Genomic DNA, 130376 nt, shown 5'->3' with positions numbered 1-130376 from the left:
TATACACAGGGTTGAAAACAGAACAAAATCTGGAACAAAGCTTAAAGATAAATCCTGAATTCAATGAAACTTATTCATGCTATCGTTTTTAAATTACCTCCAACTAAATTGTACAATATTCAGCTATTGCTCATATCAATGTAAGTGTTGTCTGATATATAGTTTTTTTAAACTATTAAGAATCAAAAGTGGAAAATATTTTTGTAACACCTAGCATAATAACGGCGAAATGATGTGTGCGTGTAATTACAAATAATATGTTTGTGTGTGTGTGTGTGTGTGTGTGTGTTTGTGTGAGTGTGTACGTGTACACACGTCAAATTATCCACAAAAAAAAAGTACGTGTGTCCATGCATGTGTAACGCTGTGTGGGCTCCTGTTTGTATTGTGAACAGTTATGTGGTTTTTTTTTTCTGTGTGTTTAATTTTCGCCAACGTAATCAGAGGAAGAAAGAACATGGACCCATTGGAAAACCAGTTCTAAGAGTTCTACCACGAAGAATAGGCCCACTGCCTACCAGCCCGTTAATAGGCCTACTGGTATCTCCACCTCTACTTTAGATGGTGGTAAGGGCTATAAACTTATCGGCCTATATGTCATTAAATTATTGAAGTACTAAAATGAATATGTAATAATGGCGGGATGTTCTGCTAAACTCTCTCTGTGGAATTCCTAAAGGTAATTGGTCGTGGAAGCAAACACAAAATGCATTTCTTGTATGCTCCATTGAAATGTAATATTAGTAGAAGCATACTGCAGTGACTCCGACCAGACGTCGTGTACAGCGAAAGGGCTGTGTATAGTTAGCCGCAGAATGGCACATAATCACACTGACCAAAATAAGAACAATGTAATAAAGCAAATATTTTCCAATCAGCAGTCATTCTCAGGCTTAGTCCTTTTGCATGGCTGAACTTTACCTCTAAGGCACAGCTTATAAAAGACAAAAATAATGTATGTTTGTTGAGTTATAGCAAATATTAGATAAAGCGCCATGTGGCTGAAATTGATTTGTAACTCTGTGGTGCCTATATGAGCCACGGCAAGTGGCTGCAGCTCATCCTCTACTCTCTTTTGCTGTAGTTCGTCTTTCTCTTCCAATAGATCTCATGAGCTGCTTCAGTCAGTAAGATTACATAAGAGTCAAGTTTGTTCGTTTTTTGTTTTGCTTTTTATTTTTAGTGCAGTTATGAACGTATCTGGAAAGCTCACGGTAAACATCGCTCATACATGCATATAATGTATACATTATATGCATGTATGAGAGATGTTTACCGTGAGCTTTCCAGATACGTTCATAACTGCACTAAAAATAAAAAGCAAAACAAAAAACGAACAAACTTGACTCTCTTGACAGTGATTAATAACATGTGTAGGTCATACATCTCCCTTAGCGCTCATCTTCTATGTTTTGTCTCTGAACTTTGATGATGTTAATTGGTACATGTATGGATATCACACAAACACACATACACACACACATCTTGCATTGAATGACTGGAAGCATTGAAACTACCAATGAAATTCACGTATATAGGCCTACATGATATACAATGTACTTGTATATTTATTAATGGTTATGTGTATTGCGTATCTGTATACGAGTTCCTGTGTGAATGTACTGTTCATAGTTGTCACTAATGTATATTAACACTTGTGTATATGGAAATGGTTGAATTTTAATATAGTTGTTTCATTATCAAGATTGTCAGAAGATGGCGGATACTGCTAGGCTGTAGGGTTTACACCCGTTGCAAATTTTGCCCGTGCCTTCGCAGTCGCCCAATCCATCGCACCATCATACCTGTTTGATATATTGTGTATGTATCTGTCACCACGTATGAGTCTGTTTCATGCCCTGAGGGACTGCATCTATAAGGGATATCCAGTGTCGTTTTTCCTGATCACTGCTTGCTCTGTCATGGATTCATGTGCTCAGTCCCACCAACTGCATGCTATATTCGTATAATGCTGAACCATGCTTTAACGGAATCAGGTGCCTGTGTTTGTCTATTATTTCAAACTAATGATCCATCCATCACCATGATCCAGAGTCTTTTATCGCCGATCGTGAGTGCCTTTATGTTTTGTGGGGATTGCATCTGAGAAATATCAAGTGACAAATTTTGTTCCAATTCTTGTACTGTATTGGATCCATTTGCCTAGTCCCACTCGTAAGACTTACATTTCCTATTGCTGTATATTCACATACTGCGGAACACTGCCGACGGAATCCTGTGTATGGGAAAGTCTCATCCTTCTATCTAAAGAAGTGTGCTATTCATCATGGCCCAGATTCCCTTAATCCTGATTGTAAGTGCCCTTCTCACACTTGGCGTCAAATCGGGTCACTGTCGCTCAAAGTTCAACATTCCGAACTTAGATGCTGATGAATGGAAGCGATTAGACTCCGATTTAAAAGCGCGAATAGCCCCTATTCATCATGAGTTAGCCATTGACGCTATCAGTCCGAAAGAAGCTTATAAACACTTTGTTGACATTTTGACAGAGATTTTACTAAGCCATCCCGACTGTACTCTTGACGAGACGAGTGCGTGCAGCAAATTTTACTCCAGATTTTCATCAAAAACACTGCAAGATGTTACCAAGATAAAAAAAAAAAAAACTTAGAAAAAAGGCATACGGGAAAAAATGCGACTGAAGAAGATAGGAAACTCTTCAGACAAGCAGTCAAGGCCCATAGTCATCTGAAGAGAATTGAGAGGGATAAGAGAAACGAGTCTAAAGCCAGACGTCAGGAAAAATTGTATTTGAGAGATTTTTGGAATTTTGCCAAGAAATGTTCATCAGGATGCCTAGAGAAACCCTCCACTAAACCGTCATTCACAAGAGAAACTGCTGACCGTTATTTTGTAGACGCATACTCTACTGGCAATCCCATCGACAAAGCAAAATTATCATGGTTCCCATACATTGATGTGGACACTAGATCTTTTGACCTCAGTCCAATTAAACCCAAAGATATCAAGTGTATTCTGAAAAGGAAAAAAACCTACGTCTGCCCCAGGTAATGACGGGATAATGTATGGGATGCTGCGAAAGCTACCTAGCTCGCACCACTATCTGGCAACGCTGTTCACGAAACTTCTGCGGACCGCGGATCCTCCCCTTGACTGGTCGAGCTCCATTGTGTCCCTTATTCACAAGTCCGGTTCGACTGACGACCCCAAGAACTTTAGGATGATAGCTCTTACGTCGTGCGTCGGCAAGCTACACCATCAAATACTTGCGCTGAGGGTCGAAAACTTTGCTATCCAAAACGGTCTTATCAACCCTAATATGCAGAAGGCTTTCTTGAGGGGTGTCAGCGGTTGTATTGAGAATAACCAAGTCCTCCATGAACTTCTCAGTCATGCAAAGGCTAAGAACAAAACTCTTCATGTAACATTCTTCGATCTCCAGGATGCGTTCGGGTCAATAGAGCATGATCTCATTCATTATGTTCTTGAATACTACTCCTTCCCTATCGAACTCAGAACCTATGTCAAAAACCTGTACGAGGACCCCAGTGGTCGACCTCTAAGTTTGAGTTTCACAGAGGTGTGTTCCAAGGTGATCCCCTGTCCCCCATTATATTCCTGCTGGTATTTAATCCTATTCTAAATTATCTTCAGTCAGTAGAAGATAAGTTTGGTTACAACATGAACGGAACACGGTATATCAGTGTGCCATTCGCAGATGATTTCAATCTAATCACAGGTCATAAACGTACGCATCAACGTGTGATGAATGAAATTGCTTCTTTAACTGGTAGTATGAATTTAACTCTGAAGCAATCAAAATGCTGTTGTTTTTCGATCTGTTGTGGATCGCCAAGCGATGTTGAGTTTTTGATTAATGGCACTCCAATTCATAACGTGAAAGAAAAGTCTGAAAAGTTCTTGGGCTCATTGTTAACATTTTGGATGAAGACTAGCGACGCTTTCATGTTTATCAAAGAGAAACTGTCACATATCTTGAACAATGTTGATGAAAGTCATGTCCGAAATGAATACAAAGTAGCCGTGCTGACCAGATACTCTTTGCCTTCTTTGCGTTATGTCCTTACTGTACATGATATGACAAACACCCAGTTATCTATCCTTGACGGAATGGTAACTATAATAAGCAACTAAAACTATGGCTGAAGATACCAACACACGGCGCTACCCCGGCTATTCTCCACAGCCGAGATGGTCTCCAATTCAAAACCATATCTGAGTTGTACAAAGAGTGTCATGTATTAGCACATGCATCCTCCCGTTTGGGAGCTGACAATAAGGTTCAAAATGCTCTGGATAACAAAGTATCACGCGAGTCAGAATGGTCAAAGAAAATGTCATTATGTAATGCTGCAGTCTGTGAAAGTTATGTACATCAAACACAAGATGTAACCATTGGAAAGACAAAGACTAAGATCAAAGGGATACTCAAAGAGGAACAGAAAGATTATTGGAGATCTAAAGTCGCTCCTCTGGTCTTTCAGGGTGACTTTCTGAAGTTGGTGGAGTTAGAAAAGGGTGACCTTACATGGAGATCAGTAACCTCCCTAAGGGCGTGTTGAGCTTTATAACTCGTGCGGCTATCAATGCCCTTCCAACGGCAGACAACCTCAGCAGATGGGGCAAAAGGCTAAACACCCGCTGCACATTATGCGGAAACCACGAAACCCTGTTGCACATTCTCAATAATTGCAAAAGTGCACTGGAACAGGGTAGGTACAATTATCGACATGATAGCATCTTGCAATACGTGGTCTCTTTCATAGGCAAAGTGAAGCCCGACAAAGTTATCTGTCATGCCGACCTCCCGGGACATGACATCAATGGAGGTACGGTTCCGTCTGATCTCACACCCACCCCAGAAAGACCAGACATAGTCTTAGTCAATCAAAGTAGCTAATCAGTAGTAATTGGCGAGCTCACCGTCCCTTTTGAATCAAACATTGACTCCGCTCACAACAGAAAATCTGAAAAATACGCCTCATTGGTGCTTGACATTGAATACCAAGGATACTCATGTGAGTTAATCTGTTTCGAGGTAGGATCCAGGGGACTGGTTACCAAGGAAAACAAACGTCAAGTCACTAAGCTGTTCAAGTTTGTAAGTGACACCCGAAGAATTCGGGAATATATAAGAACCATATCGAAAATTGCTATTCTTACCTCGTTTGCCATTTATAATGCCGCCCGCAACGAACCCTCTTGGACAAAACCAGCATATCTCCAGCCTGCAATGGAATATTCTTGGTGTATCTAACTAGTTCTATGTACACACACATACATAAACACTCATATGAATACACACACCCATACCCACATATAAACACACACACACATCCACACACACATGCACATACACCACACACACTAATTTTTCACACTCACACATGATTATAAACACACAAAACGCATACACATACACACACGAGCGGGCCCATGTGCGGACCTATGCATGCCTTATATTCACATGTTTCTTTTTGGCGAGTACAGTATAGTATATTGATCATTATAGGTCAATGATATTGATTATCATCAATAATATGTACCCGTTATTTGTATTGGACATTCTGCGCTCCATATCAGTATATTATTCTGTTATAAATGTGTCTTATATCTGCAATGAACAACGAATGGATTTTGTATTGTATAGGTACTGTAAAAAGATTACATATCTTCAATTCTGATGAATTTTTTTTGGCATAAATTGTCAGAGATAATTAGTTAAGTGTTGTTTTGTTTTATGTATTGTATTTGGGGAAGTTTTCATACCTGGATTTTTTCTTTGATTTTTTGTATTTTGTATTAAATTTGCAGTACATTTTTTTTTCTCAGGCATCTTTACAGTATATGACCAAGCTTCTTCAGAAGGCTCATAGAATTACATGTTTGTTTTTTTCTGTAAAATTGAACATATTTATTTATAATGATACTCTTCTGTCAAATATGCCAAATAGAACTGTAGAAACAACAAAACAGAGACAAAAGTTTAAGAGGGTTGAAATGAGATGAATCTAAAGATTGCAAAGGTTAAGAATTGGTGGTTTCCTGGCATCTTAGACTCATCCTCTTCCTTATCGCCACTATCATAATAATCACCAACATCATCGTCACCATCATCATCATCAACATTGTCATCATCATCATCATCTTCATCAATATTGTCATCATCATCATAATCACCATCATCATTACCATCGTTATCATCATCGTCATCACTATGAATTATACCACAGAGGTGAGAGGAATATTATATGTATATCATATGTTTATATACAGTAATTATTTGTGGGCCGGTTATGTCCATTTTGATTTTCCCCATTTGTATTGTTAATCATGTATATTTATAGGATCTATATTTTTGCATTATGTATTTATCATTAAGTATATTTTCCCGTTTTTTCTATAATATTGGATGTGAAATAATTATGATTATGTTGGGTGGATTTAATGCAATTCATTGGTAGTGAATTTCGGTAGATTCGTATAATTGAACGAATGATTAGAGTTATTTTGTGTGTGTAGGTGTGTGTGTGTGTGTTTCTTAGGTTAATGTATGCTGATATAAGTTCATTTTAGCGGTTTTTTTTCTTTTCGTCCTGAAACAGCTGTTCATGTATCATGTTTGTGTGTAAATGTACTTGTATACATGTATATATTTGTGTAACTGTCAATTGTGGTGTGATGGACCGGGTCCACTGTATTTCTTTCCTTGTACTTACCTGCCTGTGGGCAGGTAGTATCCTAGGAATATTCATCACATGCTTTAATTTGCAATGGAAATAAAGCATGTTATATACATATATATATATATATATATATATATATATATATATATATATAACGAGATATTCAAACATTATTTTGCTCTTTTAGTGGTGACGTTCTTTTTCTAGTTTGGCATATCAGTTGGTCATTTTGGTGATATTATCATCTAGTAGTAAGTTATTTGAACTTCACTTACATCTTTGAATTTATCAAACTTACACGGTCTCAACCTGTGTGGATGCAAATACGCATTTATGTACTATGATTTCATTCACAGACGGTAAAGAGAAAGTTATTCATTGGGAGCCTGGCCACACCTTCAGTTATGCCAACCGGTTAAGCAGCGATGCCGTCGTGCACCGTACGTCGAAACCGCGTATGAAAATATTGGCGATATCGAGCCAAAACAGGATAGGCGGGTTATTTTCGAAGTTAAGGAAAGAATTCCAAAATGCAGACATCACTTTTGACCAACTGCCATACAGTGGTTTGGAAAGGTACGAGTTCAAAGACACTACGGATATCGCTATAGTGTGCCACTCGATCCAGAACAGGCGCCTATCTATTACTGATGTTCCGGACTCTCTCTACGACGAGTTCTTGCCAAAATGTCAACAGTGGGTCGGTGGTAAGTCGGTATGTTTTTGTTTGTTTGTTTTGGTTCTCCTCTCAGCAAAACTGTGCAGAAACAAAGAGATGCCTGCCAACACCTTACGATTAGAATGACAATAAGGACGCACAGAACGTGGACCTATGTGGTATTTTATTTTCCTTTTGTGAGGAATGTAACGTCAGCTCCGTTATAATTTTTGAACAATTACTCTCGCTGCTGTGTTCTGTAAGCTTCACTGACTAACAGCAGTGTTGATGTGAACACAATAAATAATATTGACTGAAAGAAAAAGTTTGAATTTGATAGACACCTTGAGCTCTTTCAACTATTACAAATAAAACAAACTTCCTCTGTGTGTGTCTCTCTCCTTTTTCCAAATTTATAACCTTCAGGACGACAAAAACCACGACGGGCATTATTACACTTTTCGAATCGAGGAAGTTAAACATCTTTGTTTATACATCACGACTTTGACATTATCAGCTTCACTTTTATGAAACTTCACGACGGGCTTTCTTCAAACTATACCCCCAGCGCCACCCACCCCCCCCCCCTCATTTTGGGTTCCTATGGATCCCAAAGCCCTCTAAGTTAGGAATCTTTAAAAGTCTTTTTTTTTAAAGAACCAGGAGCGATAGAGCTATAAGTTTGTATAAGAGTACATTGGTGACTTCAGTTTAAGGTGTATTGAAGAGCTGAGGGAGTCCCCCCCCCCCCCCTCCAAGCTGAAAAAAAAAAAAGAATTTTCTCTATTCAATGTGATAAGACTTTATCACTGAACGCTGCGTGCAAATCGCCCTATCTGCTCTCAAGCAGGCGTTGTCTGGCTTATGAGTGAAAATTTCCGTTCATTTGGGTTTTTTTTTAAAAAAAAAGGAAATACATGTGTAGAAGGAAAAATTGAAGGCCCTGTCCTCTAATGACTAGTGTGACTGTCTCTACAACTGTTACGTTCATTCTACAACCTTACTGTCTATGATAAAAAACAAAGGAGCATTATATTACATTGGAATGTTTTAATGAACTTTAATTCAATTCTCATCAAAATTAATTCCCCCGCAGGTGAAAACAAGCTAGTGGTCATTGCTCACGACTGCCCCAAGGAGTCCACCAATATTCGACAACTCAGACATAGTAGTTTAAAGAAACGGCAACCACTCACCTTCTCAACTGCTGGTCTTGTCTTGATTGCTGGTGATCTCGAGAAGACGTGCGACATCGAGAACCCAGATTGGGATCGTTTGGTGCAATATTTACAGGTTCATGTGTGTGCTCCCTCGGCACACACATTGGTCACCGGAGAATCAAGTAAGAGTATACATGATTACAATTTAGCACGCACACGCAATATCTCATAACAGGTCAAATTATTACGTTTAATGTTCTCCATACAGTTAACCTGTAGGCATAATGAAACTTCACTATGATATGAGGACTGAAAATTAAAAGAAATACGGCGTTTCAACGTTTCACATGCAGTGTTTTGTGATATCGATCACAATCGCATATCATGATTTCTGTAAATTATAGTAATAACTCCGTTACCTAACAGTTTGCCACTGTTTTCGTGTACACATTTTCATATCAGATCTATTTTTGTTTTGTCAAATGAATTTAGCCAATATCAATACATCACAGTGCCATATTATAATCCACTTTACCCGTCGAAAGCCATTTTGTCCTTCGTCCTTTGTTAACATTTACATTTCTTTCTTTCCTTTTTTTTCCCACGGTCGAAGCTTAATACAGAAGCAATGTTAAGTTCTTATACTTTCATTGCTAGTTTCAATATTGCTGTAATAATTGAAACGATCAATTAAACTCATTAGTTGGTCTTCTTCACTGCTGAAAGATATTGTCTTGCATTTTGAGCTAAGTGAAGTCCCTCAATGTAACGGACTCTTATTGGACACTATACTGGTTCGAATTTCCGTCAGTTCTTTCGTATCTTTTTATATTGATTTTGCTATCATTTTATATAATTGGAGCGTGTTTTGATGAAGCATTTACCATTTACCATTATAGTGACCTACCAATTTATTCTCGTATTGGAATTTGTTTCATCATTCTGTATTATAGTTTTCCTTGAATTGGGCGAGCACAAATCAACATCACCTGCGGTGTTTCGGGGTTTTTTTTTCGAACGTAGACTGTTTATTTTGACTAGATCTTAAACCTCTTAAACATGATTTTGATTAGAATGTGGGAGGAGATATTCGCAAGGATATGGCAGTCTAAACACCTGGATCGATTGCTGTTCTACTGCTCTCTTTTCAGTTGCCAGTCGGGAATGTACTTGACTTCAGACTATGATTATCATGTACATACACGTTCAATTTCCTGTCATGCCTCTTAACCTTTTCTTAGCCAAGTGAGTGGCCAATATTGCATTGTCAGAAATCATTCTTAGGTATAAAGCCCCCTCACACCCGAGCGAATGTAGGGGGACGAAGGGGGACGAATGAGAAAAACTTACGAAATGCGCGCGAATTCAGCGATTTCAAATAAAGTTGCCTTCAAATCATCCGATTATAAACTAAAGTCAAATATGATCAACGAACGGTAAGCGAAGGATAAATATGACATGCGAAGGATAACGATTTTTCGGTTCACTTCTTTGAGTAAATTGCGGCCGAAGGCGAGCGAAGCGTTGATATGACCCGATAAGACGAACGAACAATGAGCAATGGTTTGATGTGGCGTGCGATTGGAAACGAAGACGAAAGAATAGATCATACTTTCTCGTACGTGTGTGTGCGCTCCTCGGGGAGTATAAAACCGACCAGGTCCGTCCAGGTTTCAGTGTGGCCAGAGAAATCATCCACGCAACATTTACGTTTAAAGGACGACAAAGATAAACAGTAATATCAGCCGGAAGATTCCAGTATTTTTGGCACTGTAAGCATTAATGGTTTTTTTTTTTTTTTTTCTCAAAAATTGTGCGAGTACGTGGAAGGTGATAGTCATCACGATGACGAGTTGGGTAGATATGAAGAGAGTTATTTCTTATGAACATATGTGCAAAAATGTCAGGAAGCTCATCAATTGAAAATTTATACATAAAAATACCAACATTATAATGAAACAAATCAATCAATATCAGATTTTTGCTTCTACACAAAAGATCATTTGTGTGAAATAAATATCCAATATTATTAATTATTCTTAAAGCACGTTTTTGAAGAAGAAAAAGGTATCAAGCAAAAACTGAGATGAATTGCCCCAATTGCTATCATTTTAGCAAAAAAATAAATGTTGAAACAGTAACAATGGAGGTGAGATGATAGCAAATTTGACGTACCCCTAAATTGACTCGACCTACCCCTTTCCCCTATTGTATCGTACGTACCACCAACATCGCACCAGATAAATTTGTAGTCACTGTCCACTATAATAGCCAACAGGATTATGCTAAAAAAGCCCTTGTAGTTGCAGCATAGCGAGCCGGACAGAGGAGGCTTTATGATGACCACATGCTTGCCATAAATTATAGCTGCCACAGAGTGGGGAAAATTCCACCGCTTGTAGAATCCACCAGCAAGTTGTTTCCATCCATCAGGGGTTGTGAAGGGGCTGTCATGACTTCATCTGCATACTCGTCACATAATATGGCCTGACACACTTCCCTGGCCACTACAGATAGGGTGTTTTCAGGCACCCTCCACCCATACTGCATGTCGGAGTACTTGGTGCCAGACACAAGATGACAGAGAGTAGCTGCCAACTTGAGACCTTCTTCCAGCGGCTCCCTGTACCAGGTGTACTGCCTCCTGATTCTTCCTCTGACCCTCTCCTGGATTTCATCGTAGAGTTCAGGGGGCATGCAGAGAAATTTCTTGAAAGTCGAAGGGTCTTCTCTTCGGAACTCAACCAACAGCTGGTCGTAGATTCCAAAAGCACTTCTTCTGGCAAGGTTCACCACGTCCTTCTCCAGATACGACGTCGTCTGAAGCCTCGTCTCCATCTGAATCGGCCTCTGATGAACTGGTGTAGGTTCAGCTGCTGATGTATAATATCATTCTGAGCCATTGCCAGTAAATACTGGACTCTGAGGCGGGCTGCATCTTCCATTTTTCTGAAGAAACTTTGAAACTTTCGGGTGGAATGTTTATATATGAGTAGCGTGGCGAGTGGCTGGTCACAGAGAGCAGCTCAGCATTCGCCAATTTTTTCGTCAGGTCAGTCGCTCGTATTCGTATCACTTCGCAATCCATAGTTTGTCATAGTATCTCTTAGACTTGCCTTCGTGTATGCATCGCCTTTCAAATTTAGTAAAAGTCAATCTTAGTTTCCCTTCGCATAGAAGATGGCAAGCGAAAATACGTTTGTCGTAGTATCTTCGTTTCTATGCGTAAGTCATATTTAGTCATCGTGTTGCTTCGTTTAGGGTTCTTTCGAGATTGGTCCACCTTGGCAAAAGCGCGATGAGGGACTATGCGTGACGATAGCACACGAACGATAAACGAACGATTACCGCAGACTAAATAAAAGATGCAAATGACAGACGATTTTTCAATTCGTCGGGAAATTTTAAACATGTTCAAAAATCCCGTGCGAATTTGAATAATCGCAACTGTTATTTCAGAAGGTGTACGAACCCAAAAACAAAGGGTAAATATGACTTAATATCAATTACCATTGAAAACGATTTTTCCAAAAATGCCTTTCGCCAGCCATCGCAAGTCATATTTCAGGCAATTCGCTCAGGTGTGAGGGGGCCTTTAGTCCTTTTGTCATAGCCTCTCAATGATGCAATTTACACATGTGTTGCGGCTTAAACGAGACTAACGTTGGCTGAGCTACAGTGCAGGCGCATTAAAAAAAAAAAGCCATGTGGATGAGATCAGTGGCTGAAATGGAGTTCTGAAACTTTAGCTTTAGCACAGAATAATAATTACGTGTATAGTATGTACAAGATATCTATATGAGCGAGTTCTGTCTGTATGTAATGCATGCAGTTGCCACTAATGAATTTTCTTCTTCTTTTTCTTTTTCTTTTTCTTCTTCTTCTTCTTCTTCTTCTTCTTCTTTTTCTTTTACACTTTTCAAAGTTGAAGACACAGCACGACCGCTCGGAAGGAGAGGTCAGAGATCTATCAGCAAAGACGAGCCAGATGCCAACAAGTCTACAGGTTTGCATCTTCACCCTCCCCTGGAAAAGATCAACCCTGTATAATTATAGTATGTGCAGTGGCGGATCCAGACGGGGGCTTACCGGACTCGCCCCCCCTCCTGTTTATTTGTTTATTAAAACAAAATAAATAAAAAAGAAAATATGGGCCATCCCCCTTTGATTTGTAAAAGCGCCCCCCCCCCTTTTTTTTTTTTAAAGGAATTCCTGGATCCGCCCTGATGTGCATGTACTGCTGAAATTACTACATGATTACGATGAAATCTTCTGCTGCGGTCTCACAGTGTTTGGGGGTATCAGTGAGTTTGCGTGTGTGTGTGTGTGTGTGTGTGTGTGTGTGTGTCTGTATATTAGGCCACAACTCATGCTCGTAAAAGATCCCGCTTCATTCATTCATCGCATAGAGCAAGATGTTTAACCCGTTGAAATGGGTTGACTGTGACTTACATCTAACTAGAACCATGGAAGACCAGCTTAGTGTAGCTGAATATGAGCTATTCAGTCATCTTTTCAGATGGAAAATGTACAAAACAAACACAAAAATGCATTTCATTACCCTGTTATGACAGTCACACACACACACACACACACACATATATATTTGCGTGTGTGTGTGTATATAACATAACAGGATAATGAACGAACTTACATTGTGAAGGTAGTCTTAACAAATTTGTCAGGAAATGCGTTTTGTTTTGTTTTGTTTATTTTCCATCCGAGAAGATGGTTGGGTAGCTCATATTCAGCTACACTAAGCCTGTCTTCCTTGGGTCTATTTGGAAGTGAGGGGGACCACTTCACCTGCGCTTTGCGATGAATGAATGAAGCGGGATCCTTTACGTGCATGAGTTGTGACTCTCCAACACACACGGGACCTCCATTTTATGTCCTATCCGACGGACACATTGTTTTGCCTCTTGCTAGAGGGGACAGTATGATTACACACAACATTACTTAGTCCAGACTCGGGTATCGAACCCGGATCGCTTAGGTGGGAGGCAGCTAGACGAGCTACCACCTGAGCTAACTAACTCACCTCGGAATATAGGCCTATACCAATTACACGAGTCCCTGTCCATCTCTTTACCCAGTTTAGTCACCGCTCATCAAGAAACAACCCCAGGGTGCACGTCACGAGACCGACACCCACGAGTCATACAGCCAACGAGTCGTACAGCTCACAAGTTATACAGCCCATGAGTTATACAGCTCACGAGTCATACAGCCCATTAATTCGAAACTATTATAAGCTAACAAGGCCCACGAGACAGACACATATAGTGTCGAACTCATGGGCTTTATTTGCCTAGTGTCGAGCTCATGGACTGTATGACTCGTCAGCTGTATGACTCGTGGACCTGTTTTCAATGTCGAACTCGTGGGCTGTGTGACTCGTCAGTGTCGATCTAGCGGGATGACTCCGAATCTTCTGACTGAAAGTATGTAAGCTACCAACAACAACAAAAAAAAAGTACGAACGAAAGTACGTGTATTGTAAGTAAACAGGAATGAGCCAGCACATAGCATGTGTATTTGAGTGTTGTTGTGTTTCTTTTAATGTGAGCAACGCTTGATACTATTATAATGTCTTTTTAGTGTGTTTATTTATTTATTTATTTATTTATTTATTCATATATTCATTTATTCTATTATCATTTTTTGTGTGTGTGCTACAGTGCCAAAAGTGAAGGACAAGTCCGGTTCTCACCTGAGTAGGCCTACCGTATTTCAGAGATCAAAGAGCGAAGATTTGTCATCCAAGTCCGCTTATACAGGTATACCCTCCTACAAAGTGATTACAGTCATGCCTGATTGCTGAATGAATTATGACGGAATCTTTTGCTCAGCGTGCATGCGATTTGCGTGTGTATGTCTATGTATGAGGCTCATAACAGAGTAATGAGCCTACGTGGTGTACGTGCTAGAACTTTGAATAAGATTAATTTTTAAGCTTCTGAGACTGGCAAAGAATCCTTGGTCTTCCAAAAGAAAGATGAACATTATGCATGATGATATCAGCAGATTCTTACAACTCATGACATGTTTTCCGATAGCGGATACACACATCCGGCAATGGGGTATATTGACAAAATTAATGGTCGTTGTGAAACAATCAAAACAGGGACTGTATATTTTCTTTCTTTCTTTCTTTATTCATTTATCTATTTGTTTTTGGCACCACTGACATAATTTCAAAGCTGTTGCAAAACGACATACACCTGTATACTGTATACTTAACAATAAAAAAGGAAATAAACATTATGAGATAATAGCCAGAGTGATTGTAACTTGGGTTCGGGCATTACTCCTATAGCTTTTTGTTAAGTCCTTGGGCTGATATTTACATCTGAGGCGCGGTTTGCATAAGACAAACCTCATCTATTTTACTTTCATGTTCGAGTCCGTTCTTTTCTTCTCCACACTAAAATTTTGATTCTTTGCATGTTTAACAATCCGTCGACCCTACCCCCCCCCCCCCCCCATTTCTTTACATTCTACCAGTGCCCAGTGCAATCTGCAATCTGGCGATAACTACTCTCAAGTTGCCCGATTTTGGAATCAGAACAAATTGTTCTCGTTTGTCCAATACCGACTGCAAATGGAAGTAGAAATTCCTTACTCTATACTCTAGACTTCATATTTTCGAATTCCCCGTTTTTAGTGCGATTTTGTTTCGTACTGATTCCGCCAAGAAGACGTTCGACATGCGCATGTGTATTCGTACATTCTTTTGACTGCAAAATGTTTGACATGATCTATGTCTGTTTACATTCTTCCGCTTTAAGAAAAAGGTTTGGACTGATAGATACCCAGGTTATTTAAAAAAAGCCACTAACATTGGGAATAGTGATTTAAAAGATGTTCTCAAATATGAAGCATATAAATCAGCTGCATTACAAAACACCCTTTATACCGTACAAAACTTTTGAATAAAGTCGCAAATACGAGGAGAATTGGCTATTTTCTTTTTCAATAAATCGTCACGGTGACGGTACGCGTGACGGCTTACTTTAGAAACTTTGTTCGCGTGTCCTCTTCTCTGCACACTACATTATTAGTGCCGAAAGTATTGAAACGGACAGCGAACAGCTCCTCGCCTGGTGTGTTTTGATAGAGGAATGATCACGATGATGTACTCTTAATCGAAAGTGCTGTATATTTTCACAGCAGTTTGTCAACGCCTGCGAGAGAGAACACAGAACATTGGTACAAAGGAGAGATTCTTTACTTCTCTTTGCTCTCTAACGTCTCTTTGCTTTCTAACGTCTCTTTGCTTCTTTCAATCTGGTTCTGACTTGATCACAGATACATCCAGTGGCAGTCTGCAACACTCGAAGAGTAACAAGCAGGCGACTTCTGCACGGAGCGGACGCGGTATATATACTCCCTCCGGTCCAAAGATTATCCATGTCTGCACATCTTCAAAAGAGGAAGCCGTCTCAGGATTGATTGCAAGACTTTCATCGATCAAGTCGAATTATAAGAAAGTTGAGGCTCGCTTTTTGAATATTCCCAGAGTCCGACTGGACAAATTCAAGTTCGAGGAGAGTACGGTTCTACCTAGCCATGGAATGGTGCTCTGCCACTCCTATAACAATGGGGGCTTGACCGTTACTGATGTCTGCAATGCTCTCTACAACAAATACCTAGAGTACTCCTCCAGCTTTTTCGGTGAGAGACGTTATCTGCAGTAACTTGGCACGGCTTCTTACGTCCTTACATTGCATGTGTATTTGATAATCGAACTTTATTGTAGAGGAATCCGAGTCCAATTGACAGTCCCCTGACACTATGTGGGTTTTGTCAATGATTCTTTCTTCCTTGATTGTTTCAGTTGATTATCGTAGTACAGTGTATCTGTGTTCTGTTTCTGCCATGTTCATAATATGCATATAGAGATGTACTTGTACAGCTCGACCTCGATTATCCGGCCATGTCGGAACAGGCGCTCATCCGGGTAAACGAATTGGCCGGATATGGGAGACACAATGTTAATGTATATATAGCTGCCGTCCAAGCTGCCGTCCCAGTGCACTGGCAGTTAGGCAGGTAGCGTACCCCGCAACGGTGGTGTAATCTATGCTAGCCTGCGCAAAATTGTAGTCCCTTCTTCACAAAAACAAAAACAAAAACCAACAATTAAGTGTATCTTTATGTGAAAATCATACATGTTTTATCTCATTAGATATTGAGAAACCTATCATGCACATCTTATGAAAGTAGTGAAATAGATCCATGAAAAGATGTTAAAGTCACTGTTTTTTTCTCAATTTTGGATGAAAAAAAAAAAAGTCATCCAATGCGTGAACGCGTCCGGATAATAGAGATTTCCGGATAAAAGGAGGCTGGATAATCGAGGTAGAACTGTAGTATTTTTGGCAAATTAATGATTTTGCATGTGCGATGTTAAATTTACAATCGAGCTATCGAGAGATAGATGAAGAGATAAAGAAAGAGAGCAAGGAAGGAAAAACAAATATTGCTCTGCTAGAAAGAACGCAGTGTCCCACACTGTGAGAAACACAGTGTGAACAGTTTCAAAACATTGTGAACACAGTGTGAAATCTCTTCACACTGTTAAACTCAAGCGTTTTGACAGTGTGAACACAATGTGAATCATTAATTGACAGTGTGAAACAAAGCATTACTATGTGAACACTCTGTGAAAACCACACCACTGTGTGAAATTATCTTCACACTGTTAAATTCAAGGGTTTTCACATAGTCGACTTTGTGAAGACAATGTGAAGACACTGTGGGACACTGTGTTCTTTCCAGTAGGGTGCTGTCAACCTTACCGTGATTTGTTTTATTTATTTATATACAATGTATTTCATTTGTTTGTGTCCTCGTTTCTGCAGGAAAAGAAAGAATAGCAGTGATAGTGCATGATATGAAGTATCCCATCAAGGCAAGGGAACTGCTGATGACAAGATTTCAGAAAGAACAGCCGACTGCGTCTAAGCTTTCACAGCTCATTGTCTTCAGTGGGAGTCTAGCAGACGACAAAAGTCTTGAGATGAGTGATGAAGACTGGAAGAGAATGCAGCAATACCTAGAGAAGATATGATTATCTACAAGTCTGACACTTCATACCACGACATGGAATAGCGCATCTTCTGTGATTATCAGCGTTTTCTTAAATTATTGAAGCACAATCGTACAAAACATCACAGACATTTAAGCAGTGTTGTAAGAATGTACAATTATGACATCTTGATTGAATATGCACATCTCATCTTTTATGTTTATATTTAAATAGTAGACTGCCATTACACACGCTTGTATGGTATTTGCAGAAATCGTATGACTTTCATTTGCAATAGCATTTTGCGGTAATCAAAATTACCATGAGAAAATGATGGCACAGTATTTGGTTTGATTTCTCAATGTTTCTGTTTGGTACTCAGTACGAGCACGACAGTAAATAGTGTAACACTGCATGATTTGTGTTTGGTTGGATAAGCGCAACAAGATTTTCATTGTATAACTGAAATCATGCTCAGGCTTGCACTCTCACCCAGAATTTGTATAAGGAATCATTTAATTTAGCAAGACAGTTCACTATCTATAATATGCGGTATGCATACTTGTCTTATCACTAAATTAGATATTGTTCACTCAGAGCTGATTCAACTTCTTATTCAATCTTTGTTTTTATTTCGTTTTCCATATAAGGTTATTTTGTTTGTTTACATGCATTCTAAAAAATACAATGCATTACATAAACGACATTCAAAAGACATCCAGTAAAACATAAAAAACACGTTATTTTGCCAACATTGTTAAATTATTCCATTAGTGTTCCTCATGCATGTTGTTTCATTAGTGTATTAGTTTATAGCAGCCTTCGGCTTTGGGAAATTGACTGCTCTGAGATTTATGAAGTTGTTGTATTCCGCTTAAGTGCACAATGCTTCATTATTTAATGTTACTTGATGTTGATATAGACTATATCAGTTTAGGACAACTTTTTTTTTGTTGAAACAACATGTATTTAAGAAAGCAAAATGTTGAGTGCTCAAAGTGAGTCTAATACACCTTTTACTACCAAATAAAGATTAGAAGTTCACATTGACTCTTCATGCTTATCTGTGCTGGTATTTCCGGCGCAGCGTGGACGTAGTCATTCAGTTCGATTTGTTTCACATAAAAAACAATGAAAACAATGTAACTCAAAGCAGCTGCATCCTATAGGCTATACGGCAATTTTGCTCGCTTGGAAGGTGCACCCTTACTGTATACACAAATGGTATTCTGATAGATGATAGAGAACAGGATTCCATAATAGAAGAGTAATGATAAAATGCAACCTAGCGTGACAATATATCAAAGAATTGTGTACATATACCGGTAAGAAATTTAGAAGAGCTGGCATAAAAGAAGGAGAGAGTATAATAGACACAATGGTATATACGGTATAATAACAGGAACATCTGAGAAGGACTTAATGTTTGAGAGATTATTATCCTCTTTTGCCTTCTGTACTTTCTTGTTTATCCTTTACCATGTCTATGTCACAGCATATTGTCAACATCATGTTTAATGTGTCTCTCCACTTTTATTTTTTTTTATTTCATTAATGAGACAGACAAACTGAATATTGGTAATAATAATTTGCTTTTGCTTGTACTTAGTTTAGAAGCTCTGATCCACATGACAATGTCATGTCTGCGGCTTTCTGTGAAATCGAATTGCAAGGTTCAAATAATGTATACAATGGCTTGGCTTACTGAGAAACAGTGTGTCATAGCATAATCCTTTCTGTCATGTCAGCGATGTATTACTCAGGGCTGGCGCGAAGACTTTATAATATATAATTATTATATTGACGTCAGCTAATTTTGGAAGAGAAGTGGCAGGCAATTTATTAATTCATCTATATTTATTCAATCAATTACTTATTAATTATGTAGTTTATTTACTTATTTATTCATTATTATTGCTTCTCAGCCAATTTTATTAGGAAAGTGGTAGCAGACTAATTTCAGATTTTTTTTTTCTTTTCCTGTTTGTCAGCCGATTTTGGTAGAGAAGTGACAGCAAAATACCCCCCCCCCCCCCTCCCTTCCATCACGAAAACGGGTCGATATAAGTCCCCGTTCTCATAAAATAAAGTCTGCCCCTCACCTTGAAAAACGTTCCCGGTCCTGTTACTACATGTACTACTTTGACGACGTCTTGGGTTAATGTCATACGAATTTACACGATAAAGTGCAAAGTCTACCCAGGAATTCTCTCAGAGCTGACGGCATGGATCTGACGTAAAATCAAACTTCGGGATGTCAAATTTTAGTCTCAAACTTCACCTGAGGTAGGCCTACAATTATTATAATTGATCACTTTTAGCCAAGCAGTTTTCGAGTACGGTCAATATATGACATCGGTGTCTTAATGCAGGGGAAACGCTTTCGTCCGTATTGAGCTGTGATTTTGATTTGAGTGTGATCGTAAGTTACACCTGGTATACTACGACGTTATACATGACGATTGTTGTATTTCAACATAGTTTGAATGCACGTCGACTTTCACCCGGCACGTACGGCTCAGTGGTAACATTAATAAGTCGGCAAAGGTGTTGACAACTAAAACTATAGGAAGCAATATTGTGGATCAAAGGTCGAATATCAACAGAGAATAGAACTTAATCATATAACACTGCCTTGACTCGACTTGAAAGAAAGTTTGAATCTTTGCTCGTACATCGTACATGAATGTATAGTACACTGTATATGAATAGTGCTTTATACGTATACTGTATGTATTTAATTTTGACATTATCCTGTAATTTGAATGCAACAAGGAACAGTCCTTAATTTATACTAACTTGACTGTTAAAATGTGTATTTAATTATGTACATTCGTATGAGTCAAACATTCTAACGGCACATATTATGACGGGGCCCATTGATGATAAAAGGGATATTGGTATGACCACACCATCATTTTACGACCACGGAAAGCCTCGTGGATCTTTTATACTGCCTGTTCCTGCAGAGGGTCGTTGGTACTGTATTTTATGTGAACCAAGTTCTTCTATAGTCAACTTTTCGTGCATATTGATGGAGAGAGACAAGGATCTTGTCTAAGGTTGAACTGAAAGCACCGGACAAGACTCGAACCGAGGTCCTTCAGTATGAAAGTCCACTTAGCAGTAGAGCCTCATCCCCTATTCGTGTACTACAACATGCATTGCGCCAACGCCATTCAGTTTTCATACTTTTTTTTTAAATTAATATTTCACATAATAAATCATACAACAATATGAGAGGTGTACAAATAAACAGCTGTGACTAACATAAACTGTGATTATACACCAACTTTCTACTTTCCGACCAAAGTCTATAACAACAACACGAAATTGGTTGGTTAGTCCAGGGAGGTGGAAGACAGTTTTACTCTTCCACCTCCCTGGTTAGTCTACGGAATATAATGTAATGCATTATGTTGTATAGCAAAATGTCGCCTTTCTCGTGAGGAAGTCTAGCTGTATGGATCGTACAGTGGACTCCCGTTATAACGAAGTCCTCGGGACCGGCAGTTTTCTTTCGTTATAACGAAATTTCGTTATAACCGAATGAATAAACAATAAAAATACATAAAGTTGATAATGTTGCGGCTCTAAATTTTATTTCGTTGTAACCGGAATTTCGTTATAACCGTGTTCGTTGTAACGGAGTGCACTGTATAAGACCAGACAAAACCTGGAGTTTCGGTTAACCCCGTGGCGTAGAAACGCTGATCTGAAATCGAGTCTTCGGTATTTTTTTTTCCTGTAAATTATGAATACCCTTTCGGTCGAGCGGAGTCTACATCTGTAGATGTATTGTCTTTCAGATACCTATCATTACTGTATTATAAACACTGGAAATATTTTCACATATTAGAATGAGCTGGTACGTTTTGTCAGGTAAGCCTTTCAAAGGTGAAGCCTCGTACTAATTTTAAGTCACGCAGGTATTTATCAATACGTTTCGCTAGATGTCATAGTATACAAGTCTGTAGATTTTGTTTGTTATCGTGAAGACATTCAAAAGAATATCACGCATAGAGTTTAGTCCGAAATGTTAAGTTTGCAGCTTTTAAGAAAAAGCTACTCTAAAACTGAAATGATTCATCTTAGGTCCTACTGCTATTTCTATCTGTACACAACGCTCATACAGCTGTAGCTGTTTTATCATTGCTGTACATCAATAAATTTATGATGCGGTGCATATTTTGATATCATTGAGTAAATTGCTGTATGTTACGATGTCTTTGTTTGTTTGTTTGTTTGTTTGTTTGTTTGTTTGTTTTTAACATTCTTTGGTGCAGTACTTGGCATGTGTATACAGTATGAATCACACGATAACATAAAACTACGTACAGCCAGAACGGTTGCGTTATTCACAGTGACGCTGCTATAACATGGCTGAACCCTCGGCACATGAAGTACATTCAGACAAGAAATCAGAAATGATACATGTATCTTTAGCTATTGTTTCCCTAATGTGATAACAGAGCGAAACATTCCGATTCGAATTAATGATTTGAGATACAGTGTATTTGTGCATAGCCCTGCTATAATTGCAATGCAAAAGGGACTATCTGGCAAGCACTGTTCGAGCACACACAAAAGCATCTGAAACCCATTGCAGGCAGATTGAATTTAGAATGTTTTCACTTCTGTGGGCTATATTCCTTTTCCTAAAACGAGGTCAAAAGAAGAGAACTTAATACACATGTGCATTTCTATAGACCAGATTGAGAGGCATTGCATATCGAATGTAATTTCCATGACATCTTTGACCAAAAAAAAAATAGATAAATAAAATCTCCCATCAGTGATAAACATAAAAGCAGGTGATATACTTGCCGATATCTAGAGATATTATCACATGAAGTGATGTAATGACAATGTTTGCATTTTGAAATTTGTGATAATGGTGTATCATATTTTCATCCTACGTTTTTCTGCTATACACTGTACTTCCAAGTTGCCAAAAAAGAGAAACAATTATGATAACTTTCATTGGGCCTATCCATCACAACTTTAAAAAAAAGTACACACCCCACAATATCCATGATAATCAATGTTCAGATCAATCTTTAGTTCAAATTTAATTTCTGTTGGTTATTTGTTTGTTTGATTTCTCTATTTTTTCGAAAAATGGACATAAATAAGACAATGACAATTGCATACAAGCTGATAGATGAGAGACCCAATTACAAAGCGAACGTATGATTTGTAACTTCATCCCAAGAATATCAAGATACTTTGTACAATATCACACCAAAGTCAGTGCATGTTACTAAAGGAAAATAGAAAAATGCACAAGTCCGCAATTTAATTTCAATTTCAATTTCAATTTCAATTTATTTTCGTATTTCTCGATGGAAAATACATGGTATATAACAAAATATAATACAGAATGTCCGGCTTCGATATATACATGAAGAAATAGGAATACAAAAGTAATACATAATGGTCGATGTGTCATTTTCAATCAAAGTAAAGGATGCGAAGAGAAATACGATGGAACCTACTAAAAAGCAAAGCTTGTTGAGTGTAGGTCCCAACAAAAGCCTAGTAAGGGGAACAGGATGACGAGCACGGGTACAATTAAGACCAAAAGTAAGGATAAATAAAAGAGAATGACTATTACTCGAGGCTCAGAAGATTCTTCTCACATGTATTTATGTGTGTGATAAAATGAGAACAAGTAACCACATGCTGCACACTATATAGCAGTTGCTCTAAAAGCTATTTTGACATGGGAGTGATAATGACGTGAATACTTAAGTACTATATAATTTTAGGGTTTAAACATTCCGGCTTCCATAGACACGGGGAAAGATTTGAAAAATGGAGAACATGAGTCAATTGCAATTCCCTTATGTGATATACCAGCCAGCTGCAATGATGCATAAAAGAAAGGAAAGAAAGAAAGGAGGGGAAACTATGCGACACGACCAAGGTCTTACTAGAAGTGGAAGGAAAAACACCGATGGGAAGGAATTTGAGAGAGCATGCAACTAAAATGTATATGCATGAGTCTGTTCACATGGCAACAACCGAGTAGTATAACAGAGCAGCCATCAGCATAATAAAAAGGAATTTTAGTGCACTTGTGTGTTGTAGCTATTCAATACATGCTGTCTGAGTTTACGCTTAAAAGATGATAATGACAGACAGCTTTTAACCTCTGTTGGGAGATCATTCCAATATTTAGGACCTGTATACATAATTGTGTTTTTAGCGAAAACTGTTCGAGTTCGTGGAAGGTGATAAGCGTCACTCTGGCGAGTTGGATAGTGGTGGACAGAATTGTTTCTTATAAACATCTGTAAAAAGACACCAGGAAGATCTTTTGAGGAAAATTTATACATAAAAATACCTAAATTATAACCAAACAAATCTATCAGTTTTAAAATCTTATTTTTCTGAAATAAAGCGTTAGTGTGAGATAAATACCCAGCATGGTTAATAATTCTGATCGCTCGCTTTTGAAGAAGAAAAAGTGAATCCAGTAAGTATTTAGATGCGTTACCCCACGCAAGAATTCCATAATTAAGATATGGGGAAATCATGGTTGAATATACAATCTGCAAAATATGGTTGGGCAAAAAATGTTTCAGTTTGTTTAGGATTCCTGTATTTCGTGACAAAATTTTGCTTAAAAAATTAAAGTGAGTTTTCCAGGAAAGGTCACTATCGATGTAAAGTCCTAAAAACTTTGTACTATCTACTCGGGTTAGGTTAATATCATTGATCTTAACATCATCAGGAATAACTTGCAAGGAATTGCTAAATAACATATATTGTGTTTTATCAACATTTAATGATAACTTGTTAGCGTAAATCCAGGACTGAACAGACTTCAATTCATTATTCATTATACTTACAAGGGTATTGGGATTGCGGTGAGACAGAAATAGATTTGTATCATCAGCGAAACAAATAAAAGAAAGAATCTGTGACGAATTTTAGAGATCGTTGATGTACAGGATGAATAAAAGTGGACCAAGAAGGGAACCCTGGGGGACACCGCAAGAAGTTGACGTCATACCTGACTCATAGCCATTTATGTAAACAAATTGTTTTCTGTTTGTGAGATAGTCTTTAAACCACTCTAAAGCCCTCCCACGGATACCGCAATGGCTTAACTTATAATGCAAAATATGATGGTCAATGGTATCAAAAGCCTTTGAAAAATCGAGAAAAACACCGATGGTGTGGGAAGCATCATCTAAAGCATGAGCTACTTTATCAATGAAGGCTAATAATGCGTGAGTTGTGCTATGCTGTTTTCTGAATCCAAATTGGAAATTAGAAAGAATATTGCAATTAACAACAAATCTAAGAGTTCGTTTATAAACAAGCCTTTCAAGAATTTTTGAGACTGAGGTTAAGAGAGATATCGGGCGGTTATTACTCACAAATTCTTTTGGACCCTTTTTGTATATGGGAACAACTCGAGCGATTTTCATATTATCTAGGACTTTGCCACTAGATAAAGATTGATTGAAAATATAAGTGAGTGGAGAAATTATTTCATTTATTATATTCTTCAAAAGAAAAGCCGAAATACCATCATTACCTATACTTTTCTTAATATTTAGGTTATCAACAATTTCTTTGATTTCTTCTTCAACAATAGGAATGAAGAACATGGTTTGTACATTCCTGTCTTTTAAAAAAGAATGAAAAGTTGTCTGGGTATTTGGTATTTTGCTAGCAAGATCAGGTCCTAAGTTAACAAAGTAATCATTAAATACATCGGCCATTTCCTGTGGATCATCAACTTGATGACCGTCATTCAAAATATGAGTAGGGGAATTTGTAACAGTGCTAGATTTCAAAGCTGTGTTTATCACCCTCCACGTACTCTTAATGTCAAACTTGCATTTTTCAAACTGATTTGCAAAATACAGTTGCTTGGCTAAGCGCAACGAAGCAGTAAGTACATTACGGTAACGAATATAACGGGATTTAGTTACATCATTTGGAGATATTCGGTATCTGCAAAACAATTTATTCTTCCTATTGATAGACCTAAGTAGGGACTTTGAAATCCATGGTTGTTTTGGTACTCTTTTATAATTCGATCTGAATCGTCTAGATAAGGGTATATAAACATTACACATATTTATAAGGATGTTCATAAAAACATCAAAGGACGAATTTACATTTCTTTGGTTATAAACAGAGGACCAATCAACTGACCTCAATCCCTCTCTAAGTCTATCAAGATTACATTCGGACATATCACGAGAACCTAAATTAAGGGTTGGCATTTTCCTAATAGAAAACTGTGGTACAAGCGCATATATCGGGACATGATCGGTGATATCAGAAACTACAATACCAGAAGTAACATCAGTAAAAACATTATTAACGAATATATTATCAATGAGAGTAGAAGTAGCATCAGATATCCGAGTAGGTTTCCTGATAAGAGGAATGAAGGATTTTGACAACATGAAATTAAGAATGGTGACAACGAAACAAAAGGTACCAGACTATTGAAATTCTGCCCTGCCTGAAGTCAAAATATCAAAAAGAGAATATGACAGTCCGGATAGTGCCGGGGTAACGTTTTTGATGTGATTGTAACTGTGTGTATCTGTGTATGGAATAATTATGTATAGGCCTACGTGTATGTGTAGATGCGTGTAGGGCCTACAACTGAACTGGTTCTTTTACGTGGATTTCTGTTAGTAATTTCTTTCTTTTTTATCCAACGCAGATGTGTTTCTTGACAATTACTTTAAAAGGCTGGGGCAGAATTATGTGAAATATGTGGAAGAGTGAAATTTGATTTCACAATCCACGTTGACTTTCATGTCCAAGTAGGCCAACTTGTTTCACTATGTAAAAAAAAAGAAAAAATCCTCTACCTGAGGGAGAGGGGAGAGAGGGGGAGAGAGAGAGAGAGAAAGGGGGAAGGAGGGAGAGAGAGAGTGAGAATAACATTCAGATTTCAGCCATAAAACGACTCTATGCAAGCCTAAACTTGCTCATCTGATCGATACAATATGGTAAACGTTTTGATCGATCCCTTCACAGACCTTCCGTGTTTGCCATTTTGACAGCAGTGGCGAACCGCTACTACGAGTCACCGACATCAAGGTAAGTGTGGGTAGTTTACTACACAATCATGTACTCGACTTAAAAGACTTTGTCGATTTTAGTTTACTTCTAGGTTTTTCAATACATTCTTTATTTCATTATAATTTGGAAGCCTCCTTCAATTAAATCCTCCAATTCTCTCTCATACCTCCCTCTTTTCTATGCGTATGACATTTGTACATAATCAGATATTCAGCTATGCGTATTTGACCACTTCTTAAATAGATTTAGCACACTCCTAATTATAAGGAAGTCAAAATGTATGGGAATGGAACATTGCCGCTTACAGTTACATCACCAACAGCTGAAAGTAATGCCTAAAAGAATCTCGTGTAGGCCTATATGAAAATACTAGCGACTGACACCATCTAATATATTGCATAATCTCGTTAAAAAAAAAAATGTCAGACTACATATTGTATTAACATAATTTCACTCTGGCTCTTAATAACCACTAACTATACACAGCCCAGTCGCTGTACATGGTACGTCGCATAGCGTAACAGTGTCTGGTCGGGCTAAATAACCACCTGCTCATTTTGAAATGGAGTGAACATGTTCAGTCCAGTTAATTTAACAATGTATTTCCCGTATTTTACAACTTATTTCAATTTCGCATTGTCATGATTGTGCATTCTGTTCAGTAAAAAGACTACACTGATGAAGCATGCAAACTTTGACCTTCTTTGGTTTTCCCCTAAACACATATTAGGCCCAAGTGGGGTTTTCCCCGGCGGCAGTACGTTCTGTAGCTCGATAACAATAGAGGGCGCTATCTACTCACTTTCACTGACTTTCACCAGAGCCCATTTATATATGTGTGTATATATATATATATATATATATATATATATATATATATATATATACATATCACCACCATTTTGATTTCTTCATAGTGTTGCCATGGCAGAGACATGCCATGACGGGGAGGGGGGGGGGGGGGGGGGCGGGTAACAGCATAACGTCTGCCGGCTTCCTAATAAAATGCCATGATTAGGCCTACCTCATTATTATTATGTTTACACAATGTGACCTGTGATTGGCTCCACACAAAAAAAAAAAGAAGAAGGAAAAGAGAAATACAATAATTACGAAACTTTTCATGCTTTTGGCATTTTTCACTGGTTTTTGATAAGCTGGCATTTTTCTGTTTGCTGATGACTTCGCTCTTCGCAGTTTAGTCTTTCTCTCTCAGTTTAACAAAACTTGACTATGCCGTTGTCCTGAAACTAACACGCCTCTTCTTTTGATGGGATGTCATATCAAGCGGTGGTGTTGTAAGCCTTACGGGTTCCATGTTTACTAATAAATTGCAAAATATATCTGTCTGTCATTGTCACTACCGCCGCACACTGCATGAGTCACGACGAAACGACTGGCAGACTTCGGGTCTGAAATAAACAAACTTGTGTTCTGAGACTATTGGGATTTATTTCGGATCCAAAGTCTATCAGTTGTATAGTCGTGCGTCGTATAGTGTGCGGCGGGCTTTAGTTGTTGGACTTGAACAAAGTCCCTGATAAACACTAGCAAACTTAACACCACATCAAGCCAGACATTATTTTGTTCTGTAATGTTGATCGTTCTTTCTCTGCATTGTGCGTTCACGTGAGAGGTCGTAATGTCACGTAATCATGAACTTCCAATATCAAAGACAGAAACGTACAAGCACATCGTATAGTGATACTAGTAATCACACTTTCTGTGTCGTTCAGGTTTTTTTTTTTTTCGCCAGCCGTTCCGGGGAATGCTATGGCTGATTCGTCAGATGTATGTATTATCATGTGTGTGCATATTTTCTTTTCAAATCGTTTGCTGCTTTATCTTTTAAAAAGGCTTTCATACTAGGTGTTACAAAAAAAAAAAAAAAAACGTTTTTAACTTTTGATCCTTAATATTTCGGAAACTGTAAGATAGCACTGTCATTCATTATGAGTAGTAGCTGAATAGTGTACAATTTAGTTGGAGGGGATTTGAATATGAAGCATAAATAATTGTCATTATATCCGTGATTAATTTTAAAGTCAGGTTCCAGATTTTGGTCAAATTTTAACCCTCTGTACAAAACTTGAACTGTACAGGGGAACTAATGATGTGTATGTGAGTATGTACTTACAATGACCCTGAACAATGGACATGAACACCGCCTTGTTAGAGCTTTCCTATAACTAGCCTTCTTGCTCCAAGGCTCATGAATACTTTATCAATAATTCATGATGGATTGCCCTGCATGGGTATAGGCCTACTGCTTTTCTGAATTCATGGCAAATGGTGAAATACATGCACATGAAAAACGTAAGGACATGTCTCCATGTGCTTGCATACACTACATTTTAGGATGAATAAAGACTAGCTGTGATAAGTGGAATTCCTCATGAATAAATAATCAAGCATTAAAAAACCCTGGCCTTTGTCTGGTTGTTAACCACACACTCCTATACACACCGGCTACCTCTGTGCAAAGTTAAAGTTTTGTACAGAGGGTTGAAAATACAGCAAACCTGAACCCTAACTTAACAAAATAATCTTTAAAAAAATGAAACTGATTTATGATTCAATCGTTAAATTACCTCAAACAAAATTGTACGCTGTCAAACTGTGGCTCATATCAATGTCAGAGTTATCTGATATGTATAGTTTGTGTGTGTGTGTGTGTGTGTGTGTGTTTGTTTGTTTGTTTTTTAAGTAGTAAGGATAAAAAATGGGAGACGTTTTTTGTAACATCGAGTACAAGCTTGCATGTTCCGTGTTTTTTCATGGATTAGATTATACCCAACATACTGCTCTAATGTGCATAATGCAAAATGATCATTTCTTTGTTGTTTGCAGTGTATTAGAATAGTCTAGGCAGATGGTGTTTAAATGAGAATTGAATTAAATTCGAGGCGCAAGGCATTGACAACGACTGCACAATAATAAAAAATGACTGACATCCTGACATGGCCATTTCAACTTCACCCCATAATGTGGAAATCAGGGAATCACAAAAGGGTTAGTACATCACCGGCGCAAAATATTTGACGATAACCTGGAGGGATTTAAGACAATGATAAGTAAAGGACTGGTATTCCTGGCCAATCTCGTAAAAGTGTCATTTACTTTCATTTTATGTGCATTCGAATTTTCGTGTTTGAAGCGTGTAGTGACTTTGGTAAACAACAAAAAATCACGTCTAATGCTTTCAAATTCGTTCTAGGCACCCAAATTAGTGGTCACATTCAGTTCACATGCGGATGTGAGCATTCAATATCGCTTCTGGGCATGGATTTCCAAGTTTGTCATCTCAAATTAGTGCGATGGGCTCGATAAGCCCGTATAGAAGCACTTTCAATTTCGTCTTTAAGCAAGCAGTTTTCTCAATAGAGCATTCAGTTTCATATGCATGTATACTTATAATTAGGCAAAAGTGACTATGTCCACCTAGTCATTGAATGTGATTTTTACTTTTTATCTTAATACATCATCATGATAAGCATTTGTTTACTTGAACATCCAGATTGTTCTCTATTTTTCTATTTGCTTTATTATATTTTCCATAAAAACTCCCAATTTCGTAATGTCATCTCCTGGCTGTCTTTATCTCTAATTTACGTCTTCATTTTCATTAAAATAATCATATTGTGTTTACAATCTTCATTTCATAGCTGTCTTTATCTCTAATTCACGTCTTTATTTTAGTTAAAGATGATCATTATCATTGTGTTTGCAGTCTTCTTTTGACATCTTTATCTTAATTACGAACATCACACAGCTTTCTGATCTTCACTTTTATTTGCGTCATAACGTGTGATCCACATGTAGACATTTTCAACATTGTACTTTTTAATAGACACTATAGACACTAGACAGGTCTAATTTGAATGCTCCTTTTATGAGCTTGTTTGCTCATATCCGAACTTGGATACTCGGAAAGAGCTGGCGACAGGTGGAGACGAAGTTGAAATAACCATTGCCGAAAATGTATGCATATTCAATGAATTAGAATGCGCAAATGCGAAATCGAAATCAGTCTATCAGTCTATCAGTCTATTTGAAAAAAAAAAATGATGCCTGAGCAAATTTGGCGAAAATTAATGCTTCTAAAATGAAATTGAATAACAAAACAATAGAATTGGCCGGGAAAATCTATATGAAAGGAGTTGTCATGTATGCATCGCATATACATTTTCAGTATATTTGCAGCAACAAGCAACTACAAAATGGAAACTCAGCCATACACGTTAGTGAACAAAAGTAAGATTAATAAATGCATATTATGATATAGATATCATGCAAACTTATATGCAAATTGTAAACCATACAGGTTTCGAGATGATCTCTTTCAGTCAGGGTCCGTAATATTTTAATTTGTGTAAATCACATGGATCTTTTAAATCTTTCCACGGTCATACGAGTATGAAAAAAATATATATAATATGTCCTTACAGAATAGGCCAAAATAATGATAGACATTATTGTAGTCTGAGCTGCCATGGGTTGTTATTCAATTGTAATTTGTCACCCTTCGTGGCTAATACTTATAATAATTTCAGTAAGAAGGGATTTAGTTGTAATTTTTTTAGGAATCATGCAGTAAGCTGTCTGAACGAGTGTCAGTTTCAACGCATTCTCTTTCATGGTCTACGCGCATTTTTGTTTCATGTCTGTTTGTTAATGGGTTTGTGTGTTTGGTTGGTTGGTTGTTGTCCCCCACCCCCCCCCCTTTTTTTTCTTTTTTTTTTTAGGGGAGGACACTGAAATTACTGCTATATGTTAAGGGAGGAAGCAAGCGTGTGTTTCACAATGCTTCATGATGCTTCATCCGTGGTATCATCCGATATCATAAATCACTCTACGCTTGCGCCATGAATCGTGTTTCATCATAAAGCACTTCTTGGCGATTTCCATACCCTTGTATGTTTCCCATCAGTTTCTCTCAAAGACGCTTGCTAATACTTGTTCTTTTTCCAACTCAACCTACTTCCCTTATTGCTTTTTAAATTCACTATTGTTTTATGTCTATCCGTTGCTGTATAAAGACAAGTTCACATTCATATACATGTGAATTGAGAGAATGCAGCAATATTAATAGAACACATCAGCGAAAAGTTTGAGGAAATCGGACAATACGTTCAAAAGTTATAAACAAAATGATGCTGCAGTGCTGCCATCGCTGGATGATGTCAAACTGTAGAACGATATGAAGGAATCTTTTAAAAGAAAATTCAACATATTTTTACATTTCATGTGTAATAAAAGAGCACGTGATTTGCCTCTTTCAGACTGTCTAAATGCAGGGGATAAGTCAGTGACAAGAGAGTGAAAAGATGAGGGAACGTGAATATTTTCACCAAAAAAAATTACATTTTGTGAAATCCCTTTATATTTTTCTTATATCGTTCCACGCATGTGTCATTATACAACTGTAGTAGTCTTTTTATCATGTTTATTCAGCAGTGACTGCGCAGAAACTTACAAAAACCATTTGTCTGATTTTCCTCAAACTCTCACTCAATCCACATGAATAACGTGTCTTTTTAAGCCTTTTCAATGTTTTCGTTCGTAGTGTTCTGTTTTGCGCATACAATTTGGTGGTTTATCCCCAAAGATCCCCGCTTACCTTATACAGTCAGTCTGTGCCAGCCAACTCGTAAAAGTTACTTTTCAGTCTCTGCATTTCCCTCTTGGCTTTTATTATAACCTTCGCACTTAACTCTACAGGTGATGCAGGTGATATCTTTGATTTAACATCATACACTGCATTTTTTTTTAAATGAAAAGGTATACCGAAAATCCCACATATACGTCTCAGAATATTCATTTATGATAAAAATCATTGCTTATGGGTCCCTCAATGATTCTGAAGAGCGAGTGAATGTATTTAGTAAAATGATCACTAACTTGTTGCCAGCCAATTCATTTAATGGAGAACCAGTTGGGACAGAAATCAGTCTCAAATCTCTCTGGTCAGGGATTGAAAGTGTCTTGCAAACTTATGTCAATGATAGCTCCGTCCAGGGGCATTTTCTGGTGATAATTTCATCACCATGCCATTTGTATCATTTCTCTCACTTTGATTTAACTCTATTACTTGAGTCAATTCCAGTGTCGTTGCAGCTTAAAAGTAGGCAATTTCCTCCTTTTTTTTTCTTCTTCTTCTTCTTTTTTCCCCAGTTTATGCCGAATGTGTAAATTGGGCTGCCGTGGCCGTCGGGAACATTAGTGGTGTAAGATAATTCACTTTGTGAGACGTTTTATGCTGATCCACGTTTCTCAAATTGTCTAATAATTCAAAATGGATGTGGATGCATGGCCGGCGGAACTGGGGGGGGGGGGGGGGGGCTCCCCCCTTTTTTGTGCACCATACAGAGGAATATAAAGTATGCCCCCCCCCCACACACACACACACACTTTTTTTTTTAACCCGGAAGTACGTAAGTGGCACTAATTACAAATAGATAGAGATAGAGATTGAAGTGTAAGCTCGGTATAATATAAGGTTATGTTTTTCCGCTGCAGACCCCCCTTTTTTAAGCTCATGAAACCCGGAAGTGCCCTCCCCCCCCCCCCCCTTTTTTTTTTTTTTTTTTTTTTTGAAAACGCTCCGCCCGCCCTGGGATGTGTCTGCGCTGTCAGTAAAAGCAATATACTGTAGATCCTTTTGCTTTTGGGACCCAAAAGGTGGCAATCTACATCCTGCTAATATGTAGTGCAGCCTCTCTGAATAATGTCCTATAGATCACGAATCAGCAATATCAAAGGAAAGAAATATTCACAGCAGCCCTTCGACAACAATAACAACAAAGCATATTGTTTCATCTTACCTATAGAGTTACTACTACACGCCAGTTGTTGCTTTCTGCATCGAAACTGCAGCAGTTGGAATTGCTCTCTTCATCGCAGCAGGGGTCGTTTTTCTCGTGCGCTTCCGGCCGCATTTGGTAAGCTGTCGTTATTTCATTAAATTTCAAGCAGTCTCCATGACAATGAACAGATTTGGCGGTTCGAGTCCATTTGTTAGAGGCTTATTACCCGAAGACTAGATATACCGTGTTATCACAAGCTAGAAAGTCCTTCGGATTGGACTTGGTGCAATCTTTGGTCCCTTGATTGCCTGCTTCTACAATAATAGTATTCAAAAGATAGTCTCACATTTTATATTATGTTAAGTTCTTAAACGAATGCAATATTTTTTGTGAGTCTCAATTTGGATTTAGAAAAAGCACTCTACTGCTCACGCTGTGCTTACTTTTATAGATAAAGTAGCCTACGCTATTGACGACTCATCACATATAACTGTTGGTATATTCCTGGACCTGTCCAAGGCCTTTGACACTATCGATCATGGTATTTTGTTATATAAACTCTCGCATTATGGGATATGTGGAAAGACCTTGGACTGGTTCAGGAGCTACATAACTAACAGGAAACAGTTTGTAAATATCAGCGACTTTAGTTCAAGTATAAAAACACTATCTTGCGGGGTCCCTCAAGGATCCCTTTTAGGTCCAGTTTTGTTTATTCTTTATATAAATGACTTCCAAAAAAAAAAATCATCTAATGTTTTATCTTTTCTTCTTTTTGCCGATGATTCTAATATCTTCTTTCAACATCAAAACCCAACAACCCTTTTAGATGTAGTGAACAGAGAATTAAAATCGGTTCAAATGAGGATTCACGCAAACAAAGCTGTTTATATGTTATTTAGTAACTCTTTTACCCATTAGCCTGGATTGCTTGATTTAAGTTGAATCGTCTAGATTTTTAGGTCTTCATATTGACCATGAATTAACATGGAAATATCACATAGATTATTTATCTAAGATGCTTTCGAGAAATACTGGGATTTTACATAAACTAAAACATTTTTTCCCAAGTATAACTTTGAAAAATTTATATTCAACGCTTATTTTACCCTATCTCAGTTACGGTATACTTGCCTGGGGTAACTGTGCCAAATTACACATTTGATAAAATTTTCAAACTACAAAAACGAGCTACTCGTTCAGTTAATCTAGCATATTTTTATTGTCACACTAATTATTTCTTCTTTGAAAACAGACTGACTTGTCTTTATATAACCTAGGCTCATTTATATTTCAGTTATCAGCCAACGTCTTGCCTGACGTATTTACTCATAAGTTTCAGAAAAACTATGCCGTCCATGCTTATCCAACAAGACAAAGAGATTCATTTCACCTTCCACGTACTCGCACACTCCTTGGTCAAAAAACAATTGTTTTTACCGGTCCTTCTGGAATGATCTTCCCGCCGACTTAATCAATTGTTCTAATATGTTAACATTTAAACAAAAATTGAAATCAATGTTAATAAATGAATATAACCAGCCTGATTATAATTTATTTTAATATGTTATCTGCAGTATCCTCATTCAATGTATGACGAATCAACCTGCAGTGTATGATTGATTTACTTCTGGTTTATGCTTCCATTATATAATCACTGCATCCGTACCTGTAGTAACATAATGAACTCGTTTTGATATTGATTCTAGATATGTGCGCGTATATAGTTGTGTATCTATATGCTATATTAATTTTTTTACTTAGTTCTTACTCTTTGGGTTCTTTTTTTTTCTTTTTCTTTTTCTTCTCTTTATTTCTTTTTCCCTTTGTACCTTGATAATTTAGTTTTCATATAGTTTCGTCATTATTATTTTATGTCCTGTCTCCATTGATTGCATAGCAAATTTACACTGGTATTTTTTCTTGGAACCTGCGTTTACAAGCTCTGCTTTTGCGGTTCCATATTTCACAAGTTATAGAGAATTGTCTTATGTACAGTATATATGCTGACACACTTTCTGTTCATGACCCGATTTATATCATATTTTATATCTTGCTTGGTTTTTTTTTTTTTTTTTTTTCAATGTATCTCGACGTCAAGTGCAATATGAAAATAAACGTGCTGGAACTGTTCACTGTGTCTCGAGTGTAAGACCAGTGCAGTTTCAGTTATTCAATGCAATATACTGGAAAGCTTGATGTTCGGCTGAGAGAAGATTAGCCAGTTCACGGATGTTATTGCGAATTTGCAATACAAGGTCATTTGAGAATTTGTGTGAATTTTCCATCGCATTCAAAACGTTGAAAAATAGTCGAAGAATTATAATAATGATATTCAGGCAAGTTCTGATTTTTTTAAATGTTAAGTTATATGTCTCATACTTCTTGAATAAAGGTGACAGTGATTCATCAACAACGTTTAACAAAAGATGGCATATGAATGCTTCATTACAAGACCTTTCCATGTTATTTGAAAGTCTGCGGTGTTGTGGTCGTCAAGCCTGACGAGCAAGCGAGTGAGGCACATTGCTCGTGAAGTTGCCATTTTAGTCCATGTAATGCCGTATATCGAGATTTATTTTTTAATATTTTATTTCAACATGTAATTATAGTGATCATTCAGGTCATTTTTTGTTTTCGTTTTAGTCATGTTAGTTATATCACATTATAGTGGGACGGCGCATGGTGGTTGTCACGCTATACTGGTAATTCGAAGCAGCTAATGGACAGAATATATTTATACAATGTAGGGCACATATATATATATATATATATATATGTATATTATGTATATATGTATATATATATCCATCTATCTATCAAAATATGTATATATATACATATATATAATATTTTTCTCCTTATTCGATTATTTTATATAGCAATTCACATATTATTATAGTGAAATCTAGTCCATTGAATGCTGTTGCTGCAAATGAATAGCTTGTGATCAATATTGAAGAATTGAAAAGCCTGGAAAGCCTTAAAAATAAACACCCTTACCAGTCTTTGGTTATGCTACTAAGAATGAAACTTGAAATGCAATGATTTTAAGTTTGACAGTACATAATGTATCTATAACCGATGCCAGATTGCCACCATATCATTTTTATGTTAAATTGGCACCATTATAAAAAAAAAAAAAAAAAAAAAAAAAAGATATGCGGGTATGAATAATTTGCAAGAAATCTGGATACTAATATGTATTTATATGATTATATATACTCTATATCATAAGAAGATCGATATAAGATTTAATGTATGGTCAAATCAGTGAAAAAGTTAGATACGACAAAGATTATTGTATCGCCAACGTTGACTGTTCAGCATCACCACTATTTGGTGGCGCTGTTTAAGCTAAAGTGATCTATACATTTTATTATTCAGCCACTAATATCATTTCATATGCAGCAGATTTTTTCTTCTTTTTTTTTTTTTACAGAGTAAGAGCAAAAACTATATACATTGCCTTTGTCATGTCTCTACAGGATTTGCGCAAGATACATGACCCTTCCTATTTGTATGGGGTATTTTGTCAACATATTGGTGACTAATGTATCTGATACAGTGTACGGTCATATACATTACTTACAAAATAATCACACAGGTGATTTTCAGATACATCCATTACATCCCGACGAAAAAAAAATACGTTAAGATATTAGCGTTGAGGATTGAATAACTTATGTTTTACACATCATATCATTGTGTTATAAATACAATTGTATGTGCAATGTACCTTTATATATGGGTTAATTTATATACCATCGCCCTTCACTTGTTATTCGTGTAGGTGGAAAGGGTTAAAGACAAACGAAGTACTGCGTCTAAATGTACGGATTGGAAAGACGATCTGAAAGACGACGGGACCTGTGTAGACTGCCAGGAAGAATCTCTAGGGGAGAACAAATGCAGCACTGAGATGGCGAACGTGGCAGAATTAAAGAAAATCTTTCAGAAGTCCACAGATAGTCCTACATCGTCACAAAAAAATAATCCAATCGGGAAAAATAAACCTGAAACAAAGAGAAGTGTCCAGCCGAGGGCGAATAAACAGCATTTCAAAGGGAAGAGAAATGATGAAGAGAGCGGAAAACAGGAAGGAGAGGAAACCTATCGGGGACCAAATCTGAAGGCAGTTACAACTGGGAATATCGAGCAGACTGAGCCGACAAAACAGAATGTTCAGCCTCCGCAAAAACGAGATGCTCGTACATTTCATTCGTCTGGAGCAGAAAACCTCAACAAGAAATACAAAACTTCTGTCACACACTCGACGACGGGAGGAAACATTGAAGAAAATGCAGTGAAAGGAGAAAACAGTGTGAAGAATTACAAATATGTGAACGAAGAAAACACAGACAATGAGGCTAAAGGGGAAGGCAATAAAGATGGCACAGGAGAAAAGAGTGGAGATAATACTGATGAAAACATAGCCGAAACACAGGAGGCCGGGCAAGCGAAATCGGGGCAAGGGGAAGATTCAAGTAAAGACCATGGGAGTGAAGTCGCAAAAAATGAGGACTCTGAAATAATGTATCCTGAGTTGGAAGAAGAAGTCGCAGAAAAGGAGGAACAAGGGAGAAAGAATGGCAACAAGAGATTTGAAGAAAGTAGCAATAAAGATTTTTCTTCTGAAACGTCAACAGCAACAGTACCTATAAAACAACATGACGATGGAGATTTACATCTGGCAGCCGTGGAGGGTGCAGAGAGCGCAACAAGTACAAAAGACAGAGGAAAGAAGCACATAGAGGGAATGAAGGGGAGTGAAGCTGCGAAGGAAAAAAGTGTGAAGGAAGCAAACACAGACAGTAAGGCTAAAGTTCCAGATGACAAAACAAGCACGGCAGAACAGAGTGGACAGAATATTGATGAAAACCTAGCCCAAACACAGGAGACTGGAAAGGCAAACTCGACACAGGTGAAAAATTCAGATGAAGACCATGGGAGTGAAGTCGCAGAAGATGGAAACTCTAAAATGATGAGTCGTGGAGAGAATGAAGGAGGAGAGGGAGATAAGCGAGGGGAAAGGAATGACGAAAAGAGACTTAAAGGAACTGAGCCATCAGCATCAACATCAGTAGACGGAGATTACAGTGATGTAGTTGTAAATCCCGCAACAGTGAAAGATGCAGATAACGACCAAAGTGGAGAAGACAGAGAAACGAAAGATAAAATGAACACGGGACAACAAGTGGAGGCAGTGCTACTAGAGAGTAACGGAAAACTTGAAAAAGGGAAAGAAACACGTCCACTGGCAGTGGAAAGAGTCCGCGACACCGAATCGAGCGGGAATGTAGCAGATAAAAAACGGTCAGAACTGGGAGACTCAAGTGTAGACGAGTTTTCGGCAGAAAGTGTGGACAAAAATGCGGAAGGAGATTGGACAAAAATGGCGGAGGGTATCATCGACATGACTGAAAATGATCAAGTGAGAAATAAAACCGATGCTAAACCAAGCGATGAAAAACAGATAACCGACAAAAAGGGAACAGAGGAGCGTGAATTCCGCAGCATCAGAGTAACAATTATGACGTCATTGCAAGAGTCCACAGTTTCTGGTCTTGTGAGGGAATTACAGAAGTTGAAGGACGAGAAAATCAGCTCTGTGAGTGTCTCGGAGCTGCCCTATAGTGGACTGGAAAACTATCGCTTTGAAGAACCGGTCGAGTTCATGATTCTCTGCCACTCCATCCACAACAGGCGCTTTGGTCTCACAGATGTCCCAGACTCCCTCTACGACGACTTCTTGCCATACTGTAAGAAAGAAATTGGTAAGTGCATGATAAATAAATCACTGCCATATTATATGACCGTGCATCACAAAACCAACAAAAAGTCGCACCACTTGATTTTACATGACGGCTCAAAAAGGTGAAATGGGTCAACCAAGCCAATCTTGAGTTTTTCATATTTTCTGAAAGAGCTATCCTTCTACATTATTCTTTAGTTTCGGATCATAACATGGATGGAAAAGTGTGCTTTCAGAATTGTTTCTACAACAATTTTTTGAGGAGAGTAGAATGATCAGGTATGTCTTAAAGGACCCATTTCATTTCTCGAAATCCTTTGCACACTCTTCACTTTCAAGTCTGATAACTTTTGAAAGGATAATGCTTCTGCTTTGAAAGTTGGCTTTAATTATGGACAGAATGTGTTAATAGAACATACTCGATTTCAGTTTTATCTGATACATGTACTCCCTTCATTGTTGTTACTCCGGTGATTTACATCCTGTGTTTTGTCCCTTTCATCACACAGCTATACTTCAGAGCCTCTTTTCTCAGTTCACACTTTTCGAGAATGTGTGCTTTCTTTCCCGTATTTAGATAGGTTAGTCTGCTCTTTCGGAATCTGTCCTTAACTAAAAATCCATGTCTGGCGACTTTTTGTTGGTTTTGTGATGCAGGGTCACATCATGTTTATACCAAATCAAATCAACGCACTTTTAATGTTTCAATTCCCAATCCTTGTGTCACCAAATCTAGAAAAGCATCAGCAAAAATCATGATTCGTCTAACCAGTCACATTATTGTAATGTACTTTATTGTTTATTTGTTTATCAACTGTCAGTCCATGCGTTCTTCACCTATCTCTGTTGTATATAAATATGTATCATTAATAAAACATGCAAATTGTGTCTGAATTGCATACCCTTCCCATTTCAAACTCATGTGGTATAATCGAATGTGGCGGTGTGTTCAGCTTTGACATTTTCTTATTATACTATTATCAATAAGGGAATCCTCGATTATATATGTATACAGAGTGGCTGCAGATACATTAGTACAATACTGAAGTACACATCAATGAAGTTTAAGGGAAATCGGAGAGTCCGTTCAAAAGTTATGATTCTTTATGACCATAATCAGACCAATATCATTTTATGTCAGTATCATCTAGGGCAAATTATTTGGTAACAAGGTCCCATTTTTTCTCTTTTCTTTTTTTTTCTATTTAAAACAAACTCAACAACTTTATGCTAGGTTAAATACTTGAATTAAATCCTTGAGTAAATTCTCGATCGTCATCACACATTCGGAATTTCAAAGTTGAAAGCTTACGAAGTATTGGTGGTTTTATCTCTTGAGGGATAATGCAATTTGACGAATCGAATTCCATTCCCCGTCAGGTAAGGATAACATTGTTGTTATCGCCCACGATTTCGACGATAGCGACACAACGAGAGAGATCAGGATGAAGAAGTTCCGTTACGAGCAACCAACCACCTTCCGCACTGCGGGGCTAGTCCTTCTCTCTGGGAAGCTCGACGGGGCTTGTCAGGTGGCGGAAGAGGACTGGGATCGCCTCACCAACTTCATCCACGAGGCGACAAAACTTCCACAGGGTAATGAGTAAGAGTATTACGGAATGGTATACCAAGGAGGTAGGCTAGCACAGTATTAGCTTGTTGGTATCGAGCCCTTCAGACATAATCATCGGAAGACTAACAGTGTACTGTTACACGTAGCACACGAAACGTTTCAAACTCGATAGAGAAACGAAGTATTAGACATAATTATCTCGATGATTAGAAAAAAACAACAACAACACTACATTGATAATTAGATTATAGGAGAGACAGATATAAAGCCAGGCGCAGTTTTTGCACTGTGTATGTTTTTGCGGTAGCGCCAATACACGTTTAACAATATTCAAACTCAAATTTTGGGTTTCATCTTTAAAAAGAGATATATATATATATATATATATATATATATATATACCCGGTATATTGAAACAAAGAGAAACAAAGAGAGGGAAAACTGACCAGAAATGAGTAATAAGTAGTGAAAACTGAGCAAAGAGACCCCATTTTCTTTGCTCAATATTACGTATATATATATATATATATATAATAAACAGAAAAAATTAACTGGGCAAGGAAATTCCAACATCGCTCCTGACGCCTCGTCTCTACGACTCGCCTCACTCCAAAACGAAGGTATCGCCTCAATAGAAGTATCAACTAATTCAGGCACGTCGGACGACAACAAACCATTTGATGTGAAGACGACCACAACGACGTCACTTTGTTAAAAAGGACTGATTCTCGAGTTTTTTCTTTCCGTTCCTAGGATTTTTTGTCACTTGTTCATTAGATTCATTGATACTATTTGATTCCATCTGTTTTGTCTTCATTTCAGCTTGATTGGATATCACAGATAAAAAAAAAAAAAATCATCCACTTTTAATGTTGGTTTTCATTTTACCATTATCAACAGAAAAATCAACACAGCAACAGATTTCCACCTCATTGCCTAAAGTTTCACCGTCACAACCCACCTCAATCCAAGACAAGGGACCCGCCTCAAATCAAGAACCGACTGATAATTTGGCACTTCGCAAAGACGACGAACCGACTGACGATGAGACGACATCGGCTTCCCCTTCGGGTACAAGCTCGTTAGGACATTAGGACATTTTCTAGAGCTTTCATTTCTGCATCTCGGATTTGTTTGTTGTTGGTTTTTTTTTTTCGCTGTTGACTTCATGGTCAAGCTAATATGAAAAAGAAAAGAAAAGCGATGAACAAAGTGCAAATGGGGTGAAAATTTCATAGTAAGCAAGCGAACAAAGATATATGCTGAGAGTGAGTTCCAAAGGGAAAGTTCTTTGAAGCATTTATGGGAGTCATCGAATGCAGAAAGATGATTGAAACACTATGTAAAGTGAGGAAAAGCGGTCCCTCCTTTTGTCATGGTTTTAGCTTTTGTTGTAATTACGCTATCCTCTCTACATGAGAAATCAACTATACAATACCCAGGGTCTCGCTTGTAGGACCGGTGCAGTTTCAGTAATTCAATTCAGTTCAATTATGTGGATTCATGGAATGCACAAAGTCCTGCTGCTTACACTTATCAGCTTACTAGTCATGCTAGTAATCCATGTAAGCCGGTGACAGGTTCCGCGTGAAACGTGTCCTCAAGAAATCAGGGGTCTTTGTGAGAATCAATATTGGAATGGATGAATGTATATAAGTTAAATCATCAGCGGACAGAAAAACTTGAGAAAGGTCTTGGAGAGTTACAAAAATGATTGCTCCGTGATAGATAGTACTCAAAAGCACGATTTCGGGCAATAGCAAATATTTCCATGTTTTAAGGATTATAGAGTGTAACTATTTTTAAAGATTTGTTGTATTGATAATGATGATTTGTTTTTTTTTATGTAGTAGGCCTACATAATAATCCTCAATCAGTTCTCTAGACACTTTGATTACTTCGTAGTATATGACACAAGAAGATTTAAATAGGACCGACCCCCCCCCCCCGTACTCATCTGGACAGAGAGAGAGAGAAAGAGAAAGAAAGAAATGAAACTGTGCTGTGCATGACAGATTTCCTCATCATTCAAAATCCGAAACTTTTTTTGCTCAAATTCAAGTTCAGACAGAATGAGCCTATTCTTCAAATTTTCGAAATTCTTTTTTTTTTTTGCATTATCTGATTGCCTGCTCAAACTTTTATCTCGAGTCTGCAAATATTCGTTCCACATGACGTGTTAAAGTATCCATTGCTTCATGTGATGGTCATGACATGCAAGAGATGCTCGAAAGAGATCAAATAGAACTGTTATATACCACTTTAAAGAAAGAGGTTTGATATAAATACCCATCAGGTTAGCTTGGATAGCCAGCCTAAAGACTATAATTATTCTTTCCTCTGATGAGTACCTTTACTTGCTCTACGAGCATTTGCCCTTGAGACAAAAATAATAGACTTTTTGACAGACGAAAGGGCCAACATGTCGCCTGACTTCAAGTCTATAAGTCTAAATGTGACAGCACGCATGGGCTTGTGAAGTGACTCATTATCATGTATGTATTTTTCTTTAAAAAAAAATACTTATCAATAATTAATCCTTCTTGCGTAGTAAACCCATGTGTGCTGACATCAACTCCAACTATCAAAAGAATAAGAAACCGACATTTCAGTAGCTCGGCCACGTACTTTATTCACCCGAAATTATCATTTATTTTTTAGCAATAGCTAACACTTTCGTTGTTATTTCGCTGATGGGAAGTTCAGTTCTCCCAATTCTATGTTTGACTTTACCGCATCAGACGCACCCAGCGGCGATCTGCTGCACTCGAGGAGTAACGAGGAGGCGGCTTCGGCACGGCAAGGTACTGTCCCTGGTCCCAAGGTCATCCATGTCTGCACATCCTCTACGGAGGAGTCGGTCTCCGGATTGATTGCGAGACTTTCTTCGACCAAGTCGAATCATGAGGCAGTTCATGCTCGCTTTTTGAAGCTTCCCCACGTCCGACTGAACGACTTTGAGTTTGAGGAGAGTACTGTTCTACCCAGCCACGGAATGGTGCTCTGCCACTCCATCAACAACGGCGGCGTGACCGTTACTGATCTGAACGACGCTCTCTACAACAAATACCTACAGTACTGCTCCAGCTTTTTCGGTGAGAGACGTCATCCGTTATTTCTTTGCAGGGAATGGCTTCTTGTTTTATGAATGCACCATTTTAATCCAGAGAGCATGTTACTGTTTGTTTGTTTTTTTCTGGCATAAAATATGGTGAGGAATTCGATTTACATTCTTGTCTGGCATAAGTATGGTGAGGAATTTGATTTACTGTATATTCTTTACAGTGAATTATGAGCATAACGATGTCTTCGTGGGTTTTGAATTGCATTTTCACTTGATGTTCAGTTTAAAAGGGCATGATTCATGCAGTGAAAGTAAAGTGCAAGCTGTGGGGATCTGTGTTATTTTGCAATCTTAAGACTGAGTAAATCACCATGGATGCCATGAAGCAGATAACAAGGACCAGTTACGATCATCTCTGTTAGTGATTAATTTTTACTTGGGAGGACTTTCATTTCATTTCATTTAAATTCATTTTCATATTTCTCACATCAATATATCACAATAGAATATACAAATACGAAAATTATGCAAAACATAAATTAGATGAGACTTCATCGGAATGTACAAAAGTTTGTTTTGGTATAAACACAAGGTTTGTATACATGCGAATTGAACTGTGGTCATGATGCGAAAAAATATGGTGGGGCCTGCGTAGAAGCATTTAGCTTGTACAGCCACAGGTCCCGTGATAAATCAAACGAGGGGAAGTTTAAAATACAGATATTTTTTAAGACCATACTATAACTGGGGGAACCGATTAAAAAAAAATCCGATCAAATAAGTGTTATTAAATAGAATACAGAAAGGTCACATGTTGCAACAATATTATAACCTATACTACAAGTATACTAAGGACTTTGGGAGAATGTTTATTCTCCCAAAAGCTTATTTTGCTTTGGACCATGATGCATACCTGCAACAGGAAGAAGTGTGACCGCCTGTTGAAGGGAAATCGGGTGGGTCCTGCACTATATGGAGTCATTTCATCTTTCTTTCACTCGTGAGACAGAGGGCAGCATTCGAGGATAACCAAATTTTGAGGCATAGTAATAATCTGTAACGAGAAAGATGATAATGACTGATTGCCCTATTAAAAAAGCGTGACATAAATAAATACAGAAATAAGACATGAACAAAAAAAATCATGAATATAGTCAAAGACACAACAGTGCATAAGTAAACAAGCAAAGTGATTGATGTTGTGTCCCTTACCACATCTCATTCCTTATGATTTGTTTGTGTCCTCGTTTCTGCAGGAAAAGAAAGAGTAGCAGTGATAGTGAATGATATGACGTTTCCCATAAAAGCCGGAAGATACTGATGTCAAGATTCCGGAAAGACCAGCCGACCGCGTGTGAGCTTTCACAGCTCATTGTCTTCTGTGGGAGTCTAGCAGACGACAAAAGTCTTGAGATGAGTGATGAAGACTGGAAGAGAATGCAACAATACCTAGAGGAGATATGAGTATCTACCATTCTAACACGGTGTATTTGGAAAAGTCATCTTCCTCGACTATTGACGTTGTCTATAATAGTAAAGGCAGTGCTAAATGACTGCAGCAAATGTTTTGTCCTCAGTATGTATATAATAATTATTTCGTGATGGAAATGATTGCGCCTCATTTTTTTTTTCTCATCTACATTTTAGGAGTAGATTGCCACAACAAACGCATGTAACGCTCATTCCACGTGATATTCCAATGCATGTAGGCTAATATTCTACCATAAAGTTATTGTAAAAACGGGTAATTTGATATTTTCATTATTTGAGCTTGATAGCGTTTCATGTCGTGGATCTCTCCATGTGCTCCATGCACCAAGCAGCTTTAGCCCATAACACGTTTACAATGTTTTATTTTTAATGCTTTTCATTCGTCTGTATAGTTGATTTTGTGGGGGACGTAGCTTAAGAACTGGGTGAGGTATCCAGAAAAAACTAATTGACATATATAATTTGTAATCGTGTATAAGTGGACGTAAAGCTGTGTTCATATCCACTTTTTGGCGTACGTGTTCAAGGTCAAAGTTTAAGTCGCTAAAATTTCAACTAATTCCTTCTATCACCGCAGCAATGCCTGCATGCATTTTCATGAAACTTAGTGTACAGGTTTATTACCACATAGAATTCTCTCGGAAAAGTTTCGGGCTATTGGTTGGATGAAAATAGTAACACTCGCTTTTTTACTCCATATCTCGAAAATGGCTTGAGGTATTATATTTTCATGAATCTATAGGTTCTAAATCAATACACGCATTACTTGACGTTGATATCCTTTAGACGTTTTGTGTCATGAGGTCAAAGGTCAAGGGTCTAAGGTCACCATAGAATGCCAAAATTTTCTCCATACCCTTACTGAATGTATAAAAACATGACTGTGTTCTTGAACTTGGATAAATACGTCACTGCATGGGCATGATTATGATGATGTATATGAGGAAAGTTTTGGGCATGAGGTCAGAGGTGCTCATGAAGTTAAACTTGTGGCTCCAAGTATAAAGTATACAGCTTATTTCGGGAAAGATCGACCTGATGATGTCGTCCATATTCCGTTCGCTATGGTCTATAGTTGTCTTTTACGGCGTAGGCCTAACCTGGACGGTGCCATGCGTGAAACGCGCGATAAGAAATAATATCATAATATGGAACATTTACGAATGGAATAAGCTAATGACGTTATAGTCGGGCAGGCCAGTAAGTGACGGCGTGCAGACCCTTTGAAGCTCGTCAAGGGACAATGGTCATAGCTCACAATGACATTGTATATCTAAAAACTGATGTAAGAATTGTGTGTCGTTCTCGTCTGTGTTTCTGATCTATCATTATTATTGTTTTTGTAATCTTTAATAACATACAGCTTTTGCAGGTTTTATTCAGCTTACATGATATCTAAGAAACTTCTTTTCCCTTTTACAGTCTCGATCCACGGTCGAATCGCCATACAGACATTATAATTACTATAGTACATTGTATATCATGCCATTTCTGGGTTGTGTGCCGAAATCACAGCTAAAACATGTTTAGTAGTATTGAACTATACACTGCATATTATTATCTGTAATGACATGAATGATGTATCATTAGAATAATAACTGCAAATAAGTGTTTATGTACCTTTAACACTCTTTGCACTTTGCCTTTAAACTATGCCCTGTATGATTATAAAAATGTGACAGCACTTCACACTTTTATTATTGGCAGATAAGACGAAGTAAAGACATTTTATGTGTCCGCCAGTTTTCACTGTGGTGCACTATGTAACTCTATACTTTATGTTTGACTATTATAGACTATAGTGAATATAAGGTATCCAACTTCACAAATTTCTTACGTAGTGTTGCCATCGTAGTCAATAGCACGCAAGAAACTGAATGAAAATTTGCCAATACAGTCATGTAATGTATACACGTTGTACATCCTTAATTCTCTGATCTTCTTCCTTCCCCTTTCTATCTTGTGTGTGTATTGCCAAGTATTGCATACTGAGTGTTTGGAGTTCGATGTATGTAAAGACAACATCGACGGGTGGGAGTGAAACATTTGTAAAGAAGATACTCGCAATTCATAAGCCAATTGCACAAGGAGCATCCCCTCCAAGCGACAAGGTCCGCTGTTTTTCGTGTTTAAAAGACTATTTTGGCTTGTCAGAGGTATAGCACACTGCGTTAAGTTACAATAATGTTGTTATCACTGTGACGAAGTCTGTATGATAGAGTGATACAATGTACTAGTACGTTATATTGTAACGGGCAATATTACTTCATACATTGTCTAATCCTTTGAGTTAATGTGATCATTTTCTTTCTGTTGTGTTCATGTTTTGCAAGATTGTCATATTTTCTTCGTTTTGGGGTTCTCTATATCGTTGCGCCAATTGTTATATTGTTTATAAGTCGGGTAGAGAGAATACTGATGGATTAGCCTTCCAAGTAACAACTTAAAATGAAAAAAAAAAAGCAGAATTGTTAATAACTAAAAATTAAGTATTATATGACTCTGTGCCGATACAAAGAAAAGGAATTGCAGTCTCTGCAGATGTGAAGGAAAGAATTAATTTCCAGCCTGCAGACGATGTATTAATTTATACAGGAAATCATCCTCATCAATAACTGATGCTGATATAGCTCTCCATATTGTCTCCAAATGGGAAATTCTCGTTTTGTTAACACGTTGCGCAGACTTCTTTGTTTCAGTGATGCAACATTGTACAGGGGCGGATCCAGTAATACCGCCAAGGGGGGTGGGGGTGTGGAAGGGGCGCAAAGCAGTTTAAGCGCAATTTTCTGGGGCCACTATAGGCCTCCAATCGCCTGACAAAGATATTTTTCTTTAAAAGGGCACGTGCAACGAGTGCGCCCCATTTCATTTTTTTTTGAATTTCTTTTATTTAAAGAAACCCAAAATTAAAGGGGGCCCCCGGTGCGCCCCCTCATCCGCTACTGTTGTGATTTACCCCCATTTTACTTTCTCTCCACCCTCTCTCCACAAACAATACACACACTCAATGTTTCCCATTATTGTGAGTGCTGGAAAGGTCGTTATTGATACAATCTTGTGTAAATCTTACTGAGATTACATCAATCTGCGGTCAGAGTATGATAAAAGAGTAATCTTGAAAACATGTTTAAATCGGCTGAAACCTCTGAATGTTGATGTCAAGCTATAACGAGTTGAAATCAAACGCGTATGATCTCATGCTGTGAATTTGTTAAGGTATAGTAGGCCTACATGTAGTACTTTTGTATAATCAATGTTTATGTTATATGATAGTTATGTTTATAACAACAAAATAGGGTCGTGTATGACATAATGTGGTGAGATTGGCCTAGATAATATATGCGATTTCATTTCATTGCATGTTTCCAGATCAATGTGCCAATGCAGTGTATTATTATGTCATCCCCGTATCCTTTGGATATCGCGTGCACAGAAGTTAAAAGGAAATGAAAAAATGTCATTGTTATCGTAACATGATTTTGTAGGCCTACGTCTTTTATGTCGAAATACATGCTTATAGTTTATAACACAATTATCAAATTAGATGTTTGACCGCGTTTCTCTCTCAAACTTGTTGTTGCCCTTTGCTTCATGAATATGCCATCAACTATATCTATAATCTATCTTAACTGAGAAATTTTCGACCGACATGCTTTCATTATGACTTTGATAACAACATTGCATTATGTGTCTCATCGATAACCTCCATAGGTCCTACATTCAGAAAACAAGCAAACACACAAACAAAAACAGAAATGTCCCCTTATCACAGGCCCTATTCATTATGTACATGTAGTGTTTTAGGGGGTTAAAACTACGGAAATATAAGGAAGTTTTTTCTGAAATGTAGACGCTTGAAGAAAACTTGACCGTATACCCTCCTCTCGGTCAGAATTTTAAAGAAGGTAAGGGCACAAGCGACGATATTTGTCAGTGTCTGGGGAAAATACATTGTATAATGTTTATGTTACACTGTGCCGTCTGCATAATATGAATTACAACTGTATACAGGATTATACATAAAATGCGTTTACATTAAAAATTGACCCACTGTAGGCCCTAAAGACAATGAAGTTATATGTACGCATGGACACACACACACACACACACACACACACACACACACAGGGTTTAGGCTTATTTCAACAAACACTACACGCGCTGATCTGAATTTATATTTTATAGGAATTTGCCTCCCAAGGTCCTATTTGATTTAACCCCCCCCCCTCCCCCCCCAAAAAAAAACAAAACAAACATATGTTAGAATAGGAACTTCCCGTAACAACAGCCAATCATCAAGCAATATATTTTGCCATTAATGTGACAATTGCCAAATTGCAGCAAGAGTTGCTATGATATTATGGGCCCTGGATGAGTATTCACACCTCCATAAAACGACGTGTATGCCAAACTCCCCTTGTTGGCCTAAGCACTGCCAAAGATATGGGAGTGAACTCACGCGTTTGAAGAAACGTTAGTGCATGTAATCAATTGAAAATACATTTTGCAAAAAATAAAAAATAAAAAAATGGCGGAGGGGGGGGGGGGGGGAAGGGGACTCTCTGAAAACCATTATGAAGCAGTTTTCGTAAATGAACCCCCCCCCCCCCCCCCACTCAAGCCAAACTTGTGAAGTAAACTTTGCAGGCATCGATTTAAACTTTGGGTCATTCGTGCAATGTATGCATGAATTCAACTTCAGCAAAAAATGAAGAAGTCAAAATTAGTAAACCGGTAAAAAATTTAGAGTTTACTATGTATTAAGGCCATTCATTTTGACTCGCCAACAAGCTGGGTGGTATTCTTATACTGAGCTCAAAAAATGTAATATCCATCTATCACATTGTGTATACAGCACAAAATGTGTTCCTTACTAATCTTGTTTGTTTGTTTGGTTGGTTTTTTTTTTCTATGCTGTGGTCTTTATTCATACATTTTTAATGTATGCAAATGAAATTACATTGATTAACCAGATGGAATGCTTACAAGACTTGTCTGACTTTTACAATGAATCACAAAGTATTCATGTGCGAAACATTTATTTCTAGACTCAAGTAACATTAATGATAGTGATCATCAATGAACCGCACACACCGTTTGAAAGTAGAAAATGATAATACAAACATACGCTTAACTACAGACACGTTAATACGTCCAACGTGGAATTGTCATGAATACGATTACCGCCTTGAAAAGGATCACATCAGATTTCACGTTTTCATTCGCATTCAGTCGAAATTTCACAATATAACATGGAATGTTAATGCATTTGCTATGAGAATGTGTTGGAATTTGATCCCAAAAATGCTGTAGACTGTGCTCTCGGGACTTAGACCAATGGAGGTTAACTTTCCACATGATCACACTTGCAGTGTATCATTATCCAATGTAAACTTATTCATCGAAAGCATCACTATGGAGAGTATTAACAGGAGTCAGAATGCATTTTACAGCATACAAGACAAAATAAGGGGAGAGGATTGCTATACTTTAAAAAATGGAGGTAATTCAATTTTTCTTCTTTTTGAGTGGTTAAAAGACTTCCGAGTTCTCTTTCCAAAAAAAAAAACATTTAAAACAAAAATCCATAATGTTCAATCGAGTTTTCTGTGTGTTAGTTTGCTTAGAAGTGATACAGTGTTCAAAATCCTGCACTTTCACTGTGGTATTGCATGGACTTACAACAATGCACGTTTTGTCATCGTTATTCAAAGCATATGGTTACAATAACTAAGTGCATGGTTGAATAACAAAATCATGGCAAGGGGAAGTTTTTCCAAAATATAAATGTGGATTGAGCGAATACAGCAGTACAGTGTATTGTAGAAAACATCAGTGAAAAATTGAGGAAAATTTGATAATCCGTTCAAATTCTAAAATTATGTTACATTTTTAAAGATTCAGTGACACTGCCGCTGGATGAAAAGGTTACAACAGCGTGTGACACTGACTGCAGAACAATAGTAGCAAGAGAATTTCATAAAAATTGATTTTATGAACAGTGCATATTCCTTTGACACGTTGATGATACATATCAAGCGCAGTATATTATTACCCCTGCTTTCTAAAAGGTAGAAATTTTATATTATAATGACATTTTGTGGAAATCTCTTTACATCGTTTTCCATATCGTTATTCTGCAGTGACATCACAAACTGTTATAGTCCACTCATCCAGCCAAGGCGGCAGCGAAACTTAAGAAATTCATAACTTTTTTTTTTCTTGAAGCGAAATTCGTAACTTTGAACGGACTGTCCGATTTTCGTCAAATGTTCACTGTTGTTCTCTACTGATATTGTTGCATGCATTCACTCACTCCACGTACTATAATATAGTATGTATTATATATTTGTATTTCCCGTTTAAGTATTTACCCTTTAAGTGACTGAACATTAAATTTTCTAGACGTCATGGGGCTGCAGCAGATGTCTTAATATGCTGTCAATGGAGACAAGCGGTTTGTTGGAGTGGTGTGCCTAATACTACATGTAGTAAACAACATAAATTTAGGCTCTTCGTTGGTGTTCTTGATGATACAAAATTGTACATGTATTGGTGTTTGGTTAATACTAAAGGATCATCACACTTTGTGGCATGTAAAAACATGCATACAAGGATAGGGAGTTTACCAACGTTAAGAAGCCAATTACTGTCTTAATGGCAGAGCAGTTCAGTACAGGTCAGTTCAGCTGGAAAATGTACAAACTTGAAAGCTGACTTAATGTTGGCCCCAAAGTTATCCTTTACATCACTTTGATACTGAGTAGTACCATGAACTCATCAACTACGTGCATGCCAATCGGAAATATGCTCAGTACTGCTACGTAATGAGAGAGAGAGAGAGAAAAAAAATCATTTGTTCTGAAAGAGGTGCTTTCTCCTACTACATTGTAACAGACCACATTTGGATAATAGAATAAGTGTATATAACTGATAATGTCCCTGATGATTTGATACACGTAAAATTCACCAAACAGTCATACCAGTAGTTGTACTACATGAGCTCATTTCTATTCACAGTTAGATGAAGTAGCGGTGATGATGCCAGGCATTCACGCATCGCCGGTCATCAGTAATAATTTGCTCACTGATTTTTATTTTTTATTTTCACATAGAATCAAAAGAAAACGTCTTGTCCTTCGCATGAGATGTCACCGCATGAGATGTTAAATTGCATAAATGCAGAAATTGAACAATACTGATGACACTTGCTCGAGGAAGGAGTTGAAGTTGCAATAAAAATGTAGGCTACACCATAAAACAAAAAGTCCGAGATTTTGATTTCATTTCTTTGTCAGATTTTGCTCTATTCAAGCCAGTCAGCTAAATGTGGCGCGGAATGCAGTTTCTGTCTGCATGCTGGTTAGAGCTGTAGTTAGAAGTTTTTAGTTTGTTTGTTTGTTTGTTTTACTTTAATCCTCTTCCCACAATAGGCCTACTAATAACAATATCATTTGCAAAGTTAGAAACGAATCCTATGAGAATAGAATAGACTGTCTAGTTTTGAAATGCATTCACGATAAGAAACTGGAGTCTCAACGATTGAGTCATCTCAAATAATATTCACATATATTATTACTTACAATACAAATGTAAATTACATTGTATTTTCCTTTCGGTAGATTTGAATAGAACATGCATAAACCAATTCAACAGAATGCAATCATTAATCGACCTTCACAGAACTGTTGTTCTTTCTGGTTCCATTCGCAATCGCAGAACTTGAGGGTTCCTTGGATTTCACCGGTTTGCGGATGTATGCGTCGTAGAAAAACTGGGCGAAAAGGACAAAGTAACTGAAGTACATGATGAGGGACCAAGCAATATTTCTCATATTGGTGTCGCACTTTCTTCCTGCTTGAAGCTGGAGCAGAGCGTAGATGTTGACGACGCAGCCTATCACCATCTGGATGAGCTGCATCAGCGTGATCGTAACGTTTACTTGACGCGGGATTTTCACGATCCCCGATGCTCGTAAGGCGTAGTAGCTGTACATGACAGCGTGTACGGTAAAATTAGCGGTGATGAAATACCGTGCTGGTGCTATGTGATCTCGGTAGGAGTACCAGGCGTACAGGAGGACGGTGATGTGGTGGTACCAGTGTAGAAACATGAGTTTCTGTTTCCGTAAGACGATAAACACCGTGTCGCCGAGCTCGGGAACTTTGCTGAGGATGAAGAGCCACACCAGAACCCGATTTTTCCGTCGAAGATGGTGGCGTCGCACACAGAGCTGTGCCACCCGACCTCGGCCACGTAGCCCACAAAATCCTGAATGGTGACCACAGCGCCGAGGATGCTGAACAGCGCTAGCCCGGCGGACCAGGCAGCGAGAGTACGCCGGAGGTCGAATTTGGGCCGACTCTCCATCCATGCTCGACCACTGAACACACCGATGAAGTATACGCCAGAAAACACAAAGGCCAGCCACCAGTTATGATGGAACCACACCAGCTGCTTTTGGGAATCGAAGGATTCCTCGAGATCCCTGATCAACGAGCGCACCATGGTTGTCTATATTTTGCTCTTTGTCTGCTATGATGATAATAATTATCCGAGATAAAACAGAATGAGAGCTACGCTCGACTGCAATGAAACGAGGTGGAGGTCTGATCCGTAGGCACAGTCGTGACTTTGTTCCTACAGGCACAGCTTCCTGCTATCATCTAGGCGGCAACATATCGAAACAAGATCAAGCCTTTGACAGATAACTGATTTGAGCTGGCACGATCTCAGGGCAAAATACCACAGTTGTATGAACTATTATGTAACACACTCACAGTTGTCGAAAAAGCAAACAAAGGGCAGTGACCAGTCAGAACGAACATCTCCCTGCAATGATTGGTGTATGTGATTCCTGGCTTTATATTGATGGGAACGGCAAACAACGCATCATGCAGGCTGAATGCAGTGTTACTGTTGTAGCGGCATCTTCAGTCAAACGTCATAACAGTCCACACATCCCTATTTGCAGTATTTCCGTCATGTGAAATGACATATCGCTAGTACAATTTAATGTACAAATTGTATTATCCGGACCCTTTATGTGCGATCCGAGCAGCATCTACCGGTAGTAGACCCATGCAGAGTGAGGTCGAGACTCTGCATCACAGGGCCTAGAAATTTCTACAATTCAGAGATGGTCGAGATCGAATCGTGAGCTCACTGCTGCTGAGAGCATGATGAGAAAACAGACGGGGTACACGCTAAGCGTGCGCGGTCGTGTCTCTCTTCCGAGGCCCTCTCTGCATGAGCTCCTGTGAATATTAATGACCTGGATCCATTCAGTGCATTATGTACAGCTACGGGTATTTCTCTTCGAACTTCAGAATAATCTGGAACAAATCATGTTGTGTATTACGTTTAATTTGACAAAAGTAACTCCTTTTGTTATAATAAAGTAAGAGACGAGTTACAGAGGTGCAAACAAAAGTCGAAATTGTTGTTCTGTAACTGAAAATAAAATTACTACCCTAATCTTGTTGCGAATGAGATCGTCCAAGAGAGTTCGTTGACACTAGGGGGAAGCACCCTCGCATTGTTGCTGTTCCTTGCGTGATCGCGAGCTATTCTCTATGGTAAGCCTGTGAGAACATTATTTCATCATTCTGAGCATGTAGGCCTACTGTACGGATCGAACAGTTACCAAATAAAATCAATATAACTAAACTGGGAAGGGGGAAGGGAGGGGGCCGGAGGCTGGAACAACCCCCCCCCCCCCCCCAGCTCCCGTTGCCTTGGTCTGGTATGTCGGAGCTGTTAGGTTGCTTGTCAAATAAAACTAAGAACACAGATCCATAATGTTATCTACATTTCTATAAAATGTACATGTTCTCCGTCTCTGTACGAAAAAAAAAATGTATATATCAGGGCTGAAGGCAAAGAGTCCCTGACAATTCCTTTTTTTTTTCTTTTTTTTTTTTTTTGTCGTAAACAGGTCTGTGTACCAACCCCTCCCGCGGCTGCCTTGATTATCTTTATGCATGGGTTCGCTGGTCATGAACTATCCTGTTACAAAGTGTTATGTTGAATATGCTCAAATATTCAGTCTATAAAAATAAAAAAAATAAGAGGGTAATCATCAAAATACTTTGTCATTTGTTTATGCAATAGATCGTTAGGACCCTATCGGTAATGAATTCATTATTTATATACATGATATATTTTGTTCACAAAGACCTTTACAAGCAAGCTTTCCGGAGGCTAGCCCTACGCGTAGCAACAACTTATAAGTAAATTCCACTGTCTATGAGAAATTTGATGGGAGAGGTAACATGTTAAGAAATGCTTCGTTACTAGCCTGTAAGAGAGAAGAAACATTCACAGATTGTTAACAGCATTACAGAAACGTCTATCTGCAGAAATGCCAAGCGATAATTAAAAAACAAACAAACAAACAAACTCCAAGACCAATACAACATTCGCTTATCATGATTTTGCTCGAACGAGTCATTATAATCATCTTTTACTTCAATGTTTCAGGGGATTTCTTTTTCTTCCTAATAAATCATAATTGGTCAGTTTCAACTCATCATATAGGGTATCCTTGGATGCAGACATACCATCGGATGAAACAATGTGAAAGAAGTACACAATCCAAATAATCGTGTTTATTGTTGATCAACGAAGTGTGATCAGCACTGGCATGCGATGCAGACGTACTGCGTTCACTGCTCCTGGTATAAAGAATATGTAAAATATGGCATCATCGGCTTTCGATAGTCGACTCGCGCAGTACACGTGTCTCAACTTTGACCCCTGCGCGCCATACAACATGGCACGATCGACCACGCCCCCGTTGTAATGCATGCTGTAAACAGTACAATCATCGGTACTCTAATCTCAGCAAGGCAACATATCACCACATTCGTGTAAATTCTCCTCTTATTAGTATGATGACTTCGTGCTGTTATTGTATTCTACGCAATCGAAGGAACTGATACCTTCTCTAGAATGTAGAATCGAAATTTTGAATGAAATGGAATAATCAAGCACCTCGCTCTCCATAGTGCTATGGTGTCATTGTAATAATGGTGACGTGAGGTTGTGATTGGCTAATTTAGGGGGCGCGAGGGGGGCGCGGCACGGCAAGAGGGAGGTGTGGCCGCTATAAAAAAAAAAAAAAAAAAGAATTTAAAAAAAAGAATGGTCTACCGATCGATGTACGTGTGCATGCACGCGACCTGAAAGTGGGGGGGGGGGGGGGGGGGTGGCACGGAGGTCACAGCACGACCCAGGGTTGCGTCAACTACTACTACTACAAGAGAGGCAGAAGTACTCAGTAACACAAAATAAGAAAGTTATAAAATTGAAATTTCACCTTGGTTCCGTAGGACGGTGATATGGCTAACAATCGAAAATGAAAAATAAAATGATGCAATTGCATACATTGCCTGCATGGAATTACACCGTAGTCACCCGCATTGCCTTGTGGGTCTACATGTAGGGCTATTGCATGCCTATATTGTTCTGAAATCATTATTGGTTTTTGTCAATGATTTAGAGGGATGAAGAAACCGAGAAGAAGGGAAAAAAACGTTCCAACAACAATATGCAGTATTTTAATGCCAAGGAAACATTCTTTGCTCGTTAAATGCAGTTGGAACGGTATGAGATATAGTGGAGATTTTGTGTGCAAGCCAGACGGAGAACATTGTGAGTCGATGACAATACATTGTATATCCTTCGTGTGATTTACAATGTTTGTAAATGTGACCGTGGCATATGTTTGTGCACACAATTTTTATTTAACTCTAAAATTCTATTCATTTGCCATTTTTGTGACTATACTTATTATTTGTCCCTCTTTAACTAGCATGTTCTACACCGTGGTCGAATTGGCTTCAAAATCAGAAGAAAAGGAGAGTACAGTTGTATTATGCAATAAGATATGAATCCATTGGTCTTCCTGTCTCTTCGGCATATCCAGTTTGACACATCTCATTATAACACTTTTTGAGAGGCGGCATCAAACATGGGATCAAAAGGAATGAAACTGTTGCGACTCTATCTCTCCAACCTCCTTCGTCAAAGGAGCTCAAAAAATGAGTACACATGCCATTATCATTACAGCTAGCACGAGGGGCAAGTACACTGTATTGTGATATAATTCATATGTCGGAATAACAAAGGCGAAATATCAAGCATGATACAGGGCACTAATGTGACGACATGGAATCATTAATAAACCTAACCTTCGATATGGCATGATGTGGACAAATGGGTAACAACTCTGCCTTGCTATCGTATGTTATCAGAACAGGTGTGATAACAGTGAGGGGAGCTGCTAACAGCTCGGGGTGATACATCATTTCTGCAAATATGTTATACATTCAGTCATGGCCATAAAACTGATCAATTTTACGTGCCATCGTAGTTCATTTACCCCCCCCCCCCCCCTCTCTCTCTCTCTCTCTCTCTCTCTCTTTCTCTCTCTGTATGTCTATTTACTACTTTTCATCTTTCTTTATTCATCTCATGTTATTGTAAAAGTAAAATAGAAAAACTATAATACCAAAATAAAAATACATTAATATGCCAACACACATAATACATTATATTAAAGCACCATGCAGTAATTCATCTCAAACAGCATAATTTCAACGAAAGTAATGCTCAGCTATGAGTTTTTCATTTCGTATAGTGTGCATAGTGCTATACGTATTGCATTCTTTGTATAGAAAAAAAAAACAACATTATAATCTTGTGCACACCAGGAGTGTAATGTATAGGATTTAGTTTTCTTTTCCTTTCTTTTCTTTTTAATTCAGAACCGAGGCATTTAATCTGAGATTGCATAAAAGGTTTTTAAGGTTCTTACACGCGTGGTGTGTAACTGTTTTTGGAAGCCGACACTATTAAGGATACTCATTGTAACCAGAGATCCCGCAAATGTTTGATTTAAATGCTGCGTTACTGCAAAACAGTTAATCAAAGATGTCCAAGCAGGGAGGTAAAAGATCTTTTCTACCTTCCTGGTAATAAAGTGACTTATTTTCTGGTAGAATACGCGCATAATTAATGTATCATATTTGTTTGAAAAGGCAACACAGTTGACGGTATTATGATTAAAATGTTGGCATTGCACGGATATCCAACACTGTTTCTTCGGCAACAAGGTGTAGCGAAGTCATTATTGCTACCTCTATTATGTTAACTTCTTGGCTTGAACGAGAGCAAAGTCCAAAATGCGTGTTATTCAATATTCCGTCATAGCTACAGTGCAGGCTTCGATTCGTTCACTCCTTTGAATCAATACAATCGCTTTGGGAGACAAACACCGCCCACACAGCTTGAGAAATCAGTTCGGCAAATACCGAATTGACAACGCTGGCCACAGGAAGACTTAATCCCCCTTTACATCTTCATCGTGAAGGACACCTCTGCTTTCTGTACACTATACGATATGCTATCTCCTTGGGATCATACTCGCATGAGAATTATCACTATGTCATGCATGTGCAGCCGATACAATTTATACAGCTTATGATCTCCATTATTTGACGCATGAATCTACCATTGAGTTATCAATCGATTTGATAAATCCACCCTGGATATTATTCCTGACTGTGTCCTGGACGCGACATGTCCTTCCTATAATCAGTACTGGAGTCCCTCTGCTGTAAGAAAACAGCATTAGAACATTTATCAACCCATGGGGGCAACGTTGAAGAGCACATGTTAACTCTGAAAGGAATGATAATGATTGCATACTTGATAGGCCTAGATACGTTCTTAAGTCCTGTTTGTTGTGTAATGTTCGGGAGTCACATATCAAGTCAACGTGAGATATACGAGGCACCTTAAACCGACTGTCGTGTCAATGCAATTTCCTTTTATCATCTTTTAAGAAACAGTTGGCATGTTCGTCAAGTACTACATCCAGAAACAACTAATGTTCAAGATGGCTGGCCTATAAGTAAAAGTGCTTTAACGGGATAGAGCGCTTGCTTTATTGGTGAATGATTAATTTTTAAAACATGAACATTTTTAATTCAGAAACGCCAATACCGTGGAAACTCGCTATGTATAAAGAGATTTGATGTAACAAACTACACTGCCTGATTATAACAAACTAATATCCCCGGTCCCAATTTATTTATTCCCTTTGTTTTGTATTGTTTATTGATTACTGATACAACAAAATATCTGATGCAAAGAACGAATTGTCTTGGTCCCAAGGATGTCGTTGTCATGGTTGTACTGAATTTTCACGTTACAATGTATGGTAATTATAATTCTTATCATTAGAACTAATAAGATTCATGTACAATCAATATCAGTGTTATTTTATAGTGGTATGACATCATCAACATCCATATTATGAGAAGTAGAAGAGTCGGAGCAGCAGTAGAATTATATAACAATATCGTTATCATCATTATCATCATCATCATCTTCATCTTCATTTTCATCATCTGTATCACCACAGTCATTATAGCATTTCCATAATCCTTGCATAGTTCAGCAACCTCAGAAACGACAAGTGTATGATGATAATAGTGAAGTATAGGCTCCTATACACGACTATGAGTCCAGGATACATCTTGGCTAGCTTGTATGAACGTCCTGCCGACTTTAAGCTCACTACATGTGTGGTAAACACGCCAAGGACGTTCAATTCTTCTTCGTTGCATGCTAACTTCTTTATCTCATCTTTCATTTGCTTTAATGCTCACCAGCGCACAAATCGGTTTGCAAAGAACACGGGGGATGACTTTTCTGTGTTCAAGGATCAATAGTGAAGAGAATGTCACCCGAACAGAGGACACCGAAAAGTATGTAATCGTTATAAAAGTACGGATATCATTGCAATTGATTTAATTCTCGATGACAGCTGAATAGTACCAACTGAAATTGCAGGAATTTGTCTCGAAAGAGAGACGTAAAGATTTAGCGGTGTGGTGAAAACGTGATTGATCAGGCGAGTGCCTGCGCAGTCGAGACTGTTTAAAGGGCGGGTAGAATTACTAGCTATTTTAGAGTAGATGTTTAAGTGCAGTACCCTCTTACAAACTATCATGATAGCACTCCATTCGATTATCATGTTCAAACTATCGAAGCTTCCCCGGTGAGGGTCATGAAGAAAGGACATTAACATTCTTCCTTTCTTTTTTTTTTCTTTTTTTGTCTCTCGCATACATTACCTGAATGAGTGTCTTAATTAGACACTTTGAGCTTACAGTAACGGAGGGGTTGGTGGTACCTTATAACAATACATGAAGCAAGTTTTGAATGAAGAATGTTTTTGATTTAGTATTTAATGTTCAATTCATGACAGGATTACTCAAAGACGCAATATCTGCAAAGTTTATGTAAAAAAAAAAAAATATGGACTGCCGAAACGGAACTTAACAAGCGAGTTGCATATAGAGAACGATACATCAATTTCATGGAATTATACATGTACTACATGTGTATTACACTATTATCATCTGTACATGGAAATACATTAATAACTTCTTTTTTTTAATCCAAGCCGACAAATTTAATCAGCTTAATAAAAAAAAGATACATCTTTCGAAAAATTAATCTTAAGATTTTTTAAAAAGTTTGCAACTTTCATACCTTGTAACATTGTGGCGATATGTAGGCACCCACTTATAATCAAATGATAGTGAATGTTGCAACCCCCCCCCCCCCAAAAAAAAAAAAAAAAAAAAAAAGTACATAATGTATATTTGGTTCGACAAACAAACAAAGAAGTTGATAAAAACAAAAGCAACAAAAAATTATTCATATTTCATTTTCTAGACTGAAAGATATACTAAGGCATGGTATACTGAGTAAACTGACAGATCAGAAATACAGCTGATTTGTACAGTACCACATTCTGTGGATACTCTCTTCTTACAAAGGAATTGATCACTTTCAGGATGTATTCAATAGAAGTCATCCATAAATCAGTAACAAAGGATACCATGAAAACCCCACATCTTGCTCATCCTAGCAAATGACAGTTGTGTATACATTATATTCCATGGCAATGTCCAAGCTTGCTGACAGTTTTTTTCGACCTGTCTCACACACATACTCAAGACCGTTCTACCAACATAATCATATATTCAAATCTTATGCATACCTTAATCACAAAGGTTGTCCTGGACAACCAGCAAGCTTTCCTCAAGGCATACCCAGCATAGCAACAACTGATGTATGCAAACTAGATTCAACATTGCATTGAGGATGTACAGGTTAATGGAAACGGTTTCTAGATCTGCATAAGGAAGTGTATTTATTCATTACATGTATAAAGAAATGCACCTGTACAAGCGAGATTCTTCATTCAAGGTTTGTGACCATGTCAGTGGAAAAAAAAAAATTTGTCATCTGAATTCACTGAGAAACTGGCTCTTAAACGCACATGTATACACTCAGATATTCCCTGAGAAAACAACAAGTGTTCTGATTGCTGTACATCATTTGTAATGCAATCATCACCATTACCATGATAAAAGATATGACTCATTATTAAAAATATACTCTTTGGCTTGGTATATTTTTTGATAGTCTTTTACAGTTATACTGTAATCCCTAGAGTCTTATTCCACAAAGTTTTGCTAACATTTGACAATTTAATCTGTTACATGCCACTTACAAACACAGGCAGTGTTGTACATACATACTGTGCATACATACATACATACATACACACACATGCATTCATACATTGTACATACCAGTATAAACATACTTATACATACATACATACATACATTCATACATTGTCCATACACTTATTAACATTGGTTTGTGCATTGGCACGCATGTGCAGGCAATACAATACTATTTATGTGCTAAGACAGTGTAACATGAGCAAAATATGCACTTTAATTACCAAATGTCACTTCTGTCAAATCAGCTAAAAGTATTGTATGAAAGATATTGTCTGCTGTATTTCTCAAAACAGTCTTATACTTGCAAAATGTGGTGAGATTCTCCTATGTACAAATAAGGTACAAAAAATAACACAGCTTCTTTCACATTCACCCAACATTCAACTATGTATGTACATTGTCTCTACATACACTGTAAAACAATATTTTCGCGGCATGAAATTTTCGCGAGTTGCATCTAACATTCAATGCATATAGTGTAGATAGGAACTTCCGCATGCATTTTAATTACGCGAATCTTGGCTCTTGCAAAATTTGCAAAATTAAAATGCAAGTGAATATTCCTCATTTTACAGTAGTCAATTTGAGCAATTCAGTTGTAAATTATGACCACTTCTAGGGATTGTCACAAAATAAATGACTGCACTGCATTAACCCATTCCCTGCATGCTTCTGAAATAATGATAAAGCTTGAACTGGACATATCAGGATCCTGTACGAAAAGGGTTAAAACAGAAGGCCTACCTTCATAACTACGAAGACTCAAAGGCAGTGAAGTATTCTCGTAATAACTTGACACCCAGACTTCAATGGGAAGAGGGAGAGAGGGGGAGGGAGATGTGGTCTAAAACTGGCTCCTTGAAATTACCAAAAGTGTCATCATTTTTCCATCTTATCCAAGCCTACTCACTTAGTCTGAGGCATGGATTCCATTCAACAATCACGCTACAGTACAATTGGCATGAGAAATACAATTAATCTTGCCTAAGTTGAATCTATGAGGACTGAAGAAATTGCTTCAACATACAGTAAATTCAACTCATCGGGGATTAAAATCAATAGAATATAAAGAGAAGAGGACTTGAAACTCCTTTGACTTAGAGGCAATTACTCGACTTATGCGAGGTTGACTTAACCCGTTGAGGACGTTTGATTTTGCTACAACACGCATTTCCCATAGACACCTGCCTGAGTATACTCGGGACTCGTCCTCAACGGGTTAAGCAAGGGTGATTGTATTCATGAGTAATTTTCAAATAACGAGTTGCTGGAATGGGTCACAAAGGAAATTAGAAAAATAAACACTTCTAGGATTGCTTTCACACTGTATATCTGAAGCACCCTGCAACCATGGTCTGAATTTGACATTTTATACAGAAGACTCATAATTATGAAACCCAGGGAACTGGCGGTTGTTGTTGTTGTTTTGTTTTTGTTTTTGTTTTTTTGTTTTTTTTTGGGGGGGGGGGGGGTTGTTATATCAAAATTTCGCTGCAGTCCAGTCCAGAACAGTCTAGTACATAAAAGATATACTGTAAAAGTGGAAATTTTCGTGGTGTTGAAATTTTCGCGCATTTCGCGCAACCAGAAACTAGCACGAAAATAAAAGCAAGCGAATATTTTTGCTTGCTATATGTTCCTGTGCTAGATGTCTTGATTCTGCGGAATTAAAAACACACGAAACTCTTCTTACCCGGCCAAGCGCGAAAAATTAGTCACATGAAAATATCCACTTTTACAGTAATATGGATGATACCTGTGTAATGAATTTTTACTTGAAATTTTAATGATATTTATTTTAACAGGAGTGCACTGTATCTATCATAAACCAACTCTGGGCTCAACTATGTTGAGGGGTGGGAGGGCTTGTGGGGAAGGAAGGCAATCCAATCCAAGTAGGGCTCCCTCTCTAGACGAGTGCAGCAAGGGCTCCCCCATCAATGGGTAAGGTGATGCCGTTGATCATGGCGCTCTTGTCACTCAGAAGGAACAGGACCGGATTCACAACGTCTTCAACCTCTGTGTTTTTATTCATGTTTTATTTTCAAACAAAACATTATTAAAGCAAACAAACGAACATAATAGCATCAGTCATGGATCTCACAAATAACACAAAAAATTATATGGGTATTAAATGAGGGATATATCCAACAAAGATAAGTTTTGATGATTTTAATAACCAATCGGTTTCAACAGGTAGCTTTAATCAATGTCTAATGACAGAAAAGATACCACACTCAGTAAATGCAAGTCAATCATGCATTGAATCTTCCATTTCCGTAAATTTTTTAGGTGGGAATCCCTGTACATAAATGCAAATTTGGATTTAAAAGAACCAAACTGTATCCTCTTTTTCAGATATGATGAAAAAAGTCGAAAATAAAATCAGTTCAAATCTTGTCTGTAGTCCACACTTGTCATTAGCAATCAATGCATTATCTGGGTCAACCAGGTAAGAATAAATCTAGTTACTGTTCAAGTAAAAATCAGACATTGCTAACTCTTCATACAATTGGCAAGCTCTTACTATACCATTCTGCTGCTCAAATTGAGCCATCTCAAATTTCCTGGCTTAGGAAACTCATTAGTGAGAGTGAATTTGTGTGGGGAGTTACATTTTACAAAAACTGGATAAGCTCCTCAAATGACCAGTTAAGTATTGGTCAGCAGTAGAGCATAAACATCTTTAGAGTCAGCAGCATCGATGCCCTTTTGCCAGGCAGCTAAAGACAAGGGATTGTTTACCGAGAAATCTTCCGAGGGGGATCCTGGCCAGCATGCTGTCCCTGGTTTCGGATTGCTCCCAGAATTTCTTGGCCATTGGGGTCAAGACTACCGTTGGGTTCACACAGTTCACTCGAATCTGGTATCAAAAGACAAAGCCAAACACACAGTGCTCTTGTTTAGCTAGGAAACTCACATGATGAATGATATAGCAATCAAGGCTGAGCTCACTAGATTTTTACTTTCGCTAACTTTATTCAAATTCCCTTATAAAGTGAGTAATTTAAGAGTTTGCGAGCCAAGTACATACTCTATTAAAATCTCATGTCCGATTGATATTTTGCATTGTTTGATGACCCATGCAGTTGACCACGGAAAAAGGGATGCATGTCCTGCTTGACTGCTTTCACACTGGTCGATTAGCAATCTGTCAATTCTTTGTCAATGGGCATCTCGTTTGGGGGCATCAAAGGTTCTCAGAGAATTGCAGAAGAAATGTGTTAAATCAAGAAGTATAACCTTCAGTGCTTTGCATCGTAATCATTGTTGTTGTCTTGCAATAACCAGCACAGGTGACTTCAGAAGGGTCAAAAGTAATAAATCATAAATCAAGTCATATGAGAGCCAATGAGTGAGCACGACAGGTGGAGTGTGGCTGCCATTCATCTTATACACGAGAGGTAAACCCAGGAGCACAAATGAGGAGACATCACACAAAGAAGCTTTTCAGTATTGAATTGTGTTGAAACCTGAATTCAGAGAAAGACTTCACCTTGTGCTGTGCAAACTCCAGTGCTGCCACCTTGGTGTATGAGTCCAGTGCTCCTTTTGTTGATGCTGGAGAACAAAACAAAATGTCAACCACAGCAAAAATATATTAGCCAAATTAGTTTTAAGCCATTGGAGCTGTATATGCAAATAGTGTGGTTACTAACTACAGCAATAAAATCATCCTCGCTATGAAAGTTTCTGCCTGTCTACTGGTTAATGCATTCAGGAAAGGAAATGTTTCATCCTTAGTCACAAGCAATAATATTGGTATTCATGGAGAGATAGATAAAATGAGGACGAGGATGATACAGATGTCATAAAAATCATCATTATGATGACAGAACCAACAACAGTCTACTCTTTCTGCTACCATGGACTATGGTGGTAACAAAGCTAACTGTGAAGATACAAGAAATATGATACTAATTACTTATGTAGTCATTACAATATCATTATTGTCACAATCACTACTAATGTTAGTATTAATAGTATTCATTATTATTGTTCTTGTATTTATGGTATTATTGTTATTTTAGCTATCATCATAATCACAGCAATGATAACAACTGCCACAACCATCATAATCATAACCTTGCCTCTTTGTTAAAGATAACACATGACAGATGTGGATCATCTACATAATTATTAATCTTTCCAACCCTTAGAGTCAAAAGAGGGCTTAGACACAAAATAATGTCTTTGTTGAAAAGGATTCTTGAAATGAAAGTAGCTTGTGCACACTCTGTCAGAACAATACTGGTTATCATGGTTCCACATGAAAATCAGGCACGCGCTAGCAAATATTGCTTCTTGGAAACTAAATACACATCAATTCAAATCGGTGGAAACACACATGCTACAAGAAATGATCCAGAAAATGTTGATCAAAGTGTGGCAAAAAATAGCTGTAAAATCAAAACAGGCTTCAGCAGTAGCATGGTTTAGAATCTAGTTTTGGTTGATTTGAATACTTTGAATTTGCATTCAATGAAACCGAATTCAGATTCCAAACTGATCTGCACCATCTAAAAGTGAGTTATCTACTCCAAGTTTATGATTAAATAATGATTCCATACCAAATAAAAGTGAGTAATCTAATCCAAGGTTGTTTTGTCGTTTACTACTTTAAATGATAATTCATCCATGTTTCAGTAAAAGCAGTTTTCATAACTGTGTTGACAAATGAGAGGGACAAAGCAATGTTAAAGGGATGGTACAGTATTGGTGGAGATTAGAATTGGGCTTTTAACTTTTTGCGAGATACCAAGAAAACACTTATGAAATAGTACAGAGCATACCATTCTAAGAGGAATTCAAAGTTTATTTGATGAAAATCGGGTTTGGAATGACTGAACCATCCAAAAACAAAGTAAAACAAAGCGATCGTTAAAAAAGTGTGGGTCCCACACTTTATTAGAATCATTCTGTTTTGGATGTCTCAGCCACTTCGAAACCAATTTTCATCAAATAAACGTTGGATTCCTCATGGAATTACATGTTCCTTCATATTTCATAAGAGGTTTCTCATTTTCTCATCAAAAAATGTTAGAAACCTGAAATTAGGTCTCAACCAAAACTATGACGATCCCTTTAAATCCTCTGGACTTCATTAACATCAACACCTGTTAACCCACCTAAAACAAGATTCTGAATTCCCATAGACTGCTTTGTTTGCATCTATTCTGTTTCTCAAGTTAAGACAACATTTTTCACAGGATCAAGCAGGATCAGATAAACAAATGGTAAAAAGGCCAGACTTTCCATTTTGAGGGCCCCACTCCCTCCCCCATGCTGACAAGTAGGATGTTTTTGGGTGTTTGCTTTTGTCTGCCATCATTTTGTGCAGTGCTTACCATAGACAGCATGGTTCTTCAGCCCTTGTAAGCTGGCAATGCTGGATAGGTTTACGATGGAACCACCCTGTCCCTTCTCAATCATTTTCTTTGCAACAATCTGAAATGAAAGAGTGAAAGAGAGAAAGACAGCGTGTGTATGTCAAAGGCAAAGGAGAGTTGGTAGTAATCTATATTGCATTTTCATTCCCAATTTGTATACTCTATCTCTCTCTAATTCCTTTCCACCAGGTGTTCTTAGATGAAAATGAAATAGCAACACTAATGATTATGTTTTACTATCATTTTGAAGCATTCAAATGTTTAATGTTAAAAAAATCCCACTCCTTTTATACCCCGTTTGATTAGATTGCATTAAAAACTAATTGCATGAATATGCAGGTATAGAAATCAACCTTTGTCTCCTTATTCTCTCCTCAATTACAGTCATTACAATAACTTTGGGAAACTTTGCAAACATTGTTATGATGGTTCTCCAAGCTACACAGGCTAATGGCGAAGGTGATACCTGGACTAGGGATGTACCTACCTTAATGATTTGCAGGCTTGCTCGGTGGTTGATCATCATAACGCTGTAAAGATCAAATATCATGCAAAGTTATGACACATTATAATGTTTGTCAAGGAATTAACACAGGATAATGTTCGTAAGCAACAAAAGATCATTGGTTATAAACAATTATGCCATTCAAAATATGTAGAATGTCTATATGATGGCATACATTTGCACATAGGACAATTTGATTTCTTGGTGTATTAGGTGATGGCACATTGACATATTTAGGACAACAGACAAACAAACGAACATTAATTATCTGTTCATCTTGCCCAAACACTATGAAAGTCTGGTGATAAGTCTCGTATGCGTATAGAATAAAAGCAGCTGACTCTTATGAGGCTAAACCCATAAAATTCTTTGCTGGATCCTTAAAGGGATGGTATAGTATTGGAGGAGATGAGAATTGGGCTTAACTTTTTGTGAGATACCAAGAAACCACTTATAGAATAGTACAGAGCATACCATTTTAATAAAGAGAAATTCAAAATTTATTAGATGAAAATCAGTTTTGGAATAGCTGAGACACCCAAAAACAAAGTAAAACAAAGCAATCCTAATAAAGAGTGGGTCCCACCTTTTATTAGGAATGCTCTGATTTGGACATCTCAGCAATTTTATTCATTTTATTCATCAAATAAACATTGAATCCCTCTTGGAATTACATGCCCTTTCATATTTCATGAGAGTTTTCTGATTATCTCATTAAAAAAATATCAGAAACCTGAAGTTAGGTCTCAACCAAAACTGTAAGCTCCCTATAAGTCACATCAACGCAAAATTTTGCTTTTAACAATGGTGGTGCGATATTTTACTTTTAAAGTTGTGTTTATTACCACAAAACAATAACCTGAAATCACCAGAAACAAAGAGAATTTTGCGTACTCGTCATATGCTTCTGGTGATATTTCAAGACAAGATTCTGCACTGGATACACCTGCACTGTTGACGAGGAGGTCAAAGGCCGAAAGAGGGGACAGAAGCTTCTCGGTCTTGTTCCAGTCATGTATGTCTAGACATATTGTCTCTACTGACGGAATCTGCAGGGAAAATCATAGAACATTGACCTGCTAGACATGCACATCATCGTGTCACCTTTAGAATAATTGCATGACACCTTTGTACCCTGGGCTATCATATCATTTGTATGAAAATGATCAATGAGAAATAAATTAAATCAATATTGATCTGGTGCCTGACAAACTATCATGAACAGGCTGAAAAAATATTGAAAATCCTACTTCGCTTCTAGTATAGACATCATTGTATACTTCAGAAATAAAAAGCTGTTCTTTCAATTACATTGTACTTTTTTTGATCTTTTGTGGCAAAGACAAAAGAAAATGTCAGGTTTAGAATATCTGAAACTAACTGCTGGAAAGAACTTGTTTTTCTTTTCCAGATATATGGTGTCTACAATGATTATTCGAAGAAGTCGGGGTGCTGGCAAAACCAGGTGCATACATTCAGAGACTCCAACTCTCCCGCTTTCGTTGGGAGATCTCCCGCCGAAAGCCCATTTTTGCAAAATCTCCCCTTCTCCTGCTTGAGATTTAATTTCTCCCGCACTGGCTCTGTGTCTCCCGCTTAAAATGATTTCTTACTCATTGCCATCGTATGTATAACTAGAAATGTCGCTACGGCGACTGATGCCTCCGCCATAATGCATGATTCTCCCAATAGGTGTATAGTACAATGTCTTGACAATGTGTGATGACAGTTTTACATAACTGGCAAAATATCGAAATAACAGGTTTGTCAGAAATATCTTGAATGTTCACTTTCCACGAACTGGGTTTGTTATAATTGTCTATTAAAGAGTGCAGGTACACATATTTGGGGAATTGAAAATATTTACTTGACTTCTGACCGACCTTATTATAAGTTTATGTATTGAGTATAATTTTCAAGGTATGAAGAAAGAGTGTAATTACAGTACAAAATATTTTTTTTTTCACTTAAACCTGACCTTTGACCCTTAACCTTTGACCTTTGACCTTCTGGCTGGAAATTTCCAAGAGAATCTCCATCAAGTAATACATGTACATATATTAAACACTTTTAAAACTAATAATGCAATCATTGCATATAGTATACATGTATGAGGGAAATACAGTAGTAACATTTTGAGGAGTTGACCTTGACCTTTGAACCCCCTGACTATTGACCCATGACCCCTAAATTCCCTAGATAATCCCTGCCAGTCAGTACATGCATATGTACCATGTTCCATGAAGATACATTGAACCATTTGCGAGAAAAGTGATATTGCAACATTTTCACCTAACCTTTGACCTTTTGACCTTTGACCTTATGACATGAAACTCTCTCTGGAGAATCCTTTAATACGCAGTAGTACATGTCTACACTAAGTTTCAAGAAAATAACTGCGCGCATTGCATAGATATGGGGGAAATAGCAACATTTTTAGCATTTGACCTTGACCTTTTGACCTTTGACCTCTTGTCAATGTCACTAGAATCTACTCAACTAATTGTCCCATCATACATCATCCTTGGACCAAGTTTGGTGAAAGCTGCTTCATCCAGTTTTGAGTTATCACATAAACAGATAAATTTTAGGATTCGACCTTGATCTTTGACCTTTGACCTCTGTCCGATTTCACTGAAAAACTAATCAAGTAATTGTCCCATCATACATCATCCTCCAACAAAGTTTGGTGAAATTTGCTCCATACAGTCTTGAGTTATCGCGTAAACGGATACAATTTCATGATTTGACCTTGACCTTTGACCTTTGACCTTCAGCCGATTTCACCCAAAATCTTATCAAATCGTTGCCCCATCATACTTCATACTTGGACCAAGTTTGGAAAAATTCCAGTAAATATTACTCAAGTTATCGCGTAAACGAAAGCGGACGGACATACGGACGGACGGACGGACGGACGGACGGACGGACGGACGGACGGACGGACAACCCGAAAACATGATGCCTCCGGCACCACTTCGTGGCGGAGGCATAAAAATAAGCCTTAGATAGCATGAGAGAGCATCTAGAACCCTAGAGCTGGACCCCGGCCGCAAGGAAGGGTTTCAGGCGGGAGAATCTCCAGATCAGAAGTTGCTTGGGGTTGGAGTCTATGTACCGTTAGTGCACCAGTTTTCGACAGGACCCAGATTTCGACACCCAGCAGATAATTCTTATTAAATTTTATACTCAATACAAACGTCTGACTTCAACAATCAACCAAGTTATCAATCACATTTCTAGTCTTATATAAACACCGTTTGTCACTTGTCATCATAATCCGATGGTAGAATATTTAAAAGAAAGGCAACACAGTGTCAGCAGAAATTTTTATGTCGGCCATTTTTAGGTGTTCAAACAATATGAAGCATTTTGTAAACATCGCCGTAAAATGAAATTCATCCATGCCGGTTATCTTACTTTAGTATCAGTTTGTTCGCCAAATCCTGATGTTTGATTTCATAATCGACTTCAGTAATTTCATGGCTGAATTCGTGATAAATGGGCAAACTTGTAGAAAGAGTTGGCTTTGAGAATGTGGCACCAGATTTCGACATTCCCATTGTAAGACACGTTATAGAGGAAACAACAAGTTCTTGCGCCGGTACTGTACTTTGCTGGTTTGCGTCCACAATGCAGTGTACGCATATTGTACGCGCCATATGATTTATACGTGATGCGCGCTGTGATTGTGTCGAAAAATGATGCTGGGTGTCGAAATCTGATGCCAGCGACGGCGTGACGGAAATCGCTAAAATTGAACACGAGTGCATTCAAATTGGAATTCGTTCAAGGCATATTATTATTGGCCTTTGTAGCACAACTTCATATCGAAATTCCGAGGTAAAACGGTGCAGTATTGATGGTAAACAAGGAAATGTGCTAAAGTGTCGAAAACCGGTACCCTTACTGTACATTTCCTGTGACGACAGCACTGATTTGATACTTACCTCTGCTTTCAAGCTGTCCAGATCAGCCTGTGATCGAGTCACAGCAGTTACAGAGGCACCACATTTTGCCAGGGCAATCGCGATTCCTCTTCCGATACCTGAATGTACATTATGTAAGTCAGAATTATTAAAGGGGAGTTATCTTCACATACTGCCAGGAGGTATTGTGACACAAACTCTTAATCTTGATGTTCTTGGTTCAAATTCACTGCAAGCACTCGGTGAATTTATGCCTGAAAGCAAGTCACTTTATCCTCAGTTTATCCTCACTGTCTGATGCCTTGAAAGGGATCTAAAAGCTGCCAATTCCCCAATGTGACATGTTTGGCTATTGATATTCATGCTCTGTTGTCAATATTTGTGACCACTTACATGTACATCAAATTCACGCTCCAAAATAAAATAAAAAATATGCCACATGAATGAATTAACACACCTTTTTATAACACTAACAGTCTCATTTATGGGTACCTCTTGGTCATATGACTATCATGAGTAGCTCTTGCCAAATTTCACTTGAGAGATGCTGCTCAAAACATCGACATGGTACTTTGTAGCGAATGGTACTAAATTTCAATCTTTAATCTGAAATCCAAGGTAGTCGTACTTGTAGACCAATCAAATACTAACATAGTACACCACATGTGCCTGAATTAAAATCATGACAAAAGATCATTATTCATCAAGGTTCAATATTACTGGAAGTAATTATGGGAAGTTGGACTTACACTTTAAATATCAATCGTTAACTTCAACATGTTCAACTTCAAGACCAAACACTGAAGCAAGAAGGCAATAATTCACAATGATTAGAATTCTACATATTCCTTAATCCAATGCATCAAAAGAGCTGCCGCTCGCGCTCTCTAGGGATGGTTCCATATAGACCTACATGTAGATCTACCACATCCACATTGTATATTTACATCTAGATTAGATCTAATCACAGTTTTGGTCGAGATGGCGATTCAGCTTTGAACTTTTTGAGAGATGATACGACATCAACACCACTTAGACACAGAGTTAGACTTAGATCTATGTCTGAAGTTATGATTGAGATCACTATCACTAGATCTAGTCTAGCATAATATCAGATTCAAAGAGCATTAAATTTAATAGGCCCTACAAATTTCTACTGCTACTTGGTGCCAGCTAGGTCAATAGGAGGAATTTAAAGTTTATATCATGAAAATCGTTTTTTAATGGATGAGTTATCAAAAAAAGAGTAAAAGAGAGCCATTCTAATGAAAAGGTATAGGCCTAGGCCTAGCCACACTTGTGTACAGCGACAGCGACAGGGCCAGGGCTGTGAATGAGGCGGTGGCTTTCAACATAAAACTGACACTACTGACACAGAAATACATACGTGGGACACGGTAGCAGACCGAGCATCACGCCCCGCCTCTCTATCAATAATGCCTCTTCTAAAAGGAATGTCCCCATTTAGAAAGCTATATTATGTAAGTAATCTATTACAACAATATGCCTACCTTTTCCAGCACCGGTGACAAGGGCTCTCTTTCCATCGAATCGAATTTCCATGTTTTCTGTGATTTCCGAAATGTTCCTCCAGCACTCTCAGCAGCAGCACACAGCTAGATCTCGCTACGGGATCCCAGAGACAAACGTAATCGCGACTCAAACAAGACTAGACTATGCCTCGATTACATATTTTGCAGGTGATCGATCAGTCCAGAACCTCGGCGCGGGGAATCCCCGCCTTTGTGCATGCCTCGTTTGTTCTTTACTAGATCTAGACTAGAGAAACCTCACAGGAATCAATATATTCACCATATTAATTTTTAACATGACCTGATTGTTGTGAGTTTAGCTCGTGCAAGCATAACCACATACATAATGTTACATGGGGAGTCTCCAAATGCAATCGTACATGTACTTCACTGCTTCACAATCCTGTTACAAATACATGTTACAGTTGTGACATCATAATCTTTTTTTTTCTTTCTTTCTTTCTTACATTCAAAATCATACAAGCCAGGGTAAATTAATTTCCTTGTGTTTTACGATAACTGCGCAAGAAATGTTCTGGCTGACATTTACCTGAATTTTAGTTCATGTGTTTGGGATTTAAAGAATTTTTTTTTTATTTTTTTTTTTTTTGTCTTTTGGATTTATTTTTACTTTTTATTTACCCTATCTATTCAATGTACGCAGTATATACCCTACCAAATTCATCTCCCAGGTACCTTCAATCAATAAACTAAGCTGTTGCAACGTCATGGTTTTAGGATTCCATAGATTTCCACTCAGATATCTTCACAGATATGGAACATAGGCCCTGGTCGACCCATAACCGACCACAAGCACTACATAACACAACACACCACACACACATATTAGGTCTACACACAATTTAAGAATATGAGTTATAAATAAATATTAAGCGGCTCCTGCCCAGAATGGAATGGAATTTGGTGCACTTATTCCTACAGACACATCACCATCAGAGCAGTTTTCCACACATGGATCCTAATCCATTTTGACTTGATGAAGAAAGATATATGTATAGTATAATGTACCCCTGTGATACGATTTATCTGTTTGGCATTATATAGATATGTCTGTGTATTGTTTGTTATTACCTCCACCAAGGGAGGAGGTGATGTTTTCGTTACTGTTGGTTTGTTTCTTTGTTTGTTTCTTTGTTTGACCGTGTGCAAAATAACTCATAAAGTAGTTAACGGATTTGAACGAAACTTGCAGGAAAGATTTAGAATGATACAAGTAACAAATGATTAAATTTTGGTAGTGATCTGAGAATTTTGGGGGAATTTATGAGGATTTTTGATATTTTGGCAGGTAGGGTCAATGAACTTGGGAGTTCAGGCTGCGCGTTTTTGAGGTCTGCATGCGCACACTAAAGTGCATGCTCTAGTTTCTGCGAGGGCGAGGCGCGCCCTGCAGCTGAGGGTTTATGACGTAACAAAGGCTTCTATTAATTGGGCAATCGGGCGACTTTCAGCACACAATGCTATAAGTACGTATGGGTGGAAATCACCGATATCTCTATGGGAGAACAAGATCAGTGGTGGAAATGAACTGCATGCTTGGTGGAGGTCTGCGCTCTCAGAGTGCTTTTCTAGTTTTTTAATACTTTTGTTTGCTATTATTCCATTTCATGTGCAGGTCTGTTCCAGCCCATAGACATGTTCATTTTCTTGCCTAAGAACCAGGAATGTTAAATGAATAATTTTCAGTGTCTGCTGTGAGCTTACATGCTGAAAATGTTTCTGGCTTCCGGAGAAAGATGACTAAAAGATGACTGCGGACTCTACTCCTCTCTCTTTCATTTTTCATGCATTTGCTACAAAGAAATACCACTGCAGACAAGCTTAGAACATTATTTGATAATCCTAATGTGTTGCTACATTTTATCATCAGGTGCCTTTCCAAATGATGTATGAAAAAACAGTACCTTTTTTTTCTGAGTCACCTTTAAATACCCATTTCAAAGGTCCATCATGGGGTAACATATTTCTAAGGACCAATGAATACATTTGTGTATGTGCACAGTACCCAGGAACTACAACTGTGTCAATTTCAAGTTTGGGGCATGCTCATCAGGTTTAAACACTTTTCAGAAAAACAACAATCTCTAATCAAGAAAACAACAATACATCTTAAATATGTACCCCTTCGGCTGTACTGTTCTCACCACAAATTATATCAATTAGGTTGACAATTTAATTTCTGTAATTACATTACATAATTGGTGGGGTGACAAAACCTCGTATCTCAAAAATGTCAAATGTTCAGGAGAGCTAAAAAAACATGGCTGCCATAACATGTAGGTCAATGGAAACAGCCAACTTTTATTTATCATTTGTGACCTTATTTTTGCAGATGGGCATATAAGGATTGGGAATTACATAGTAACGGTTCCTAGCTTCAATATAATGAAGAAAACTCATTTTGACCAAATATTGAGATACGAGGTTTTGTCACCCCACCAACGAATATATCTCTATTTTACAGCACTTGAAAATAAAGAAGCAGTCTTACGCAATATGTTTATCAGGTAGACATTTAATTTATTCTCTAATTTCATACATAATACATGAAAATAGATTATAACTTCTGTTAGACACAGAGATCTGTTGGTGTATAGCCCTACATACTGTGGAAATATATTGCACATTGTTACATTCCAATTGATATTCTGTCACAACAATGAAAAAAAAAAGAGGAACAAGGCAAATATTCAGTTTCATGTGATGACCCTACATGCCAAGGTCAAAACTAGAGAATTTGTTCAAACTGCTTTCTTTTAAACAAAAAATATACAAATAAAAAAATAATTAAAAAAAAATCACATAGAGTTTAATGGTAAAGACTGGTGTTTAATCATACTGGATTTGCTTGATCTCATTGTTTATTAACTTGTTCGTCCTCCTCTGCGGCATTCAAGAAAATAAAGTGTGCGCCCATACGTGTACATATGTGATGAATTATCATTACAATTTCCTTTTTGCCACAATAGGTTTTACTTGTAAGCTTTTACTCATTTACAGATTAAAGTCGGTACATAAAACTTAACATCTTATTTTCTTCTCAACAAAAACAAAAAATTGCAAGGTGTTTGGAGATTGTTCTTGCTGTGCATGCATTATAAGCCATACTGATATCAACTAGTTTATGAAAGCAATCCTCAACTTTCCATCTAACATTTCACAATGTTGCTGGGTTTTGGATACATGTCATAAATCTAAACAAAATGTTTTTAACCCAACTATGCCCTATCAGTCTTAAAACCATCTTCCTTGAGAAATAAATCTATTTGCAAATGACAAAACAATGACATTGAATTGTTAACTCTGACAAATGTAGGAGATTTAGAGTGGAATCCATTTATGATTGAATAATGTTTAAAAGATATCAAACTATCTGGGGCTATATATTCCTGCTCTAATGGTACACTGTATTTTTATATAATATAGGATGAACAAAGGACTTCATACAATAACAGCCATAATATCTAAGTCCACTATAGTACTGATGCTATGCACAAAATCATTCCACAATTCAAAGCAAAACAAAACAAAACAACCCCCACAAAAAAAAAATAGATAAATGAATAAACAAATAAATAAAATGTAAAAATAGTGTTCTTAGTGTGCAATTAGTCAAAATGGGTGTTGCCATCATAGCCTAGTTGTTAGAGAAATGGATATTAATAAACATAATTTGAATATGTCACTTTTGCATCAATGACTTACAGTGTACATGTGCACATTTAAACATGCAAAGACATGAGAAGTATGACACAGGTACTGTGTGAGTGGAGACTTTCACATGATTACTTTTTCACTGAAATTTGTTGGGGAGAGTAATTGTGGACAAAATTCATTATTTTCAATACAAACGTTTGTTGAATTATCTTTTACAGTGCTAGCTGAGTAGATCAGGAGATTTGCCAAAATTTCTCTACTGTCTAATGTGCCATCATGACCTTTTATTAAAATGTCATCCTCAGAAAGAGCAACCCTTTCCTACTCACTTTCCCTGCTCTCAAAAAAAAAAAAAAAAAAAAAAAAAAATGAATTGTGGTATATGATATTTATGAATCAAAATGCAGCTCTTGAAAGTTACTCAAATATGAAAACTGACAATTTTCTCTTTTTTTTTTTCTGACAATGGATATGCTAGCGCACATGATTCCATTACATCGGTAGTCTGCAAATCTTTATGTAACAATTATCCTCCGTTTGCCGAGTTTGGCATCATCCGGAGACTGATGCTCCTTCAGGTAAGACTCAAGCAGGCGCATCATCTTCTCTGTCTTCTTCTCAATCTCCCGGCATTCAATCTCCACGGGGTCTTCATCTATGTAAATTAGGATCAGAGGTAAGAGGTGACAGATGTGATATATATTTCACTGACAGATATAAACCATAGAACAAATTGTCAAATGTCAAACATTATAATAGTATCTTTAAAATGCATCATGTCTCTTTTCTCCTTTTATCATATAAAAAAAAAAAAAAAAGCTTTGAAAACAGTGGCGGATCCGGGTGGCACACTGGGCGCACGCCCCTCTTTGTTTTTTGTTAAAACAAAAGAAATAAAAAGAAAAAAATGGGGGGGGATCTTGCGCCCCCATCAATTTTTGTAAAGGTGCCTCCCCTTTACAGAATTCCTGGATACACCCCTGGAAAAGCATCATTTCTCATGAATCCATCACATCAGATATAGGTACAGTATTCATCACATAATCGGGCATCTGATAATCGGGAACTTCGCTTAAATGACATACGCTTCCAAGAAACATTTCCAATGCATGTTATTTTCACTGGATAATTGGGCGGGGACCTCTGATAAACAGGACAATTTTTCTTCAAGCGATCTTTGATTTTGTTGATATTTTACACAAAAAATCTACCAAAATACCAAAATATTTCAAAGATTCCCTATCAGTTGTCGTTTACATCGAACTTCCAAAGCAAGCTTCGGACTGGTGTGTTTTGACCTCAGTCCATCCAGTACACGTACATGCATAGCCACGAAAGCGCCGTGTATAAGTATCCATGCCATTGCGAAACACATGCTTTCGCGAACATTCTTCTCCCCTACATATAAGCAAAGCCATGTGCAGGGAGAGCTAGAGGGTCGCACAGAGGGGTAGCGTGGTTGTGAATTCATGTACATGTACTGTATGTCAGTATGCATGTGTGTGTGCACTACATGTACATGTCGTATGCCGTTAGTGTATGGTGAGTCCTCATCGCGAAATCGGGCACCCCGCTTAAAGGGGTGCCCGATTACTCCCAACCTGTCCCGATTATGCGATGAATACTGTAAATGAAAAATTCTGTACATATTGTTGATACAGAGATCAACATATTACAAAGTGATTTAATGAAATATTCCAATTCCTTTCAAATTGATTTCATTTAGACCATCCTGTACGTCACATGAATTGATTTTGTTAACAACAAAGTAAGAATTTAGTTCCCTAAACTTTTGTCCACAAATATCTTTATACTTGATTGTCTTTGTTTGGTTATAGCAAAATTGTAAAATAATGAAAGAAAACTGCCTGTCCAGAGGACTTTGTTAGATTGGAAGTTGCCTGTCTGTGCTCACAATTATCACTATGATTCAATTCAACTGAAAAACTTCCCAGTGCACATTGAGGGGGTTTTACATTGTCACTCCAATGAGAAATCATACACTATCGGATACACTGAGATAGGAATTTAATCATCATATGCAAATATTTATGCATATTTGATATATGCATGAATGAATAAATCAATTTTATTGCCACGTAGTTATGAGATTCAACTGAATAAAAGATACATATATCAACAATTCAAATGTCACTTCAGGAACAGTCTTCACTATTCTCTCATTCCTCTAGCTGTATATGACAGTGACAGCTTTAGGTAATGGCATATACTACTGACTGGAATGTATGATACTATTAATGTATTTCATGTGGCACTCTAAAGTCAAAGCGGCCTATATTGTTTTGTTTGTAAGATATGCCATCATTCATTAATACGTACCTTCAATGCAGTAATATGGAGTCTCCTCCTTCTTCTTCTTCTTCCTCCTCTGGGACGCGGGTCCATCGGGCTGACCCAGCCCAACCCACTTCTTGAAGCGGTCCATCATGAAGTCGACGATCTCGAGCTCGTTCTCGGCCCGGGCGTTCTCCAGCCGGACCTGGGTGAAGGCCTCGTTGATGATGGAGAGGAACATGTTGAGGCAGATGAACATGATGACGACCACGTAGCAAAAGAAGAAGACGGGCCCAAGGTAGCGGCTTGCCTGCAGCATCTCATGGAACTTGAACTTTCCTGCAGTTGAATACAAACAACAAAAAATCACTAATGAAATTGGGAGAGCCAGATCTAATTTAATTATCCTAATTTTCTAATTCATTAATTCTCTGTTAATTCAATCTATTATGATCTATACTAGTTTATTCTAAGCTTATCTTTCTCACTGATTAACCATTGTTTATCAGTTTGCTTGGTTATTGCAACTTATATTTGTTATCTCGGCAATCACTGAAAGAATTCACTGAAATATATGTGTTAGAATAACTAGATGTAAAACACAAAAATGTAGAATGATGCATTGTAGAATGAAAGGATTGAGTTGAATATTTCTTATATATACCAAGTGGCATGGCTCAACCTCTCTTTTCATGATTTCTGGCATATTTGTCATGTTACCCACCGAGAAGCGTTGAGAACAGAGTCTCAATGGTAGCTCCAAATGAGCTGAAACTGACGAGGTAGGCATTGTACATGGCAAAGGCCATCGTGCTGAAGGCCATGAAAACGATGCCGAAGACGACGAGGTAGTGGAGGATGTCGTAGCCTGCGCTCTTCAGTGTCATCGAGAGCAGGAGGAGGCGGCGGTTGAAGCGCAGCAGCTTCATAAACTTGAGGTTGGCGATGAATACCACCAGGCCTGTCATGTATCCATACATCTATGATGATCAGAGAATGAGTGAGAGAAATAAAGAGCATAAAAAAGAGTAAGAGAGGGAGAGATCCAGATATGGACAATGTATATACATGTATACATAGAGAGAGAGACAGAGAGCAAAAAACCAAGAGTGGCACAAGAAAAAAGGTTTAGGTTCATAATAATATGATAAATCTCCACATGAACAGACTTATATACTTGAGCTTATACTGTACATAAGATTTATGTTGCTGAAGGCCAGTCCTTTTGATATCTTGTGAGCTTAAAGACATCATCAACTCACTCATTTGCATATTCAAATTGACCATTCAAGAACTGTTACATGAAAATTCAGGAAACTTAACACTTTCATATCTTCCTCAATGTGAATCTTTAACTCATTTTAATCAACTTTAAACTGTTGTGCTTTAATTGAATTTTAAATTTTCTTTTCAGATTAACTTTAAAGTGGTAATTATCAAGTAATAGCAATAGATATCCAGTTGCTGAATTCAGTTGTGGACTTATTCATTTATTCATCATTATTCTAGTTTTAAACAATGTGCTACTTTCAAGTCACAGCTCACCAGATCCCAGTGAGCGATGTACTGGAAGTTCATGAAAGACTCTGGGTCCTCCCTGTACTGGTTGACCAGGCGACGCCCGATAAAGAGTCGGTAGAGATAGAATGAGATGGCGGCATAGGCCAGGACCAGTGTCACCACCTCTAGGAGGTTCCAGACACTACCAAAGTAGTCCTTCTTCTTCTTCCACAGCTGCTTCCCCTCACGGTATGTGAAGTACAGCAAGAAAGCCACGTAGATGACCTCTCCCGCCAACACAAAGTAGGCAAAGTTCCCCTGGTAGCGGTCCAATCGGATTGTCCGAAAACTAGTGTAGGGAAGGGCACCTGTGTCCAGATGACAAGAAGCATTATGCAATGTCTTTCTTTAAATCTTTACGTGCCATGGTGGAAATCGCCTGTATGCCACATTATTCTGAGAAACCAACGTAGTCATGCGTTGGAAAAACAGTCTGGTTTTCAGATCTGTTTAACTTTTATAGACTTCAGTTAAGCTGGGAATATTGTGCACAAAGTTGTATAGAAAATGCCAAGCTTTGCTTTGATTCAAATTGTATGGAAAATCTATGACTGTTCTTCTTTCAAATGACCAGTAGCTACATTACTGAAAGGCATAATTTTTCCAAACAAACCTGTGGCAGGAACTTAAAATTTATAATCAAATCCAGTAGGGAACAGTGCTTGCTACTCAATCACTAGCATAAACTGCAAGCTATAAGTGAGAGGAACAGAATCTCGAGAAACGCTTTCATTGTACTGTGCCAGTTGGCGATTTATCGATCGGTTTGGGCGGGTTTGTGCGTATGAGCAGAATATGCGAACTTGGCACGCCGTCGACTGAGTCGGGCATGCAAACTTGACACAGAAAGAGTTAAATCTCATAGACTCTGAGGCATTTCTAGACTGTCTGCCATGGTGTGAAAATACGCCTTCTTTGATAATCATCACTTTTCAATGTTGATATATTAAAAATCAGTATGATATTGCATATTATATGACTTGTAATGATTCATAAATATACAATCATTATATGCTTGTGTCAACTTGTCTGCCAGTATAAACAGGGGGCATTGAGCTTTTCAGTTAGTTGGCTTGATTTACTAAATTCCTCTGGTATGCTTATTATTGTAAATGATTTTTAGACAATACAAGTCAAGTAGAAGCCAGTTAACCCAATAAGTTCTGGGGAATTGCGCAGCAGAAGTTTTCATCTTGTCCTCATTCAATTGACATGTCTGAATTCTACATTGTTATTTTGGAGAGAGAGTAAATAATAAACTGGATGAATTCATTAAATTGGCACAAAATCAGACAAAAAGTTACAAATCCTCCATTGTCTAGTTTAAGAATCAGTTATGAACTCTGTGATATAGAGGCTATCACTACTTTTGCAAATGGTAGAAACAACAGTAGGCCCATATGACTAACTTATGACCATTAAAAGTGAAAAATGATTGTACTTCTACTTTAACCCATTGAGGACATGTCCTGAGTATACCAGGTACTCGGGCAGGTGTCTATGGGAAACGCGTGTTATAGCACAATTGGTCCGTCCTCAATGGGTTAACAAATACTAATGAACAATTGAAATCGTGACATAGGAGCAAACTATAAATCCACACAAATGTGGCTTCAGGGACTCAATCAGTCAAATAACTTCATCTTTTGATAAAACAGCTCTAACATAATTTCCAGAACATTTCTCTCTATTCTAAAAATCATCAGTTATCATCTTGATGACTATTGTATTGCAATGACATAAGTCATTACTAACATAGATATCTATGTGAGATATGAAATTAATGTAGCATGTGTGCATAAACCAAGAAACACTGGATCAGAAAAAGCTCATGCAGGTGGTAGGCCCTATATTTTCAAAACTACATAAGTGTCAGGATCAACCAACTTTAACTTTGTAATAAAAAGTAATTCTGTTTAGATAATAAATATGCAGTTGATTTATATTATGCCACTTGCTATGATTTTTCACCCTTTTAACAAACTGCATAACAGAATATATCTCTCACAAACATGATGCTCCTCACCACCAATGGCAGGAAATTCAACCAGAAGGAATGAAATGCAGAACATGTTGATGACTGGGTTGTAGGCGACAAATTCTATGAACACTGCCCTCGTGTACTGGTCTATCCAGAGTGAATTTCGAAGGTACCTAGCTTCATCTGAAAACAAAGAAAACGGTGGTGCATAATACTGCAATGCTAAAGATTGTATACCAGAGGAGGAGAGACAGAAATATTCTACTTGTGTCTTCAGGGTCTATAAAACACTTTTCAGTGGTGTGACAATATGCAAAAGTTTCAATATCTCATTGCAGTCTGCTGTAACTTGTGTCATCGTGTACACTCTCAAGGACCAATATTGTAAACAAGCTCTTAGTGTACTATCACAACAGTTTGTCTTCCAAAGAAATAAAGATAAAATTCTAACGTAAGACAAGGCAATATGAAATACATGTACATAAAACAACGGAATAATGAAACATTGCCAAACAAACTGAAATGAAGAAAGTATGAAGTAAAAAGAAATCAAGACAAACAAACTAAAAAAAAAAAACTCAGTAAAATTCAGTTAAATGAAATAATATATTATACAACAAATTGACATAAAATGAATGAAAATACAATAGAATATATAAAATAAATAAAAGTACAATAGAATATATAAAATAGATAAATGTACAATAGAACAGAATTAAGTATTTAAAAAAAAAAATCAAATTATATTGAATTAAATTAAATGAAATTGAATTGAATTAAAACTCAAATAAAGATACCTAGTATGAAATGAAACAAAAACACACTATATCACATCATGACACAAAACAAACATCTGTAAAAGCATGCCCCGTTACCCAGTGCAGACTGTGGGGAACAGTCAAGTGGGGCTAGATAACCCCCTCCTTTGTAGGTTGCTAGGATGCCCCAGTACGGGAAGGAGTCGATGTCCGCCCAGTGATGGTGCTTCCACACTGAGTTCTCCCAGACAGTGTAGTCGGGAGGATCTGTGGACAGTAGAGGGCAGTATACTCTAAATTACTGAAGAGTTCCATTGTACAGAGATGGGGATAACAAATGCCAAGACCTCAAAACTCTCCTCTTGACTTTGTCAAGGATGGATAATCTGAAAATCATGTATTGTTTCTTGATCACCGATTCAGTATCTTAAACATTTCCTAGTGAAGAGGCATGACAACTCTAGAATAATCTGGCATAAAGAGCATCACTACAATATTTGTACCTCCATTTCAATCAATTCTAAAAAATACAAAATTTGATACAGATCATGCAAAGGTTACTATGAGAGATGGAACTGCATGTCAATTCATTTGACTTTGATTCAACTTTAAACACGCATGCGGTCATACTTACACTTGAATTCAAGTTTGCAGTTAAAAAAAAAAAACCAAAACAGAATTGGGAACAACACCTGGCTGTGGGCATTTGAAATAGACCATCATATGTTACAATGAAACAACAATTCAGTGATACAAACATTTTACTAATAATGGTCTATTCTGAACATGCTTGCACCTGTTGTCTACAGGACTTTTCATTTTTTTTTTTTTTTTCATGATATAGTATAGCTGAGTCCTTGAGCATAATTTGACTTCTACCATGGACACCAGGTGCTTCTTCTACTAAAGTTCACCTGATACATTAGCTGGTATCCATCCCTCAGAGAAATCCCTCTCCTCATCGTTACTGAAGCTGTATGTTCGCCGACACCTCAGATCAGACTCCTTTATGGCGTCTGGCACCTCACAGGGCTCTAGGCCGGTACATAAATGTCAGGTATTCAATCAGGATTTTTATTTTTCACAGCAACTGTAATAATTGTGCATAGGTTCAAGTCTGAATTCATTTTAATTTTTGAAAAGAAAGTAATCATTGGACCAATGGCTTACACAAGAACAGGCAGGTGACAGAAAAGAGAATGAAGAAAAGGAAGAAAAAGAACAAGGAAAAGCAAATTAAAACAATTGAAGGAGAAGGAGAATTTAAGAAAAAGAAAGAAATGATGAAGAGGATGAAGGAAGAGGAAGAGGAGAAAAAGAAAAGATGGAGATGGGAATGAAGGAGAAAATAACATTAGTGAAGATGAAGAAGAGGAAGGAGGAGGAGGAGGAGATGGAGAAAAAAAGAATACATCCTCATGAGACCTAGAGGATGAGATGTAATAGCAATCATGGTATCTCTGCATGGCTGTCCTACCTTCAGTCACTCTGACCTGTCTTAGGCGGGCTTGGCCCACCAAGGTCATTTGTTTTCCCGCCAGGAGGTTCTGCTTGATGCTCCAGACGTCCATCTCTCCGTTATACCACGTCTCCGAGAACAGGGAAGGGATGAAGACATTCTCCGTGTAGTTCCAAAAATGTTCTCTGCTCTTGATCTGGACACCAGGGAATGGACAGCATAAAGTAAGTCGGGATTCCAGACCTTGGTACGGGGTTTAGGGAACATGATGTCAGTCAGTCAATTCCATCAATCAGATTACAGTGATTACAGTGATTTTTACTTCTTCAGGGGCATGAAAAAAATACAGGTGAGTATCAACAAACTTTACAACATAAAAGATACTAAACATTAATATTATTATTAATATTAATATCATTTCATTTCATTATGACTCAAGGATACATGTTTGCAGAATCAAGAAAATGAAATGTAATCTTGGCAGTGAACTCTAGGCGAGATATGTATACATGTAACTGTATATCCCTTTGACATCACATTTTTCAAAGTAATCAGTTTGATTTCCATTATGGATGCATATCATTTCACAGCATAATTAGAAATTTATAACAGGTGTTAAGGCAAATTGATAGTAAACATAGCGCATTGTAATCAGCGTATATGTATGTCAAAAGTATAAACCAAGAAACACTACATCAGGGCTTTAAGAATTAAGCTTTAATTAACTTTCCTGCATTCAGTTGAAAACTTGAACAACTTTAGAAAGGTCTAGCACAACCTCAAAGATTCAATATGAATCAACAGGGATGATCCAGAATTGTTTTGAATATTGAAACTTCTTTCAAGGTTTGCTAAAAAATTGACTTCTGCTTTGCAAGGGCAGTTCTTATTTTAAAGGGACAAGATTTGCCTTTGAAGTCTTAGATTTACGCACCGCTGAAAACTTCATCCTGCCGTTGTAGCTGGCCTCCACAAACGTATCCTTCATGGCTTTGTTGACATAGAACGATGCCACATCACGATCGCCGAATGCGATGAGCATGACGATGTTGAGGAAGATGATGTAGATGATGATCTCCCGGATGACACTCCTCATCTTAATCTCTTTAAATCTAATTAGAATGTGATGTTAGGCAATGAAAGTATAGAGAAAGATTGTGAACTGCTTTTGAACGAAGCTGTAAATTACATGGATGTATATATATTTTTTTTTTGTAAGACATGAACATTTTTTTCACAAATAAAAAACAAAATAAAACCGGTATGGATTCATACTTGTGGAAGATCTGCAGAGGATCATTAATATATGGTAATTCAATTGAATGCAACTGTACACAGACATTCTTATCAAACCCCTTTATTCTGTGAGTTAAATTCCATGATTTCAAGTTTGTCCATAATGTACTACAAACTGCTGCAGACGACACCATAATCGTGATGTAAGCTTTGCATAAGAGATACAGACACAGAGCATGTGTAGGTGTTTGTGTGTTTGTGAGTGTACTATGTCATTTGGAACCATTAATTAAAATTTGCACTTTGTTGATAACATGCTTTGCATGCGGGTCATGATCCGTACAATTAGCAACAGGCATACAATCTGTCTATATCATTTTGCATTCGATGCTTTTACAATGCACCATACTTAATGAGAGGAAACGGGCATATCATGTAATCATATTTACAGCGTATAGGAGTTACCAGGACAATATATCTTAACAGGGGATGCATTAAGATACACACATTGCTTTGTCATCTTAAGTAAAAAGGGACCAAACTTGATGTTCAAACTGTAGTAGTCACATTCACACACAGGGAAGTGGGGCAAATCTCAACTAAACTACCAAATCCAAATCAGTCACCTCATTTCTCTGGCTGCTGCCAGCTCCTCAGCGCTTAGGGGTTGAACACCCGGGGGTGGGGCGCTGTTCAGGCCCCCCTCTCCACCTCCCTGCCCCCTGTCATGCAGCCACTCTTCATCAGGACCAAGGGGCGGGGCCATGGTTACCTCCTCCTCGATGTCTGGTTTCTTGCACAGCAATGAGAAAAAGAGGGCTAGGCCCAGCACCTGTTTCAAAGAAATTTTAGAAAATAGAATCACTTATGCCATTCTCTCAGAATTTAGCAACGACATTTTATACATAAATTTTTACATGCACACGATATTTCTTATTAAAACATAGAGTTTCTGATGGTAAGGGCAAGGCATCTATGGCGTACACATGTAGCTACACATGATCTGTATTTCTCTAAATTGTTCCATGACTGCCAGCAACAGGGTGAATTATATAAAAAATAATGAAATACTTCCCATTCTATTGATACTGCAAATAAATTACAAAATTTCACCAAAAAAATGGTTAAAATTCATTTTTATGTATAATATGTCAATGCTTTTCAATCAATTCTGAATTAACATAAATTGGTATGGATGTTGTCACCTCATGAATCTTCCATGGAACTGCACAAAATTAATCTTACAGGTTTTGTGGATTGTTAATCATACAACTGCAAATAATTGAGAAAAATATTAGAATACTTTGCCTAAAAAGAACTGTATGAGTTGGGAGGTGATTAAATCATTATCTCTTCTGTTTTTGTGTACCAGTGGAAATCACTTTGAAATTCTACAACTTTGTCTACATGTGACTTTAAAGAAACTTAACACAATTATCAAATTCAACTTGGTCATGGTGTAGAACTGAACTTTAATGATGATGTTTACCTTGAGAGGCTGTGTGAGGAAGATGTCCTGGATTAGTGAGATGCACATCGATACCAGCCACTCCGTTGCCTTGGTCTTGCCAAACTGGCCTGCCACCTCCACTGTCAGCCAGAACGCCACCCCAACGGAGGCCGCCAAGAGGATCCAGCCAACATAGAGGCATTGCCATGGCAACTCAAACTTCTTCTTCTTTTTCTTTCCCATGGGGCGGGCAGCTGAGGAGGGGATGGTGCGGTAACCTGGATCCGTCGCCAAGTCGGGAATGGGGGACGAGAAGTAGGCGGGGCTGAGTGTGGTCGGACTGGAAGGATTTGTGGTAGGCGATGAGGACCTTAAGATGGTCCTGGTCTCCCTTGCAGATATCTGGACCTGGGATGGTGAGCTCACGCGCTGTTCTACAGGCCACCCCACTTGGGCTGAGATGGAGGGGAGGTGGGTATGGGAAGGAGACATGCCTTGCTCCAAGAGGTCCAGTTCATTGCGCAACTCCCTTGAGCCCAGGCTGGACGTGAGGGAGAGACGCTGGGTGGAGAGATCCGGGGTGGAGATGTCACGTCTGCTCGCAGACGTTACCCTGTGTCTTTTCTTTGAGCAGCATCCCTGAATGCAGAATGCACAGAGGTCACTGCTAACGATACATTCCATGCCATCATGAGATTCATATTTACAAAATGGTTTCACTTCCAATATCTATTTTGTAATATACTACATAAAGAGATGATACATTAGTCAAGTTCCAGCCCTTACATTTCCTCAAGGACCAACTGATTATCTAACATTAATGAAAAATATCAAATGATGAAACAAAGTAAGATATCAAGCCAGGTGTTTACTGGCATATGGTGCCTGGTCTGAAATACAGCTCATCCTGAATGGGTTAACACTGTTACACAGAATATTTTTTCGCAATGTCAACCTCGATTTGAAATCAATATTACACTATACCTGGAGAATGAATTACAGAGTAGGATGATACCAGGGCAATGTGAACCAGGAAGAGAAATACATTACTTGTTATAACACATCCACTTCCTAAACATATGTGACCCGCGACAACGGTTTCAGGCAAAAGTCGCAAGAGCAAATTCCCTCCTAGGCGGGGTACAAAGATTTTGACCATTATTTTTGCCGATTTAGGTTTTTTGCAGAAATCAATTCTTTGATATGTTTTCTACATCTACACTAAATTTCATAGCATAAGACTAAGTTTTTCCTATCGAAAATGGAATTTTAAGCACCCTATGTTGGATCGCACTCATCACTTTCGAGCTTCTTTCGAACGCCGCGCCCATATCCCCAGCGTTGCTACGGCGCAGGGTCTCGCATGCGATTGGCTGGTGCATCGCATACATTTACATAATTCGGCTTTCGGAGACACCAGTTGCAGCGTTTGGGGAATGCTTTGTCCACGCGTGCACGATGACATGCTCCATTGTTCTTGCTATAGTGGTTTATATACACTCGCTCTATAGTGCGTGCTCTTCGTTTGGGTTTCTATCCAAACTATTCTACCGCAATGTTCAACAACGGATGTGAAACAAAAATCATGTAGCATGACATAATCGTGTGAAAAGAAAACTAAATATTCTCAAATTTGTCTACTTGTACATGTAGTAAAAATTATGACAGCAGACTGACTCAATGAAAGGTAGATGAGAGGAAAGGAGCGGTCACATGTGACCAATTATATTCAAATACTACACGTCAAGATCGCACCAAACTAACGAGTCGTGTTTGTTTGTTTGTTTGTTTTAATTAAAGCACCACCGAACAAAGCAACATATGCATGCCTTGTAAAAGCAAAACAAACAGGAAGCGTGACCCTTGCCAGCATTAGCAATTTTCTGTCTTCAAAAGGGTCGCCAATGATAAAGACAAATCAACCACAATGAAAACGCGATTTCTAAATGTGTGGATTCGCCACCGCTCCTGTTACATGCACACGGTCATGGCATGTGGATGCCATTGCGTAATGTGTGAACCATACACATGTTCATGTACACCATACATGCAATTATTGTATTCGCCATCTTGAAAGACGTACTGGTAAACAGACCCGAGCGAAATGCATTGTTTTTCGGCTCCATACGCTGAGCTCCGAGGAAGGTGCCCGGGAAATTTGACTCTCTCAGTGAGCCAATCAGAAGGTGATGTGGTTGCTAGAGGCGAAGCTTAACATCGATTGGCACCATCGTACGGATGGGTGATTCTCCCCTCGCATCGCCGCTCAGACATTGTCTTTGAGAAAGAGGTGAATCTTCAAAGCATGTTTTCTCGCAATTTTGTCAGGCTAACAACTTAAAAAGTGCATTTTATTGCTCTTTCTATGCCCACTTATGGTGCCGAAGAATACAAGTGTTTTATATCAATGCAAAGCTTAGGAAATGGGCAATGTGATTCAGTGAAAAAATGAATTTTCAAAATTCCTGACTTTTGCCTGAAACCGTTGTCGCCAGTCACATATGTACATCTACACACATACATGTACACATAAGCACTCCCACTAGAAGGGTCAATATGTTTCAGTTATTTCAGGGAAGAGTTGCCACAGGTATTTCAGGCATTATAGGCTGTTAGAGGGAACAGAGCAAAAATCTGAAAGTCATTTGCTTTCATTTTCCAGATCTTCAAGCAGATTTTGGAATATGACAGAGCCTAGCTAGTGAAGTGGCTTGCAATTATGAACCTTGGCATCTCTGGGTGGAGCCGCTGAGAGCCGGAAGATCTGGACAATGATGATGTTGGCTGGGAAGACCATGAGGCTGCTGATGATGCCGATGACGATCTCGCCCATTGAGAAGCTGATGGGGCCGATCTTGTATGCCACCTGACTCCCGCTTCCAGTGAAATTAATCTGATACAAGAGCATGAAGACGTAAATTAAATGGAGACGTCTTTGCTGCTTTCTGATGGCTCACATTTGTTTGTTTATTTGTTTGTTTGCTATTGATGGTCAAGAAGGAAAGAAAAAACACCAACAACAATTGGAACCAAATACAATAGACACGAAAGCAATCAAATGAAGAATTCATCAGATGATCAAAAATCTTTTATTTATGTTAATTAGTACTAAATTGTATAACAAGCCCCACTGGTTGAACTCACATTGTAAAAGAAGATGTTGGCCATCATGGCTGAGAAGAGGAGAGAGAGGCAGCAGGATACGCGCTGGACACGAGTGAAGCGGCTCTTGACCGGCCGGTTGAAGACAGAGAACCAGAGGTGACCATCGCTGAGGTTGCGCCTCGTCTTGGTGGAGAAGAGATGGCCAAAGGTGGTTAGCTCACTCTGGCCAGCCACTGGGATGACCCGGTCAATCTGTCAAAGAAATGTTTTCTTTTGTTTTGTTATCCACAAAGGATATTTGAATAGCGCTTGTTGCTTCTAGTATGAGCAAAGGACTTTTTATTGTTGCATCACACAATTGACAATGGCAGATGTGATAGCTGGCTTTTAATAGCTTTGAGAAAAGTTACTGAAAATCTCTTCTCAAGTTCTCATATACTAGCTGTTTTGAGTTAAAATTTGTGCAACTTGTAATAACATAGCCAACACATGTATATCAGTGGGTCTTTTATGCCTTTACAGCAGCTGCATCAAAGCTTTGAAAGAACAAGCTGAACTAATAAGAAATGAATTAGCACTGAGTAGTATTTCACGGTCTTTCTCAAAGGCACAACAATCTAAGCTCTTCTGATGCAAGCTGGTATCCATGACTGAAGTTTTCAAAAAAATGTTAAGGACTTTCAAAAATAGGCTGCTTGATAAAACATTTAATGACAAGAGGAAATCATGTTGGCATGTGATATTCTACATGTTTCCAACAAGAACTTCATGTATTTCTAGGAAAACAAAATCGGAAACCTTACAACACAATTCTAATTTTCCTTTGTTAAAATTCTCACCATATCACTGGTACGATCATAACTTGGACATAGTTTGATAAAAAAAAAAGTTAATCCCTTACACAGAAGAGCATGCTAGAGTGATTCTATGCATTGTTAAGAAAAATATTGAAACAGCATATGCACTGACCAAGCCATCGTCTTCTTCCACTGCCAGCCACCTGTTGGCCATAAAGTAAAACATCTTGTTGGTCACCAAGTCCTTGACCGCCAGTCGGGACAGGAACCAGCCAGGGCTCTTGCCAGTGTTGTTGTGCCAGATGCGGACATGGAGGAGGTCCCCGAATGACCGTGGCGAGGTCAGGAGGAAGGAATCCGTACCACCACTCTCGAAGAGGCGCCGCTTCGGGTCGTGCAGCAAGCGCACTCCACTGTCCATGTGATCTCCCGTGATGATAATGGACACTCTGGCTGTTGTGCCTGTTTACAAGAGAGTAAATGCCATCATCATATAAATGGACTAATGATCTCTTTTGTATATACTGAGCATGCTTGCTTGTGACTTGAGAATATTTGTTTTGATGTAAAGTCATCTCAAGTGAATTAAGAATGAACATACTAACAATCTATCAAATATTAATTTGCAGCTTTCAGGAATGCTCTATTGCATTACTGTCTTATTATTAAAACATCAGGTTTGGTCAAATTCCATGTTTTTCAGTAAATTGTGTGAACCGTTACAATCTCATATTCATAAAGGCAATCTTAACACTTCACATGCTCAGCTATGTGAAAGGACAGTTATGGTGAGGCATCATTTCTGAATGTGCAATTAGCGAGATAAGTACAAGTAGTGTGAGCTACAACAGCTGTAATACAATGTAGATCATACAGTAAACTCCATTAGATGCATTTCTCAAAGCTTTGGGTTCTTTTTTTTTTTTTTCATACTCAATAAACCCAAGGACATAATTACAGATTTCACATCAGTTTACTTTGACAACTTATATAAGCAGACTGAGTGCAAGCACCTGCCAAGATTACTAATGGCATTCAACTTTGGATGCATCCTTTTAAAAATCCTGGATTTTGATCATGATCTGAACCACTATCAGAAATCATCTTTTCCTCTAAACATGATAAATCTGAAAATTTCCTCACCATCAGTATGTCACTTGTTTTGAGTGATATTGCTAACAGACCCCAAAAAACAACAACAACAATCAAATGCAAGCAAAAACATAACATCCTTGGCAAGGGTCACTCAAACATTTTAGGTACTGCTCCATACACTGACCTGCACCACTCTTAGCTCCAGTGAAGACAGTCACCTCATAGTGGAAGCGATCCCCAGGCTTGTTGTCTGCCAATGGAGTTACTCCAGCCTGCAAAGTATAATATGAATCTTTAACTCTTTATGTGCCACGTTTGCATGTCCGACTCAGTCGACGGGCGTGCCAACTTTGCATATTCTGCTCAAACCCACAAACCCGCCTAAACCGATCGATAAATCGCCAAATACCACAGTACAATGAAAGCTTTTCTCGCGCTTCCGCTCGTCTCACATATATAGCTTGCATTTTATATGGTGATTGAATATCAAGCGGTGTTCCCTGATAGATTTGCGGGTAAATTCTCAAGTTTTTGTCACTGTTTTGTGTGCAAAAGTCATGCCTGTATAGTAATGTAGCTAAAGTTTACTGGTCATTTCAAAGAAAAACAGTCATCAATTTGTCATACAGTCTTCATCAACCTTTGTCAAAGCAAAGCTTCTCATTTTCTCTACAACTCTGCTCACTATATGTCCAGCTTAACAGAAATCTGTATAGAAGTTACATAAATTTGAAATCAGAATGTTTTCTCAAAGCATGACTATGCTGTTGTCTCAGAATAATGTGACACAGAGGGGGTTTCAACCATGGCACATAAAGAGTTAAAGGGATGGTACAGTATTGGTGGAGATGAGAATTGGGCTTTTAACTTTTTGCGAGATACCAAGGAAACACTTATGATATAGTACAGAGCATACCATTTTAAGAGGAATTCAAAGTTTATTTGATGAAAATCGGGTTTGGAATGACTGAAACATCCAAAAACAAAGTAAAACAAAGCGATCGTATTAAAGTGTGGGTCCCACACTTTATTGGAATCGCTCTTTTTTGGATATCTCAGCCATTTCAAAACCAATTTTCATCAAATAAATGTTGAATTCCTCATAGAATTACATGCTCTTTCATATTTCATAAGAGGTTTCTCATTATCTCACCAAAAAATGTTAGAAACCTAAAATTAGGTCTCAACCAAAACTGTACGATCCCTTTGTTACAGAAAAGACACACAACAGCTATGGCACACACACAATGGTATTACGTATTGTAGGTAGAATGATTTTTTTTTTTTTACTATTCTTTATGCAAAAGTATGGGAGCTGCATTTCTGCTGGCCGAGATATCAACATGCCTTTCTACACTCTGTATAAAAGCAGATGTACCCTTTTTTTTTTTTTTTTTTTTTGGGGGGGGGGGGGGGGAGTGGTGCTCTATGTTCATCAAAGTATGGAGATATGGTCAATGTACATGAAAAATTTTCCTCTGACAGGAGAAGATATTGATATGATATCACTCTCTATGTCAGTTATACACGTACGTAAGTGTGTATTTGTAATAATCACATTAAAACAAATCATTTGGGGGACGAATTCATAAGTAGTTTATCCTGTAGTTTTACTTAAACTTCTCTTTTTCTGCATTTCAATTTGTTTTTTTTTCTAAGGCTACACAGAATTTACATACACATACTGTATGTTTGTAAAACATCTATATATCTGAAAGTTGGAAAAGTTAGTAATATTGATGATGACCCTCCTATGAGTCATGTGCTACACGTTATTCCAAAGACGTGATGTCCCGTTACCTTGGCGACATCCCGCTTGTCGGCCTTCCTGGCCCAGAGGACCACCACCAGGTAGATACAGAGGCAGCAGACCATGAACGCAAAGACCACCGGGTTCTCGTGCAGCTTGGTGAAGGCCGACTGGGTCAGGTCGATCTTGTTCATGGGGATCTGGAATCCCGCACCAAACATGGTCAGGTGGTCACACAGGCACACCGTGTGGGTGGCGTTGCTGGCCGGGCTGACCTGGATGAGGGGAGAAGGAGGAGGAAGAGAGAGATTTGGTGACTCCACAGGCAGAGAGATACTGAGTGCAGTAGAGACAAAAAGACTGACATACACACAGACATAGACACAAAATATAGAGATAGACAGGGACAGACAGACTGTGAGTTTATGTCTATCTGTCTGTCTGTCAACAGAAAGACAGATATAAACTTAAAAACCCAGAGAAAGATAGAGACAGAAAAACAGACACACTAAAACAGAGACAGACAGACACAGAAATAGCAAGAGGGAGAAAGGCAAACACAGACATAAAGATATACAAAGAGAGAAAGAGTAAAACACACACACACACACACACACATACAGACATTTAAGAGCAGAGAGAGAGAGAAGACACAGAAAGATACATGTAAAGAGAAAGTGTTAAAAGAAAAGAAAGAAACTGAGATTGAGAGAACAGTATCAAAGCTTCCATCACTTTTTATTTTTCCGAACATTTTCACAAGCACATTTCATAACATGTTTCCATGGTTTGAAAAAGTACACTAAAAGTTATAACAACATGTAGCTAACATGATGAATACCTGTCAGAAGAAAATGCTCACAGGAATATGGCAATTTGATTTGGTTGGACTACTGGAGGCTGATGAAAAAGCATAGCAAGCTTTACTACATGCTTGTGAACATAAAGGTTTAAGAGTTATTGTATTCATGTTTCAATTGCACAGAACAACACCAATTGAATGCTGTTGCCTACAGCTACTAGGTTGTAATCAGTGGTTGGCCCAAGCAGAGGAGATTGTTTTGGGGGTTCCATGACATTTACTCCTGCGACAATTGCTCCCATGAAATGTCCCCACGTGGAAAGCCACACATAAATTCTACCAACAAACATAAACTTAACCCTAATCCTAATCCTTGAAACTAAACCTACATCCCTATCACAACACTCACCCTAACCCTAAGTCCTTGGAGAAAATAAGACCTGAGCAATTGTCGCAAGAGCAAATGTCACATCACCTGTTTTGGGAGGGGTATGGTACATCGTATGTTCCTGTCTCAAAATACTCATTACCTGACATCCATCCTTCTTCCATTGACTCTCCTCATCAGTCTCTTTGATGTATGCACAGCTGTGCAAGGTGGGGCTCAAGGAGTAGCGTTTGAAGAGAAAGGTTGCATTTGGCGTCCTTGAGTAGGTCTTGTTCCACTCATCCAAGTCCACCTGTTCCCTCAGTCCAATTCTCAGAGAGGTGTACATGCCATTCTCCAATAGACTGAGCCAAAAAAAAAAAAAAAAAAATTAAACTAGATATATCGCTACGGCTACTGATATGCCTCCGCCATAATGCATGGTTCTCCTAATAGGTCTATAGTACAATGTCTTGACAATGTGTGATGACAGTTTCACACAATTGGCAAAATATTAAAATGACAGGTTTGACACAAATGTGCTGAATGTTCACTTTCCTAGAACTAGGTTCAATTGGATGAATGATTAACATGTCAGAGTGCAGGTATTTGGGGAACTGATGATTTTTACTTGACTTTTGACCCTTTTATAAGTTTATGCATTGAGTAATTTTCAAGGTATTGAGAAAAAGTATAATTTCAGTATCAAATGGGAAAATAGCATTATCTAAACCTGGTCTTTGACCTTTGACCTCACAGTTCCACAGAGAATCACTGTTAGGTAGAACATGCATAAATATGTAAGTTTCATGATGATACCTTGAGTTACTTTCGAGGAAGAGGTGCAATTTAGCACTTTCACTTGACCTTTGACCTTTTGACCTTTGACCTTTTGGCAAGAAACTTCCCCAAAAATATATATTGGGTAATACATGCCATACATCAAGTTTAAAAAAAAAAAAAAACCTTCAGGCATATTGCATTTTAAGGAAAGTAGTGATATTTTAAGGAGTTGACCTTGACCTTTGACCCCTGACCTTTGACCCATGACCCCAACTTCCCTAGATAATCACTGCCCATCGGTACAAGCATATATACTAAGTTCCATGAAGATACCTTGAACCATTTGCGAGATATGGAGAAAAACATGAAATTTCAATTTTTTTTCACAAAATAACCTGTGACCTTTGACCTGTGACCCTAAAATCCACACAAAGTATTATCCCCCAAGGATATACCCTCATACCAAGTTTGATGTAAAACCATCACACGGTTCTTGAGATATCTACAAAAACAAAACGGGATGGACGGACGTACGGACGGACGGACGTACGTACGGACGGACGGACGGACGGACGGACGACCCGAAAATATAATGCCTCCGGCCACTTTGTTGCGGAGGCATAAAACAAATCCTTGCAACACACTAAAAGCATGTTATTCCAACTATATTTTGCCAGCTGAGAACCAAAAGGGTGTTATCGCAATTTTGGGCTGCATTGAGTTATTGGTATGACGGTGTAGAGCTTGATTTCCTATTATAGAGTGAATTCTAAATCATTTTTCATTTTCAGTAAAAATGTTAACAATCAAAACCAAAAGGGCACTATTTTACCTGATATTTGTCACAATGCTTAATCTACCCACTTTTGATTAAGTAAACTTCCTATTTCATTAAAACTGATTGCATTTTTTCATTTACGCTCAAATCTCAGAATGTGATTGCGCCCTTCTGGTTTTCAGCTGACAATTTATTGATGTTAATTGTCTTGTTTTGTTTTTCATTTAGAAGTGAATTTCCCTTTGGTATGAATAGGCAATTTTTAATTTTCAAAAATATCACTGAACTCAATATTACTACACCTGCACCTGTCATTGCATTGCTGTATATGAATAATACCTGCACAATTTAAAGATTGATTGAGGTAGTGACCCCTTTGTAAGCTTTGAGAGCTTTCTGGCACAGAAAATCCCATAAACTTGTACACACTGTCCAAAGTCCCTAGCACAGGAAGGGTTAAGTGAGGATTTTCACCTCATCACTTCCAGGTTGTCAATGAAACACTTGGTGGCGCCCTCCACTTCCACAGAGTTGCTGACGTTCCAGGGGTCAGTCAGTCCCAGGCCACCACTGGTCAGCGGGTAATCTTGGAGAGTGACCGTCTGGATGAGGGTGCAGTTCCACATGTTGTACTCTTTGGCAGAGATGTGAGACAAGAATATAGTCAAGCTTATACCATTCTCAGGATTTCATCTTAATCTTAAAATGTTCATGTATGATGTAACTACCTTTCACAAAGCAGACAGAATGAAAAGAATAGAACTTTCGTGGCTTGGTTGATAAAACCAGAGCACCGTTTCAAGAAAGTTGTCAGCCCTGACAAGTTATCAGTTTACCAGAGCACCGTTTCAAGAATGTTGTCAGCCCTGACAAGTTATCAGTTTGACAATTACCATGTACAGTGACCAGAGCTTGTCAGCCAATCAAAACCAAGGATTTTACTGAAATCATCAGGGCAGACAACTTTAATGAAACAGTGAGGCCGGATTTTCATTCAAAAGGTCCTTAGTTTGAGTCTCCTGCAGCAACAGTTTACCCCTAATACATAAAGGTGTTTTATCTTCATTAAGGGGGCTGACGAAGAGACTACAATCCATCGCTTCTATGGCTTCTTGCTTATAAGCATTCATTTGCTTCCTCAGCCACCAAGATAAACAAAAACACTCACAAATATATGAATTCAAAGGAACAAGCAAGTGACAGTGTTTTTATATGACATTGGACACTGAAAATATCTGGAAAGATTAGACTCTCATTTTTCAAGTACAGTGGATGCCCATTAAAACAAAGTTCTTGGGACTGGCAGTTTTCTTTTGTTATATCAAAATTTCATTATAACCAAACAAATATTAATTAAAAAAACATAGAATAGATAATTTTGTGGTCTGAATCTTTCTTTTAATAGTTGTAACCGGAATCTTGTTATAACTGTGTTTGTTGTAACAGGAGTACACTGTAGTAAACTGTTATAGAGCATCAATGCAGAATGCTGAGATGTAAATGAAAGAAAGTTTCTGAAATTTTTTGAAAAGGTAAAAAGGAGGTTCTACTGAGTGGGTTACTCGTGAATGATTTTGTGTGCCATACATGGAAATATCCTAGTCACATGACATCACATTCTCAAAGATATGACCTTACCAATCTCTGGCAGCCCTGTTGTAGTGATCATAACATGAAGGGTGCAGTTGTACGGTATCCCTGTCAACATCCCTCCGAATCCAAGGCAATGCACTTCAACCTCAAGTCCATTGCCCTCTGGTATATCTGTTGGCAGAATAAAAGGAAAATAAAGATTGATATTTCAATCACTCTGTGACCCTTGATGGCAGATCCTGATAATTTTCGCATGCATGAAATTTTTGTGAATTTCATGAGGAGTCAAGATTTGCGAAATTAAAACGCATGCAGAAGTGCTTGTCTATACTATGTGCATGGAACGCCAGTGGCACTTCACAAAAATTTCATGCAATTAATATTTCTAGCTTTACAGTACCAGGTAATGTCTTCTTGGTGATTAGCTTCAACTAAGTGGTAATATTAATTCCATATCGCCTGAAGAGAGTAAGAAAGTGATGAAAGGGAAAGGTTTGAGATAGTCTTAAAGTGTTTTGATGCTGAGATTGCACAAGTCAGTGCACCTTTTCAGAACAAATTTAGTACTAGTATATATGTTTCTCTTTCCTTACTGTTTAAAAGAGGATATTAAAGTAACACCTCAAGGAAGCAAATATTGCTCACAGGAACAATAATCTGAAAAGTATGTGACATATTTGAGATTATAAATTACACTGACAGTATGTGGTCGTAATGCATGTAGGGCCAATAATACATCGTCAAATAATTGTGGATGGGCATATATGTTATATCTATTCAATGCTCTAATAAGGGGGTAAGGCCCTCAAAAGGGTGCCATCATAATGTATCATATGAAGGCATCAGTATCATAAGGCAATGACATTGAACCATTCTTGGAATATATAAAGGATCGTACCAACAGTATGCAGTGCAATGGGACCACCCGCACTGTAGGTTGTTCCAAAGGATGTTGTCGTCTCGTTGTCTAGAGTCGTAGAGGGCGCTACAGTTCTCGGGATGGTGATGGTGATTGGGGTGAGAGTGTCCTTCACTTCCAGCACGTGGCCGCTGGACGCCGCCACAAACTCAAAGGACATTGTCTTGCTGTTGATCTCTGCTGCACCCTGTGAGAAGGGCCTCATGTTTGGCTGGTACATCACTGCCTGCGAAAGGATGAGAATGACACTGCTTCAACCCACTGCTTAACAAGTATGTATGATGTATCATGTGACAATCTAGTGGAAAGGATCAATGGCAATATCTGGGAGGGAGGCAACTTGTTGAACTGTCCTCACTAATGCCCCTTTCATGCTAGTCACTCAGGCTTAATCAAGATAGAAACAAATATCAGTTGAATGACAATAATGTTAAAATCAGTGCTTATTCACATCGATGTCAATCAGTTGCAATGAAAACATCTCAACAGAAGAATTTCACGAATTTGACTAATTATGCAGTACCCGCTGCATGCTATAAGGATTAGAATCCACACTTGCTGTCGGGTGGAAGCTCGGTGGTCTAGTGGAGATGACGCCTGTCTGGAGATCAGGTGGTCGTAGGTTCGAATCTTGCTCGAGTATGTACATGTACGCCCATGATTTCTTTTTTCATGTTGTTGATGTTTATAAAAAGAGACTAATCAATTCAGTGCTATTCACGTTGATGTAGGGCAATTTGTCAATCAGTTGTGACAAAAATGTTGATGTTCAAAGTGAAATTTATCAGTCTACAATATATGGTTGACGTATCTCACCTTGAACTGTACCCCAGCTGCAGCCTGCGACGTATCAAACAGATTCTCAGCAGCAGGGAAATCCAGGCTGCAACCTGGCTCCACTTCAAAGTTGCCTAGTTATAAGAAGACGGAAACTTTGGTTGTCAGGCAACAATTCATAGCCGCACCTTTTTTACTAGATGCTCAGAAGCAATTAGGATTCATGACAGTTTACCCACACACATTTGACAACATAACATCCTGCCTCCTTTAAAATCAATTTCTCATTACTTTGTTGTTAGTTGTAGTTTTTCTTTCCTTCGATGAGATTATTTGGCTGTCAATACTGATATGTATCTTCAAATATCTATGCAAGCCAATGTTTCTTGATTTCCAAGCATTGCATTGTTATTATATGTTTGCAAGCATTTTGTTTTGTTGACTAAAAAGTAAATCAATGTCAACTGCTTCACAAAAGGAAAAAAACAACAACATATAGTCATGGCCAAAATAAGTCATATCAAAATCAACTCTGCATATACATTAAAATGACATGGTACAAAATTCTTTTTAATGTCAAATACAATTAATAGAATTTAACATAGCTCACTGGCTACTTGTGTACACAATAAAGAGACTGCATACGCCATGCTAAATAGCGAGACTAAATTTTCCGTGTCCGGATTTCCCGATAATTTCACGAGTGGTTAAATTCGTGATCGTGGAGTATAGTACTGAACGGAGAAAAGTACATGTGCATTCATATCGCAATCAGAGTGAATGATCATTATTTTTGCGTGTATTTAGATTAGCAAAATTCCCCAAAATAAAACCTCACGAAATATTCGGAGTATACAGCTAGTACGCAAGAAGATTAAGTTTAATCCTTAACATGATTCTATGTGTATGTCTACCTATTTCATAGTGTCATATTCATGAGCGCCAGACAAACTGTACCTTCCACATCCCTGTTCTCTGTCTGCTGAACTTTGACCCTTATGTTGCCAGCATCTACAGTGACAGCGCCCTCGCCTGTCAGGATGTTATCGCTGATGACCTTGGTGACCTTGTCCACAACTGTGACTGACCGTTGCAGGGTGTTCTCCACTGCAGCATTCTATCATGATTGAGAAAAATGAATCATTTGTTGAGACTGGCATTGGGGTGTATCAAGATGATTTGATTTGACTTTTTATTTTCCCTCATGGCATGATTATGCAAAGCATTTTTGACCTGTTGAGGACGAGCCCCAAGTATACACGAACAAGTGTCTATGGGAAATGTAAGTTGTAGCAACATCAGTCCGTCCTCAACGGGCTAATGATGTACACCTTGTATACTATGATATTTCACTGATTGATCAAAGCCAAACACATCCCATCAAATCATTTGATAAACTTTTGCCTTTTAGCAACAAGCAACACAAGTATCACACTAGACAAACTTAAAATTTATCAAATTAACAAGCAAAAATTAATCATAGGCATCTGATTTGACCATCAGTTGTACAGCATTTTGTTTTGCTTTGTTTCTACATACATTTGCTTCATGCATTCATTTACATTGGTCACATCTCATGGGATATTATGGGGTTACTGATTGCTTGCAAAGAAGGATTTTCCAAAGCTGTCTGCTAGTGCAGTCAGCATATTGTGTTGTACGCCATACTGAGGAGTACTGTTATTACAATATCTTGTGACCCACAAGCTATAAGAAAATGTTTTTATGTGTAGAACAAATTATGCACAATAAAAATTTACAACAGCATTCAAAAAAGGGGGTGGGGTAATGTGTACAATGTGATTATTTACACAAATACTTCTGCCTGGAGATTAATGTGAATGTAAACAGTATGGCATAGAAGCTGGGAATATTTGCCTGCAGGGTAATTTGAAGCTTGCCTCTCTCATCTGTAGGTCAACTACAATATTTTGCTTACACAAGTGCAGTCAAATCCATATTACACACCTGTACGTCTCTGAGAGTCATGGATTCACTGTCAGAAGTTTCCATTTTGTCAATGGCAGCATCAACAACATTATCTGCAGGAGGAACAAAGGAATGGTATGGGAGGGAACATAACATTATATCATGCTTTTATGACACTATTTTGCACTTTGTATTAACCAAGAAAAAGCATGCCACTCTTAGCAACTCAACTACACTGCATTAGAGGGGTACATAAGGTGTCAATTTTTAAAAGCCGAGAAAGCCGATCACACTTTAATACAGATTGTAACTCTTTGGAATGAAAATATATAACATATAATAGACCTTACATCACTTGTAATAGTGATAGACCTTACATCCTACCTGTCATAACACTGTTATCATCCATCCGATGCATGAGTTTAAATGACATCACAAAGATACCATACAGACACAAGACATCATGCGTGAATTCGTATCTCAATCTTTTCTCTTACCGCAGACTTGCAGCAGGAGAGAGGCAGACCATTGCATCTTGTCAGCTGATGGCTGCCCCTCCCCCTGGATAGCCTCCAGTGTACTTGTCAGCCTTTCAGTGGTGCCGAGGGCCCCATCCTACAAGCAAACACAGTTCATATCACATGAAATATGGGGTTATACATTCCAACCAAATCTGTTATTGCAGCCGCCATTCCCCCTTATAATGCCCACAATTGGAAAAAAAAAAAGGAAAAAAAAATCAGTGGTTAGTGTAACAGCAGGAAATTGAGCATTTCCTCATTGTGTTACTGCAAGACTGCTAATATTTGCATATCAAAAAACAAAAAACAAAAACATACTACTGATGCATGGTAAAAGCCACCTATTTATGAATATCAAAGGAAAAGAAAACATATTATCCATCTAAACACCAATTCATTTTATCGCTGAGGAAGATAACATATTGAATATCATAAAAAGATACTAGATGGCATCTCTGCTACAGGAGCATCATTTATCTATATCATATCCTAATGTTCACAGGGCAGTGATCTTCATTTTCTGAGAAAAAGTGTGTGGATGCTATCAAAGTCCAACGTTTGTAATATTTCATCTACCAAGTACTTAAATATACCTGCCCAGGAAATATTCATCGATCAGGAGTTCTTCAAAAATGTATATCATTGTGAAAGTGAAAAAGAAATAGATCCCAATATGAATGGAATAAAGTCCTCTTGAACCACAATATATTTTTTTTCTCCTCACATCTTCATGATATACTTCGGGAATCTTTGATCAAAATTCAGCATCAGTACACAACAACTAGAGAAGCACTCTGACAGCGCAGACCTCCGCCAAGCAAGCAAATCATTTTCACCACTGATCTTGTCCTTCCATAGAGATATATCAGTGATTTCCACCCATATGTACTTCTAGCATTGTGTGCTGAAAGTTGCCTGATTTCCCAATATAGAAGCCTTTGTTACGTCATAAACCCTCAGCTGCACGGCGCGCCTCGCCCCAGCAGAAACTAGAGCACGCACTTTAGTGCGCGCAGGCAAACCTCAAATACGCGCAGCCTGAACTCCCAAGTTCATTGACCCTACCTGCCAAAATATCAAAACTCCTTCATAAATTCCACAAACCAAAAGTTAATCGTTTGTTACTTTTGTCATTCTCAACCTTTCCTGCAAGTTTCATCCCAATCCGTTCACTACTTTTTGAGTTATTTTGCACACAGACAAATTAACTAACTAACAAACACACACACAAACCAACGGTAACGAAAACATAACCTCCTCCCTTGGCGGAGGTGATAAAGGCTACCAAGTGGTCATCTCCAATGCACCAACATGTATGGATTTGTGAGACATTGGATCAAGCACAGAGAGAAATGACCACAAAAGAAGTGACCATCATACTTGCGTGTTGGACGAGACCTCCTCGGGAACGGCCGTAGCCAGGTCCAGGACGGTCGAGATCTGATTGACATCTTCCAGGGACAGGGAGGAGGAGGCTGCTGGTTGGAGGACAGTAACTAGCTGCTCTCTAATCTGGAGACACAGAGAGAAAGAGAGAGATGTATGGAGCAAACATATAAAATATACTACATCATCCTTGATAACACTATAAGCAATTAACATGATACATTTTATGTCAAATACAGTTCGACCTCGATTATCCGGCCATGTCGGGACCGGCGCTCATCCGGATAAGCGAATTGGCCGGATATGGGAGACACAATGTTTAATAACGTATATAGCTGCCGTCCAAGCTGCCGTCCCAGTGCACTGGCAGCTAGGCAGGTAGCGTACCCCGCAAACGGTGGTGTAATCTATGCTAGCCTGCGCAAAATTGTAGTCCCTTCTTCACAAAAATAAAGTATTATCTTTATGTGAAAATCATGTTTTACCTCGTTAGATATTGAGAAACCTATCATGCACATCTTATGAAGTTAGCGAAATAGATCCATGAAAGTCACTGATTTTTCTCAATTTTTGGATGAAAAAAAAGTCCTTCACTGCGTGAACGCGTCTGGATAATAGAGATTTCCGGATAAAAGGAGGCCAGATAATCGAGGTCCAACTGTATAGTAACTATATGCCATATATTTTGTGAGCAATTGAGTGTGCAAACAGGCAAAACAATGGCAGAATGAAAAATTGTCATTATTCCTTTTTAGGGAAACATTTGATGTCCCACCTTGTAGATAATATACAGCCAACCTACGCAAATATGGAAGGCAATAATCACAAAAATAGACTGAAAATAGCGGCTATACAGCACAGGTAAAAAAATCCAATGTTATACCCACTGATTTACAACAAAAGAACTTTTCCCTAATAACACTCTTTGTTCTGCATGTCCATTTGTTCTTTTGTATTGCATGTTCAATTTTTTTTTATTGGAAGTGGGGTAATGCCACTGCAAAAGATATTTGTATATACTTATAAGCCAATCAATAAAAAAATCTAAACAGCATCTACAAATAAGTTTTCCATGGCAACTCATGCACTTGAATTTAATTTGCCTGATCTAGAAACTGACAATGCAATGCTTGCAAAACAATCCTAGCTGCAGAAGTATGTGCTTTACAGCTAGTGAACAGAATATGAAATATACTATAAATGAATACATTAACATCATTCATGTTTTGTGGCTTGATTATTTGGGGAAAGGAAAAGAAAAAGTCTCACCTCTTGCTTCAATGCAGTATCAAGCTTGATGGTTGATGAATTTCCCGATGCTTGGCTTGATGACAAGGTTTCTGTTTTTTAAGATAAAGGAACCAGTAATTTTTCTGCATAACAGTCAAAGGATATACATCTATATGCTCATGTCTGCCATCATCAACATAGAAATCAATTTGCTGTGAATGAAACCTACACAGACAGCTTAACATAATGTAAATGATATATTACTTCCTTGTTCTTATACAAGTCCTTCTAAGTGGCAATGCACGTGTGCACTTTGCATAATTCTACACAAGACTGCAAATCAGAGTTAACACATCCCACACAAATACATGTAGGCTTCCACTTGAATCCATCTTTAGAAGACGCATTGAAAGGTGACTGAATGATTACAGAGCAGCCAGTCTTTAGCAGCTTTATGAAGTCTGCAAATTTCACACTAAGTAATAAAATAATTTTTCCCTTTTTAATCCACAGCTTTGACCGAAGTGACTGAGAGCTAGTGATAAAGAAAGGGAAACTACAATGTAGCATATCTTATCTAATGATTTACAAATCTACAAAATTACATCAATTCCCATACACTAATCGTATTTCAGTTTATTGACTCGTTTATCATATCAAGCATAATGCTTACCAGTATTTTCAAAAGAATTTACATAAGACATTACACTCAGAAATATCTCACAATATCAGTGTGCAACAACCAGAAGATGACTGCATATCCTGGTGCTACAGATTGTATACCTGTATTGATGATATCAGATATGGCTCTGGCATAGTTGGTGGCCGAGTCAACATGTCCAGTTGAGGCCTCAGAAACCATTGCGTCAGTCAAGTCCTGAAGCGTGAGGGTCAGGTCGTCTGATGACATCACGTCAAAAGGATACACCTGTCAAGTGTGTATGTTTACATAACAAACATTTTGAATTCAATATCTACTGATCACCTTCCTCAATGAATCCACCACGAATTATGTTTTCTTTATAATGATAAAACAAGTTTACTTGATGCTCTCTGCAGTTTGATATCATTAATGATCAATAGCATGATCATAAATACATAATCATCACAACCAAAGAATTAAGAAAGTTTAAAATAAATCTTACAATTTCTTTAAAATTGTAGTAACAACCGTTACATCAGTTTCAAATAAAGCTGTTATCAATTACTGCAAAAGTCAATGAAAATAATGTAACTGCACTGGTCATACATTGATAAGGACTTGATCACTAACAAGTGAAATTGGCCACAGCCATAGCCAAAATATTTGATATATCCATCCCCAATATGTATTGGGTTAAGATGCGACACTCACATTCACGGAAAGGTCAGTGACCTCTGCATATGTCCCATATTGGTCTGTCACTAGAATCCTGATGTCAAATGTGTAATTAAACTCTGCAGATCCTGATGGCAGCACAAACTCAGACTTGGAATTCACACCTGGCATTACACAAGGGAGAGGGGGGAAAAAAGTGTGATTTAACAAGGAATTGTACAGCAAAAAGACTTGTTGTCATATGGCTCAAAGACCAATGCCTTCTGCACTTTCAACTTCACAGTCATGAAAATGTTTGCACATGTATAATTATTTATTTCTTTAACTAGATCAGCATTCCTTACCCTGGGTAGTGTGCCTCATCAGTGGTTTATACACTGAAAATGGTACTCTCACACATGTAGTGCTATATTTACTACTATGTGTTATGTGCTACATGCTACATCAATTCTTTTCAATATTCTGCAAAACTTTGGATAATTGAAACTACCACAAAATGTAATGGCATTGGAAGCTGACATTAGTTTTATTTTCAATATGAAGATGATTAATTGTACAAGTCCTGTGCCACTGAAAAAGTATAGAACATATAGCATACAGTATATATTACAGTGTATTTACCATATTCTACGATAGATTTATCAACTATATATTGCAACATATACGTCTATCAACTATAACTTTTATGTTATATACAACTCATTCAATTACTCATTTTAATTTTGGAAAAAAAAATAAAATCTACCAGTTCTTCTGAGTAAATGCTATGTGGTATAATTACAACATATTGCAGTGTGCTGAGGAATTCTAGATTTACTTTGATTACAGACAATGAAACATTTTTGACCCTTGTGATAAGATGTCTAGTCATATTCATGAACCCATCTTTCTAAAACAAACCAGAGTAATAGACTGGCCAGAAGCTGTCCTGCCGGCCGCTAAGAGAGACCCTCGTTGTGCCAGAGCTTCCCTGGGGCCTGGCCTGGAAGGTGTACTCCAGAGGAAGGCCATCACTGTCCTGCCAGCCACTACACTCGAAGCCAAACAAGGTCTGCGCAGCAGTGCCCTCCTGTGGGAATACCTCGCAGACTCCTCCCTCTGGTACATGGTTAGTGCTGAACTCCATAGCAATCTCAGCTGAACAGGAGAAACAGGTACACAGAAAAAAACAACATGAATTATAGTACATGTATAATCGTCAGGACCAATCAGTGTACAGTATCTGTAGACAGACAGGAGTCTCAAATAAATTTAGATAGGCCTACAACAGAGCTAGTAACAACAAGCTAGATATATTGTACAACTGGAAAAAAAAAAACCAGAAGCAGTTGTTAATTGGATAATTTAATAATCAACATTAATCCATAAACTATAAAATTCTTTCTCCACTGGAACGCGATAACAGATACTGTATAGACCATATGTTTCGCGAGTCTAAATTTTCGCGAATAAAGACTTCCCGACGATTTTGCGAGTGGTTAAATTCGCGATCGTGGAGTCCTGTACTGAATGGAGAAATGTGTATGCATACGTCACATTTATATCAGGGTAAGAGTCAATATTTTCGCGTGTTTTTAATTCGCTATTAGCAGCCGACTCGCGAAATTCGCGATAATAAAAACCTTGTGAAATATTCGGCGTATACAGTATAAAAGTTTTCGGCGTATACAGTATAAAAGTTGCATGTCTGTTTGTACTCTTCTTGCAAAATATGGATGAGAACAGTCTATGACATACAACCAGCCAAAAAGAACAGATAAATCAAAACAAAACAAAACAAAACAAACCAAAGACATCTTCTTGCCTTAAGTTAAAATATGATCAACTGTTAACACAGTATTGAAAAAGAGATGAGGTAAGCTGAAAGAAGGAGAAGGGAGAATTAAAAAATTATTTAGGAAGTGAGGAAGCAAGAGGACACAGCAAACTGCATAAGAGAACTATAAGTAGTTATCCATTTATAACACGATGTATAAATTGGTTGATAGGTAGATAGATAGATAGATAGATAGATAGATAGATAGATAGATAGATAGATATTTGTAGATAGATAGATAGATAGATAGATAGATAGATAGATAGATAGATAGATAGATATGGTAGATAGATAGATAGATAGATAGATAGATATGGTAGACAGATAGATAGATATACATATAGATACATGTGTAGATAGAAGGATGGATAGATAGATGAGATAGTAGATGAATAGATTGATAAATGGAAGAGAAAGAGACAAACACAGATGAAAGAGGGATGATTGTACATTTCTATTTTTCTTACTCTTGGTCTGAAAATCAAAGGAGTATGATGCCATCAGGATGACTTCATACTGACTCCCTGCCTTGAAGACACCAGGATTGGTATACAGGTGAGCAATGGTGGAGTAATTGCTTGTCTGGTTGGCCCATGAGGAAAATGGCTGCCACGTGTCGAGGGGCAACATCTGCTTTGTGCCATTATCACACAGAGCAATATCCCATCTGCAAGAATACAGCAATTATTATCTGAATTACCATAGTGTATTTGGTCAGGATATTTAAGTACCTTCACTTCTGAAGCAATGGATGAATACAAAAAACTATTGAAAAACAAACTAGTGATTACACATTTGCTGCGGGAATCACTCATATTGTGTGCTATTATCAATCACTATAATTGTAGTTCCGAAGGTGTCAATATGTTAAGATCATTAAATCCAAGAAGAGTCAAAATAAATAAATGAATAAATTAATTAATAAATGCGGGGGCTTGGAACAATCACAATAAGACCAATAATGCTCTAAGGGAGTAATTACTGTGATGGTACAGTCAACATGAGAGAAATAATCATCTTGAAGTATCCTGTAATCTGCAATGTCAAATGATCGGTTGTCATTTTATATATTTCTGAACATTTTCTATTTGACTTCAAAAATTAGTTTGTTGGTGTTTTGTTTGCTTGGTGTTTTTTTTTTTCAAAGCTTTATTTTGACACCCCCTCCCTCCCCCCCCCCAAAAAAAAAGAAAAAAGAAAAAAAGAAAACAGGGTTAACTGTGATTACTTGTAGTAGATTGTTGCATTGATGTCAATGTCTATAGAACCTGCATCCACTGCCTCAATCACAAGTCTGGTCTGAGGATCAAGCACCTCCTGGCAATTAGACATGCACCTGGAAGATGGTAATCACATATGGGCAATCTCACAATAAGTGGGGCACATAAGCGGGACATTCAGGTTGCATATTAAGTTTTGTTAATTAAATGCCATTTTATTATTTTCATGTAGCGAAATATGTGTTCTGCCATAATCAAAATGTGAAAAGATAAGTTAGGACCACCTTTTCTTTCTACTGGACCTTGGATCATCATGTTCACAAAAGTGAAGGTATGTAACATGGACAGACATTGGTCCCCTTCAGCAGTATATTTTATTCATTATTTGAAAGAAGCTGTAATTAATATTTTCAGGTACCATGCACAATGAAAGCAAAGTTGAATATTTCCGTGGTATGTACATTATTTTATGAAATATTGTGAAATGTTAACATTGATTAATCATAACATTATTTACACGTTTAGTTTAAATTCTCTGTTAAGCCAATGTGGAAAGCAAGGGCCTTTCAAAACAACTTTTGTTACTTTTTATACTGTGTATGAATTACTCAAAGTAAATGCTCTTCATAGAAATACAATTGTTTAAAGTTACAACACAATGTTAACCATGTGGTCAGGGAGCTTGTGTCATTGAAGGTACAAACATGGACAGACGTCTGTCCATGTTCGTACCTTCACTTGTGTAATGGTTCAAAATTTCTAACAAGAGACATCTGTATGCTCTGATCTGCTAATGGAAAAAAATTATTACGTGAAATGAAATTATTTTGACCATGTAAAATTACATCACCTGAAGGATAATAATCATGAGGGGAATCTGATCTTGAAGGTACAAACATGGACAGACGTCTGTCCATGTTCATACCTTCACATGTGGAATCATCCAAAATTTCTTATTAAAACCATCTGAGCTCTCTAATCTGCTAATAAAAATAGTGTATGACATCAAATGAAAGTATCCAGATCATGTTTAATTCTATTATTAGAAAGATGTCACCATCATCTGTCAAGGAAGGTACGAACATGGACAGACACATGCGTTTACTGTACAGGTTGTCTGTCCACACACGAAAAAATTAATTTACACATATTTTTGAATGATCCACAAAGGAAAGTGATTTCAGACATTGTTAGTATATGATGTCTTTCTGAGGCCATAAACCTTGATGACTCATCTTTCTGTATTTTTTATTAAATTTTATATTCAATGAAGGTACAAACACTGGTGAAGGTATGTAACAAGTGGACAGACAAGTTTTTGGCTACTGTCAAGTCACGGCAGAAACTTGTGGGACTTCCCTAGGGAGTGGAAGTATACTGATTATGTAGATGCTGGCCTGGCATGTCTTATGAATCCAAGCAACTGCACTGATATGGCTTATTTTTCAAAAAATGAGTCTCCTTAAATTCTGTTACATACCTTCAAAAAGTGGACAGACAAAGCAATACTTAAGTTTGATTGCCAATTCCATTAAATTTGCTTTCAAGCTAAGCTAGTTTTGGTTAAAACATTTCAACTTAGCCCGTAATGAAACTACTTAATCACCAAAACTCTCTTTCTGCCCACTGGGAACAAAAAAATTAACAGGTGAAGGTATGTAACGGGATGGACAGACATGCCTATATCATACAGGCTATAACTGAAATCCATTTTCATTTAATAAATGAAGTAAATCTGAAAGGTAGAGACATTTCTTATTTCAAATCTGATGTAGATTGTACAATGGAACTGTTCTGGATTCGGTTTCATTGCTAATTTTTTTTAGATTACTGTTTAGATTTCTGATACTTAAAATGTCCCGTTTTCTATGCCTGTTTTACTGTCTAAATTGACGTTTAATGTGATATAACAAAAAATCCGCCCATTGAATGAACTCAATGTTATCTATACTATCTCTCACAATTATTCTTTTCAAGAAAATATATAAACATAAGGAGGCAAATCTGAATTACTTTTATCATCAAAGCTCAAATATCAAAAGTCGAAAAGGGAATAGTTATTGTGGGATTGCCCATATAGTTGTTCAATTTAATTCACATGTTAGCATTTGAATTAAGGTCATATCTAAAGAGGCAAAAATGAGTTAAGAACATAGTGATCACAATTCTAACAGGATGCCATATATGAAACAATATAGATTAGGACATGCAAAACATAATATTGGAGATTGATTTTAGTTCTCATATGAAAATGAGATCCAGACGGGCATGTATGTAGGAGTACCTTGGGTCTGGCACCTACATTTCATATGAGTACTGAGAGTATCATCATAATCATAGTGACATTGTTTGAAATTTTCTTCAAATCTATGGTGCGTGGTGAAATCCTTCCTACAGGGGTTTGTATATGGCTTTACACATTCACTAATGATTGTAACAGCCTGACAGATCAATGTCTAGCAAATTTGAATTCTATCAATGAATCCTTGCAATTCATGACATTGTAAAGTTTATCTCAGATACTCTGCCTGAAACATATTTAACATTTTATACACTTTCATACATTGCAATCCCAACCCACCCTTCCTCAAAGTATTTTTATTGATGATATAAACATTGCTGAGAAACTTTCAACCAAGTTCGTAGGAGTGACCCTAGATAGTAATCTATCTTGGAATACTCATGTTCAGAATATTACAACAGCAATATCTAAAGCAACTGGTGTTTTAAGAAGAATAAAATATTTAATTAATGATCAAACTTTAATTATGTTATACAATACTTTATTTTTACCATATGTAATGTACTGTAATATTGTATGGGGCAACAGTAGCAAAACAAAATTGAACACAATTTTTCTTCTGGCTCACACTGATCCCATATTTTATCGCCTAAAAACTTTGAAGGCCCATGATATACATCTATACCTAACTGCCATATTTATGTATAAACACACTCGAAATTTATTACCATTTTTTCATAATACCCTAGTAACCAATTACCATATTCACTTATACCCTACCCGTCGTTCCCATGATTTTCATTTAAGTAATCCGAAGCTTTTACTTGCTCAAAAGTCAATTAGACATCAAGGTCCGGATACATGGAACACTCTTCCTGAGGAGTTGAAACAGTGTGCCTCCTTGTTTTCATTTAAAGCAAACTTAAAGAAGTATATTCTATTACAATATACTTCAAATACGAACTAAAAACAAACAAATTATACAATTAATGTTGGTCTCCCGATAGCAACAACGCATATCGTCCCCTCTTTCAGTAAACCAATTTTATTATTCTAAATTCCAGCCTATCTGCCATTGTGCACCTTCAAGCACCTGCACACACATTCACCACCACCACTATCACACACTAGAGTTTATTTTCCCCTGCTACCTTCGCAGCAGAATTTATATCGTTACGAATCTAGTACGTCCTTATCTTTTCCTCAGGCCGGCCATCTTTTCAAGCAATGCTTATAATGGCGGCCCTCTGCATAATCGTTTCTTAACTATAAATGTTATTCTTATCACTGCTGCATAGACATGCATATTGTATATTATATTTCTTTCATATCGTTGTTTATGCAAGTCAAAAGACTGTGTTAAATTTATTTTATATATTTCCGACATGTTCATGATTATGTACTTATATGTATCGTGGTTTATGCAAGTCAAACGACTCTGCGTTGAATTTACTTTGTATACTTCCTGCATCTTCATGATTATGTAACTTATGTATATTGATTTGCAGAAAATAAAGTATCTATCAAACAAACAAACATGAACACCTACACTGTATGATAGGCACACATAAGCACTAAGCTGTCACATACTGTAAACTGTATTACACTAGGTAGTTCAGAAAACATACAGTTCATATGCAGACTGCCAAAAACAGAATGCTATATTGTACATTGTACATTGATATTATCTGCCACACATCTGGGATAAAAGTTAACCTCTTCATTGATTTTAGAACTTGAAAATAAGTGAATAATGCAGGGTGCTGCTTCTCATAAGTACAATTTCCTTTGAGATGCCTACCTCAAGTAAACATCTGGAATGAACTCATCTGACACATAGATGGTTTGGTAGTCAGTCCCTATTTTGTCTCCCATCATTGTGACAAGCTTGATTTCATATTCCATGAAAGGATACAGGTATGATGTATCAATCTCCACTTGTCCACCACTGCTGCTCAATATCCCTGGTAGGGAACAATAAGACATAAGAGACATTGACATATTTTTGTGTGCAAGGACCCAATATGGTAGCTCAGGGCACATTGCTACAGAGCAGTGTACATCATATCTGTTGGGGTCATCACACAAATATCAAGATTCTCCTTCAAATACCAGCATGTTTATCATTTTCTTGCATTTTGAAGAAGATATATGAATGTTCCTGTTTCAAAGCTGTAAGCTTGATTTGCAATTAAATAGTTGCGTTACCTCATTAAATAAATTGCTGCAGCATGTCTGCAATATGAATTATATCATTCATGGAATTAAATATTAAAAAAAGCAATTGTGTACAAATATCATCTTTTCTCAACTAAGAGAAATTTTACATGGGAAAGTCAACTGTTGTATATTGTGCACTTTTTCTTAACCCTATTCTAACTGGGCTATTTGAGACCAAGTTTTTACTGGGGGGGGGTCAATTTGACCCCCCCTTCAGATCTCGGCCGCCGATCGCGCGATCGCCGCAAAATTTTGCCTGAACATAGAGCCGGATGTCAACTACAAGATTACATGGTCATACAATAGAAAAATGTTGATTTCATATTTTTTAATACATTAATTATGCAAATTAACGCATGAAATCATATTTTCACCTATAACTCCATCAAAAAGACTGAAGGATTATTAAATTTTTGTGTCAGAGTTTCTCAAGACACATCAAACAATTTTCTTGTAAAAAAATAGTACAATCAAAATCATTTTCTTTTGTTTTTTATTGTTTTGTTAATTTCTTATGTATTTTATTGTTTTTTCGATCTTTTGTTTTCTATTGTTTTTTTGCCAAAATTTGTTGGAGGCACTTTTTCAAGCTTATCTACATTAGAATTGATTTATTTCAATGGTTAAAAGTTGAAATAATCTAATTTATATCAATTAAACAAAAAAACACAGTTTGCATTGGATTTGCACACGAAATCATGAATTTGAGCGGTTTTCGGGTTGACATGCATATGCAAAACATTGCATAACTTCAGAACGGTGTACCCGGACGTCGCAAATTTGGTCTCAAAATATGCGGGAGACTTCAATGAAAAAAGTCATGAAACGACGCGGCAAAATCTTTGCGCGTTGCGGAATCGTGGCGCGAAACGTCGAGGGGGGGGTCAATTTGACCCCCCCCCCCCCCCCCCCCCCCAGTTAGAATAGGGTTAAGGCCTTGAGGAGGACTGATTTTGCTACAACACACATTTCCCATAGAGACCTGCCCGAGTACACCTTTTATACTTGGGACTTGTCCTCAACAGGTTAATATAATCATCAATCACATAAAAATGCACTAATCGCAGGATGGTTTGTAAGATTCAAAACCATGTAAAAGAATTACATGATTTCACAGATGATCTCATTTCTCACAATACTGATACATTGATGAAATAAAGACTAAAATAATAACTACCTGATAACTTAACATCAGTGAGAGCTAACAGTAAAATACATGATAAATCTACAATCCCAGAGACTAATGAAACATGTTATCTGCCTTTCACTTTTCAATTCTCCACTTACCACCAGGAAGAGGAGCATCTTGGGGTCCACCCCTTCGGCCAAAGCAACCACCAATGTCATCATACTCTCCTGAAAAGTCTGTATTCACAATACTCTCATTCATTAGAAGTGAAAAATCATCATTCCACACCTGGAATGTCTCAATGTCCTCAATGGTCACATTGTCCTGAATGAAGCTCTTTCTGCGACATTGCCAGGTGAAATTCAGTGTTTTTTCCGGCCGGTCTGGATCGTATGACGACACCCCGTCTATGGTGTACCTCAAGGAAGTCACTTCCTGGGTGACAGGATCTTTGTAGCCGTGGGAGATGACCCGACGGTCACCGCCCGTGATGACGGTCACAAGAGGGCTCCCTTCATAGGTGACATTGATGGAGGAAACAGTCTCAATTCCAGGCTCGTTGTTGGTAGACACATTGACATAGACGGTGTAGCTCCCACTGCCCAGTGTTCCTGCAGGTATCACCAGTGTGGAGACTGTAGAACCCTCCACTGAGACAGATGCAGGCAATGGCACCACCACAGTGCTGCCGTCCTCATGCAGAGAAGTGACCCACCACACATAGTAGACAGTGTTGGAGGTGGTGCAATTGATATCCACCACTGCCTGAATGCTCAATCGCTGGGACACCAACAGATGGTGTTCACCAGCTTGTCCGAAAGTGATGCGAGGAGGATAGCACCCGGCCTTTCTGATCACTTGGCGGATGTACGTCTCCTGCGAAGAAACAGTATTTTGCACAACTGCTCTCACAATAAATGCTCCTGTCGATCTGAACTTGTTGTATACCTGAAAGGTAGTTGCATTCTGTTCCCACAAGTCTGTCATGTTGAGCATTACGAAGGGTCTGTACAATAGGAGGTCAAACAACCCTGACTCCATGAAAGGACAGCTTGGTTCACCGTACACAGCCAAGTGAGAGGTGTCCGACGTTTCATCACCAAAGTCCATCATGATGCAAGCATCTGTTGGAAAGGTCGGCATGCGTAGTGTAAAAGTAAGTGTTTCGTTTGCCAGCTGCATTCCTGGTCCTTCGATGTGTAATTCGGTCACTGCAGACTGGACATGGACGGTGACAGACTCCTCGATCCATCCCACCGCATTTGAGGTGTTTATGGAGACATGGTACTCTCCCGGTTCCTTAAACTTCCAGAAGTTTCTTGCATTGTCGCCAGCACAAGAAACTGGTTCCACTTGAAAGATGCCCTCTTCTGCAAAAGACCATTCATATGACACATTGCTTCCTCTGGCCAGCAGAACATGGACAACAGTCATAGCAGCAAGGGGAACATAGTTCCTCCCCTCTCCTAGGGCTTCCACATCAAGACTTGCATCAGACACATTCCTCTCATTGTACATGATGTGCACTGCAGGTGAGGCAATGGGTTCATAAATGTGCACCAGAACTTCACACCGCTGCAAGAATAGTGAGGAGTTCACCTGGAAGGTGAACTGATAGGTGCCAGGGTCACTATAGGTCTTCCAGAGTGTCACGAGATGGAAGGCACTAGCCGTATTCAGGGATGGGGAACCCTGGGGAACAAAACTGAGCTCTCGTTCACCTACTCCATCATCAAAGTCAACCAGGTACGTGCCATCTAAAGGTGCAGAAAAGTATTTTCCTCCATAAACATAGAATGGCACCTGCACCCTCACGTCTGGTGGTGAAGAGAGAGAAAATATGCAGTCATTGAGGACTGAAAACCTCGCTGGGAGTACAGTCAGCATAAAACTTTCTTTAGCATTTCCAAGCTTGTTTGACACCGTGAGTTTCACTTGAAATAACTCTGTCCTACACACTTCATACACATGATTAAACGTCATCATCAGATTGTTAGTGAGCCCAGAGTTCACAGGGGAACTCCCATCACCAAAGTTGGCCCAATACTTCAGGTTTGTGCCAGCGAGAAGCTCGATGGTAAAGTTGATCGTTGCATGTGACCAGACAGTCAGATTCTGCACACTGAAAACTGCACTTCGAATGGGAATATCTGCATCGAATTTTCCAGTGACTGTCAAATTACTGACATTGTTGTATACAGAGCATTCCCAATAGTGCGTTCCTGGTGAAAGGACAAGAAAAGAAAACTCCACGGGATATGACTGATCATTTGAGATCTGAAACACATGCTCTGTTGAATTTCCAGATATGTCTGTTACTGCCAAACCCACCTTCACTTCTAAAGGTCTTTTGACTGCTGAACCCTCATATAGTATCTGCAGATTTCCAAACCCTGCACGACTGTCATTCAGAGTCACAAGTTTATCCACCGACCCAACCAGAGTGTACACCGAAGCCTGAACAATCGTTGAGCTCCAGATTTTGGCATCAGTGACAGCATTCCACACCATCGCAGTCACGTTATACTGACCGGGTAGTGCAAACTTGTGAAATTCTGTGTTGCAGGAAGGATCAGGTGTGAGGAGGTCCAAAGTTCCATTCATTGCCATAGTCCCATCTGAAACACTGAGAGTGTACTTAACATGGCTACCTTGCTCTGCATACAAACAGATCGGAATATCCTGATCGGTCCCTACTGTCTCAGCAACACCAACTCTGAGGTTCACAATTGCTATCTGCAGTGTGAAGTTATAGTTCCAAGGGTCGGGAGAGGAGAAAGGGTTGCTCACTTCAACCACCAGCTGGTGGTCGGTCGGAGGAAGAACTAACGTAGAAATCTCACACTGGGCCCTACGGTCTGTCTGCAGCCAGCGGACGCAAGAATCAGAGATGTCCTCACCGCTGACCAAGATTCGGACAGTGACCTCTGTGCCTACTGGTATCTCAACATCAACGAGCACGACTTCGCCGTGAGTGATGATGTCTGCATCACTGTCAAGAGTGACGTTTGCTGTGATGTTGACCAGTGGTTCCTCTGTTATTGGTTCTATGATGTGCACCACCAGTGAGAGGGTGTCATTGCCAAAAGCATTCTGGGAAACGACATGGATCGGCAAGACACATGGTGCAGCAGACACAAGGTGAATAGAGGCACCCCACTCTGTCATAAAAGAAGAACAACGGTGGACAGTAATATGAATGATGACAACAATAAGGTATATTACTTCAAATATTACTACAACCGTTTAAGTGGGCCTACAAATTTGTACCACCTATTGGTAAATCAAATGTGCTGCTTCTGCAATTAGTACGTGCTTCTTCTTACAAGTCTTCAGTCTGATGAATGTGAGTTGTGTGATCATTCAGCAGATGACCACGAATGAACAAAATCAGAAACGTAATGGCTGAACAACATTGAAAAAGTCACCAATACATTAAGTTTCTCTATCATTTATAACCACATTTACACACATTCTGGCACAAAACTTTACCCATGACAACACAAACAAGAAGAAATAATTTTAAAAGGATTTACCTTTGTGCTGGAATTTGATGTTGCTCAACTGACAGCCGTCTACAAATGCTGATGGAAAGGTGACATCTGGTGATCCTTCCCACACCATTACTGTCACGTCAGATGCATTCCCCAAAGTGATTTCATATGAGACGTTTGGTGCTTAGAAACAAATAGAGAGGGGAAAATCACTCAGTTACAAAGAAAAAAAAAATCAGGATGATAAGCACCTAAAAACAGGTCAGTATATCAACATGCACTTCAAAAGACAAAAGATAATTATGAAACTATAGGGAGGCCACACTTTATGCTAGGTGCAAGAAACATTGTTGTTTACAATTTTTTTATCACAAAAGCCTGCCAAAAAGAGCTATGACAAAGTCTCCTAAAAAAAAGAACTATTATTATGTAGAAAATTCAGATTATTAAAAAGAACAAACAATTATAATGATAATCCTCAATTCATTTGGACAAATTTACTATGGGATATGTTTGTGAAGAACCGGTCATAAGAGCTGAAACATGCAATTGTCATATGATGCTCCATATTTATTTATACAACTTTGGAGAGATCACTGATATGAACAGACTGCTGTACCAATACTGTACATGAAGAAAAGTCTCCAACAATATGCAAAATGGTATAAGGGGTAACAATGATTGTTTGCTGATCACAGAGCTCAATAGCAATTGTTACATCACTGCCATGCTTTGGTGATTTTCCTGTTAAAATGACTTTTGAGTGATTTTCCTATCAAATTCATTTGATAACATGTATAACACTGCATTACAAAAATGAATAGGTCCAATACCAATGCACTGAAATTATATCAGGCATTGAAGACTTACAAAATAAAGGTGACAGTTTTTAACATCTTTGGGTTTAAATCTTTTTTTTTTCTAATCTTCTAAAAAAAGGTCACTCCATTTTTTAAAGAATATAGAGAATAAAACATAGATTGCTTTTATTTTAATTGATGTTTTCAATTCATAGCTATTTCTATCACAGACTTTATGAACAGCACACATTTTATATAAACCTGACAGATTTGAAATTTTACTCTGTTGCCAAAGCAACACCTTAGCTTGCAGAGAACAGACAGCATGACTTACCTTCATAATACACAGTCCAATTCACCTCAAGCGTCTGTCCAACTGCAACAGGGGCAATGTCGTATTCTGGGAAGTCAACTGAACGTGAAGTGTTCAGTGTGATGTTGGGCAGTGGAGGATTATAGGTGACCAAAAATGGAATCTACAGAGATTAAAAGTAATCAAAATAAGCAAGAACTTGGCACCGAATGTGATAGAGGGCAAAAGAAGTGTTCAGATTGCTGAGAGGTCAAGTAAAATGTTTGAAATTCTACATAAAGCACTTCAAACTATTAAAATTGTATGTACAATCTGTGAGAAAGCTGTATAATCAACATCATTAAAAAAAAAAAAACTTTGTATGGCATAGCACCAAATGACTGCAGAAAGTTTATTGACTTTATCCAGTGTATATCTACACCAGGAAATGCATTTCTTGACTGCAGTAAAAAAATAAAATAATTATCATTGACTTTATATACAGTATCTACCCAAGGAAGTACAGTTCTATGTTTTCATCTCTATGTACAAGTACTTCACAATGATATCTCACACTCCAATGAAAGTGTCCCAGGGCCAAACATATATTATGTCAAACTATCAGAAACTAACAAGGTACAAGCTACTAGAAATAGAAGAAAGAATGTTGGTATGTATATATTTAATCTACTTCTTTAATAATTCCTGCAAAGTAAGACAGATAAATTTATCAATTGTTGTGTGTGGAATGGTGTAGAAGTGGAAATTTCGGCAGGATCAATTTCGCATTTGGTTGCGTAAGATGAATTTTGCATGCTTTTATTTCTGGGGAATCAGTAGGCAAGATATGCTACTATTTTACACACAACAAGCAAAAAATGTATGTTTTATCATTTTTGCACTAATTTCTTGTTGCACAAAATATGCAAAAAATGTGCACTTTTACAGTAGGAAGCTTTAGATTTTCACAACATGAACATTGACAGGAAATAAACCTTTTCTGCGCCATTTTCGCATCTGCTCAAATTCACACCGCAGAAATTCTATGATCCTATGAGGGCGCCATTTAACTTTCTATAGGCTGCATCCTAACGTAATTTAAAGCTACTTTGCAACGCGACAGAGGAAGAGAGAATTATGAACAGCCTATGCAACTGTCATCTTAAAAGTCCGCATCACAAAATCTAAAGCTCCCTACAAACACATATCTCCAAACTCACTGTCATGACTGCAGTGCCATATTCATTTTCTCCTTCCACAGACACATTATAGAGACCCGGCTCTGCCCAGCTGTACTGAAGCAGATGGCACAGATTGACCAGGGCTTCCTTCCCAGGCCCGAGTGACCAGCGGTAGGTGTCAGCTTGGGATTCAAAGATGGCTTCCAGGAATATCAAATTACCCACAAGACCTGCAAGAAAGCAGAAAGGGGAGAAGGATGAAAAGTGTGAAGAAATCTACGGGAATGATAGAGAATATTTCAATTCAGTTCAGTTTAATTAACTTTCCATCCAGCATCCGAGAAAGAGTACAACAATATACAAAGCATGCATTACACAATCACATTGTTTGGTCAGTTTGAAAATGAAAATACATAATGCAATATGAATTGTAAAGTATATGATAAGATATACACTACAGTATGTACAACAAAGTAGATATCTTTTAGATATCAGATGAACACTGCAGAAACCTTGATGTAGAATACATTCAGACATCAAATATTTTAATTAAACAGTAGTCAGTGTAATGTACATAATGCAGACTGATGTTTATAGGTCAGTGCACGTCTGAAAGTGTGTATGACAAATATTGAGTGTGGTGAGTGTGACCATCTGTCATTTCACAAAATTAGAGAGATATGCCAATATCTGCCATACATTGTACTGGTATAGGTCCTACATGTACATACCATAAGGTGGTGCCTTGATTTCCACTCCCTGAGGACTCTGATCGCTGGGGGCCAGTGCTGAGACCAGCTTCTGTCCAAGAGAGTTTGTTAAGGTTACATTCACCCTGGAGGTACTCCAGACCCCCGCCTGGCGGTTTCTGATCCAAATTCTCGATGGAAGGACCACCACGGCCCTAAATTGGTGCTCCCCTGCGACGACCTCTCCCTCATCACCCTCAAGGACGTCCTCCTCCCCTAGTCGACGACCATGTGTTCTCACCTCGACGTTTGATGTAGAAGGAAGTCTGCTTACCACAGCAGTTTCTGGAACCAGGGCGAGGAGATCCCCCTTCTGGACGGTCACACTATGGCCTAGGGGGAAAAACTGTCTCCCCATAGAGGGCAAATCCAGGGTGAGCCTCGCCACAAGTTTATAGTTGTTCTCCAGAGTTGGTTCCGTGGTGTCGGGAGTGGGATTGAGACATGCCCGCTTTGCAAAGCTGTACCCGCCTTGTCCCTGGCAGCTGTGGCCCGTGCCGAATGACAAGACTGGCTTTGCTGGTCTGGTGTTGTTCTGACACAAAACGCTAACATTGGCAACTGGACGAAGGACCTGTGCCAAATGGAATGATTCATTATTATATTGTTTAATAAGAACACATGCAGCCAATATTTTTATCATAATTATCACTATAAAAGAAGAAGGTATTTTCCTCATCTTTCACCATTCTCAAACTTCACTGATGTAGTTTTTGCTCATCTGTTTCAAAGCCAAGATATTATCAGCATACTCTGAGGGATGGTTCACTCATGTAACTGCATACAAAGGCCTACAGTGTCCACACAAAAATAGCATTAGGTCAATATCTAGTTTGCTACCTGAAGGAGAAAAAAAAAATAAGAAAAAAATTATAGAATTACTATTCTGTGAGTGCACACAAAAATCACTATCACAAGTCACAATGCCAAGAAAACATAAGCCCATCTTCATTTTTATGGAAAGCTTCGCAATAATCTAACTTGCCTATTGCATGTACATAGCTCGAGAGATACATCCTATGGGTATGTAAAGGGAAATGCTCCATTCATTGTTATGGCTTTCGCAGTTCCAAGATGTAAAGTGTTAGTTTAAAGTTCCATAAAAAACAAACAAGAAGAGCATATGTCTTGGAATGATCAAAATGCAAATGAAGGGTGATGCAGTTATATACGTCAGCTTTTTTGTTACATTTTGACCATATGTTCGGATTGAAAAATCATCTAATTTTCCTCGTAATATCTAACTTTATACCTCCATAAAGGCTGTCCCACTGATGTTGACATCCAAGTCAAAACCAACCAGCAATCCATCTTTCAGCACAGGACTATTTGCCTTGATGTATCTCTGTTCCAGAGGGAGAGGAGCCGATTGCAAGACGCTTTGATTGGCGTCACTGGACTTGATATCTGTGACTCCAATGTAATCCAACTGGGAATCTGCACAAAAGTGTGAACAAGTTTAACTTAAAGTTTTTTATGCTCATTTTTAGTTGTTGCTGTTGTTGTTGTCATTCAATTCAGGTTATTTTGCTATTCATCAAAAATATAGAGAAGACACATGTGTGAACCACAACAATATACAATTTATAGACAATCAATAAACAAATAATGTGAACCTTGATGAAACACATGGATTCCACCTATAAATTAAAGAAAATTATAAAAGTGTTCATATCAAATGACAATTGTAAAAACAAACATTCACAAACATATTCATGCACCTCTAGAGACAAATATACAGTGTAATAGTTAATGTTCCCACAATATTGTATTTATGTCTCATATTTTGGCAGTGAGTATGGGTGGGTGTGTATGTGTGTGTCTGTATGTGTGTGTTTATATTTTCAACCCAAATGTAATCTCTATTATACTTAAAAAAACAGAAATGACAAGAAAAAAAAAAATATAGCTTTTACTGAATATCTAGAAGTTTAACAAACTTTAATGCAAATAGCTACAAGGAGATGGGCCAAAATTTCAATATGATAAAGAATTCAGCAAAAATAAAAATCTAAAGAATGAACAAATAAACAATCATACTAGACAAACAGACTTCATTACGAGATCGTTTTTGAAAAGCCCCAACATAAGCTGCACCATTCTATTAGACTTATGATGACCTTGCATGTGTGCATCCAGTCAAAGCAGAAAGCAGGTTAGGATCAATAAAATTTAATTAGGAATCCCATGTCGATAAATCCATTGTTCTAAAATTGTATCATCTGTTCTTATATAACATATACATGTATATGTCACCTTGAGTACAGAGGAGGCAAGATGACTGGGTCTGTGGTGCATCTTCCTTGCAATCTAATGTCTCAGATGCAAGAAATGTAAATAACACTTCCATTTGCTTCTGGCAAAGAGAATGATGTAAGCTCAGTGATCTGGGTCCAATTTCATAAAAGAAGTTTATAGGATAGCAACACTTGCTGGAATGGCAACTACCAATGGCAACAGCCAATCAGGAAGCTGGATTCTTGTCATCACCATGACAACTGCCATTCCAGCAAGAGTTGCTATCATATCAACTTTTCATGAAATGGGACCCTGGTCTTCCCCCAACACATCCACACACAGTCACAAGTACACACACCGACAGAAAAATTGGTTAATGACACCTACTCCTAAAGGCTAACCATGATATCTTCATACATTATGAACTCATTTTCTTACCAGAGACATTGAAACTGTCCACCACCGCATCCTCCTCAAAGTGTGCCGAGAGCAGCATCCCTGTTCCCATGGCAACGGCGATGTCACAGCTGTAGCTCTGGCTACCAGCTGGGGAACGGTGGGGGCAATTTATGGACACACCCTGGATTGGCATCTGGACCAATACAGCATACACTGATTTAGATCCAGGTCCCAGGGCCTGGGTGAGAGTCAACTGGAGAGGGTGCAGCCCAGGTTTGCTAGAAGATGTAAACCAAGGAATAAGATTTTATTTGTTGTTATTATTTCTCTTTGTGCAGGTGATGTTTCTTAAAGCAGCAGATCTTTTTTTTTTCTTTTTTCTTTTTTTTTTCAATGTAAGCATGAAAACATGCGAGAAGATTTCAATGTAAGGATTGAGAATCTTTGTTCTTCACTGAATACTTCACTGAATACATGGTATTTTTCCCCTGCCCCTCAGTCAGTCTTTGGTTCACTGATATTTTTTCTTTTTCTAAGTTTATTTTCCCTCTCCATATTTCTTGGCCTGCCTGGTAATATTTCAGTTTTGCATTTAAACAGAAAAATACATTCTTGTCTTGATAAACAGCAGTAATGCTATAGTTAGCCCTTTGTGATTTTCATTGATACTTCTACAGAGCACGCTTGAGTGCTCCTAATCTTTGAATCCTTGTTTCTCCCTTCTCCATGAAATTGCTCCTCCTAACTCTGATTTCAATCACTTTTAGAATGGGTTAGGATGGTCCAATTTGAACAAGTTAAAAATGATTGCAAAGCTTAGAGATCACTCTTTCAAACTCTGTAGAAAGTGACAATCCATGTTGGAATATTGTTGCTTCTTGTTGTTGTTGTTGTTTTGGGGGAGGGTTAATTGAGGGAGGCAGTCACATGTGGATCAATTTATATGACAAGCATTTCATTGTTTCATTCCTCAATTGTCAGGATAGTGCTAACTAATTCATCTGGTCAAATTTTGATTACCCACAATTTGTGTGGTCACGAGATCAATCTCATCGGCTAACGGACCTGAAAGTGTGTTGAACAATCATCCCATCTTTCCAGGGACCCTCATAGCGGTACGGGTAGTCATCTCCAAAGTGGACATCGAGAGTGATCATCTGATTGTCTGGCTGGCCTCTAGTGGCCGGATTGGTTAGGGTGAAGTTCACAGGCTCAAAGCCTGGGAAAACTAGACCTGAAATAGTTTCACATTAGATCACACTTCCTGTTTAATCTTTGAATGAATTATTGTCACTCTTGCATAGAACACAGTTTTTATGAGCTTTATCAAGTAAAGTAATATCAAAGAATATCAGCAAATTACATTCTGTACAGTTTATGATGAAAATCATAGTATTTTGCTAGTAATTTGCATACATGCAAAGTTCCACAGATTATAAAAGGAAAGCAAAATGTGACCCTACATTATTGCAAAATTATACATTCTACTAGACTTTTTACAGCATAACTTGTCTGAGGAATGCATGCATTTCATGATCTCAAGAACTGTTCATTTCATTTAAAAAAACCTAGTTTCTTAGTTCATCTTCCAGATTTCTGTGATATTAAAGGAATCGTATAGTTTTGGTTGAGACCTAATTTGAGGTTTCTAACATTTTTGGGTGAGATAATGAGAAACCTCTTATGAAATATGAAAGAGCATGTGGTTCCATGAGGAATTCAACATTCATTTGATGAAAATTGGTTTTGAAATGGCTGAGATATCCAAAATAGAGCGATTCTAATAAAGTGTGGGACCCACACTTTATTACGATTGCTTTGTTTTACTTTGTTTTTGGATGTTTCAGTTATTCCAAACCCGATTTTCATCAAATAAACTTTGAATTCTTCTTAAAATGGTATGCTGTGTACTATTTCATAAGTGTTTTCTTGGTATGTTGCAAAAACTTAAAAGCCAAATTCTCATCTCCACCAAGACTGTACTATCCCTTTAAAATCAAAGCAGCATTAAGAATAATCTTCATCTGTTGTAGGCCTACAGGCCATGTTCATTACACAGACAATTCAAATATCTTTTGCTCAAGAACACAGGAATTGTAAAAGAGTTACGATACAACAGGAGAACACTTCATTCCTTTTTTTTTTTCTTCAAAAGTTGTACATTTTGGACCTTGATTCACTTCTTACAGTACTGCAGAGAATCCTACTTCACTTCAAGGGAGTACCTTCAATACCATGGAGCTCCTTTATCTGCACCTCAGTGAGAGGTAAGGGGGCGTCATATACCGACACCAACCTCTCCCCTCCGCAAGACTCCTCGGGGGATGAGTCACATGGTTGGTCACATGACTCAGCTGTGTGATTGGCTCCGAGATTCCTGGTGGTGTCGGCACAGAAGCATGCTTGTCCACTTCTCATCACAGCATAGCTGAGAATCATGTTTGGAAACATGAAGCACAGAGATATTAATTTTGATACACTCTGTTAAAGGTAGGGGATACCTTTTACAGAACTCCTAAAATGCAGCAAAACATTAAATATGAACCTCAGTGGACTTGTTTAGGCCACTGCTTAGAAATTTGGAAGTCAACAGTTATCTACAATTAATGCACAAAACTCAACTACTCAGTAGTTCTGTGTGTCAGCCACACTTAAGTTTTTTTGTTGCAGTCTTTTGTATTTTTTTATCTATAAACACAAATCTAAAAGTATAAGAGCTGATGTATTAACATATAGAGTGTGCGGCAAGAATGTATATAGAAATGTTTGTAAGTTTTGATGAACTTTATTCACAAAATATACATGATGGACACACATGCAGTGCATGGGTCTGCAAAGGTAGCCTAGTAATGTACTGGAATTTACGGTGAGCCCCGAAAAAAAAAATTCAATTCAAAATCTAACGGTCAATAAAAATGTACTAAATGTTACCTTCCACTTTCAACACTTTATGGGAGTTTCTAAAATGATACTCTCTTCAACATACCACTGTGTTTATACAACTCTTCATTTAACCCGTTGAGGACGAATCCCGAGAATACTCGGGCAGGTGTCTATGGGAAATGCGTGTTATAGCAAAATCAGTCCGTCCTCAACGGGTTAAGGCATGCAAATGGGATTCCCTACCTTTAAAGGACAAGTTCACCTTCATAAACATAAGGATTGAGAGAATGTAGCAATATTAGTAGAACACATCATTGAAAGTTTGAGGAAAATCAGACAATCCGTTCAAAAATTATGAATTTTTGGAGTTTTTGTGCAGTCACTGCTGGATGAGAAGACTACTGCAGCGTATGATGTCATATGAGTACAAGTGTACAACAATATAAGGAAAGTATAAAGAGAATTTCACAAAATTTCATCTTTTGAAAAAAGTACACGAGTCATTCCCTTGACTCGTTACTGACATATGTTATGGGTAATATTATTTCCCCTGCCTTTAGAAAGAGGCAAGTCAAGTGCTCTTTTATTATGCAAAAAAAGTGAAAATATGTTGAATTTTCTTTACATTTTCTTTATACTGTTGTACACATATGACATCACAAGCTGTAGTAGTCTCCTCATCCAGCAGTTCCAACACAAAAATTTTAAAAATTCATAACTTTTGCTTCGATTGTCTAATTTTCCTCAAATTTTCATTGATGTGTTCTACTAATATTGCTGCATTCTCTCAATCCTTATGTTTATGAAGGTGAACTTGTCCTTTAAGAAGTATCATACACAGTTTACAATACCTCAAATTGCCTTCAAGGACAATAAAATTCATGACAATAGTATATGCTTAGTACCGGTAGTACTTGAGTGGTAGTAGGGCCTCCAGGGTGACTGCAGTACGATTTTGTTGTTTATAGTGGAAGATATGGAATCTAAGGCACAGCAGCAGTAGTACAAGTAGCTTGAAGTAAAAACAGTAGAAGCATTGGCTGTAGCAGTGGTATATAGTTAGTAGTAGTAGTAGTACAGTAGTAGTAGTAGTAGTAGTAGTAGTAGTAGTAGTAGTAGTAGTAGTAGTAGTAGTAGTAGTAGTAGTAGTAGTAGTAGTAGTAGTAGTAGTACAGTAGTAGTAGTAGTAGTAGTAGTAGTAGTAGTAGTAGTAGTAGTAGTAGTAGTAGTAGTAGTAGTAGTAGTAGTAGTAGTAGTAAAGTAGTAGTACAAGTAGTAGTAGTAGTACCAGTACTAGTAGTAGTAGTAGTAGCAGTAGCAGTAGTAGTGGTAGTGGTAGTAGTAGAAGTAGAAGCAGCAGCAGCAGCAGTCACTGTGGTACATGTAGAAGTACACATGTAGCAGTAGTAGGAGTAGTAAACACAGACGAATTACAAATGTAGCTATATTCTCTGCTCTCATGGTAACAAAATTAAAATTACAACAGTTATTTTGAAAGGTTGAAGGAAGACAAGGATAATGAAAGTTTTGTAACACAACGACCAGGATGAGGAGGAGCTAGAAGGTTGCAAAGAGAACAATACAAAAAAAAAATGGATTTGATAAATATGAAGAAAGCTTTCTGCTACAAACTATTGAATGTCCCTTTCCTGCCAGTCTACCTGTAGTTCCTTGTGACACAGAGTTTCGTGCAGGTTGCTGGGGTCACAGTCCTCCAGTTATAGTGCCCAGGATTGACGTAGGACACAGATGATTTGTTCATCCTTGGGATGGTGTCGTCATAGCAACCCCTGAAAGCTGGAGGGAATGAAAGAAAGGGACAGCAACCTGTCAGAGACACAACTAGAGTCGAGATGTGAGATTCTAGCAAACAGTATCACACTGGTTTTTTTTTTTTTTTTTTTTCAGCTAGATCTTACAGAATTGGTCAAATCACTGTTGTATCATCAGGGATGCCAAACTCTGTAAAAATACCATAATAACAGTGTATATACAAAATGTATCAGTGCACAGCAAAACTCTATTTCAAAGTAAAATGATATATTATTGCAAACAGTTGGAAAATTGCACAGGACCAGGCTTCATGAAATTTCCAAAAAACATATTCTTCTTCATAATTCTTCTTTTTTTTTAAACATAATATTCTTATTTTCAAGGAAGAAAAAGCATACCAAATAACTACTGTAAAACCAGACATTTTTGTGTGCAAGAAACTTCCATGAAATTTTGCCGGGAGCCAAGATTAGTGAAAAGTAAAATGCATGCAAAAGTTTTTGTCTACTCGATGCATTGAATGCCAGTGGCAATACAGAAAGGTTTCATGCTGCACAAAAGGCCGTCAGCTTCAATTTCACTATGATTTCTTGCTGCGAATTAATGTTCTGGTTTTACAGTACCACATACACTTACAAGTTGAGACCTCTGTATCATTATTTCAACAACAACAACAACAACAACAACAGAAATCTACACAGTGCGGGGTAATCTAACTAGGAAAACAAGGCTTCTCACTTGTTTGCATGACATATATAATTTTAGCATGCATTAATTACCTCTGTAGAAACTACAAGAATGTAATGACAGAATTACTTACCAGCCTCCTGTTCCATAGTGACAGTGAAACTGAACAAAACCTATCCACAGAGGAAAACCAAGTGCATACACATTTTGAGTTTCATATACATTCATATCTAAATTAGATGCAAAAGTTTGAACAGACAGCATTGCTTGAGACTTTGACACTTGAGGGAAAAATGAAATGGGTCTTTACTTTTTGAGACTGCAAAAGTCATATATGACACGCATCTCTTCAGCATGCATTCACTGAGAATCAAGTGTCTCAAAGTTTACAGTTCTATACAGTGGCAGATCCAGA

At 38.0% G+C, this 130376-nt stretch overlaps 5 protein-coding genes across 5 annotated transcripts; all 5 read right to left on the bottom strand.

The window, feature by feature from the left end:
* Positions 1-50221: 50221 nt before the first annotated feature.
* LOC140231525 (very long chain fatty acid elongase 6-like) lies at positions 50222-54452 on the bottom strand. The gene is given in 2 exon segments (XM_072311659.1): positions 50222-53486; positions 53489-54452. Coding segments are annotated over 2 exon segments (840 nt in total). The 5' UTR covers positions 53808-54452; the 3' UTR covers positions 50222-52965.
* A 9066-nt stretch (positions 54453-63518) lies between these two features.
* LOC140231744 (L-xylulose reductase-like) lies at positions 63519-73302 on the bottom strand. The gene is made up of 8 exons (XM_072311896.1): positions 73251-73302; positions 71761-71858; positions 68705-68859; positions 67793-67835; positions 67264-67363; positions 65412-65476; positions 64661-64778; positions 63519-63934 (listed from the first exon to the last, which is right to left on the bottom strand). Exons 1-8 carry the CDS (start codon positions 73300-73302, stop codon positions 63825-63827), a joined length of 741 nt encoding a protein of 246 aa, XP_072167997.1. The 3' UTR covers positions 63519-63824.
* Positions 73303-75791: 2489 nt separating this feature from the next.
* On the bottom strand, positions 75792-84549 carry LOC140231900 (polycystin-2-like protein 1). Its single transcript, XM_072312052.1, has 7 exons — positions 84458-84549; positions 83661-83810; positions 82831-82968; positions 80790-81112; positions 79969-80224; positions 79290-79583; positions 75792-77604 (listed from the first exon to the last, which is right to left on the bottom strand). Exons 3-7 carry the CDS (start codon positions 82874-82876, stop codon positions 77465-77467), a joined length of 1059 nt encoding a protein of 352 aa, XP_072168153.1. The 5' UTR covers positions 82877-82968; positions 83661-83810; positions 84458-84549; the 3' UTR covers positions 75792-77464.
* On the bottom strand, positions 83614-104236 carry LOC140231743 (polycystin-1-like protein 2). The gene is made up of 20 exons (XM_072311895.1): positions 104216-104236; positions 102881-102998; positions 102423-102496; positions 101412-101571; positions 100494-100588; positions 99657-99903; positions 98804-98929; positions 97640-97799; positions 95768-95969; positions 94486-94710; positions 92870-92957; positions 91763-92052; positions 90833-91045; positions 90414-90581; positions 87728-88327; positions 86865-87070; positions 85937-86114; positions 85021-85198; positions 84458-84577; positions 83614-83810 (listed from the first exon to the last, which is right to left on the bottom strand). Exons 1-20 carry the CDS (start codon positions 104234-104236, stop codon positions 83614-83616), a joined length of 3666 nt encoding a protein of 1221 aa, XP_072167996.1.
* Positions 104237-104278: 42 nt separating this feature from the next.
* Positions 104279-130110, bottom strand: LOC140231742 (uncharacterized). The gene is made up of 19 exons (XM_072311894.1): positions 130095-130110; positions 129163-129298; positions 126844-127046; positions 125684-125846; positions 124658-124896; positions 123234-123418; positions 121964-122555; positions 121272-121462; positions 120094-120235; positions 119002-119142; positions 115624-118626; positions 113918-114080; positions 109883-109990; positions 109122-109321; positions 107739-107975; positions 106875-107002; positions 106304-106448; positions 105560-105630; positions 104279-104416 (listed from the first exon to the last, which is right to left on the bottom strand). The coding sequence occupies exons 1-19, from the start codon at positions 130108-130110 to the stop codon at positions 104279-104281; spliced, it is 6201 nt and encodes a 2066-aa protein (XP_072167995.1).
* Between the last annotated feature and the right edge of the window lie 266 nt (positions 130111-130376).

This window comes from Diadema setosum, chromosome 8 (assembly GCF_964275005.1).
Source record: "Diadema setosum chromosome 8, eeDiaSeto1, whole genome shotgun sequence".
In the NCBI taxonomy this organism is placed as follows: domain Eukaryota; kingdom Metazoa; phylum Echinodermata; class Echinoidea; order Diadematoida; family Diadematidae; genus Diadema; species Diadema setosum.
Note: the sequence above shows the minus strand (reverse complement) of the source record. Positions and strands in the feature narration are given on the sequence as shown.

Bases quoted from the DNA above. Each gene is read 5' to 3' on its own strand.
- LOC140231900 (XM_072312052.1), bottom strand. From the start codon at position 82,876: ATGTTCTGCATTTCATTCCTTCTGGTTGAATTTCCTGCCATTGGTG. The intron at 80,225-80,789 runs GTGAGCTGTGAC...TGATCATCATAG, and splicing joins ACATCGCTCACTGGGATCTG to ATGTATGGATACATGACAGG. The intron at 79,584-79,968 runs GTGGGTAACATG...ATTCAACTGCAG, and splicing joins TCTGTTCTCAACGCTTCTCG to GAAAGTTCAAGTTCCATGAG.
- LOC140231744 (XM_072311896.1), bottom strand. From the start codon at position 73,302: ATGGAAATTCGATTCGATGGAAAGAGAGCCCTTGTCACCGGTGCTGGA. The intron at 71,859-73,250 runs GTAGGCATATTG...ATGTACATTCAG, and splicing joins TGTCACCGGTGCTGGAAAAG to GTATCGGAAGAGGAATCGCG. The intron at 65,477-67,263 runs GTAAGCACTGCA...TTTGTTCTCCAG, and splicing joins GAAGAACCATGCTGTCTATG to CATCAACAAAAGGAGCACTG.
- LOC140231743 (XM_072311895.1), bottom strand. From the start codon at position 104,236: ATGTCTCACAAATCCATACAT. The intron at 95,970-97,639 runs GTGAAAATCCTC...TTTTTGGCTCAG, and splicing joins GACAACCTGGAAGTGATGAG to TCTATTGGAGAATGGCATGT. The intron at 92,053-92,869 runs GTCAGTGTATGG...TCTTGTAAACAG, and splicing joins TGGAGCTAAGAGTGGTGCAG to GCACAACAGCCAGAGTGTCC.
- LOC140231742 (XM_072311894.1), bottom strand. The intron at 107,003-107,738 runs GTTTGTTTTAGA...GTGTAATGCCAG, and splicing joins CTGGCCAGTCTATTACTCTG to GTGTGAATTCCAAGTCTGAG. The intron at 104,417-105,559 runs GTGAGACTTTTT...CTGTGTCTCCAG, and splicing joins ATACTGCATTGAAGCAAGAG to ATTAGAGAGCAGCTAGTTAC.